The sequence below is a fragment of the Capricornis sumatraensis genome, chromosome 9 (genome assembly GCF_032405125.1).
Source record: "Capricornis sumatraensis isolate serow.1 chromosome 9, serow.2, whole genome shotgun sequence".
NCBI lineage: Eukaryota > Metazoa > Chordata > Mammalia > Artiodactyla > Bovidae > Capricornis > Capricornis sumatraensis.
In genome coordinates this window covers 18969397-19111932 of record NC_091077.1, presented here as the reverse complement: position 1 = coordinate 19111932, position 142536 = coordinate 18969397, and the positions used below count along the sequence as shown (strand labels likewise).

At 52.7% G+C, this 142536-nt stretch overlaps 1 protein-coding gene across 7 annotated transcripts; it reads right to left on the bottom strand.

Annotated features, from left to right (window-relative positions):
- Positions 1 to 24530: 24530 nt before the first annotated feature.
- Positions 24531 to 89790, bottom strand: PTPRS (protein tyrosine phosphatase receptor type S). 7 transcript variants are annotated; one of them, XM_068979350.1, is made up of 37 exons: positions 89700 to 89790; positions 83038 to 83183; positions 82385 to 82526; positions 76267 to 76455; positions 74280 to 74288; positions 72499 to 72516; positions 69560 to 69670; positions 67812 to 67823; positions 58496 to 58765; positions 56769 to 57350; positions 55624 to 55757; positions 55215 to 55359; positions 49561 to 49866; positions 48149 to 48342; positions 47985 to 48011; positions 45197 to 45314; positions 42854 to 43462; positions 42297 to 42394; positions 41462 to 41715; positions 40500 to 40593; positions 40193 to 40408; positions 39580 to 39737; positions 39110 to 39121; positions 38821 to 38933; positions 37229 to 37276; positions 36113 to 36210; positions 35907 to 36030; positions 35142 to 35317; positions 34943 to 35062; positions 32191 to 32345; positions 31594 to 31879; positions 31173 to 31351; positions 30144 to 30270; positions 29901 to 30026; positions 27005 to 27159; positions 26693 to 26828; positions 24531 to 25679 (listed from the first exon to the last, which is right to left on the bottom strand). In XM_068979350.1, exons 1-37 carry the CDS (start codon positions 89788 to 89790, stop codon positions 25611 to 25613), a joined length of 5847 nt encoding a protein of 1948 aa, XP_068835451.1. In that variant the 3' UTR covers positions 24531 to 25610. The 7 variants fall into 7 exon arrangements, with proteins under 7 accessions (XP_068835451.1, XP_068835453.1, XP_068835450.1 ...); XM_068979352.1 differs by lacking the exons at positions 37229 to 37276; positions 67812 to 67823; positions 72499 to 72516; positions 74280 to 74288; XM_068979349.1 differs by lacking the exons at positions 47985 to 48011; positions 67812 to 67823; positions 72499 to 72516; positions 74280 to 74288.
- Between the last annotated feature and the right edge of the window lie 52746 nt (positions 89791 to 142536).

Genomic DNA, 142536 nt, shown 5'->3' with positions numbered 1-142536 from the left:
GATTTACGATTTTCCTCCCTCAAAGATGTAATTAGTTTTTGCTTCCCACTTAAAAAAAATATCCTAAACATTATTTAGATTATTTTAAAAAATGGTTGCCATTGGGGGTCGTTTTTATCCTGGTGCAGTAGTAATGTCAATTTAGAAAAAAATAAATGTAGGAAGGTGAAGGAGGAGGGTGCAAGATGAGAAACTGTAGGGGAAGAGCAGGAGACTGTGTCCAGTCCTTTCCTGAGCCAGCCTGCTGGACGAGGACTGCTGGCGCTGCCCCCAGAGGTGGCCTTTCTTTTCTGGGGTCATTTAGGACTCCCCCCATCTCTCACAGGGCCTTCCCTGGTGGCTCAGTGGTAAAGAACCCACCTGCCGGTGCAGGAGAGGCAGGTTCAGTCCCTGGGTCAAGAAGATCCCCTGGAGAAGGAAATGGCAGCCCATTCCAGTTTTCTTGTCTGGAAAATCCTATGGACAGAGGAGCCTGGTGGGCTACAGTCCATGGGGTCACCAAGAGTTGGACATGACTGAGCATGCATGCACGTCTCCCTCAGAGCCTCTTGCAGCCCCACGTGCAGGAATATTTGGGGTCCACTTGGCCTCTGTCTCCTTGTCACTGAGCCCTGGGGTCAGGCGGACTTGTTTCTCACAGAGTTGTTTGGTGGCGAGTGGTAGAAACCGCTTCTGCTGTCTTGGAGGAGTTGGGTCTGAGCAATGGAACACCAAAGGGGATTCACAGAATGGAAACAGGAGGGCAGTCAGGTTTGCCCCATGGCCTCATGCTAACTTCCTCCCATCCTGCCACCGTTTCAAAGCCCCAGGAGAGGGTGGCCCGGCCTCAACCCAGGACGGCCTCTCACACACCTCTATGGGGTCATGGGAAGACTAGGTCCTCCATCGAAGGAGGACATCATGACACCCCAAAACTACATGCAATGAGAGCCTCCCTGAAACGGAAGCCAGGTGCAATTAAACATGACTGCTCAGGTCCCCAGTGATGACTCTGCTGTGGGACTTCCCACAGCTCGTTTGAAAACAGTGTTGTGGCAAGGCGGGTGTGTGTGTGCAATCCCCAGTCAGCACATCTCTTCCTTAGAAGTGGGCTCATCATGGCCACAGTGACAGGTGACATCAAAACCACTAACGATTTTTAAAAATTTGCTTATTTTTGGCTCTGCTGGTTCGTTGCTGTGCAGGGGCTTTCTCTAGCTCAGCAAGTGTCGGCCTCTCTCTAGTCGCGGAGCTGGGGCTTTGCATTGCAGGGGCTTCTCTGGCTGTGGCTCCTGGGCTCTAGGGTACGTGAGCTTCAGCAGTCGTGGCACACGGGCTCAGTTGCTCCGCAGCAGGTGCAGTCTTCCCAGACCAGGGATGGAACCTGAGTCCCCCGTATTAGCAGGTGGATTCTTATCCACAGGACCACCAGGGACGTCCTGTTATGACTTTTCTTACTTGACTGTTTTTGCTTTGTTTCTGCACCCCCCCCCACTTCCCTAATTAATGAGACCAGAGCTTTTTCTACAAACAAAAAGCAGGGGAGGATGGCCCTAGGGTCTGTCATGAAGAGTGAAGTAAGTTGGAAAGAGAAAAATACCGTATATTAATGCAGATGAGCGGAATCTAGAAAAATCGTATAGATGATCTTGTTTGCAAAGCAGAGAGACACAGACATAGAGATCAAACATAAGGACGCCAACGGTGAATGGGGGGGGTGTATAATGAGTTGGGAGATTGTGCTTGACACATCAACAGTATTGATGCTACATATAAAATAGATAATTAATGAGAACCTACTGTATAGCTCAGGAAACTCTACTCAATGCTCTGTGGTGGCCTAAATGGGAAGGAAATCCCCCAAAGAGGGGATATATGTGTACATATAGCTGGTTCACTTTGCGGCACAGCCAAAACTAACGCAACATTGTAAAGCTACTATACTCCAAGAAAAATGAGTCTACAAAGAAAAAGAGGACACAGAGGGGCTTTTGTACTCAGGAAGGCCTTGCAGAGTCCTGCTCAATTTCAACCAAAACCCAGTAGACTGGCTTTGCTGTGTGTGGGTGAGCAGACCCAAAGTCATTTTGGTGACAGTTCATTTTCCTATTTCAACTCACGTATACTTGTTGTTCAGTTGCTAAGCTGTATCCGATTCTTTGCAACCCCATGGACTGCAGCACGCCAGGCTCCCTGTCCTCCACTATCTCCCAGAGTTCGCTCAAATTCATGTCCATTGAGTCAGTGATGCCATCCAACCACCTCATCCTCCATTGTCCCCTTCGCCTGCCTCCAGTCTTCCCGGCATCAGGGTCTTTTCCAGTCATTTGGCTCTTTGCATCAGGAGCTTCAACTTCAGCATCAGTTCTTCCAATGAATATTCAGAGTTGATTTCCTTTAGGATTGACTGGTTTGATCTCCTTGCTGTCCCATGGGGACTCTCCAGAATCTTCTCCAACACCACAATTTGAAAGCAGCAATTCTTTGGTGCTCAGCCTTCTATATGGTCCAACTCTCACATCCGTACATGACTACTGGAAAAAAACCATAGCTTTGACTAGACGGACCTTGGTCGGTGAAGTGATATCTCTGCTTTTTAATACGCAGTCTGGGTTTGTGAACTCATACTTCCTGTGCAGCTATAAGGTGCCAGGCCTCTGCTGGGTGCTGGGGACCCTGCAGAGACCAAGAGAGACAAGATCCCTCCCGTTAGAGACCTCACAATCTAGTAGGGGGAGACCAATGTTCAATGCATAACCCCACACTGAAATAGGAAATCACAACTGTGGTCACCTCTAGGAAGGAGCAGGGAGCTCGGAGGATGCTTGAAGCGGGGTGGACCTGGTCTGGGGGATCTTTGAAGCCTTCTAGAAGAAGTCTGAGCTGGGAGCTGAAGGATGCAAGGGAGATACAGGTTGGGGGGGAACAGGGCAGAGAGAAGTGTGCCAGGCAGAGGGAACAGCCTGGGCAAAGGCACTAAGGTGGGACAGGTAGAGGGGCTGGAGGTAGGCTGAGTATGAGGAGTTTGCCTCAGAAGGCCCTGAAGGCAAAAAATTTTTTTAATTATTGTTTTGGCCACACTGCACAGGATGTAGGATCTTGGTTCCCTGACCAGGGGTCAAATCCTCACCCCTTGCTTTGGAAGCTCAGCGTCTTAACCACTGGACCACCAGCAAAGTCCCTCTTTTCCTTTTCTTTCTTGGTTTGGTTTTATCGAAGTATAGTTGATGTGCACTGTTGTGTTAATTTCTGCTGTACAGCAAAGTGACTCGGTTATACACGTGCAGATTCTTTTCCATATTCTTTCCCATTATAGTTTATCGCAGGACGTGGAATATAGTTCCCTGTGCTATACAGTAGGACCTTTGTGTTTATCCATCAGTATAGAAGAGCTTGCGTCTGCTAATCCCAAACTCCCAGTCCTTCCCTCCCCCACCCCCTTGCACCCTTGGCAACCACAAGTCTGCTCTCTGTGAGTCTGTTTCTGTTTCATAGGTAAGTTCGTTTGGGTCATACTTTAGGTTTCACATGTAAGTGATATCATATGGTACGTCTTTTTTAGGTTTTTAAATTGAGTTAATTCAGTTCAATTCAGTTACTCAGTCATGTCCGACTCTTTGCGGCCCCATGAATCGCAGCACGCCAGGCCGCCCTGTCCATCATCAACTCCCGGAATTCACTTGGACTCACGTCCATCGAGTCGGTGGTGCCATCCAGCCATCTCATCCTCTGTCGTCCCCTTCTCCTCCTGCCCCCAATCCCTCCCAGCATCAAAGGCTTTTCCAATGAGTCAACTCTTCTCATGAGGTGACCAAAGTACTGGAGTTTCAGCTTTAGCATCATTCCTTCCAAAGAAATCCCAGGGCTGATCTCCTTCAGAATGGACTGATTGGATCTCCTTGCAGTCCAAGGGACTCTCAAGAGTCTTCTCCAACACCACAGTTCAAACGCATCAATTCTTCAGCCTTCTTCACAGTCCAACTCTCACATCCATACATGACTACTGGAAAACCCATAGCCTTGACTAGACAGACCTTAATCGGCAAAGTAATATCTCTGCTTTTGAACTTGTCCAAGGTAAGGAGCAGCGGCTGTGCTTTGCTGGAGCAGCCGTGAAGAGACACCATATGCCCAAGGTAAGAGAAACCCAAGTAAGATGGTAGGTGTTGCAAGAGGGCATCAGAGGGCAGACACACTGAAACCATACTCACAGAAAACTAGTCAATCTAATCACACTAGGACCTCAGCCTTGTCTAACTCAATGAAACCAAGCCATGCCTGCGGGGCAACCCAAGACGGGCAGGTCATGGTGGAGAGGTCTGACAGAGCATGGTCCACTGGAGAAGGGAATGGCAAGCCACTTCAGTACTCTTGCCTTGAGAACCCCATGAACAGTATGAAAAGGCAAAATGATAGGATACTGAAAGAGGAACTCCCCAGGTCAGTAGGTGCCCAATATGCTACAGGAGATCAGTGGAGAAATAACTCCAGAAAGAATGAAGGGAAGGAGCCAAAGCAAAAACAACACCCAGTTGTGGATGTGACTGGTGATAGAAGCAATGCCCTATGCTGTAAAGAGTAATATTGCATAGGAACCTGGAATGTCAGGTCCATGAATCAAGGCAAATTGAAAGTGGTCAAACAAGAGATGGCAAGGGTGAACGTCGACATTCTAGGAATCAGTGAACTAAAATCGACAGGAACGGGTGAATTTAACTCAGATGACCATTATATCTACTACTGTGGGCAGGAATCCCTCAGAAGAAATGGAGTAGCTATCATGGTCAACAAAAGAGTCCGAAATGCAGTACTTGGATGCAATCTCAAAAACGACAGAATGATCTCTCTTTGTCTCCAAGGCAAACCATTCAATATCACAGTTATCCAAGTCTATGCCCCAACCAGTAATGCTGAAGAAGCTGAAGTTGAACGGTTTTATGAAGACCTACAAGACTTTTTAGAACTAACACCCAAAAAAGATGTCCTTTTCATTATAGGGGACTGGAATGCAAAAGTAGGAAGTCAAGAAACACCTGGAGTAACAGGCAAATTTGGCCTTGGAATGCGGAATGAAGCAGGGCAAAGACTAATAGAGTTTTGCCAAGAAAATGGACTGGTCATAGCAAACACCCTCTTCCAACAACACAAGAGAAGACTCTACATATGGACATCACCAGATGGTCAACACCGAAATCAGATTGATTATATTCTATGCAGCCAAAGATGGAGAAGCTCTATACCGTCAACAAAAACAAGACTGGAGCTGACTGTGACTCAGATCATGAACTCCTTATTACCAAATTCAGACTCAAACTGAAGAAAGTAGGGAAAACTGCTAAACCATTCAGGTGTGACCTAGATCAAATCCCTTATGATTATACAGTGGAAGTGAGAAATAGATTTAAGAGCCTAGATCTGATAGCCTGATGAACTATGGAATGAGGTTCGTGACATTGTACAGGAGACAGGGATGAAGACCATCCCCACGGAAAAGAAATGCAGAAAAGCAAAATAGCTGTCTGGGGAGGCCTTACAAATAGCTGTGAAAAGAAGAGAGGCAAAAAGCAAAGAAGAAAAGGAAAGATATAAGCATCTGAATGCAGAGTTCCAAAGAATAGCAAGAAGAGATAAGAAAGCCTTCTTCAGCAATCAATTCAAAGAAATAGAGGAAAAGAACAGAATGGGAAAGACTAGAGATCTCTTCAAGAAAATTAGAGATACCAAGGGAACATTTCATGCAAAGATGGATAAAAGAGAGAAATGGTATGGACCTAACAGAAGCAGAAGATATTAAGAAGAGGTGGCAAGAATACACAGAAGAAGTGTACAAGAAAAATCTTCTCGACCCAGATAATCATGATGGTGTGATCACTCATCTAGAGCCAGACATCTTGGAAAGTGAAGTCAAGTGGGCCTTAGAAAGCATCACTACAAACAAAGCTAGTTGAGGTGATGGAATTCCAGTTGAGCTATTTCAAATCCTGAAAGATGATGCTGTGAAAGTACTGCACTCAATATACCAGCAAATTTGGAAAACTCAGCAGTGGCCACAGGACTGGAAAAAGTCAGTTTTCATTCCAATCCCAAAGGAAGGAAATGCAAAAGAATGCTCAAACTACCACACAATTGCACTCATCTCACACGCTAGTAAAGTAATGCTCCAAATTCTCCAAGCCAGGCTTCAGCAATACGTGAACCGTGAACTCCCTGATGTTCAAGCTGGTTTTAGAAAAGCCAGAGGAACCAGAGATCAAATTGCCAACATCCGCTGGATCATCGAAAAAGCAAGAGAGTTCCAGAAAAACATCTATTTCTGCTTTATGGACTATGCCAAAGCCTTTGACTGTGTGGATCACAATAAACTGTGGAAAATTCTGAAAGAGATGGGAATACCAGACCACCTAACCTGCCTCTTGAGAAATCTGTATGCAGGTGAGAAAGCAACAGTTAGAACTGGACATGGAACAGCAGACTGGTTCCAAATAGGCAAAGGAGTATGTCAAGGCTGTATATTGTCACCCTGCTTATTTAAATTATATGCAGAGTACATCATGAGAAACACTGGACTGGAAGAAACACAAGCTGGAATCAAGATTGCCCGGAGAAATATCAATAACCTCAGATATTCAGATGACACCACCCTTATGGCAGAGAGTGAAGAGGAGCTAAAAAGCCTCTTGATGAAAGTGAAAGAGGAGAGCGAAAAAGTTGGCTTAAAGCTCAACATTTCAGAAAATGAAGATCATGGCATCTGGTCCCATCACTTCATGGGAGATAGATGGGGAAACAGTGGAAACAGCGTCAGACTGTATTTTTGGGGGCTCCAAAATGACTGCAGATGGTGACTGCAGCCATGAAATTAAAAGACGCTTACTCCTTGGAAGGAAAGTTATGACCAACCTAGATAGCATATTCAAAAGCAGAGACATTACTTTGCCGACTAAGGTCCATCTAGTCAAGGCTATGGTTTTTCCTGTGGTCATGTATGGATGTGAGAGTTGGACTGTGAAGAAGGCTGAGCACCGAAGAATTGATGCCTTGAACTGTGGTGTTGGAGAAGACTCTTGAGAGTCCCTTGGACTGCAAGAAGATCCAACCAGTCCATTCTGAAAGAGATCAGCCCTGGGATTTCTTTGGAAGGAATGATGCTAAAGCTGAAACTCCAGTACTTTGGCCACCTCATGCGAAGAGTTGACTCATTGGAAAAGACTCTGATGCTGGGAGGGATTGGGGGCAGGAGGAGAAGGGGACGACAGAGGATGAGATGGCTGAATGGCATCACGGAATCTATGGACGTGAGTCCGAGTGAACTCCGGGAGTTGGTGATGGACAGGGAGGCCTGGTGTGCTGCGATTCATGGGGTCGCAGAGTTGGACACGACTGAGCGACTGAACTGAACTGAACTGATCTAGGTTGGTCATAACTTTCCTTCCAAGGAGTAAGCATCTTTTACTTTCATGGCTGCAGTCACCATCTGCAGTGATTTTGGAGCCCCAAACTCCCTACTTTAAAGTGCATAATTCAGTGGCTTTTAGTACAGTCAGAGTTGTGCAGCCATCACTAGTCTAATTTCAGGGCATTCTCATCTCCCCGAGAGGAAACTCTGTCCCCATTCCCGCTCCCCAGCCCCGAGCGACCTCTCCTCCACTCTCTGTGGCTCTGGACTTCACTGTTCTGGACATTTCCCATCAAGGGAATCATAGCCCGTGTGTCTGGCTTCTCTCACTGAGTACCGTGTTTTCAAGGTTCATCCACGATATAGTGAGTGTCGGTGCCTCTCTCCTTTTTGTAGCTGAATAAAGCTGCATTGTACGGTGCATACTAAGCCGCTTCAGTTGTGTCCGACTCTTGGTGACCCTATGGACTGAAGCCCACCATGCTCCTCTGTCCATGGGATCCTCAGGCAAGAATACTGGAGGGGTTGCTGTACGCTCCTCCAGGTGATCTCTGTGGTTATCCTCATTTTGTTTTATCTGTTTGGCTTTGATGGACGTTGGGTTATTTCCACATTTTGGCTATTGTGAATCTTGCTGCTATACACATTTCCATACAAGTTTTTGTGCAAACATACATTTTCTGTTCTCCTGGGTAGATATGTAGGCATGAAATTGTTGGATTCTATGATAATTCTATATCTAACTTTTGGAGGAACTTCTAAACTCTTTTCCTAAGTGGCCACACCTTTTAAATATCCCACCAGTAGTGTCTGAAGTTTTCAGTTTCTCCCCATCCTTGTCAATGCTTGTTGTTGTATTTATTTATTTTTTAGATTAGTCATTCTAGCGTAGGCAGTGTGGGGTCAACTCACTATGGTTTTTGTTGTTCAATCACTGTTGTGTCCAACTCTTTGCAACCCCATGGACTGCAGCATGCCAGGCTTCCCTGTCCTTCACTATCTCCCGAAGTTTGCCTGAACTCATGTCCATTTAGTTGGTGATGCCATCCAAAATCATCTCATCTGCTACCCTTTCTGCTGTCTTCAGTCTTTCCCAGCATCAGGGTCTTTTCCAATGAGTCAGCTCTTCACATCAGGTGGCCAGTGTATTGGAGCTTCAGCTTCTGCATTGGCCTTTCCAATGAATGTTCAGCATTGATTTCCCTCAGGATTGACTGGTTTGATCTCAAGAAGACTCACAAGAGTATTCTCCAGCACCACAATTCCAAAGCATCAGTTCTCCAGTACTCAGCCTTCTTTGTAGTTCAACTCTCACATCTGTGCATGACTATGAGAAAAACCATTGCTTTTCTCATGAGTTATAAGCTGGAGGGACACTGGTGATAGGAAGTTACTGCAGAGAGAGAGCTCAGATCTAGTTAATGAAGCCAGTGGGATTTAAGGGACTTCCCTGGTGGTCCAGTGGCTAAGACTCCGAGCTCCCAACACAGGGGGCCTGGGTTTGATCCCTGGTCAGGGAACTAGAACCCCACGCCTTGCAAATAAGGGTCTAGTGCTGCAACTAAAGATCCCACATGCCACAATTAGATAAATAGATAAGTAAGTGAATGAATGAATACGTAAATAAAGCCAGTGAGATTCTGGAAAAGGATGAAACTTACAACGGCCCCCAGCTCCCTGGTGCTTTCCTGCCGAGTGCCCATTGTGAGGGTGAGAGGGAGGGGGCTAAGCCAACCAGGTCCTCCCAGGGCCGGGAACCATCAGCAGGGCCCCGAGACAGCAAGGCTCACTATTCAGGAGGCTCATTCAGCTGGAGCCCCTTTCTAAAAGGGTCAGAGAGGGAGGAGGCCAGGCTGGGGCTCACAAACAAAGCTCAGAGTGGGAGCGGCCTCAGTCCCTCCTTTGTAGGGTCCAGCTCTGCTCTCGGTTTCGGGGCCTGAGGGGGGTGGGGAGGCACCCTTGCCTGAAGCCCTTGGGCTGCAGACGCCCATTGTTTGCCCTGATTGAAATGCAAAGAGAAAATTAGAATTCACCAGCTTCTTCACCCTTCTTTCTTCTGGATTTTAATGAATTCGGCAGTTATGGGCAAAGCAGGTGAAGAAAACGGGCTTTTGAGATGTTTTTTCAAAAGAACAATTTTCTCTGTTGCCAGGCTGGTCCTCACGTTCAGCTTCACTTGGCACAATGTTCTCCCGAAGTTGAGGGGTCTGGGCAGCTCTTTCTTGATCCACTGACTCACTTCTGCTTCTGATTCACAAGCCATACTTAAAGAATCACCTGTTTATGAGACAGACCGTCAGGAAAATAAATACATGGGAGGACGCACTGGTGAAAGGCATGGCCAGTCAAGTGCTGTTATACACAATATGCAAAGTATGCTTAAAATTCAACAATAAGGTCACTTCAGACTCAGTGGTGACAGGCTGAAAGCTCCTCCTCCAAGATGAACAAGACAAGGGTGCCCACTCTCGCCATCTCTGTTCAACGTGGTCCTGGAAGTCCTAGCCAGAGCAATCAGGCAAGAAAAAGAAATAAAAGGCTTCTAAATTGGAGAGGAAGAAGTAGAATTATCTGCTGCAGAGGACATGATCATATATAGAGAAAATTCCAAAGAGTCTACCCAAAACTGTTAGAACCAACAAGTGAACTCGGTACACTTGCAGGATCCAGAATCAATACACAGAAATCACTTTGGCTTCTGTGCACCAACAGTGAACGGTTTTTAAAAATTAAGAGAACATCCCACCTACAAGATCATCAAAAAGAATAAAATACTGAGGAATAAGTTGAACCAAGGAGGTGAAGGATCTGTGTGCTGAAGACTCAACCATTGATGAAGAAAACTGAAGAAGACACAAAGTGAATATTGTTAAAACACCCACCAACAACTTCTCTGGCGGCCCAGGGGCTCATACTCTGAGGTCCCAAAACAAGGGGCCCTGGGTTCGATCCCTGGTCAGGGAACTAGAACTCAAATATCACAACTGAGAGTTTGCATGCTGCAACAAAGTTCGAAGATCTTGCCTGCTGCCAACTAAGACCTAGTACAGCCAAATAAATAAATAAAAATTATATTAAAAAAAAAAACACATGGAGACAGAAACCAGACCCCAAGGAGAACACGCTACGTGCTTTCATTTCTATGAATCTCAAAATACAGGCAAGACTAATTTATGGTGATGTAAGTCAGAACAGCCATTCTCCCCGGGGTGTGAGCGTTGCCTCGGAGAGGTTACGAGGGAGTTTTCTTGGGGCTGGTGCCATACTGGTTGAGCTGCTGCAGCAGAAAACCAGAGGCTGGGTGGGTTATAAGCAACAGACATTCATTCCTCAAAGTTCTAGAGGTTGGAAGTCTAAGATCAAGGTACTTACTAATTAATATACCAGGCACTTGATATCCAGCAGTGATCAAATCAGAGCAAGATCCTTACCCTCTTGAAACTGGCATTCCAGAGAAATATGATCATTTTTAAAAATTAATTATTGCTTATTTGTGGCTGTGCTGAGTCTTCACTGCTGTGCCGGCTTTTTTCCAGTTGCAGCGAGTGGGGGCCACTCTCTGGTCGTGGTGTGTGGGCTTCTCACTGCAGTGTCTTCTCTTGTGGAGTACGGGTTCCAGGTGTGTGGGCTCAGAGGTTGAGGCTCTAGAGCACAGGCTTGGTAGTTGCGGTACGTGGGTTTAGCTGCTCCACAGGCTATGGGATCTTCTCAGAACAGCAATCCAAGCCATATCTCCTGCATTGGCAGGTGGATTCTTTACCACTGAGCCACCTAGAAGGAAATATGATCAGTTAGTAAAAGAGCATTCCATCTTTGGCATGTAGAAAATATGGGAGGGGGTGGAGGCTGGGCACAGGAATCAGGGCAGTTCCCAGGGAGGAGTGGAAATGAAGAATCACGGCATGAAGGACGTGGTGAGGGACTAGATGGGGGGGGGTGACAGGAGAGATGGGATTCCATGGTCATGGTCCAGAGAAAAGACTAGAAATCCAAGATCAAGGCACTGACTGAATTGGCGTCTGGTGAGAACTAACTTTCTGACTCATAGAAGGCCATCCGCTCCCTCTGTCCCTGTGTCCTCATATTGGGTGGGGGGTGCTGAGGAGCTCTCTGGGGGTCTCCTTTATAACGGCACTAATCCCATTCACGAGGGCTCCACCCTCATGACCTAAGATCCTCCCAAAGGCTCCACCTCCATGTAGCACTCACACTGGGGTAGGGTTTAACATAAAAAGGGGGTGACGCAGATAGACAGCAAGCCAGAAACATTCCATTATCTTGATCTGGGTGGTTGGGTAGGTAGATGTAAAAAATTCATCTATCTCTACATTTCATATCTGGACTTTGATGACATGTAAATTAAACCTCGGTTTTTTAAAAAGGTAGGAGAGGGACTTCCCTGGTGGTCCAGTGGCTAAGAATCTGCCTTCCAGGGCTCCCTGGTGGCTCAGTGGTAAAGAATCCGCCTGCCAATGTAGGGGATGCGGGTTTGATCCCTAATCTGGAAAAATCCCACATGCCACCGGGCAACTGAGCCTGTGTGCCACGACTGTTAAGCCTGTGCTCCAGAGCCCGGGAATGGCAGCTACTGAAGCCTGAGAGCCCGAGAGCCAGTGCTCCGCAACGAGAGGCCATCGCAGTGAGAAGCCCTCACGCGGTGGCTGGAGAGTGGCCCCTGCCCCCCACAAAGCGAGAAAAGCCAGCACAGCAGCAGAGACCCAGCGGAGCCAAAATAAAGAAATTACGTATATAAAGAAAGAAGTTAAAATGAAACAGGATCCGCCTTCCACTGCGGGAGGCATGGTCAGGGAAGTAAGATTCCACACGCTGTGTACCAAGGCCAAAAATAAATAAATGAAAAGGAAGGAGGAAGTTAACAAGAGGTGGGTGGTGGCTGATAAATGACACTCAACCAAATCTTTTTGCCTGGAGCTGAACAGAAGAATTAAGTGAGTGTTAGAACATCCTTACTTTCAGTTCAGAGTTATTTAGTTCCATTCCCTGGGCCGTCTAAAGTCATCCCTTTTCCTGTAGATTCTAACTTCTCTGCCATGATTTGATTTCCAAACTTGGGAAAGCATGCTTGCTCGGTCTGCTGTGGCAAAGCCCCACTAGTTGGGGCAGCTTAAACAATAGACATCTATCATCTCACAGTGTGGAGGCTGCAAGTCCAATATCTCAACGGCATGATTGGTTCCTTCTGAGGCTTCTCTCAGTGGCTTCCAGGCGGCTGTCTTCTCCCTGTGGCCTCATATAGTCATGCCCCCGTGTGTGTCTGTATTCTAGTATTTTTTTTTTAAGTATTTATTTGGCAGTGCAAGTTGTTGTTGTGGCATGCAGACTCTTTAGTTGCGGCCTGTGGGATCTAGTTCCCCGACCAGGGACTGAACCCAGGCCCCCTGTATTGGCAGTACCGAGTCTTAGCCACTGGACCACCAAGGAAGTTCCCTGGGAAGGCATTCTTGATGACCCTCCCACCTGTGAACCTTTTGGCCCCATGTATTTCACTCAGCAGAAGAGAAAGAAATCTCCCATTTGTGAGTCTGTCTCCCCCACTCACCAGCAAGCCCACCAAGGCAGGGGCTACGTCTTGTGCACTGTTAAATATCCAGTTCCCCACACAAGTGTTCAATTTTCGGCTCTGCCGTTTTCAGGCTGTGTGAGCTTGGGCAAGTTACTTAAACCTCCCTGTGCCTCAATTTTTTCATCTGCACAATGGAGGTGGCAATGCTACTTTATCACAGTGGTATAAAAACACCACAGTTACCGCTCAGTAAACAGGAGCTATTTTTTATGACTGTGACAGGGCTTCCCTGGGGAAGATGGCATGGTTAACAAGATTTAGCTGTGTTCTTGTGCTTGCAGGATGCTGCTGTCTGCTCAGAATGAGCTAAGTCTCTAATACCTGATAGTGAATGGAAGGACTTTATTTAAATAATTTTTAAACTCTTTTTTTATTAAAAAATTTTTTCTGACTGCACTGATGAGAGGCATGTGGGATCTTAGTTCCCTAACCAGGGATTAAATCTGTGTCCCCTGCATAGGAAGCACAGAGTCTTAAACTCTGGACCACCAGGAAAGTCCCTGGAAGGGCTCTATTTTTTATAATTCACTTTAAGCACAATTATTGTATAAATGCATTTTCCAGCATAAGAACAGAAATATGACTATAAGAACTAAAGCTCTCTTTCACTCATCTTTCATCCTGGTCCAGTCTTTGCCCTCTGTTCTGCTTTACATTGCTGGGGTGGTAAAGAATCTGCCTGCTGGGAGATGTGGGTTTGATCTCTGGGTCGGGAAGATCCCCCTGGAGTAGGAAATGGCAACCCACTCCAGTATTCTTGCTTGGAAAATCTCGTGGACAGAGGAGCCTGGTAGGCTACAGTCCATGGGTTGCAAAAGAGTCGGACACGACTGAGCACCTCTACCCCAGACCTCCTGTTGTAAGCACCAGTCGCTTTTTTGTGATTGTGGGTCAGTCATTTGGACCAAATGTGGTGGAGGTGACTTCCTTCCGTGACGTGAAGTCTGGGGCCTGAACCTGGAGGCCGGGACCGCAGACCCGGGCACCTATATGTGGCCTGTGTGGCTTGAGCTTCCTCACAACATGGCAGGGATCCAAGAGCATGTCCTGAGAAGATATTTCTAAGAAGTGAATGTCTCTAGGGAACCAGGTGGGAGCTGACAGTCCCATATGCCCTAACCGTGAGGACCACCAGTACCACTTCCCCTATATGCTACAGAATCAGTGACAACCAGCTTCAGGGGGAGAGGACATTGACCCCACCTCTCCATGTCAAAAACTTAGTGGCCATGTTTTAAAACCGCGGTACTTCGCCAGAGGTATGTTGTCAGTTTAGACGTATAGCTTTCCGATCTCCCTCTCCTATGTATTTACAGTCATGTATGTGTCCCCAAGCAGAGACCTAGTGTCTTTTTTTTCCTGAAGTGGATACATTTATAATCTTTTTTGATTGTGTTAAAATAACATAAAATTTACCACTATAATGATTTTATTTAACTAAAAAAAATTTTTGACCATGCTGTGTGGCACATGGGATCTTAGTTCTCCAACCAAATGTTGAACCTGTACCGGAAGCCTGGAGTCTTAACCACTGGGCCTCCAGGGAAGTCCCACTATTGTAACAATTTTTAAGTGTATGGCTTAAAAAGAGTGTGCAGCTCTGTGGTGTTGACTCACATTATTGTACAGTCCCCACCATCCATCCCCATACCTCTGTTCATCTGGGAAATCTGAAGCTGTGACCTAATTCAATACTAACTCTCCATCCTCTCTGCCTCCCGACCCTGGGAAGCACCGTTATGGTATGATGGCTTTTTAATTTATAATTTCCTCTTTTAAACTAACTCTTTTTTGGTTGTGCTGGGTCTTCATTGCTTTGCGCAGTCTTTCTCTAGTTGTGCTCAGCAGGGGCTGCTCTCTAGTCGCTGGGCATGGGCTTCTCATTGTGGGGGCTTCTCTTGAGGCTGAGCACAAACTCTAGGGTGTGCAGGCTTTAGTAGCTGAGCACTCCGGCTCGGCAGTTGTGACTCACGGGTTCTAGAGAGCAGCCTCAGTAGTTGTGGCTCACAGGCTTAGTCACTCTGAGGCATGTGGAATCTTCCTGGATCAGAAATAGAACCTGCGTCCCCGGCATGGGCAGGCCGATTCTTATCCACTGTAGCACCAGGGAAGTCCTTATTTACAATTTCTAATTCGTTATTGGTGACCATACAACTTGCTGATGACTTTTAGAAACATCATTATAACTTTTTATTTTGAAATAATTTTAGACCCATAGAGATGTGGCAAAGATAGTACAGAGTTCCTGTGTATCCTTCATCCAGCTTCACCTACAAAACTGTGGTACGTTTACTGAAACCAGGAAATGAACACTGATACAATACTAGCAACTAACAACAGAACTTATTCAAATACATGTAAGCAGTTTTGCCTCTCAAGCCCTTTTTCTGGCCCAGAATCAAGCTGGGACCCCATGTTGCATTCCGTTATCACATCCCCTAAGTGATAGATCAGAGTTTCTTTTTTAATTTTCTTTGGCCGTGCTGAGTCTCACTGCTGCACACAGGCTTTGTCTAGATGCGGTGAGCAGGGGCTGCGCTTCGCTGTGTGCGGGCTTTGCGTTGTGATGGCTTCTCTTGTTGCGGAGCACGTGTTCAGTTGCAGCATGCAGGCTTGGTTGCCTCTCAGCCAGCGGGATCTTCCAGGACCAGGGATCAAACCCCCGTCTCCTGCGTTGGCAGGCGGGTTTCTTAACCACTGGACCACCAGTCCCTACAGATTCGATTCTCACTCTTGTCTTTTATATCCTTGGGCACCTTAAAGAGTATGGGTCAGCTATTTTGTAGCAAGTCCCTCAAGCTGAGTTTTTCTGTTTACTCGTGATTATACAGAGGTGGTGCATTTTGGGGCAAGAATGTCACAAGAGTGGTGTTGTGTCCTTCTGAGTCAGTATAGCAGGAGACAAATGATGTTGGTGTGTCTCATCTGTGGGGGTTTTGACCTTGATCAGTTGGTTAACATCCTATTAGCCAGGTTTCTCTATGGTAGAATTACTGTTTTCCCCTTCGTATTGAAAAAGTATCTTCTATGGAGATACTTAGAGACTATGCAAATTTCCTGTTTTTTCATCCATTAACTTAATTATTTAGTATTTCCTTCTTTTTGCTTGTTCTCTTTTCTGAAATATGTTTATTTTCAAAGCTAACTTATGCCAGGTAACACTTGTGCATATCTTAGTGATACAAAAATAGACTTTTAAAATCCTGTCCCTCAAACAAGTATTTGTAACCCAGGGAGAGAAATCTAACTAACTCTGGCTTCACAAAGGGTAGAGGAAAGAAAATGAACTCTGCCTGACTTTGTCGGGGGAGAGAGAGTCAGGTTCAAGTGCAAAGTGCTAGAGGCTGGCAGACCTCTCTTTTGTGTGGAAAATTGCGTATCTTCTGGCTTGTGAGTCTCTAGTCACAACGGTTTAAATATGAGAGTGTTGAGCAGTTGATAAGAAATTGGATCAGAGCCTTTCATGGCTGAAAATGTTTTTAGTCGAACCGCACTGACTTCAGAAATAGGCTAATGACTTTTCATGGTGGCTTTGTAACTGGCAATTTGTTGGATTTTCCTCTGACTTACAGGACAGTTTAAGATGATCTGTTCGAGTTGTCTGGTAGGCAGTCCTCTCTCATGATAATAAAATATTTGTCTGCTTCTTTTCATACTTGTATGTCATTGCTTGTTCTTGTTGCATTGGCTGGGGTCCCTAGTATTACATGAAATGATTGTTATCATCAAGGACATTTCTGAACTCACTGGATGTGTTTCTAGAGCAGAGACTGGCTCACCATAGCCTGTGGGCCAAATCCAGTTCACTGTCTGTTTTTGTAAATAAAGTTTTATTGAAACACAGCCATGCCCACGTGCTTTGTCTGTGGTTGCTTAGGTGCTGTAGTGGGTTAGCTGAGCAGTTGCAACAGAGACCTTCTGGCCTGCAAAGCCTAAAACATTTTTGCCAACTTTTGTTCTAAAATTTCAGTATTGTCCAGTTACTTTATCAAATTATGGAATATTTGCTTTTTTTTTTTTAATCAAAAGCTTTGGGGCTTTATCTCTCTTTTTTTCCCCCATGGATTGATTTATTTTCTCATTCCAGATACAGAAAAGTGATATAATAAACACTGTAGCCTTAACACCCAAGTTAAAAATTAAAACACATATCGAGCTGGATTTACATGTGTGCCTTTGGCTGAATGCATTCCCCTTACTCCTGCCCAGAGGGGACAGTTATCCAGAATTTGTTTAGAGATGAGTTTTTCTAAGAGTTTGATAGTTTTAACTCTTTAATAATTAAATTTTTAAAGACTTATGGATTTGTTTTTGGCTGCACTGAGTCTTCGCTGCCGAGTGTGGGCTTTCTGTAGTTGTGGAGAGTGGGGGCTACTCTCTAATTGCAATTTGCGGACTTATCGCCATGACTGCTCCTGTTGCAGAGCATCAGCTCTAGGTGCTTGGCCTCTGGTAGTTGCCGTATGTGGGCTCAGTAGTTGTGGTACACGGGCTTGGTTGACTCGCAGTATGTGAGATCTTCCCGGAACAGGGATCAAACCCACGTTCCGTACGTTGGCAGGAAGATAGAGCACCAGGGAAGCCCTCTTTGATGTGTTTCCATACGTGGTGGAAGGCACGGTCCAGTTTGACACCCCAGGTGGCGCTAGTGGCCAAGAATCTGCCTGCCAACGCAGGAGACACAGGAGCCGTGGGCTTGAATCCCTGGCGGGCTGCGTCCATGGAGCTGCAGAGTCAGACATGACTGAGCAAGCCTGCACACAGGGGCCAATTTCATTCTTTCGCATGTGAAAATCCAGTCTCAGTGCCGTTTGTTGAAGAGACTGTTCTTGTTTCACTGAATGGCATCGGTACCCTTGTCAATCTACGGATCATAGATGTATAGGTGTATTTCTGGACTCTCATTTCTATGCCGTTGATCTCTGTGTTTGCTCTTAGGCTATGATCACAGTGTTTTGATTACTGTTGCTTTGTAGTAAGTTCTGAAATTGGGAAATGTTAGTCTTCCAACTTTATTGTTCCTTTTCAAGATTATTTTGACTCTTCAGAGTCCTCTGCAGTTCTGTATAGGATTAGCATTGCCATTTCTGCAGGAAAAAAAATCATTGGGATTTTCATAGGCAACGCATTGAGTCTGTAGATTGCTTCGAGTAGTATCCATATAGATGAGTTTTTACATATTTGCCACTTGCATTTATCTCTAATATATATTCGCTTAATGTGCTTTAAAGTATTCTGTGATAGCGTTACACTAACTTTTATTGCTGTGATCTGCTCGCTTCTGATGAGTGTATTGGAGACTTGTTTATACTGTGGTACAGTCCCAATTGCTTTGTATTCGTTGTCGTGTAGTGTTCCATTGTGTGACCGTAGCGTTCTCTAGGCATTCTTCTGCTGGTGGTTGGGCTTCCCAGGCAGCAGAGTGGTAAAAAGATGTGTTCAAGCCTGGGGTCAGGAAGAGCCAGTGGAGGAGGAAATGGCAACCCGCTCCAGTATTCTTGCCTGGAAAATTCCATGGACAGAGGAGCCGAGTGGACTCCATGGAGTCACAAAGAGTCAGACACAACTGAGCGGCTGAGCACGCATGCACTTCTGCTGGCGGCTGTTTTTTAAAATGTTATTGAAGTACAGCTGATTCACAATGTTGAATTAATTTCTGCTGTACAACAAAATGGTTCAGTTATACATATATATATTCCTTTTCATATTCTTTTCCATTATGGTTTGTCCCAGAATATTGAATATAATTCCCTGTGCTGTGCAGTAGGACCTTGCTGTTTACCCATCCGATGCATCATGGTTTGTAATTGCCAATCCCAGACTCCCAATCCACCGCTCCCCCTTGGCAAGTACAAATCTGTTCTGTGAGTCTGTTTCCGTTTCCTAGATATGTTCATTGTGTGATACTTTAGATTCTACATGCATGTGATATCATATGGTGTTTGTCTTTCTCTTTCTGAACTTGCTTCCCTTAATATGACCATCTCTAGGTCCATCCCTGTTGCAGCAAGTGACGTTATTTCATTCTTTTTTATGACTAATATTCTATTGTATGTGCTGTGTGCTTACTCGCTCAGTCGTGTCCGACTCTGCAATCCCAAGGACTGCAGCTCACCAGGCTCCTCTGTCCATGGGGATTCTCCAGGCAAGAATACTGGAGTAGGTTCCCATGCCTGGCTCCCGGGTATCTTCCCAACCCAGGAATCGAACCAGGGTCTCCTGCATTGGAGGTGGATTCTTTACCAGCTGAGCTACCAGGGAAGCCCCCATTCTATTGTATATAACATCTTTTTCATCCTCTCACCTGTTGATGGACATTTAAGTGGTTTCCATGTCTTGGCTATTGTAAATAGTTCTGCTATGAACATAGATGTGCATGTATCTTTTTGAATTATAGTTTTGTTTGGGTATATGCCCCGAAGTGGGATTACTGGATCATATGGAAACTCTATTTTTAAAGAAACCTCTCTACTGTTCTCCATAGTGGCTGCACCAGCTTACATTCCCACCAGTGGTGGAGGAGGGTTTCTTTCTCTCCATCTTCACACCCACTTCCTGTTGGTGGATATTTAAGTAGACGCCAATCTTTTATAAAATAAAAATAGTTTCCAGGTTGTGTTATTTTTTTGTTTATAATGAAAATATTATACAGTGTAAATTTTTTTTCAGTTTTTACAAATAATTCTACGACAAACCTCTGCATGTCTCCTTGGGCACATCTGCTCAAGACAAGTCTCTGTAAGATGCGTTAAGACTGGAATTATTGAGTCAAGGTATCTTGACTCAGTACCTTCAATTTATTAGTACTGTAGATCTGCTCTCTGAGGTGGCAACTTATTCTAACTTCTATCTGAGTGGATTTTCTAATGTTAAAGCATCCTTGCATTCCATAAATCCTTCCCTGTTGAGTCACAACATCCTATTCTTCTAAGGAGATGCTAGATTTGCACTGAACTTTCCTGGTGGCTCAGCGGTAAAGAATCCACCTGTGATGCGGGAGACATAGGTTCAATCCCTGGGTCGGGAAGATCCCCTGGAAGAGGGCAATGGCAACCCACTCCAGTATTCTTGCCTGGAGAATCCCAAGGACAGAGCAGCCTGGTGGGCTACAGTCCATAGGGTTACAAAAGAAATCAGACATGACTGGACAACTAAATAATAACAAGATTTGCATCACTAGTATTTTCTTCACCTCTTTGAATCTAGGCACATGAGCGAGATGTATTTTCCCCCTGCCCACCTTGAGTTGTCCTATTTACTTTGAGTATTCTCTCTCTTTTCCCTCTGCAAGCTGACATAGCTTATAGAAGATGCCAGTTATCTTTCTCTTGAAGATTTGGCAAAACTCACTTGAAAAACCATCTGAGAAAGTGCCTTGTATGGGGGCTAGATCTTTGACCATCATTTCAGTGTTTCTGAACGTTATTCACTTTTTAATGACTTGGTTTGGTTTTGCTTTCTTAGATTCCGCACCCCACCCCCCCAACCATATTTTATCATTTGAAACAGTTAATGGTGTGTTCAAGTTATGTCCGACTCTTTGTGACCCCATGGACTGTAGCCTGCCAGACTCCTCTGTCCATGGGATTCCCCAGGCAAGAATACTGGAGTGGGTTGCCATTTCCTTCTCCAGGGGGATCTTGCTGACCCAGGGATTGAACCCATGTCTCTTGGCTCCTCTGCGCTGGCAGGTGGCTTGTTTTACCACGGTGCCACCTAGGAAGTCCAGCATTTAGTGGTATGAAGTGATATATATGCAGTATATGCTCAGCTTTCAGGATAACTTCTTTGTGAGCGCTGTTAGTGCCTCTGTCATCCGCAATGTTTATCTGTGCTTTGTGCCGAAGGGTTTCTTCTTTTATAGGTGTTTAAAAAAAATCCAGATTTTTATATTATTTTGTTGTTACTGCTGTAGTTTACCATTTGACTAATACCTGATTGTCCTAAAGATGTTTCCCCTTGATGCTCCTTGGATCTATTTGTCCTTTTGTGGGTGCCTGAGTTTCAGTTATTTTTCTCATAAATTCATATAAGGCTACATATATACCCTTGAGTACTTTCTTTGGCTACTTATTTCACTTATAACAAGTGTTCTCCCTCCCTCCATAAATGCACTTAGGCTTTGAATTTACCTCTGAGTACATTTTTGGTGGCATCCCAAAGGCTTTCATTTGCAGTGGTCTTATCATTCAGTTCTAAATACTTCGTAGTTCATGTGTGTTATCTTTAACTCATTTGTTGGAACCCTTCCACCAATGTGGATTTGAAAAGTTAGATATCATCACTGATCTCTAATTTTATTACAAATGGCTAAGGAGTAAGGTCTGAACGTTGAGCTTTTCTCTCTGGTCTAGTCTGTGGTCCTTTTTTGGTGATGAGCTCTGAATATTTAGACAGAATGTACATTTTTCGCTGCTGGGTGGAAAGCCCTGCACATATCGATTTGCTAAACTTTGCTACTGTATTGTGCATCTCAAGATCCCTCTTGTCAAGCTTCATCTTTCCGTTCCTGAGTTAGGTTTAGCATCCAGCATCACTGTAGTTCTGTTCATGGGTGTTTTAGCTTTGAATGTTTCCAAGTGATGTTATTAGGGACAAAGTGTGTGTTCAGGGTATTTACACTTTCTAGAGCTCTAGAATGGGTTTCCCTGGTGGCTCAGCTGGTAAAAAAAAAAAGAAAAAAAAAAAAAATCTGCCTGCAATGCAGGAGACCCAGGTTCAATCCCTGGGTTGGGAAGATTCCCTGGAGAAGAAAATGGCAACCCACTCCAGTATTCTTGCTGGGAGAATCCCATGGACAGAGGAGCCTGGCGGGCCGCAGAGTTGGACATGGCTGAGCGATTACACCACCACCATGGAGCACTCAGATGCTTTGGTCCCTGCGAGACCCTTGGTGGGAAGTGGGTCTCTGCTGTGGGGCTCTGTCCCCCCCCAGCTTGGGGCTGAGGCTGTGGCCAGGAGGAGCTCATAGATGCCTTGACCTTTCGCACTATCACAATGGGAACTGGCTAGAACTGGGCCCATGTCCAGGTTACACTACTTACCACCTTGAGATCTTGGGTAGGAAACCTGACCTATTTGAGCCTCAGGTTTCTCATCTGCCCACTGGTGCACTGTCAGAAGGATTAAACGCAACTGCATGAGCCAAGCATAGAGTCAGTGCTCAATAAATGGGGGTGGATGTTAGGGAATCCTATAGCAGGGCCAAGGCAACTGGCGATGCTTAGGGTCTTGGTGCTCCTGTCTGTGAGTTGAGGCAATTCCTTATGGCCCTCTTCCAGGAAGTCTTCGGATAAATCCCTGTCTGCCACCACCTACCCTCCAACTATAGCCATGAACATCCCAAGGGTGGAATCATAGAGCTGAAGGCCACATGCTCACTGACTTTCCCTGAAGATGTTCTGTCTGGTCTCCAAGGAGGGAAAGGTAGATCCTATTGAGACACTTTAGTCTCAGTGGGCTTGGGTAAACACAAAGGAAACAGATTTCTTACAAGCGCTTTTAGAACTGGGCTTTGAGGACTGATTAGTAGTTTTGTGGGCAGAGTAGCCTGTGATAGAGTCTTAGATAGTTTAGGCAGGACCAGACTTGGGTTAGAGTCTGCCTTCTATCCCTTGGGTCCCACGTCTATTACTAAGACACCTTCCCACTACTTCTTGAATTCAGAACACAGGAGCTACTAAGTATAGGCCTTTCCTATTTCTCCATCTTTCTACCTTCCCACCATCTCACCCAGGAGAGTGAAGGCTTTCTTTCCCCCATGCCAGCAGTGCTATAGCTCCCACTATTCCCGTCTGCAGTCTCTTTCCTGTTTTTTTCTCCCAACACTCATGTCACAATTTTTAAAAATGCCTCAATCTGTAGTTAAAGCGCATTTTCCCATGTTCCTGGATTTGGATGTTTTCTTGACTGTACTTGCCAAACATTTGTCTGTATTGGTGTTTTTAAAGAAATTTTTGTCAGTGCAAGAACCACCTCAATAACGCCCAATTAGAGCTACTTGGCAATGGCACCCCACTCCAGTACTCTTGCCTGGGAAATCCCATGGACGGAGGAGCCTGGTAGCCTGCAGTCCATGAGGTCGCGAAGAGTCGGACACGACTGAGCAACTTCACTTTCACTTTTCACTTTCATGCATTGGAGAAGGAAATGGCAACCCACTCCAGTGTTCTTGCCTGGAGAATCTCAGGGACAGGGGAGCCTGGTAGGAGGCCGACTATGGGATCGCACAGAGTCGGACACGACTGAAGCGACTTAGCAGCAGCAGCAGTTACTTGAATTGAAAACTTGGTTCACATATTTTAAAGGTTGACTTTGTTTTCACAATCTGTTTTCTTATCAACATGTTCAAGGCTATAAAATTTCCTCCATGGATCCCTTTGGCTGCATCCCATGGGTTTTGTTACATTTTGTACTATTTGAGTTGTTCAGTTTCAAAACTATGTCACTTCTATGATGATTCCTTAACTCATGCCTTATTTAAAAACGTGTTAAAAATTTCTCATTGAAGGCCTTTTCAGGGGAGGCTAAGTATTGCAGAATCTACTGCTGCGGTCAAGATCAGGTTATTTAATAACATTTGTTTCTTGAAGATTTATGAAGATCTCCACTGCTGGATTTTTTTAAAAATAAGTGCTGATTTTCATAAATGTTTCATGTGTGTTTGAGAATTTTAAGGATGAGGAATTTAGGGTTTGGTAAATCTATTTGACTACGTGTATTCACGGTGGTGATCACGTCGTCGAGCTACACACTTACTGATATTGGATCTGACGGCTTCTAAAAGTAGTGACCCCACTCTCCTCGGCTGGGCCCCTGCCCTCACACCCTCTTCTCATCCCTGGAGCATCTCTGTGGGGGGATGCTTTCACCAGGGGGGATCTTTCACCCACTTCTGGGTCTCAAACCAGATGCACAACGGGTGCAGACAGACTGGCTCCCCCTCCACCGGCCGGGGGTCTGACTCTGGCTTAGAGTAGGGTCTTGCTCATGAGGTGGCCTAGAGCATGGTGAAGTACAGTGCTCCCAACCCAACTGTTCCCTCCATGGACTCAGCTCTACTGCTGACCCTTCTGAGGGCTGTGGATGAGACGGACTAGGGTATGAATCCCAGCTCCACTTCAAACCGCTGTGTGACTTTTCGTTGGTGCCTGCCCCTCTCTGAACCTGAGTTTCCTCATCTACAAATTGGGTCGATTCCCACCTCAGTGGGCTGGCCCATGGTAGATACTCAGAGATGGTCACGATTATCAACATGAGTAACTATTATCAATGGGGCAGCCCCTGCAGGGAGCTTGGATTCTGTGTTCAAGTTCTCCAGGCTCCCGGCTTCCCCAAGGAGACTGGACGGACAGGGGCTGGGGTGACAAAGACTCCACCAGCGGCCGGGGTCAGACGATCTTCCTTTAATACAAAGTCGATATATCTACATACACAGAGGTGGGAAAACCACCCAGCTGCTTCCGTTTGAATAAACAGTGTTGAAAGCAACAGCAGCTCTGCTCTTGTACAAAGAGAAAAACTCACTTGCTCAGGGGCGGGGGCGGGGCAGAACCCCATCCTTCTGCCCCAGGACGGCCCCATGGTCCCGGGGGGGTGGGGAGGGGCCCCTGATTAGGGCAGCTTATGGCCTCTCTCTCCCCCGGAGAAGTGGGAACCTCCCACTGTGTTCAGTCCTCCTCAAGGTGGGAGACGGCGAGGGGCACTCGGGCTGCTGGGGGCGGGGGTTGCTGCGACCTCCTCCGTGGTAGTGCCCACTCTGTGGGCTCGACAACCGACGCTGGTGGGCCCGAGTCCCCCCACTGCCCCACCCTCACCCTCCTTGATATGTCTTGAGAATTTAATTAAAAAAGAAAAAGCAAAAAATTTAAAAAAAAAGAAAAAGAAAATCAGGAGGCAAAGGCCCTATTCTTGAGCGAGGCACACCTTCGGAGTAGGTAAAGGGGAAAAAAAAAGCAAGACAAGGGGCAGCCTGAGCCCGCGCAGGCCCATGAACATGACCGGCACGCAAGAATGTCTGTTACGGTGAAAAAAACAGACTGTCTGTGAACAGGATAGGAATAAGCCAAGTTTTTCTTTTTAAATCCGTTGACTGTCTGTCAAGTCTTTTTTGTCCCCCCAATTTGTTTCTTCCTTAAAAAAAAAAAGAAAAAAAAATACACTATTGAAAAAAAAAAAAGAAATGTCACCGGATACAGTTACACTGAGTTTTGAAAGAAAGCTGACTCCTGTTCCCACCCCACTCCTGCCCCCCCAGCCCGGTGACCACCAGGCTGCGGGGCAGGAAGGCTGCCTGGTGGGGAGGACGAGGGGCCGAGCTCCCAGCCCCCGCCCTCCTCTGGTTCTTGGGAACAGGTCCTGGATTGCTCACCGCCCCCCTCCCCCCCACCCCAGAACCTCTCCTCGTGGAATCTCGTTTTCGAAGGGAATGAGGAATGTGCCAAGTATTGAAGGCGGCGGCCCGGCCCAGGGAGGGGGCTGGGGCCGTGCAGGGGGGCTTGAGGGGCTGCGTCGTCATCCCCGGAGACCCCTCGGCTGTGGAAACGCGGTTGCCGCCTCCTGCCCTGGCCGCCGGAGGGGGTCCAGGCCTCGGGGGGGCCACCCGGCACGGGAGGCGCAGGGGCCGGTGGAGTCGGGCCAGGCCAACCTGGCTTAGGTTGCATAGTGGTCGAAGCTGCCGAGGTACTCCAGCGCCGCCTGGTAGCAGAACTGATATTCATCCTGTGTGGGGAGGGGGCGCGGGGGGTGAGGGGGCACGGGGGTGCAGGCAGGGCCCCCGTCAGCACCTCTGCAACCCCAGGGCTCCCATCACACTGCAGAGCAGCCACGCCCCTTGGTCCTGTGCTTGTGCTGGGCTCTCCCGTCCTCAGCTGGCCTGCAGGGTGCTCTTTGGATGCAGCCGCTTGGCCATCCCTGCCTCTTGTGACACTCCCCTGGGGGCTGGGAGGCTGCCACTCCAGCTCTGACTGCCCGGAGACAGGGGAGCTCATGGATGCATTTAACCTAGCTTCTGGATCTGGTGGTTTCTAAAAGCAGTGACCCTACTCTTTCCTAGGCTGGGCCCCCGCCCTCACACCCTCTTCTCATCCCTGGAGCATCTCTGTGAGAACGCGGGGGGGGGGGGGATCTTCCACCCCCTTCTGGGTCTCAAGCCAGATGCGGAACGGACCCAGGGATGGGTGCAGACACAGACTGGCTTCCCCTCCACCCGCCAGGGGTCTGACTCTGGCTTGGAGTAGGGTCTGCTCATGAGGTGGCCGAGAGCACGGGGAAGTACAGTGCTCCCAACCCAATTGTTCCCTCCATGGACTCAGCTCTACTGCTGACCCTTCTGAGGGCTGTGGATGAGACGGACTGGGGTACGAATCCCAGCTCCTCTCAAACCACCATGTGACTTGGAGACACTGTGTGGTCAAAGCAAAGGTGCCCACTGTCAACATGATGGCAGGACTCGGCCTGGCTTCAGGATCCGTGACCCCTGCCAGGGTCCTGGCTGAGCTGGACCTCACTGAGACCCTGGGGCCGGGAGAGAGGACCCTTCTCTGTTCATTCCGAGCAACGCTCCTCAGCTCTGGCCTTCGGCTTACTCTTGGGTCAGCCCAAAGCAGGAGGGGCTGAGGACCTTTTACCCTCGACAGCCCTGGGAGTGGGAGGTGGCTGTGCCCACTGCACAGAGAGCACAGAGGCTGGCGGCGGCATCGGCGTAAGGCCGGGCTGCCCTCCCCTCCCCTCACCTCCATTTGCACCATGGCTGGCCTCTGGGTCCGCAGCATCTTCACTGTCTGGAAGATGTCCACCACACCCTCGTACCGCATCCGCTCCAGCACGATGCTGAGCGTGATGAAGACTCCCGTCCTGCCCACGCCGGCGCTGTCGAGGGCAAGTGCACAGGTGAGTTCAGGGGTGGCGTGTGGGGGAGCCTGGCTCAGCTGCCCAGTTCTGCCTGCTCTGAAGCCCCCTGCCCCAGGGATGGAAAGAGCCCCAGTGGGAGCGCCCGAGGCTGTGCTCATAAAGACTCAACTTCCCGCCATAGGCAGCTAGCTCACCTGCAGTGGACAGAGATGGGGCCGTCCTGGCCGAACTGTTCCTTGGTCTTGTGCACTTGGCCGATGAAGTCAATGAAGCCCTCCCCCGACTTTGGCACGCCCTGCTCCGGCCAGTCCGTGAACTGGAACTGCCGGACAGTCCGGGACTGGCCGTCCTGGAATGGAGAGAGAGAGAGCCGGGTCCTGCTATCAAGGTCAGTGGCAGTCACCCTTGCCAACCACGAGCTGCACCAATACCACTCTCGACCCTTCCTCACCCTCCACCATCCACCCTCCTTGTCCCACGCCATCTTTCGTTGAGATGCTCCGATTTCGTCTTTACCACCCAAGGCTGCCAAGTCCATCCTCCTCACCATTTAACTTCATCCAGCAACACCATCTCATAGCAGTCGTTCACCCCCATCCCCCGACTGCTGCTCTCCGCACAGCTCCAAACCCATCCACCACAACCGAAGTGACACCAGCACCACTGCTGTCTGTTAGCCTCCATTCTGCACTGTCCCATGGTGCACCCAACATCTGCCCTTCTTGACCCATTCTCCATCTCCCCGGCAACCTCCCCTCTCATTGTCTTAGAGTAAAGGAGCACTGTCCCCATACTGTCACCTCCCAACAGCACCACCTTCCATCTTCCACCACGAACATCATCTTCGGCCACTCACCAGCCCTATAATCTATCCCTCACCACTCAAGGGCGCCGTCTTCCACCGGCCACCACTGGAAATTCGTCGTCTTCTACCTGTGTACCCAATACCTTTGCCTCCTAACTTGCATCATCCACTTATGGTAGCTCATAATCCTTGAACATCTGGTGATGCCACCCCCCGTTAACTTTCTCCATCTCCACCGCTCAACCATCCATCTCTCCAATCCTCATCCCCATGACACAACCATCCATCTGTACAATCTAAATCTCAGCCACTGACCTCTCCAATCCTCATCCCCAACATTCAACCATCCGTCTCTATGATCCTCATCCCCAGCACTCAACCATCCATCTCTCCAATCTTTGACCATCCATCTCTCTAATCCTTCTTGCACCACTCAACCTCTTGGACCCTTATCCCCACCACTCAACTATCCATTTCTCCAATCCTCAGCCCCAACAATCCCCTTCCATTTCTCCTACCCTCATCCCCACCACTAAACCACTCCTCTCTCCAGTTCTTCTCACTCAACGCTCCATGTCTCTAATCCTTATCCCTACCGTTAAACCACCCAGCTCTCTAATCCTTATCACCACTACTCAACCTCTTCGATCTTAATCCCCAATACTCAACCATCCATTTCTCCAATCCTCATCCCCAAAACTCAACCTTCCATCTATCCAATACTCATCTCCGCTACTCAACCATCTGTCTGCCCATTCATCACCACCACTCAACCGTCCATCATTCAAATCTTTACCCCACCACTCCTCTATCCATCTCTCCAATCCTCATCCCCAGCAGTTAATCACTCATCTCCAGTCCTCCACCCCCCACTCAACCATCCATCTGTCTAATCCTTACTCCCACCCCTCAGCTGCCCATCTCTGCAACCCTCATCCCCACCACTCAAGCACCTGTCTCGCCAATACTCGCCTTCCACTACCAAGCCAGGCCGTGCACCATCATGGCTCTCTTCCGCCTTTCATTTATCATGACCTAATGGCACCACTTTCCACAATCCATCCTTAGCAATCCATCGTCCTTCCCCCTCTAAGGACTGTTAGACATTCCACTGTGTCAGGACCACCGACATCCTCCACCCTCCCTCACTCATGACTTACCTCTTCCCACTCACAGTCTCTACATTAAAGGCTGCAGTCCAGCGATGCCATGTGATTCTGATGGCCTCCATCCTCCACCACCTAACACTTTCTCCAATCCCACCTTCCTCTCTCTTGGACCATCAACAGTACTGCCTATCACTGAATGTTCGTCATTCTTTTTGCTCTTCAAATCATTTCCTCTTCATTTTATGCTATCTGCCACTGGCCAAACACCTGCCCTTCCCAATCTCACCGTTTTCCATCCACTCCTCACCCTTCACCAAGCCACGGCTCCGTGCTCTATTGTCATCCTCCCTCCGCTTCTATCTGGACATTCTAGTCTCCAATCCCACCTTCCTCTCATCTAAGACCATCCTGTTCACCACCCTCCTCTGTCACCCAGCACCGACGCTGTTCACTTAGCCTCCAATCCCCCGCTCAGCCAACCCAGTGGTGCCGTCCTGAACTACCCACGCACCATGACCAACAATGCTTTGTCCATCAGGGTTCAGTATCCACTGGTAATATCTGGACCGACATGCCCACGCCCCATCATTCTACCCATGGATTCTCCAATTCCGGCACTAACTTCTATCCTGTGTCACCTGACGGTCTTCATCAGACCCCATCTATAATAATACCTGCCCTCTCCCATCACCCAGCACCACCCGCCTCCACTGGGCCTTCTCCAGCTAACACGGTCTACTCTCTCCATTCTCCCCTCCATACAATGGTTCCAATTCCCAGCGCCTGCCCCCACCCCGCAGCGTCTACAACTCTTTCCCATCTACAGTGGCCACTGCTTGACACCATCAACCCATCACCTTCCCCCAGCCTGCCTTCAGCCCTCTAATGCTGCCTCCATGTTGCTGCTTCCCAGCTAATGCCCCACTTACTCCCTTTCACATGGCCGCCTTGGACTGTGTCCCCCAGTGAGCAGTGTGACGCGCGCTCTGAGGGGGACACCCTGGGGTCAGGGTCCTCTCTTCCACCTACTCGGTGGTGGGAGTGACTGTCCAGCTGCCCACTCACTCCTCTTCCACCCAACCGCTGGGCCTTTGCTTCCACTCCCCAAGCAGGAAAGCCCTCTCCAGACCCGCAGGGGAACGGTGAGCTGCCTGGAGGGTCTGTCCCCGTACTTACCCGGGCGTCTGTGACCTTGAACTCCCGCAGGATGTACTGAGGCATGTTGTATTCCGCCATAGGGTCCACCACGAAGTACTGGTAGCGGGCGGAGCGCTCGGCCGGCCAGTACTGGTGACACTTCTCCTGTTGGGGAGGTGGGTGCTGTGGTCAGCCCTACCCCCACCCCAGCCCTGCGGCCCCCGGCCCCGCCCTGCCCTGCCCTGCCCTGCCCTGCCCTGCCCTGCACGGTGCCCAGCGCACCCGGCCCATCTCCCTCAGCTTGGTCAGCATCACCACGATGGTCGAGTTGTTCTCCCAGAGCATGCGCCAGAAGTCCTCTGTGGTTTCCGCCAGCGGGCCCTGCGTGGCAATGTAGGCCTTCTGCTGCCTGTGAGCGGGGAGGTGAGATGGTGGCAGCGGTGAGTCTAGGGCCCCAGGGAGACCCAGGCCCAAGCATCATCTCCCTCCCTATCCGGTTCAACCCCCTAAAGAATCCTGCTCTGCACCTGGAGAAACCACAAGCCTTGGAATCACTCCAGCTTCGCAAGGAAGCTGTGGGACTGTCTGCAGGCATCTCTGCTCTCATTCTCCACCCCCTCCAGGGGCATTAAGTTAATATCCATTGTCTGCTCAGGCCAGGCTCCCCTCCAGGGCTACATATAGCTGCCCATTCCCAGAACACCCTCCTTTGCTCAGGGCTTCTCAACCTTGGCACTACTGACGTTCAGGACTGGATGACTGCGATGGGCCCCTGTTTTGTATCCAGTGGGGTGTCCAGCAGCATCCCTGGCCTCTGCCCACTAGAAAGTGTTAGTTGCTCAATCATGTCTCTTTGTGACCCCATGCACTGTAGCCCACCAGGCTCCTCTGTTCATGGGGATTCCCCAGACAGGAATACTGGAGTGGATTGCCACCTCCTCCTCTAGGGTATCTTCCTGACCCAAGGATTGAACCCGAGTCTTCTGCCTTGCAGGCAGATTCGTTACCATCCTAGCCACCAGGGCAGCCCTAGGTGCCAGTAGTAACCCTCCTCTCTCAACTTCTATTTTAACCATCAGAAACATTCCCAGATACTATCTAGCTTCCCCTGGAGGGGCAGAACTCCCCAGATCGATGCTTTTCTCTGAGAAAGATGGACAGATGTAATCATGTCCCAGCTAGTAGCCATCGGTTAAATGCATATCTAAAGAGTCTCTCCACCTCAGCTGTGACTGCATGGGGCTGGCAGGGTCTGTCGAGCTCTCTCCCATGCAGGACTGGAGCCCCGGTAGTGGCCAGGGCCAGGTTTACCTGTAGCCATCAATGAAGCTGGCGTTAATGTAGTCGGAGCCCTCCACGCCCCGGATGGGCTGTAAGCAGACCCGGGTGCTCTCGTAGGGCATGATGTTAACCAGGCGGTTCTTGAACTTGTTACAAGGCAGATTGGCACTGATGAAGCGGGATGTGTGGGCTTTGGAGTTGGCCAGCCGCTGTGGAGATGAGGGGACGACATCAGGACAGCCTCCATCTGGGGACCCAATTTCCCTGGGTGGAGGCAGGCTGTGTGTTTTCAGCCAGAGGGCTAGCAGGGCCATGGCAGGCAGGGGAACACCAGCCCTTCTACCCTCTGGTCCCCTTAATTGGGGTGGGGAGGGAAAGGACGCTGGTCTCCTGCTCAGCCCCCTCTCGCCAACCCGAGCACAGCACCCTCTACTCGCTCCTCCCCACCCACCTTGAACTCGAGTTCCATGCCAGTGACGTGCTCGCCCGGCTCCACCTGCGTCAGCTTCTGGATGTAGGCGTAGAGGCTGCGGGCAGGCACCTCCGTATTGCCGCAGCCCACGGCCTCCAGCAGGGCCTCGTGGATGAAGCTGTACTGGTCCTCCGTCTGCACCATGTAGTTGCGCTGGGACCGCATGAGCGTCACGTGGCCATACACGTCCACCGTCTTCTCCGGCTTGATCCGCTCCAGCATGGCGTCGATGACGATAAAGCAGCCTGTGCGGCCCACACCCGCACTGTGGAGATGGAGGGGGCCGTCAGGGGGCACCCGAGGGCCAGGGGAGAGTGGGGGCCAGGGCGCAGAAGGGAGCCGGGAGTGAAGGGGCGGCCCACACCCGCACTGTGGAGATGGAGCGGGCCGTCAGGGGGCACCCGAGGGCCAGGGCAGAATGGGGGACAGGGCGCAGAAGGGAGCCGGGAGTGAAGGGACGGCCCGCATCCGCACTGTGGAGATGGAGGGGGCCGTCAGGGGGCACCCGAGGGCCAGGGGAGAGTGGGGGACAGGGCGCAGAAGGGAGCCGGGAGTGAAGGGGCGGGGGTTGGGTACCTGCAGTGGACCACGATGGGGCCTGCGTCCGGCGGGTTGCAAGTCTTGACTCTCCGCAGGAAAGCCAGGAACGGCGTCGGGTACTCGGGCACCCCATGGTCCGGCCATGCCGTAAACTGGAACTGCCGGACCTCCCGTTTCTCACTGGAGCCATTCTGGGGGTGCCGGGGACACTGTTGGTCAATGCAGCCCACCATCCACGTGCCAGGGGCCCAAGTTCACGGCTCCAGACCACCACGTCCCTGAGCGCCTGATCTGGGTGCCCAGCTGCTCCAGGGTGTGGGGGTGTCTCCACCTCAGTGTCCCCAGCATCTTCGTGCACTGCTCCCCATTTCTCCCTAAACCTGCTCCCCCATCTCAGCTGATGGTGGCGCCATCCTTCCACGGGCTCTGGCCAAAATGTAGGAGTTGCTCTTGACTCCCTTCCCCTGCCTGTCCACATGCAGCATCAGTCGGCACAGCTTTCAGAGTCTATCCCGAGCCCGCCCACTTCTCACTCCTCACTCTCCCCCTCCACGGTGATCACCTTAGTCCCGCTCACCGGCATCCATCCAGACCAGACCTGGTACCCCTGGGTGTCCCCACAACCTATTCCCCCCACAGCCGCCAGAGGGTGCTGGTGAGCACCCGAGTTAGGTCCCACCGCTCCTCTGCCCACAGCCCTCCCTGGGCTAAAAGCCAGAGTTGCCCCTGCCCCTGCAACCCACAAGGTTCTGCACCTCCTCCCATCCCCTCCCTGCCCTCACCTCCTCCCTCTCCCTGCTCCAGCCACACAGGACTCCTCACTATTCCCAAAACAGCCTGGGCCTTCGCATGTGCTGTGCCCTCTTCCGGGAATGCTGCCCCCAGATCTCTGCAAAACTCCTTTCCTCACCAACTCCAGGTCCTCCACTACGTACTCTATTCTTCCCTGTTTTACTCTTCTCTTAGGAGTAAGATGCCTGGTTGTTTTCATATCTGTTGTCCACTAGACTGTAAGCCCCACAAGAGAGATACTTGACACACAGTGTCTGCTTAATGTGTGAATCAACTGAAAACCCTTACTCACTCTTGTCTTTCTACTCAGGTTTCTGGCACCTGCGCCAGGCACAGGCTCTATGTAAGGGCACGTGGCTGGCTGCCAGGGAAACAGTGCTGCCAGAGCACCTCTCTCTCCCTACATGACAATAACAAGTGTCCCCAGTCTTCCAAGGCACTAGAAATAAAAATCCACAAATGGCACCCTAATGAAACTTACAAGCCTTTGCATAGCAAAGGAAACCATAAACACAACGAAAAGACAGCCTACAGCATGGGAGAAAATATTTGCCAACCACGCAACCGAGGGGCTTAATCTCCAAAATAGATAAAGAACTCATACAGCTCAACAAAAAAACAACCTAATTGAATAATGATCAGAAGCTGTAGACCTTTCTCCAAAGAAATACATCGAAAACTCTACCAATTCCAAGGGATGGAGAGGATGCAGAGAAAAGGGAACCCTCTAACACTACTGTATTAGGAATATTAATTGGTGCAGCCACCGTGGAGAACAGCAGAGGTTCTTCAAAAAACTAAAAATAGAACTACGTATGATCCAACAATCCCACTCCTCACCATATACCTGGAAACAAACCTCCAATAAGATACAGGCACCCCTATGTCTATAGCAGCACTGTTTACAACAGCCAGGACACGGAGACAATCTAAATGTCTGTTGACAGATGATAAAGACGTGGCACTTAAGTGCAACGTACCACTCAGCCACAGAAAAGAACGATCCAGTGCCATTTGAAGCAATGCGGATAGGCCTAGAGGTTATCATAGTGAACGGAAAAGGTCAGAGAGTCATGCGATTAAAAAATACCACGATATCACACGATAAAAAGTCAAAGTATCATAGGATAACACTTATACGACATCACACATAACACTTATGACAATATATGCAGAATCTAAAATACGGCGCAAATGAACTTATCTACGAAACAGACTCGTGGCCAAGGGGGAGGGGGTCGAGGCAGGGCTGGAGTGGGAGACAGGGGTGAGCAGCTGGAAGCTGTTATATATACAGAATGGATAAACATCAGGGTCCTACTGTACAGCACAGAGGACTACATTCGATATCCTGTGATAAACTACAATGGAAAAAAATATTAAAAAAATTATGTATACATAATATAACTGAATCACTTCACTGTACAGAAGAAGTTAACACTGTAAATCAGCTATACGTCAATAAAAATAAAAATATTCAAAGTGCCCCCAGACATTGCCAAATGTCCCCTGAATGGCAAAATGCTGCAACCGAGAATCACTGAGTAAGACACACGGAATCATGTGCTGGACAGCAGCCATCAGTTAAATACACAGATAAAAATTCCCTCTACCTCAGCCCCAACTGCCCGCTCTGTCCTCCATCTAAGACTGGAGGCCCCTCGACTGCATGGCCAAGACCCTGCCATAAAGCCAGGCTGGGTGACGGAAAGGGTCAAGGCTGATCTCGGGGTGGGGGCTGGTGACTGCCTGGGGGAGGAGAGGTTCACTGCTAAGGTAGATTCTGCTGGTTTGTCCTGCTGTGGCTGCAGACCAGAGCCGTGCCCCTGAGTCTCAGTGTCCCCATTCGTAAAGTGACCACTTGAGAATGCGCCCAGCCTGGGTCAATGTGGTTTCTCTTCTGTCCAATGGGGAGTTCCCAGGGCAGAAGCTCATCTTCCTTCTCCGCCCACCATCGCCCCCTCCCACAGCTCCCCAGTCCCAGTCCGGGCCCTACCTTGTGTAGGGAGAACGTCCTCACGCAGAACGTGGCCAGCTCGATGGTGTCCAGGAGCGTGACCTGGATGAAGCCGTAGGTCTCCGTGCCCCTGTTGGGCCAGTACTGGTCGCATTTGATCTGCACCAGGTGAGAGAACACAGGTGAGTGTGGGATGGGGCCGGTGCAGGGCTTGGGGGCCACAGGGCCCAGGCCTCACCCGTGATTTCTCCTCTAGCCGCGTCATCATAACAATGGTGGCCGAGCGCTGCTCCCACACCATGCGCCAGAAGTCCCCGAAGGTCTCTGGCAGTGGCCCCTGCGTGGCGATGTATGCGTTCTGCCGCCGGTAGCCGTCCACGTAGTTGGCATTGATATAATCGCTGCCCACGATGCCTAGGTTGGGGGTAGCAGAGAAAACTAGAGATCAGTGGGGTGCTCTGTCCTTCTAGGGTGGCGCCACCTGGGCCACTGCTGAAAGGAAGCCCTCTGAGACTGCCCCAGTCTATCCCCAAGGGAATCGTGGTGCATATACTCCATGCTTTCTCTGCCTCAATGTTACTGCTGCTTGAAGACAGACTGTTCTATGTCGGGAGCTGTCCTTTGCATCTTAAGGTACTAAGCAGCATCCCTGGCCTCCACCCTCAAGATGCCAACACTACCCCACCCCAAGCTGTGACAACAAAAATGTCCCCAGACATTGCTAAATGTCCTGTGTGGCGAAGCTGCCCTGATAAGAGCTACAGACGTAAAGGATGGATGGAAATCTGCAGTGGACAGCGGCCACCAGTTAAATACAGATCCCAAACTTCTCAATGGCTTCTGGGTAGGGTTGGACCAGGCCTCAGTTTCCCTACCTATCTCCTAGCTGGTCCACTCTGGCCTGGCCCCCCCTGGCCAAGAGGAGACATGGGGTCTACATGTTCTCCACGGAATGAGGACAGGCCAACGTTGTTGGGGAGGAGCCTGGGACTCCGCACGCTACCTTCGATGGGCTGAAGGATTACGCGGGAATGGTCATAGGCGATGACGTTGGCATAGCGGTTCTTGGGCTTGTTCACTTCCAGGTTGGAGTGCTCCCACGTGAACTGCTGGCCTGGATCGATGGACTATGGGAAGCGGGAGGCAGGAGATGTCAGGTTGGGCATCTGTGGGCCCCCAGGAGGGTGGGAGGTAGGGGGGCTGGCTCACCTCATACTCCTGGGAGAGCTTGAGGCTGTCGTTGGCCTTGAGTCGTTCCGTGTGTTCCGCCATGTCCCCGATGGGGATGGGCGGGTGGCTGAGCATGCCTGCGGGGAGAGCAGACCCGCCCATGTGGCCAGTCACTCGCGGGGGCCAGGCCGGGGAGGGGAGGGGGCAGGGGGTGCTCTACGGAGTGAGTCTGCGATGGACGAGCTGCGGGTTAGAGGGGGTGGCGGGGAAGAGGAAGGTTTGGGGTGGGCCCCGTGGGGGCGAGGAACCCAGGCCTGGAGGAGGGGCACTAGGTGGAGTCTCCCCCACCCTCCCCAGGCCCCCCGACAACCAGCTGGGGGAGGCAGGTGCTGTGGGAGGGTTGCCCCGCAGGGCTTCAAGCTCCTAGTGCCTCGTGGCAAGAAGCAGGCAAGTGACACAGACATGAAGAAGCAGATGTGGCTGGCTGAACCTGCTGGAATATTGTCCCCCTGGTGAGGGCGGCAGGCCCACACCCGTCTGCTCCCTTGGGGATCGGAGGGACCACCTCTGCCAGGTGGAGCTGAGGGGCCAGGGAGGGGAGGTGTGGGGTATGTGTGTGTAGGATGATGGGGTGGGCATGGGTGCTTCTTCCCCATCTTTAGGCCTGCCAGACTCTTCTCTCTTGGGGGCCCAGCGGCCATGCACGCGCGCACACACACACACACTCAGCAGCTACTGGGAGGGAGACTGACAGCTGTGCGCCAGTGCCCAAGCACTGGTGATCAATCTATAGGGATCTGCCAAGTTGACTGCTGAAGAGCTGCTGCCCCAGAGCCCACGTCTAAGAGGTCTGAGGCTGGTGTCTATTTGACTGCTGGGTCCCTCTGCCTCTCGCATGTACTTTGACACATCCCTGTGCCCTACATCCCTGCTCCCAGCCCCGTTCTCTCTCCTCCTGCTTCTCCCTCTCTCTCACACACACACACACGCAGTCACAACCTGCCACCTTAGGGCCCAGGGGACCAGACCCCTGCCCCCTTCGAGAAGCCAGCGCAGGACAGGTGGGCGGAGAGAGAGGAAGCTGGATGGAGAAACCAAGGATGAAAACAAACAGGAGCGAAAGGAAGCCAAGAACAGAGAGACACCGGAACTAACTTTCAAAGTGAAACCCCGGCTCCCTGAGGGGGCTGCTGAGGCCTGAATCTGCAGAAACAGCAAACAATAAATAAATGAAAACACGCGGGGGAGGCGGCCCACCTCCCCCCACCCCTCGCCGGGTGCGCGCACAGCGGTCGGCGGACAGATAGACGCAAAGGCAGAGCAACTTCACCAAGTGAGGGACACACGGCCGCCAGGGCCCCAGCCAGAGAACCCGCAGCAGCGGCTGGGCACCGCTTCAGCTCGACACTGGCGAGTCCTGATTTTCAGCTATGACTGGAAATATCTCAAAGCTTTAGGTTCTTCTGTCAACCTGTCGTCCCTGCACCCCGCCACCCCCGACCAACCTGGCCTTGGGTCCCTTGTTGGGGGTCAGCAGAGGGGATTTTAGAGGAGAAGCAGAATGGTGAAGGAGAAACCTGGGGGCAGGAGAACATATGGGCCCATGCCATGAGCTGTAAGGACAGAGGCCATCAGTTAAACACACACATTTAAAATTCTCATCTGGATGGAAAGAGAATTGACATAAGCTAGTCCAGAGACAGAAGAGAGAAGAGACCACAAGGGATGCCATGAGACTTTTCATGATCACCTGTGGAGGGCTGCAGCCATCAGGTAAATATAATGACCAAACCCTCATTTGGAGAAGCATGGGACTAACGTGACAAGTCCAGAAACAGAAAAGAGAAAGAAATGTTAGGAGAAGCATGCAAGGCTATACATGAGCCCATCAAAGCCCCCATGGTCTCTTATTACGGGGGACTGCAGCCATCAATTAAATGTTTAAAAATCTCCATTTGGTTGGAAACAAAAGTTAACAGGAAGCAGTTCAGAGACAGAGAGTGAAGATCAGGGTGTAGGTAGAGAACAGCAGATGTCGCCATGCGATGAGCTCATAAGGAGAGAACAGCAGCCCTCAGTTAAACTGAAAATCCCTTAATTTGGTTAGAAGCAGCTGGCATGAGCCCATTAAGGAGGAGGAGGAGGAGGAGAGGGGGGCCTGAGGGGGGCATTGCCCATGAAGACGATCAAGGGCAGGGTCCTGATTCAGTTCTCCCACCACGCGTGGCAGGGGACTCAGCAGAATCCTCTCTCATCTACAGGGGACTATAATGAAACCGGGAGACCGTGACCACATGTGACCGCAGAGCGGGGAGAGAGAGTGTGTGGTGGAAGTGGAATTTTTGCTCCTTGCTAGGGGCGCTTCCCCGGGGAGGGTGGAAAAAACCCAAACACCCACCACTGAGTGGCCTTAAGACTAGAGGTGTGAACAGAAGCAGAGCTTTTTCTGCCAGAAGGAATTGACTCAGAAAATGTTTGCTTCTGTCTTTGAAGATGTCCTTTAAGCTCCTGGAGAAGACAGCAGCCACCAGTTGAATGCAGCTTCTCAAAAGTCTCCCTAGATTGTAAGCACCATCAACCCCAGGACACTGCCAAGCCCAGAGCCACGTAGGAATAGGGACTGAAGAACTGCGCCAGGCATAGTTCAGTGGGGGCTGGCAAGGGTCCACCGAGGGGGCTGCTTCATCTCCCACTATGCCACCTCGCTCGCATCAGTGCTGTCCCCGGCGCCTGGGATAAGCACATACCTGGCGTCTGGAAGTTAATGCGTCTCATTTCCACCGGGTCCTTGGGGTGATGGGGGGCGAGGTCGGCGTTGTTCAATAGGCATTTAGTGCGGGGCTCAGAGTCCTTTCGTTTGCTTTGTGTGAGCAAACAGACAGAGATGTGTGACCCGGCTGTATGTGACTCGGGTTCCCACAACCACGCGCAGACACATGTGCAAAGGTTGGAACAACTAGGTTCCTGCTCATCCCGTGGGCAAGGTGCCACCCCAGCCCCTGTCCTCAGCCTCCAGAGGGCAGAACCAGTTCTTACCTATCAGGCTTACTGCTCCCGAAAGCAGACACAGGTGAGAAGGAGGGAAAGAAGACAGGTGAGGGCAGGCTGGCCATCAAGAGCCTGTTCTAGGACTGTGGATGGCTTTCTTCTCCCCTCTGAACCTTGGTCTCCAGAAAATGGGGCTAATCCCTTCCAACTTGGGTCTCAGCCTTCTAAGCTGGGACGTGTCCCATGTGACTTCATTTAACAGGACAAAGGGAGCACTCCCCTCTCCAATCTTGCATGGGACTTAACAGGAGTCAAATCACTGGCCAAGGTGGAATGCCAGCCCTGCCATTTCCCAGGCTGTGTGACTTTGATCAAGTGGCTTAACCTCTCTGAGCCATTTTCCCTGTCTGGACCACAGATGGCTTCTGTGATCACTCTCAGAGACCACCTTTCCCTGGACCTTTCCAAACCTCCCGAAGGCCTCCCTCCTGTCAAGTGGGGACATGCAAGGGGCTCACTTCTTGTAGAGCAAGATGGCAATCACTATGCAGATAATGAAGACCACAGCCAGCACGGGCCCGATCACCCAGATGAGCCCCTCCTCGCCGTCCACAATGGGCTGGGGGTCTGGGTTGTCCAGCTGGAAGGGGTCTGAGAAGGGGCTGGCTGCAAATGTCTGCAGAAATGGGGTGGGGGGGACTTCCATCAGTGCCCACTGCCCTCACGGTGGCCAAATGGGTCTTCCTCAAACACAAATCTGTGTCTATCCCCTACTCTAAACCCTCCTATGGCTTCCAAGAACACTGACCACAGTGGTCTGGCCCTGGCCAATCTTCACTCTTCCCCCCTCCTCCACTCTGTTTCAGACACTCTTAGGTCCTCTTTGTCCCTCTTGCACCCCAGACCTTTGCACATGCAAACTCCGGGATGCCGTTTCTTTACTGAACTCCTATACGTCCATCAAAGCCCTCGTTCCAAAGTCCTTTCCTCTAAAAATCCTGCTTGGGATTTCCTCAACCTCAAATCCTTCCCTCTGCTCAGCTCTGACCACAGGGAGCTGGGAGGATCTGCGTCTGGCTCTGAGGCCACTCTGGGCATTCTGGATGTGGGCAGACACCATTCGGGACTTACGGGCTCACTCTTCTGCAGCACAGCAAGCACAAAGAGAACGTATCGGTGGCCAGGCTCCAGGCCCCGGTTGTCAAAGCCTCCATACTGTTTCTGGTCCCCAGGATGGAAGGTGTGTGGCAGCACTGAGAAGCGAGCCGCAATGTAGGGTCGGGGGACCTCCAGCTGACGCGAGTGCCGCAGGCTGCGCCTCTGCAGCCGTGCGATGTCCTGGATCAGCTGTGGGAACAGAGATGCGGGCTGCTCAGAACCCAGCTGGGAGCCACTGGGCTCCTGAAAGCTGGCACGTGTCTGGGCCCCAGCCCCTTACCTCCTCCAGGTCCATATCCTCTGGGCTGCCCAGTGGGGTCAGGAACTGACCACCACGAGATTTGCGCAGTGGCACCATCACAATGAAGTAGTTCCTGGCAGGAGACAAGAGTCACAGAGGGCTGTCTAGGGTCATGAGCAAGGGATGCTATTGGGCTGAGTGAGGGCACCACGCTTCTCTGAATCTTCCCTTCCGTTCAAACCATGGGTGTATGGCCCAGGTCACGTAGGACTATAATTTCTGATTCAAGCCTCCAGGGTTTTGATCATGTTGTACCTTTTGCCTAGAAAGCCTACCCTGGGCAATGACAGTTGACCCTTCAACAACATGGAGGTTAGGGGGTGCCAACTCCCCCTGCACAGTGGAAAATCCACACATAAGTACACTTGGCCTTCTGTAGCCATGGTTTCCCATCTATGACTTCAACCAACTGTGGAGTGTGTACAGCTGCAGTGTGTACTTGTTGAATGAAAAAGAAAATGCATATAGGTGGGCCTCTGCAATTCAAACCTGTGCTGTTCAAGGGCTAACTGTATACTTCTCAAATTCCCATACGTCCTTCAAAACCCCAGCTTCCACACCCACGCAGTCTTGTAACTCCCCATGTCCCCCTGCTTCTCAGAGTACTCCTCTTCTTACGTGGGACTCTTAGCCTTTGTGCTTCTCACTGCCACACCACGCGACTGAGACTGTCTGTGTCCAGCTCTGCCTCCCCATCAGTCTGAGAACCTAGAACTAGCAGCAGGTCAGGCCTGCCGGGGCCTGGGAGAATGCTGAGGCCACATTCAGTGGTGACATCTATGAGAGGCACCAGACCTTCAGGGCAAGCACATGAAAAGGCACCGGTGTAGTCTCTGTCTTACAGACCAGCAAGGGCAGTGGGGTACTGAGAGGTCAAACAGCAGTCACACAGCTGACTGGGAGAGGCATGGAAAACCCTGGAGGGGGTGGGCTGAGCTTACTGGACAGGCACGGGGCTCTGGCCATCTGGCAGATACACCACGATGAAGCCATCGGAGTCAGGCTTGGGGGTCACGCTGGGCTTCGAGCTGAGCAGGTTGAAGGCGGTCCAGGCCGTGACTGTCTGCTGGAGGCCGCCCAGGCTGCTGCCGCGGTTGGTCAGCACGAAATTGTAGAAGGTGTTGGGCTTGAGGTGAGTGATGAGCTTCTTGGTGGTGCGGCCATCCACGTCCAATGTGAGCCCATTGTATTGGATCTGTGGGGCGGGCCAGCTCAGCGGAGCTCTGGGTTGAGCCCTGGTCCTCACTGAGCCTGGATCTCAGACTTAGGCCGGATCCTATGATATGATCTGTGACCCCAGACTGAACCTCAATTACAGCTGAAGCCCTAATTCCAAGCCTTCACCCCAAGACTCAATCTCGACCCCAGACTAAACTCCGAACCCAGTTGATTCTCAATTCCAGCCAAGTCTCAACTCAAAGTTCCAATCCTTAAAACATCCAGATTCCACACTTAGGCTTGACTAGACACTGAGAGACTGAGCCTCAAATCCTAGCTGATCCCCAGCTAAGCCCCAGTTCTGAGCGAACCCTAATTCCCCCACTGAACCACGACCCCTGCTGAGTCCCAACTGTGCATCCCCATCCTGACTGAGCCCCGAACCCAGGCTGAGCCTCAATATCCCACCCAGTCACCAGTCCAACTGACCCCCTACCCTGACTCCAGATGGCACCCTCACCCTGGTCGAGCCCCGCCCCACATATACTCTAACCCCGGCTGAGCCCCACCCCAACACACCCTAACCCCCTGTCCTAGATGCAACAGGAGGCTGCGCACCTTGTATGGGGTGGGTGAGTTGTAGTTGTCTGGGAATTCCCAGCTGAGCAGGACCGATGTCTTCATGATCATCTTCACCTTGAAGTTCTTGGGCGAGACTGTGCCACACAGCAGCAGGTGGGAGAGAGCAGAGGAGAGATTCCCATGAGTGCTGGGGGGCTGGGCATGGGTACGGGGTGGGGTGGGGCGGCCCAGGCGCTCCCTGTCGTCCGCTGTGCCCGTGGCCTTACTGCCTGGCCCTGGCCCGGCCCTGCCTGGCCCTGTCCCATGTCCCTGCTGCGGGAGACGGCGCAGCTGCAGAGAGAAGGCGGAGGCGGAAGAGGGGAGGGGGACGGGTTGGGTGGGTGGGTGGGGGGGCGGCGGTGGGGGCGGCGGTGCCACCTAGGCATGTCCCACCTTTGCCAAACGCCGGAGCCTCGGGGTCCGGACTCGCCTTGAGCGTCCACGTGGAAGCAGAAAAGTGACCACTTACCTGGGCAGGGGAGAGGGAGGGGGCTGGGGTGGGGGTGGGCACGAGGCCCGGTCCGGCTCTGGTGCGGGGGTCACCGCGCGCCTACCTTGGTCCCGCAGGAACGTCCGGTAGCGGACAGGGGGGCTGTAGGGGCCAGGGCCCCGGCGCGTGTGGGCCCGCACTTGGAGGTCATAGGCCGTGTCGGGCTTGAGGCCCTGCAGCGTGAGCACGTTCTCGGCGCCCGGCTCGGCCGCCGCCGGCAGCTCGGTCTCTCGGGCGGGGCCCAGGGTGCCAGCCTCCCGCACGGCCACTGTGTACTTGACAATGGCCCCGTTGCGCTCGGCGGGCACAGGCGGCAGCCAGCGGAGCAGGACGGTGCCCGCTGTGGCGTTGCCGGCTGCCTCCAGGATCTGCGGGTGGCCACGGGGTGTGTCCTCAGGGATGCTCAAGACCTCGGCCACCTCCTCGCCCAGGCCGCCTCGGCTCCGGGCCGCCAACCGGAACACATACGTGGCCCCCTTGTGCACGCCCGATGCGGTGTAGTGGTCCTCAGTGGGCGGGAACTCCAGCGTGGCCAGGGGGGACGAGTCTTCACGGCCGAACTGCAGGCGATAGCCCAGCACCTCATCCTCGGTGGCGCCGGCTGGGGGCTCCCAGTGTGCCAGCAGGCTGCCCTCGGGGGTCTGCTGCACCGACAGGGTGGGGCGGCCCAGCACTGTGGGGGGATACAGGGCAGGCATCAAGGCCACGTGATCAACCCCCAGCTCCGGAGCACAGCGTGGGGTTGCAATTTTTTGGCCACTTGTGGGATCTCAGTTCCCCAACCAGGTATCGAATTTGGGCCCTCAGCAGTGAAAGCACAGAGTCCTAACCACCAAACCACCAGAGAAGTCCCAAGGAGCTGCAGTTTTTAAAAGCCATCTTGCGAAGGCCGTGCTCAAAAGCAAAGACTCGAGGGAGGTGAAAGAGGGAGCCACAAAGAGGTCTGGGGGGAACAGTGCTTCAGGCGGAGGGAACAGCCACTGAGGGACAGGGGAAGCAGGGGACGCAGAGGGACCCGAGACAGGAAAGCATCCACAGAGGCCACGGCAGGCCCTCATCTCTGCATCTCGAGTTAACAGGTCACTCATCTCCTGCCTCCTGCCAGCGCCTCATTAGCATCAATGGAATGGAGGAGTGTCTAGAACCCTGTCTCTGACCCCCATGGTTCTCACAGTTTGGGTAGTAATCAATGCATCAAAGTCCTGAGAAGTCCTGCAGTGCTGAAGTGCTACACGTGAAACCAGGCTTCTCTGCTGGAGGACTTATCAGGGCCTTTAATGGAAGGTGGTATGAACAGTCACAGTGTATGCAGCAGGTTCTGCTTAGCAAGCATGACTCTAACATAACATCCCTGAGAGAGGCAAGAGAGACATGGGAAGCTTCCTGGAGGTGGTAACATGGGAGCTGGATGCTGGATGACAAAGATACTAGGCAGGTGAAGAGCACAGTAGGGGGCATGGGCCAGCAACAGTGTGAAGGCATGCTGTGTCCAGCCAGGCGGCCTTGAATATCAGGATCTGTGGTGAGAAGAAAGATGGAGGCCATGGGGGTCCTTCTCTGTTTTGGAACACACCAAGCTTGTTCCCCTCTCTGAGCCTTTGCTTGGGTTATGCTCTCTGCTTGCAATGCCCTCCCCTTAGGTTTTCACAGCTGCCTCTCTCCTCACTCAGCTTATCCTGGCTGGTGAAAAACCAGCCTCTCAGGACTGACAGGAGGAGCCAGAGGGGAAACTAAGGCAGGGCTGCCAGGAGAGGAGGCTTCATGGTACCATGGAGGAGATGGAGACACGACCCTGAAATGACAACCTGCTTGTGGGGATCGGAGCTGGGATGGGGGAGGCAGGCGGGGCAGACAGCAGAGCTGGTCATGATTGTTGGCTGGAAGCGGGGCGAGGCGGGTGGCTGGAGAAGGCTCCTCAAGGAGGGAGACTAATCAAAGACCTACAGGATGTGGAGGAGACAGCCAGCTGGGAGAAGGGTTATCAGCACAAGGGGAACAGGAGGCAGAGGGTGAGAAGTTAGGAATTGCCTGTTTAGGGATGTCCCTGGTGATCCAGGGGCTAAGATTCTGTGCTCCCAACGAAGGGGGCCCGGGTTTGATCCCTGGTGGGGGAACTACATCCCACATGCAGCATGTAAGAGTTCACATGCCACAACGAAGACTCAGCACAGCCAAATCAATACATTAAAAAAACCCAAAAAGAGTAGGGTGTTGAAGGTTTCCATCTAGCTGGAGCTGAATGGGGCTGACCACACTGAGTCTGGGTGTCCTCTTGAACAACCCCCACACTTCGCTCTGTTCCTCCCTCCTGGTGCACCCTCCCGCCTCCCCCCGCCCCCCCGCACCATGGGCTCAAGAACTCTGCAAGGATGCTCTGAGGGCAAAGGGGTCAGTGACAGTCTTGTACCTGCTCCCTTGGTCACTACCACCTTGGGTTTGCTGCGAGCGCCATCGCCTTTCATGGTGTAGGCGGCTACCGTGATGGAATAGGCAGTCTCAGGCTGCAGGTTTGTGATGACCATCTCCTGCGGGCAGGGGTGGCGATCAGTGATGCAACCTGGGCTGCCCACCCTCCTCCCCGTGCCAGGGACAAGCCAGGTGGACGCAGGGCCCAGTCTGCGGGCAGAGACATGCACCCGAGCTCATGCCACAGACCTCAACATGTAGCATGTTCATGCTGAGATGGGCACACGTGGCCTCATGACACCTGTCATGGCCCACCTGGACCAGGGCAATGCCCAGCCCCCTGCTTTGGTCCCCAGCTACCACACTTTCCCACCCCGTCTGTCCTCCCTGAAGTGGCCTCCAGAGGGCGTGTGTGAGCACCTGACCACAGCCCTCCAGGACTCCCAGTTCCCTAGGGGCAAAAGCCCAAGTCCCTCCCACCGCCTGCTGCCCACAAGGCCCTGACTGAGCTGCCCTGTCCCCTCCCTCGCTCACTCTGCTCTAGCCACACGGGCCTCCTGGCTATTCCTCCTACACACCGGACACGGCCCCGCCCTGAGGCCTTTGCACTGGCTGTCCCCCCTGCCTCCACTATGTCCCTTGGAGTGCTGGAGATTCCTTACAACAGCTCTCAAAAGCCAACAGTCAGGCTTTCAGAAAATCTGCAAGCCAGTTCTTAAAACACAGTGATGATGGCAAATGAATTACAGAGGCTTCCCTGTTGGCTCAGTGGTAAAGAATCCGCCTGCCAATGCAGGAGACACGGGTTCAGTCCCTGGTCAGGGAAGATCCTACATGCGGTGGAGGAACCATGTACACAGCTACTAAGCCTGTGCTCTAGAGCCCGGAGCCACAACCACTGGGCCCACGTGCCGCAACTCCTGAGGCCTGAGCGCCCTAGAGGCTGCGCTCTGCACCGAGAGAAGCCACTGTAACAAGCAGCCCAGGCTCACTGCAGCAGGAGAAAAGCCTGCACGGCAACGGAGACCCGGCACAGCCAGAAACAATAAAATTTAAAAAACTATGAAAAATGAAGTTATATAAATGTACAATCAAATAAATAGTAAAAACAAACAGAGTAAATACTCAAAACCCATTCCTCCTTAATTATTTTACTGTGTTAACTAATACTTGTGCCTTCAAGGTTATTCTTTTTTAAAATTATATCTAAAATTGTAACAAGTTTGCAGCAGTATATTTTTATACTTTTTTCCCCTTCATTTCCTTTTCTACTATGATCCAGGAGCCACTCAGGTAAGAGGGCTAGTGGATACCTCCAGGGTCCCCAGCAGGTACCCATTTACCTGATGCAAAACCGAGGCTACAAGCTCCAAGAGGTAACAATGTCACAGGATACTGAATAGTTGTCTGTGCTACATATTACGACCCTGTTGTTCACCCACATCCATTTCTCATATCTGTTTAACAGAAATACTATACAATGATGAGCTACCGCAAACCTGGCTGGTAGCTTGAAATTGACATGGTGGGAATGTTTATACCATGGAGAAGGGTAAATGCCACACCAGTCAGGACTGTGCCCACCTGCCCACGTGCCTGGACAGCTGACCGTTCAAGCCTTTACACCACTGTCTACACCCCCCTTCTCCACCAGAGCTGTAACTAGACAGGCATTTGTGCGTGTTCCAATATCCCTCTCCCCTGGACCATGTTCCCCCTTGGGCTCAGGGCTGTCCTGGCCACCGCTGTGTCACGGCACCTAGCAGAGATCTACACTAGAGAAGTGCTCAGTTACTCACTGCTCCTTCAGTGACTGACAGAGCACCCTGACCTCCCCCACTGGCACACGTGTGCCCATGTTTCCATCCATGCACACCCACCAACACGTCAGCCATGCCTGGGAGCTGTGGGGCGGCCCCAGGAGCACAAGGAGGGGGGCCAGGATGCACGAACAGGGGGTCTCCTGCCCCTGAGCCTCAGACATTGTCCTTCCCAGGGTCTTCGTGGGTTGGAGGGGCTAACCTGGAGCCACATGGGAATGTCCTCCCAAAACTGGGATGGGGGTGGGGAGTACAAGGCAAAGCCACTGGAATGGGTGAAGCTGTGTCAATCTAACATCGGGTTTGGGGCTCTCAGAAGAGCCTGTGGCCCCCATCTTAGGGGCAGAAAGACAGCCCAAGAGGCAGTGATTCGCCTAGAGCCACACAGTCATCCTGACTCTGGTTCAGGGCCTCCAGAGAAAGCTGGAAGGGGTAGAAACAGTTGTTCTACAGGCCTCTTGTCCCACCTGGGGCCCAAGGACCACTCCCCCCACACTCCAGAGCCAAAATGATGGGGAGGGGCACTTTGGCCTGAGACAAATTTCAAGGTGAGGGAAAGCTGAGCCAAGTGATAAAAGAGTCAGGCTAGGTGGGAAAGTGACTGTTCTAACTTCCCAGGCCTGGATCCATTAAGGGAGGCTGCAAGGTGGAGGAGGGTGGGCAATGCTATGGAAACAATTGGAGGGAAGATGTGTGGGAGACCACAGCGGGGAGCTAGCCTAGGGGACGGGGGTGGGGAGGCAAAGGGCCAGCGGAGTCCAATGGCCACGCAGCTAAGAAGGCTAATGGATACCTCGGGGTCCCCAGCAGGTGTCCATTTATCGGATGCAAAAACGAGGCTGTACACTCCAAGCTCCAAGGGGTAAACTGGGCATGCACGGGGGCCCAGGGGAGGAGACCCTTTTACAAGGGGCGTGCAGGGACGTGTGGACTCACAGCACTGACAGTGGCTGGGGGGGCGCTACTTACATATTCAGCCGTGTCGTCCATCTCCCACTGAGCGGGGAGGAGGCGGCAGGAGAGAGAGGAGGAGGTGAGCGAGGTAGCCAGAGAGAGAAAGAAGCAGCGAGAGGGCAGGAGCGCAGGGACCCCGCCCCGCCCTGCCCCCAGGCCCCGCCCGGAGCCCCGCCCACCTGGGCGTCGGCCAGCATGATGTCCTTGATGCGCGGCGGCCCTCGGGCCTCTGCGCCCTCCATGCGCACGTAGTGGACCTGGTAGCCGCGGATCTGGCCGTGCTGGCGGCCGGGCGCGGGCGAGCGCCACAGCACGCGAATGGCCGTGGCGTTGAGCGCCTCCGCCTCCACCTTCCGCGGCGGCGCGCTGGGCACTGGCGGGAGGAGGGGAGGGGGGCGGGCGGGGCCGTTACTGGGGTGCCCAGCCCCAACCGGGCAGCGCCACTGCCCGATGCCAGGGTGACGAGTGACTGCCGGTTAACCGGGCGCTCTGAGCGCTCCCCACTGGCGAGGAGGGAATACTTCTCGCACACCTCCCACAGCCCAGGGAGTGAGCCCTGATGGTGCACCCTCTTTACAGATTGGCAACTGCAGCTCTCAGAGCCTAGACCACGTGCCCAAGGCCACCAGACATGGCCGGGTCCTGCATGCCCCATCCTAAGAGTTTACCCACACTGACTCCACCCTCAGATCACTCCTGCCAGATAGGGGCTCTTGTGCTCACTTTACAGATGGGGAAACTGAGGCACAGAGGATTGACTCCAGGATCGCAGGGTTGTTAAGAGATGATGCTGGGGTGGGAACCCAGGCAGTTCAGCTGCAGGCTCCCCTACACTCCAGGGTGCAGCCAGCCCACTCCACACTGGGGCACTCTCTCAGCCAGCCCCCAAGCTCAGAGCCCTCGCCATTCACCTTGCCCCTGACCCCAAGATCTGGCATGAAGAACGGCTTCATCTCTTCCCCATGCTTAGGACAAAATGCGGGGCTGCCAACCAAACCTTCCAGGCCAATGGCCCAGAAAGCAACTGGCCCCGGTTTCCTGCAGTCTTACTGGGGGAGCTGCCTGCTTCATTTCCCCCCATGAACCTCAGCCTCTACTAGGTGACTAGCACCTTACAACTTTCTAGTGTGGCAGCAGTGGGGATATTTACAACACAGAAATTGCACTGCAAATCAGTCTCCGAGCCCAGGGAGCTGGTGGTTAACCATCCTTAGCATGCCATCTCCTTACTTTCTAGGTCGGATGGCTCAGACCCAAGGAGCTCCAAATCCTGGGTTATCTCAAGAGTCTGGGGTCCCACGGACCTCTTAATTTTCCCGCCAGCGTTGCTTGCTGTTTCTTACACTCCACTGCCAGACCAAAATACAAGACACTGCCTGCTTAATGTTCCAGGCCCAAGGCTCAAAGAAAATGCAGCCCAGAAGGCCCAGTACGGAGAATTCCAAGAGCAAGGAGCCCGGGATGACTTCTCACGGAGCCCTCTCCTGCCTGTTTTGCACCTTCTGACCACCAGCCAGCCCAGTTCTCCAGGGACGGAAGGCTCGGCGGCCGGGCTGGGGCCTGGGGGTCGTGGGCCGGGGTCGGTGCTTACCGTCCTCGTCGGTGCGGACGACCACGGGCGAGCTCTCAGGCCCTGGTCCCACCTCTGTGTGAGCGACGGCCGTGATGCGGTACTCCGTCCACTTGTCCAACGCCTCCAGCAGGATCTGGGTGGTGGTCGGGGGGATGCCGTTCACCTCCTTGGGTTGCGGGTCCTCCGAGCCCAGCGGTCGGTAGCGGACGCTATAGCTCACCAGGGCCCCGTTGTGCGTGTCCGGCGGCGGCGGGCGCCAACTTACCAAAATGGCCGTGGAGCGCGTGCTGACACACTTAACATCTTGAGGGGGGGCTGACGGTTCTATTGGGGGGGGGGGCGGAGAACGTGGGGGGTGGGGAAGGGAGGCGGGATGGGTGGGAGGGGGTGGGGAAACAAAAGATGGGAAAGAGAAAATAAAAAAGAAGATGATAACAAACAAAACAGAACCAAACCAAAGAAAAAAGTCGAACCCAAAAGAAGTGGGTGTCAACCAAAGGTGAGATGGGCGGGTGGGCGGGACGGGGGGTGGGGAGGGCTGGCCAAGAAGGCTGCGTTCAGCATACGGGGCTGTGCTTGGCACACAGTAGGTCTTAGGGAGAGGGGAACCACAGTCCCCACAGAGCACACACATGTGCTGTGCAGTAGGCCAAGGGGAACAGCACGGAAAGTCCTATTTACTGGGCACCTACTATGTGCCAGGCACGGTGACAAGTGACACAGCAGTCTGCCCCATTTACTGGGCACCAACTATCTACCAGTCACAAAATAACAGCAACTCTGTACTTATTTATTCAACACCTACTGTGTGCCAGGGAGAGCACCAGGGATGGAATGACAGTAAAGGCACTTATCTACTGAAGGCCTACTGTGTGCTGAGGACTGTGTCAGTAGAAAAACAATAAAAGCTTCATTTATTGGGCACTTACTATGTGCCAGGCACAGTGCCAAGGGCTTTGCAGAGTAACAGTAAGAACATTTACTGAGCCCCTGCTACATGCTAGGCACAATGTCAAGGGCTTCGCAGAGTTAAAAGTAAGTGTACTTATTTACTGAACACCTACTGTATGCCAGGCATAGCACAGGGATAGAATAACAGTAAATGCATGTATCTACTGAACACCCAATGTGTGCTGAGCACTGTGACAAAGGAATAGCAATAAAAGCTTCATTTACTGGGCACTCACTATGTGCCAGCTGCCATGCCAGGTGCCAAAGCTTTATAGCCCTGTTAATTCAGTCACTACTATGTCAGGGCTTCCCAGGTGGCGCTAGTAGTAGAGAACCTGCCTGCCAATACAGGAGACGTAAGAGACGCGGGTTCTCTCCCTGGGTCGGGAAGATCCCCCGGGGGAGGGCATGGCAACCCACTCCAGGATTCTTGCCAGGAAAATCCCACGGACAGAGGAGCCTGGTGGGCTACAGTCCAAGGGGTAGCAAAGAGTCGAACCCGACTGAGACTTAGCATGCTCACATTACATTTCAGGCACAGTGCCAAGGGTTTCACCGAACAACAGTTAAAACATGTACTTATTGAACTCCTACTATGTGCCAAGCACAATACCATTCCCTCCTCGCCAGTGGGGAGCGCTCAGAGTGCCCGGTTAACCGGCAGTCACTCATCACCCTGGCATCAGGCTTTACAGAATAAAAGTAAAATGTTTATCACACACCTGCTGTGTGCCAGGTACCATGCCTGAGGAAGAGCAAAAGCTCCACTTACTTATATGCTGGGCACAGCACCAACGATGGAATAACAGTTAACAATAGTTTACTGAACACCTACTATGTGCCCAGGGAACAGCACTAAAAGCCCCACTTACTGGGCACCTACTATGTGCTAGGAGGGTCTCTAAAAGCTTCATAGGTTAACAACAGGAGGATCCATTTACTGAAAACCTGTACTGCCAACGACCCTGGAGGGCACCCCAATGGTTACTCCTTGGCCTCACTTGCAAAGAAAACAATGCCTGAATCTTGAGTACCTACTGTGTGCCAGTTAGCATGCCAGGGGATATGCAGAGTAATAATAAAATCCCCTGTGTATTAGATGCCTACTGTGATGGCCCTAGGGCCAGAGCTTTACAGGTAACACAGCTCATATTTAGCATTTACTGTGTGCCATATTTAGCACCTACTGTGTGCCAAATTTTTAATAACTCATGGTTCTTCTGTTCTGAGCCCCTACTGTGCACCTGATGCTACCCTAAGCCCATTACTGATCAACTGTCTGTCTCATTTATTGAGTACCTACTATAGGCTGGTCTTTTTTTTTTTTTTTGGTAGGCTGGTCTTTTAACAGCCCTCTGATGATAAATGTAGCTGTTGCCATCTAGGCAGTGCCTACTGCATGCCAGGCCCTATGCTAAGGCCTTCACGGAAAAAGAAAAACAGTTCCCATGTATTAGTACCTATTATGTGCTAGGTACTGTATGAAGGGCCCTGTAGAACATTCATAGTTTTCATCTCTTAGGCACCTACTATGTGTCAGGCACTTACTGGATGCCAGAGATTGGGCCAAGGGTTTTGCAGAGTGATCATCGTAGCCCCCATGTTTTGAGGACCTACTGTGTGTCTGGGACCAGGTTGAGCCTGTAACAAACTATTAATAGTCTCCATTCACGGAGTGCCAGCTCTGGGCCCAGCACCTCGTCAATCCATATTTAGACTGAAAATAGCTGCTGCATTTATGGAGCACCTACTGTGTGCTAGGCAGCTTGTTAAGGGCTTTGATAAATAACAGTGATACTTCTCATGCATTAAGCACCAACTGTGTGTGTTCAGGGCTTTATGGAATATCAGTTACAGTCTCCATGTGCTGAGACCCCACTAGGGGCCAGGCCCTGTGTTAAGACCATTACTAATAATAAACCTCACATTCTAAGCATCTTCTGCATGCCCAGCAGCCTAGGCCTTTTACAGACTCAAAATGTGGCCCACTGATTGTGCCTTATTTAATTCTCACAACCCCTTAGGCGGCCAGAAGTAGCCCCCCTCCTCTCCCACCCTACGTTCCCGGGAAATGGGTTTCAAAGCCCACCGGGTTGCCTGGTATTATCGTTGATTGTGTACCCACTGGGTGCTAGGCCCTATTTTACAGGTGAGGAAACTGAGGCCCAGAAAAGGCAAGTGGCCTGCCCTTAGGGCATGTGGTAAGAGCCAGGACTTGAAAACAGGCTCAGCAGCTGTCCACAGGCAGTTTTGGTTGCAGCTGGGAAGTCAGAACTCCGCCAGTGTGTTTATCAGCTCAGGCCCTTTAAGGATGCCTGGAGTCACACACTCTCAAATGCCCACGACTCTAGAGTCTACCTCCCCTCCTGGGCAGCTCAGAGAGGTCACTGGCCTTGCTTGAGGTCAAGGTACATAGAACCTTCAGCAGCCCCAACTATTCATCATGTGTGTTTATAGTCCACTTACTCTGTGCAAACCCCCTGCCGAGATCTGGGACACAGAGATGAATCAGAGGCCTCTGTCCTCAAAGCCATCAACCAGGCCACTTGAGACCCCAGAGGCCACTCAAATGACTTATTGCAGCCAGAACGACTCTCTGGACTCACTTAGAGAGAAACACTGGAGCCTTCCTCCAGAGCTAGATCCTTGGGGGCCCCTTCCCCCATTTCTTGACCAGCCACGCCCAGGGGAGTGGGGACTCAGGCAGGAGCAGAAAAAACAACCGAGGAATGTGCTGGAAGGAATGGATTCGCTGAGAAAGAGGGAGGAAAAACAAAACCAAAACCGTAACAAAAGAAGAAACAACCGTGATGGTGGTGATGATGAGAAAAACCATAATAAAAGAAAGAAAGACGCCTTCCAGAAAACTCCCAGTCTGGTTACCTACCTTCCACTCTTCAACTGCTAACTTAAAAGACTTTCTTACGAGGGAGGGAATGGCGGAGTGCTGACCTACAAGGCCAGACCGAGCTCTGGGTGGGTCTCCAGCCGCAAGTGGGGCGTGCAGCCCTGCTCCAGCCCCAGTGTGGGCACGCTGCAGTTCCAGGCTGGTGCCGACGAGGCGGAAAGGAGGGACGGTGTCTGGGGAGACCCACGGCTGAGTGGTCTGGCCTCCACCTACCCTTGAGTTCGGCCTAAGAAGCCCGCACTCCCCGCGGAGGGGAGGGGGGTGGCATACGCCTGGCCCTGCGTCTTGGCTGACAGTTCTCTCGCCCCCCAACTGTCTTGGGGTGCAAAGTGGGGAGTCCCTTCTCCCCCATCCCTGCCCTGGGCCGCCCCGGAGGTTTGCGTGGATGGGCCAAACCGCTTTCTTGACGACCTTGGCGGCCGCCTCCTTCACAATCCGGCCCAACCTGCGTGACTTCTCAGGAGGGGGCGGGGGGCGTGGACGCGCACATTGGGGAGGGGCATGGTTCCGGGTTCCCGGTTCCTTGGCAGGCGTGCCTCTCAGCAGCGGCAGCGAGGTGAAGAGTTTAGGGGGCTGAATTTGGGCTCTGGACTGTCTGCACAGCCCAGCACACTGGGCACAGGCTAGCGGGTGCACGCAGGGTGGGCCGTTTTTGTGAACTCGCTGGAGACCAGCGTGTACTCACCTTCGCGGCACCTGTGCCGGTCTCTCACGTGGCTGCCCAAGCCACAGGACACCCTCACTGATCGCCTCACGCACAAACACGCCTGTGAGTTGCGGAGCGCTTGGCTGGGCCCCAGCGGGGTGGGGAGGAGGGTAGGGGGCGGAGGAGGGGCGGGGTGCTGTCTCCGAGGAGGCCCCTGATTCCAGCGGCCCAGACTTTCTGGCCGGAGTTGCCGTCTCTCTCGACTGACCCGTGACCCCCTGTGCGCACACGCCTAAGGGGTGCCTGAAGGTTTGAACACCAAGGCGACTTCCGGAACATAGGCTCGGGGTAGCTACGCCTGTGACTGACTGAACAGGGGGAGGAGAAGGACGGGGCCACGGCGGGGGCCACCTGGGCCAGACTGAGCAGAGAGGAGGGAGCAGAGGGAGCAGGGGGAGGCAGGGAGGCGGTGGGAGGAGGGGCCGGCCTCGGCCCTGAGCTCAGCAGGTGGGGAAGGGGTGCGGAGTGTGGCAGGGGCCACGGTGTGGCCCAGAGCCAGCTGCAGTGTTCTGTCCAAAAGGTGACTTTTTGTGACAGGGAGGCCGGGCGGGCACAGCGAAGAACTCCAGGAATTCAAGAACCCTATGTTTTGGATAGCCGTGCACTCCCCCCAGGACCAGGCATCAGCTCTGACTCCCCCCACCCCGGCCCCCACCAATGGGGACCCCTGTTTGGGGGCCAAGAAGGGCCATTTGGGGAGGTGGGGTCTTCTCTGCATCCTCTGCTCTCTGGGAAGGATGGGGTGCACGCTGCGACTGTCTCATGGACCCCTCCAAACGCCTGTGAAATGGGCGCAATGTGGCCATTATTCCACAAGCCCCAAACCCAGGAGAGGCAGGGGAGAGAGAAGGTGCCATCAGTCAAACCAGCCATGGCTGTCCCCAGGGGAGATGGAGAAACTGGGGCCTGCGGGGTCCACGGGCGAGCCCCTCACTGCAGCGGCGGGGGAACTGGGGCTCAGCGAGGATTCTCGTGCTCCCGAGGCGGAGGAGAGAGGTGGGATGGGCCAAGGTGCCTCCCACCCTTGTGCAGGCCCCGCCCGGGTCAGTGCACAGGCGCCGGCCAGGTCCCCCCCGCAGGTCAGGGCGGGGTCCGAGAGACACCTACTGGACTGCAGCGTGCGCTGCCGCACCACCGAGGTGAAGGCGCCCAGGCCCTGCGGGGAGCGCGCCGCCAGGCGAAAGGCGTACTCCGTGTTGGGTTTCAGGTCATCCACCACGAAGGCCGTGGCCGGGTCAAAGGTCCTCGCGACCTGGGGGAGGGGCGAGGAGAGAGACCCGGATGGGGAGAGAGACAGACAGACAGACAGACATCATGGAGAGAGATAGACACAGACCCACAGAGTGATGGAGATGGAGAAAAGAGAGGTGGAAAATTTAGTAAGGGACGGGGCAAAGAGAAGGAGGAAGAAAGATATTCAGGCACCTAGTCCCAAGACAGAAGAGCTGCCCAGAGCGGGTGCCTGGGCAGGGGAGAGGGGACGAGTGCCATCCCCTCCCCCACGCCACCCACGCACCTCTCTGCCGTGGTCGCCTTCCCGGTAGAGGAGCTCGTATTTGATGATGCTCTCCTGCCGCGGGGGGCTCCAGGAGAGCCCGATGCTCGTCTCTGACTTGGCCTCGGCCCGGAAGTTCATGGGCTGGCCGGGCACTGCGGGCGAGAGGGGAGAGGGCTGGTATCATCAAGGAGAGGCTGGGGAGGGGGTCCACCAGCATAGGGTACCCAACCTTCGAGGTTCCCATCCTCCCCCAAAAGAGCTCCTTAAAGCTTATCACTGCCCTAACAAGAAGGATTATGAGGTTCTGGATGCTCCCAGAATGTTCTCCACTGTTCTCATTTCTCTTCTTTTCCCGGGACAGCTCCCTGTGGCCTGTTGTTGTCAGCTGCCCGCCCCAACTCCCCCATCCTCTCTGCTGCCAATGGGAAAACATTTTAAAAATCCCGTTCTCAACGCACCCCAGCATCTACCCTCTTCCCCTTAATTCAACAGAAAATTGGTGGGGCCCATAACTGAAAATATAGATCCACCCTGTGTCTGCTCTATGGCAGCAGAATTCCAAACCTCCTGTCCCTTTGCTTGAGCAGTGGCCTGACTCTCCCTGGACTCGAGGTTCCCAAGCCCAGAAACCCATAGAGAGCTGGGGCCCATGCACCTGCATGTTGTACACCCCTACCCCCAGTCCCTCGCCCGCGCTGTGAGAGACCTGCCTTCAGCACTTTGGGTTAACATACTTTCTGTTATTTCAGTGATCCAGTGGGCAGGGATCGCTCTAGTGAGAGTACCAAACGGAGGTTCTCAAACTCACAGATGGATGAGGGAGGGGCAAAACAAAGGAGATGGAGGCCAGCGGAGGCCACGCCCCGTTTCTCAGACGCATCGCTACCAACTGTAGCCCTGTGTGTGGGCTTGCCAGATCGGCTTTTCCAAGGGTGGCCAGAAATCTGGGTTTTCTAGGACACCCTCTTGCATTGCGACGCTAGCGTGAAAATACTTGAAAAAGGCCAAATAAACTACGTGGTGGCTTCCAGGTAAGACGGCCTCCTCTGTGTGCTCAGAGGCACATCACCGCATGGCCGCCTCCTACTGCCTCGTGGGGCTTGGGTCCCAAATCCTTCCGTCCTCCCATCCCCCAGAAGTCGTGCATCACGCACGCAACTCACCTCCCTGCTGAGTCTTGACCTGGATGGGGTCTGAGAGGGGCCCGTCGCCCACGGAGGTGAAGGCCAGTACACGCACCGTGTATGTTTCGTCCTCCAGAAGGCTGCCCACGGTGGTCAGCAGGCTGTCGTCCACGTTGTGCTTCTGCCAGTTGCCCACGGGGTGCTCGGGCTCCATGGTGTAATAGATCCGGTAGCCCCGGATCAGGCCATTGGGTTCCACCGGCTCCTCCCACTGGATGATCATGGTGGTGGCACTGAGCATGCGCGCCTGCACGTTCCTCGGCGCACTGGCGGGGGCCTGCTCGCCGGTGCGGGTGACCACCGACTCGCTGGGCGGACCCTGGCCGATAGAGTTGACGGCCGACACCCAGATCTCATACTCCGAGTTGGGGCTCAGACCACCAATGCTGTAACGCGTGGTGGTGATGTCCTCTTTGATCTGGTACGGCCCATCCTGGCTCTTGGATTTATATTCGATGACATAGTAGGACACGGGGTCTGGATTGCCTGAGTCCCACGTGATGGTGATGCTGGTGGCTGTGTTCTCTGTCACCACGGGAGTCCCGGGGGCTTTGGGGAGAGCTGTGGGTGGGAGGCAAGGTCACATGTCAGGCATACTGGCTGTGAACCCTCAAGGCTGTGTAACTTTTAGTCACATGACTGCCCTCTCAGAGCCATAATTTCTTTGGTGGTAACGCCTGTCTTAATGACCCCTAGCCTACCATCTGGAGAAGGCAGTGGCACCCCACTCCAGTACTCTTGCCTGGAAAATCCCATGGACAGAGGAGCCTGGTAGGCTGCAGTCCACGGGGTGGCACAGAGTCAGACACGACTGAGCTACTTCACTTTCACTTTTCACTTTCATGCATTGAAGAAGGAAATGGCACCCCACTCCAGTGTTCTTGCCTGGAGAATCCCAGGGACGGGGGAGCCTGGTGGGCTGCCGTCTATGTGGTCGCACAGAGTTGGACACGACTGAAGTGACTTAGCAGCAGCAGCCTACCATCTATAGCAAGTATTGGCAAGGTATACGGCTTATGTATTGCTGGTGGCTGCTTCTGTGCTAAGAATTACTAAGCTCTGTCATGGTAGCCCAAAAGCTGCCACCAGCCAGCTGTGAGCAAATGGGCAGGTGTCAATAAAACTTTATTTATAAAAACAAGTGGAGGGCCAGATTCAGTCCATGGACTGTAGTCTGCTGGCCCCTGTTCCAAAGCTAGAAAAAATATCTGGGGGCAAACTGCTCTGAGTTTCACCACAAACTTGAGACATCAAGAGAGTCAGTAATCCCTCCCTACTCCCCAGTGCTCCATCTCTCTGAGTTTTGCACACGCTATTTCCTTTTCTTAGATATGTTCTCCATCTGTTTTGGCTCATTCCTGTTCAACTTTCAGTCTTCCCCTGACTTAGCTTTCCTGGGAATTGGCACCTTTATTCTGGGGGTCTGAGCGGTGCTCCATGGCCCCTGTCACTGCCCTAATCAGCATGCATCATAACTGCCAGGCTACACGGTATCATCCACTTTGGACTGTGAGCTCAGTAGAACAAGATTGGGTCTCATTCCATGGGGCCTGGCCCACAATAATTTGTCATTAGTATGTTGACTGTCCTGTTCACAGCCAGGAGTGTCTGAGGCCAGAAAAGTGACTCAGAAGCTTTTCCACCATTATGCCCCACCTATACCTGAGGTGCAGGGATGACTTGCCTCCCCCACGACCCCTGCTTACATTTCACTGTGATCTGGGCCACGGCCTCGATGACGCCCAGGCTGGACATGGCCACGCACGTGTAGTTGGCAGAGTCCTTCACGTCTGTGAGTTCCAGCACATTCCGGCCCACGGGCATGTCATCCTCGGGCGTCAGGTCCTCGGCCCCCTGCATCCACTTGACGTATGGCATGGGTGAGCCCACGGCCACGCAGGTGATGTTCACGTTGCCACCTGGCATGATCTCGTGGCTCATGGGCAAGATGGAGAACCGTGGTGCCACGCGGCGGACTGGGGGCGTGGGGTGGGAGGGAGATGCAGGGAAGGGGGTGGTGGTGGGAGGGAGATGCGCAGGGTTGGGGGGGATGGGGAGACGGAATGCAGAAGAGAAAAGAAAGAAAAGCAGGAGGAAAGAAAGGAAGAAGGAAAGAAAGAAAAAAGGAAAAAAAAAGTGGAAAACAATTTAAATATAAACAGGGCTGTTTCCTTCCCCCCGGTCAAAAATTTTTTTTCGTCCAAATGAAAGAAAATAACAACAACAAAAAAAAGAAACAAATTAAAAAAAAAATTCCAACACAAAGAAACCAAAACTTCAAAGGAAGGTAATTTCACAAACAATATATAGAGAGAGGTATCCGATATATAATAAAAGAGACATGAAGCATTATTCCATAGCAACAGGGTTTCAGAGACCAAAATGGCTGGTCCACAGCACAGTTAGAACACAAAAATTTATCAGTGGTTTCTCATCTTTGCTGACAGACGTGGCTTCAGGGAGCAGCCCCTCTGCTGGCTCAGAGGAACTTCAGAAGACTGGGGCTGTGGGGGCCAGGGGAGGGGGGATGCTCTGGGAAGGTCGGATGGGAGGGGCGAGGGCACAGGAGGTCATGGGAAGAGTTGGGGCAGCAGGCAGAGGGGGCCAGGATGTCGGGCCCTCCCATCCCCACTCGCTCTGGTGACCTGGGGTCCCCGCCCACTTCCCCAGGGGGGCCCTCCAGGAAAAGATGAGAAACTCTAATGAAATTTTTGTGGTTTGGGGGTATAGAAACCCTTCTAAAAGCTTCTGTCGAATCTGACAAGTTTCCATTGATAGATGCAGCTCTCAGAATCACAAACAGCATGCAGAATAGGTTGGTTGGTTGAGAGGTTTAAAGAGAGAGAGAGAGAGAAAGAGAGAGGAAGGAAGAGGCAGAAAGTGAAAGAGAGAGAAAGTTAATGCGAAGAGGCCTGGATCTCAGGGGCCTTTAGTGCACAGTCATGGGGGGAATCACAGAGGAGAGAGAGAGAGAAAAGAGAACAGACAGGAGACAGGGAGGGACAGAGAGAGAAAGGAGGGGGAAGGGGCCCACTTCAATGCTGCATATTAATTCTAGCGGATGTGACCCAATGTGACACGTCACATTGTCACATCACAGCCCTGGCATAATAATAAGTAGGATATTAATAATAATCAGAATCATAAACGAGGGAATGAGCTTGAACACTGAGAAACAGGGACATGTCCTGTGCATTTCTTAGCGGGAAAGCAAATGCGGCCTTCTGTCCCAATCTCGCAGACCATGAAGGCGGCAGGATGCATTTCGGGGGGCTCCATTTTCGGAAGCTGGGTGGGTTTCTGGGTTGGGTGTGTGTGGGGGGGAAAGAGGTGGGCACGAATGGGCACCTAAACTACCAAAGGGCACAGCTGCCCCATGGGAAATGTTGCCCTGTGGGGGAAAGGACTTGAGTCAACTGGTAAACCCTTCTAGCTGGATCAAGGTTGTCCCTGGCTTCAGGAAACTACATGGACATGCCCCCAGCTTCGGGCAGGTCAACGAATCTTGTCTCAAACTGTAGGGATGACCACCTGGAGGCTCAGCAAGGCTAAACAGGACCACAAAGTAACTTTCACATGAAACTGGGGTGCTCATGGTGGAGGGGTCTGGCCTGTCCTGCAGAGAAGGGGGCTCCAGGGGCAAAGGGAGGCAGCCCCGTTTCCTCTCTCTTGGCATGGGTTCCGAGCTGAAAAATCTCAAGCCTTGTTTCCTGAATTCCAGCAGGAGGTGAAGAAGAAGGGGAGCTCTGTGGGGGCGGGAGGGAGGACCAAGAAAGCTGGCAGCCCTTCAGAAAAAGAAGCCCCACGAAAAGTCCAGAGTCACATTGGAGACAGGATGGAGGAGCTGGAAGGTGTCAGCAGAGGAGAGGAATGGGGGGAGGGGCAGGGAGGGGCAGGGAGGGGAGACAGAGGGGCCATGCAGACAGACTGGGGAATGAGGGGCGGCGGGGTAGGGCGCTGAGATGGGGGGCAGCTTTCTGGCAGGGCTGGGAGGAAGGCGGGGGAAGTTGGGAGGAGAATGGGGGGTCCGGCCAGCCAGCGGACGCGGTCCAGGCCAGCCGCCGGCATCCACAGCGAGGCACGAGTGGGATGCCCAAACGCTGCGTTGTCATGGAAACAGAACACGATGGGGGATGAGCGTGGGGGAGCTAATTAATCAAGGACAGAAAACGGCACTGACGTCCAAAACAAAACCAGGAGAAACAAATGAAAAACCAAAGTGGGGTGGGGGGGATAATTCAAAACACCAAACAAAAACACCCTCTAAAACAAAATACCCGAAAAGCAAGAAGAAAAAGAAAACATGGAATGGGTGTGGGGCTGAAAATCGGGGTCTGAAAGGAGGAGGGCTGTGGCTTCCCCAGGGAGGTACCCCCCAACCCTGGCAGAACACAGCATCTGGCCTCCCCACCCAGCACCCAAGGGCCCTGGTAGAGGCTTGAGGTGGCCTCAGAGGTGAGAGCCTCATAGGCAAAAGAACCTTCGGAGCAAAACAACCCAGCCACAGGGAGCCCCACTTCTCAGTGACACTCTCCTTGCTGCTTGTTTTAGAGCTGAACAGAGACCACATCAGTCTAATCACACAGTTCAAGGTGCTCCCCTCAAGACCTCAGGAAAACCTGCCCAGGCTGGGGTGGGGGGCTGATGAGGTTGCATAGCCCTGTGGCCTTGGGAAGGGCCCCTCATTCTCTGGGAGCCTCAGTTTCCTCCTCTGTGAAATGGAGGCCATCAGTGATATGCTGAGGTCATTAAGCTGACTGGGGCAGTGCCCAGCACATAGTAAGTAGGTGCTCAGCCTGGGCATGGGGCCAGTGAAGTTCCCTCTGGTCTTCCAGAGTGCTGGAAAAATCAATGAGATATTTAACATTAAGGAGGTTTCAGGATGAATCAGAGTTGTTTTTTGTTTTTTAAAAGAAAGCAATAGGAAGAATATCTATTGAATCCCTCCCAACTGAGAGGCCAATGACCTTGTACCCATTTTGTGGATGAGGCAGTGGAGGCCCAGAGAGGAACTAAGGCTAGCTGGAAGACACAAAGAAAGGAAGTGGTAGGGCCAGAGCTCAAAGCCCGGTATGCCTGATCCTTACCTCCCAGATAAAGTGAGCCTTCTCTTACCATGGTAATTAGCAAGAATTATACAGCCACGTGTCCCTTCTTGGTTCTTTCACATTTGTGTCCTTACCCTCTGGGGATACCAAAGAGGGCAAAAGTACCTCACCTATATACATCTCTCAACTAACTAATCACCAGTTGAATAATATCCAGCAGCCACCATAATAAATGTCCAGAAGCCATCAGTAAAAGGTTTATACTGAAAGGGATTACTGGAACATTAAAAGGAGTAAAAGCTAGCTTTACGATTTAAAGATTAAATAGAAGCCAGATTTATCCTTGTGTAAAACTCAACATCACACCCCAAAGACCCTGCTCACATCTGATCTTATCTTAAAATACCTTCCTTTGGGAGTGTCATAGTTTGGAAGGTGCCTCTAACACTTTTCAGAAGTAGACACAAGGCAAACATCTTGAACATGTAAAAGACTTGCCATACAGGGTTGTTAATTATAAGTCAGTTAAGTGTGGGAGGGCATTTATCAACAAATGTAATTTTGGTGCTCACAAATCCCCAGCATGGCCAGCAGCCATCAATTAAATGGATCTGCCAATATGCTGTAAAGGCTGACACCTAAGACACTTTGCCCACTTGCTTTCTCGCCTACCCCATTGGTTTCTAAGGGTGTGCTGCAAGAAGAGGGCTGGTTTGCCATGACTTAGGGGAGGACTGTGCCCATGAGCACTAGGTGGCTTAAACACCCGCTGCAGGGGGGTCCTCACAAGGCCTCTGGGTGCCCTCCCAGTTGGCAAGGGCGGGTGGCTGACGCTGTGTTCTGCCCAGTTTGGTGCTGACTCCCACCCACATCATTTTTCCACCCCTGGCTGCAAGCTTGAGGTGCAGGTTAGAGAGTAAGGTGGGCACGGAACCCACGGGACGGAATGGCCCCGCGGGACCCCCGCCCCCAATTACCGACCTGAGTGGAGGGTCCAGGCAGGTTATAAGGGGACCACACCAGCCTTGGTCCTCAGCACGCTCCAGCTGGTTCTTGTTTCCAGCTCTTCTCGTCACCGAGTAGCCGGGGGGGTCCCAGTGGGGGGGACCCGTGTGGGTGCGGGGATCAGGAGGGTGGGCGGTGGTAGGGGGGTGGCGGGTTGGAGGGGATGGGTCGCTTCAAACCCCGATTCACATGGAAAAACAACTCAAAAACCATCAAAGCAACCGGGAGACGACCCCTCCCCCAGGCAGGAAGAGGCAGAAACTCAAAAACCAAAAAAGTGGGGGGGGGGTCGGAGGCGGGGAGAAGGGGAGAAGGGGATGGGAAGGGTTGGGGGGAGAAACTCAAAAGTGAGGTGATCTGATTGAAGCACTAGGTAGGGAACTCAGCAGTGTCAGACATCTCAACGAGTCAGCAAGCCACAGCTCTGAGGGGGTGGGGTGGGGGCGGGGGCTCTGCTGGGCATTTTGGGGTGGAAGAAGCTGCTGGGTGCTCCTCCGGACTCCAAAATGAGGACGGGAAAGGGTGGGGAAGGTGCCAAGAAGTTCTGCAGCCTCCATGGGGTTTACTCAGGCTTAGATTACACCTGTCAGGGGAGGGGGAGGGGCGTCCAAGGCCTAACTCCAAAGCCCCTCCACTGAACCCCAGCCCGTGGCCCAGGGAGGGTAGGGACCACTCCATGGCCTGCCCTGAGATCTTTCTCCCCTCCCGCCCATCCTGCCTCCCCTCTCCCACTGCCAGCTCCCTCTGCTGCTCAGATAGCGCGAGGCCTGGAGGGACCTGGCTGGACTCCCGGCCCACAGACTGACCAGCGGCCTTTTGAGCTGGACATTTTACTGCCCTACAGATACTTTTTTATTGGGTTTTTTTTTGGTACTCTCTGTCTCCCAATTTTTTTTTTTCCCAGTTCTAGCAAAAAGGGGCATGGTGTCTTGCCAATTGACTGACTCCCCTTGCCCCCTTGCTGCGGCCGCCAGAGACACAGGGCTCTCTGAATGACGAGGTGTAATCTAATGTACCCCCTCACCCCCAAAAAACAGAGGAAACAGCAATGCAAAGGGTGTGAGGCAGGCAGCAGGCGAGAGGCGTCTAGAGCTCAGTGTTCCTGCGGAGCGGCCCCGCCCCCGCCCCCATCCACCATGCCCGAACAGAGAAGAAGCCTGCCTCCCCACCCCTGGAGCCCCTCTCCCCTCGGGGTGACGCTGGGATGAGGACAAGGGCTGGGTTCTGATCTGCCACTGCCTACCACCAAGGTCACGTCAGGGACTTTGAGGGGTGGAGGATGAGGCGGGCGGGCATGGCCAGGTGTGACCAGCAGGAGCTGGGGGAGCTTGCCAACATTCCCCTGTGGCAGTCTTTGTGGAGACACAGGAGGCCATGGGGGGGGGGGTGATTCCAGGCCCAATATCTATCTACTCTTGTCTGGGGGCTGCTGGGGGGGGAAAGGGGGACACCTGGAGATCGTATCTACCAATTATATGGCTTGGGTGCCAGAGATTTAATTTTAAAAACAATTTGCCCCACAAAATGCCATGCTGTGAATTGATCTGAAGGGGCCTGGGGATGGGTTGCAGATAAAGGGTTCTGAAGAACACCTGGAAACTGGGGCAATCTAGAGCTCCCTCTGGCATCAGATAGAGAGTCCCGATCTCTTAGTTCAGCATTGGAGAACCAGCATTAAATTATCCTCATCAGGCTCCTTCTAAAATCCTGACAACATCCTGAGTCCCTTGAAGGTGGAAGGTTCTCTCCCGCGTCTCCAGCTCTAGCATCTTCTTGCGTCATCAGGTGGGTGCCACACCATCTCACTGGGTCCTGTGCACCAGGGTTCAATTATGCTATGTTGCTAGACCAAACGGCAAAGACACCATCTTCAGCCGCTCATTCACACCTTAAAGGCTGATGATTTTAAAGAAAATCAACAGCCAGGGAGAATGTAATTCTGAGCTACATTTTCCTTAGGGAGGTTCTGGGATTAGAGCTGCCAGCTGCATTTTAAAAAATGGACCTGGCTTTGACTTTGGGTCCTTTGAATCTCAGCAACTGACTTCAGGAGAAGGGTAAATCTGAATACTCCACCCCCTGGATCACCCAGGGTCAGTAGAAGCTGGAGATTGTGAATTGAAGGAAGAGCTAGGTTGAAGGTGGGGATTCCTTGCAACTAATTCCCAGGACTGGTTGCTCTGGCAACAGTGTAAACGCTTAGAGCTTTCAGAGCAGAACATGCTAGGTGGCTCTTCTCTTCTGCTGAGCTGGTATGTATCTGTAAGGGTAGCCTAACACCCAAACTGGGCCACTGGCACGCGCTCCATTTTTTTTTTTTTTTGCCCCCTTTGGACACTCTGGCCACGGAACTTCCTGTGGGAGTGACAGGGAGTAAGAGGAAAGATGTGGATCTGGGGAGACCACTGATCTCATTGGATTGAGATTGCAGCCAGGAAAAAATGAGACCATGGGCTGAGCTCCGAAAAGCATTAGCAAAACTTGAGCTCTGAGCAAATGTATTAATTTTTGCCCTCCAATTCTTCCCAAAGCTTTTTCCCGTACGCCATCTTATTCAAAAGGCGTATCTGTGAAATAAATGATGGGGAAACTGAGGCTCCCAAAGGGAAATGACTTGCTCGGACCGTTTATTTGAACTCTGTTTCCTTATTTTACAACAATCTCCCTTGTGATTTCTTACGTGCCACACACAACACAGGGCACCAGACAGACGAATGTTAATTTTCTCCATGGACTCCTCCCAACTATCCTGTGAGCCTGGTGCACTGATGCTTCTTCCTGTCGTTCAGATGAGAAAATAGGGACTCCAAGCAACCAAGTGACCAGCCCAAGGTCATAAAGCCAAGGAGGGGGAGAGGCAGGACTTGAATCTGGGTCTCCTCAAGTCGAAAGTCTGTGCTCTCACCACTAGTCTATACTGCCCCCAAAGTCCAGGTGGTCTTCAGAGACCCTCAGCCACCTCTCAGTTTCAATTTACTGGGACTCAGCTTTCATAAAGGAGCTGAGAGACCTCTTTCCTAAATCTTTTGGAGAGTTCTGCCTGGCAGCTCTTACTCTGGATTCAAAAGGAGACAGGAAAAATAAATCCCCTATTATTGCATCTAAAATCTTCTTGCCAACTCGGCCCTGAACTTAATCATTGGGAGTTTAGAGAAGGCAGGTGAGGGACAAGTGAGAGGAAAAGGTTACCCAAAACAGGCTACTCTGAGCTTTCAAATGTCATCTATGTTGGGTAGTCAGCTGGGAGCTAGTGGCTATAAATCTAAATAGATAGTTTATAGGGGGCTTGTTTTCTATTTGGGGTTAGAATGGGGCTCTCAAAGGCTTGCCTTTCCTCAGGGAGGGAAGAGGAGATGGGCGCGAGCGTCTCCAAAGGTTTCAAAAGTGAGAGAAACAGACAGACAGAAGGAGAGCTGAGAGAGAGAGGAAGAGCTGGGGAGGCAGAGAGAGGGAGGGAGGGGCTGTGCCCAAGTTCCCCAGGGTTTTCCCCAGAATTCCACAGCTCTGATGCTTAGGTACTCAGAAAGTGACCATGCTGCATTGCTGAACGAAAGATGCCTGTGACTAGGCTGGGAGTCTGGGAGGAGACGGGGGAAGCAGCCAACACCATCCACGAGGTGGAGGCGTAGCACTAGGGCAGAGTGACTGGCCAAGTAGTTGGCCAGAGTCTATCATGCTGCATTTTCCGATGGGTGGATCCATACTGGTACCCAGTCAGGACACAAAAAGTCATCACAACAGCTATCATTCTGAGCACTGACTATGTGCCAAGCATGCATCATTTTGGGAGGATGGGTCCATTCATAGGTGGCCACTTCTCATATTTAGACATGTTGCTCTACTGAACAAGAACTCAATATGCCAGCTGTCCATTCGGCTGTGCTTCCAATACCTGTTTCTGGGTTGTCTGGGAAGGTGGGAGGTGGTCTCATGCTGAGGCAGAAGGAAGGGAATGTGCCTGCTTAAGCTCCCTTCAAACATGGCCGCCCTGAAGAACAGAGGCATCAGTTCTGGGTAAGAGAGGTAGCTGGCCAGTCAGGTCAGACAAACTGGGCTTCTCTCCTCATATACCTCACCTAAGCTCTGACCTCCCACCATCTGTCTAAGCCACCTCCTTTGTGCTCTTGAGCCTGGGTGGTCACTTTCTGCCCCAGCATCCCAGCTGTGGGACCCCTTCCACCCTCCTGGATGGTAGTTGGGACAGGAACACTGGCTTTTAAATCACAATGCGTTTGGAGAACAACCACACAACAGCTCAGCCCAAGAAATCGAAACCAAAGAGCACGGAAACACAAGACAGACCCAAAGACCAAACGCTTCGATGGGGGAGGGAGCGGGGTAAAGGGGCTGGGAGGGGGAAAAAAAAACGAACTGATCGGTTTTTTCCCCCAAAACGAAACCAAAAATTAATAACTAAATAAAAAGAAGAAAGAAAGAAAGAAAGAAAACAAACGAAGGAAACCAAAGGAGAAAAACGGAACGGAAGACGAGAAACACTCCAACAGAAGGCGTTGGGAATTCACCAAACCGAATCGACAAGAGTGGCATGCAGAGAAATTTTTACATTCTCCCAGCATGCATCAGGCCCAAGTTACCATGACGACGAGGAGTGCAAAAAACTTAGCAACAACATTACCAAAGGATGCATATAGGCGACCACAATGCAAGCATCGCATGTGTGCGGCCGGCCCTAGGCCGGGCTGGGCGCGGCTGAGGTTTTCGTGTCTTTCTGGGTTTTTTTTTTTTTGCTCTCGCTTGGCGGTTTTTTGTTTTTGTTTTGTTGGCTTTCAGCTCATTATTCGCATTCTGTCATTTTTTTTTAAAGTTCATTTTTCTATCATTTTCTGTGTGCATGTCTGCGTGTGTCCGTGTTCCTGTCTGTGTGTGTTTCGTGTGTGTGTGTGTGTGTGTGACTTTCAGAATGTAAAAATGTGGGTAAAGAAAGTAAAAAAGAAAAAAACACACCAACCTTCTCGAAGCTCTGAGGGATGTAAAGGGGGTTTGATGCAGAACACAATGACATGGGGAGAAGAGAAAAAATAGGGGAGATACAGAGAGTAAAAAGAGGACTTCCCAAGGCTAAAAGCTGCAATAGTTTGTTGATTTTTTTCTTTAAACCAAAGAAAAAATTAAAATTAAAAAACAAAAAGAACAGCAACGACCTTTTCGTCTTTCCTTGACATACATGATCTACATTTGCCTTCCACAATTTTTTCTTTTTTAATTCAATTTTGGAGCGTCTGAGGCCCAGGCAAGGATGGGAGGCCGGACCCCCTAAAGAAAGGACCACCCCTCCAGGGGGAGGGGCACTGAGGACACAGAAGGCTGGCCCCCCTCCCTGGCTGCACCTTGCTTAGAGGGCCCGCCCCCACCCTGCCCCACACTGTCCTCCTTGACCCTGCCAGACTGACAAACCCCCTTCCCAGGTGTTTGCAGAGAAATAAAGCAGGTTAGACGAAGACCAGTCAACTGGAGTCATGGACGCGCTATAACTCACCAGAGGTGCCGTGGCAGCAGACCGGAGGTGTGGCCCTTGCCCACCCGCGCCCCCGGGTCCCCAGCCCCGCCCCCCATGCCACCTCCTCCTCAGAGGCCAGCTGCAGAACCCAAGGGCGGCCAAGGTGCTGCTTCAGGGCTGGTGGGGGCTGTGTCTGGTAGAGGCAGAACTGAGGGCCTGAGGGTCTCCCAGTAAGGGAGGAGCTGCATGACGTCCCAGGTGGAGAACAGTGAGGGGCCTGGTGTGTCAAATTGGGGAAGGGAGGTCCAAAGAAGGGTGGCTTAGGATCAAGGATATGGAGCCACCCAGGGGCAGCCCCGGGGGATGAACTGGACCCCATTTCCCAGCAGGTGGAAGCTGTTTCCACCACAGATCTGACCAGAAACAGCCACGGGGACATAGGAGATGGAGGAGGCAGCAAATGAATATTTCCAAAAGGACGGAAGAGAACCAACCCAGAGATGAGATGGGGTCCACAGAGGCATCTAGGAGCAGGGGTACCTGGCACCTTCGAGGAGACACCAAGGGGCTACTCCCAGGCCCTCCTTGGGTTGGGGGGGTGGTGGTACCGGGGCAAGGACCCCCTGGGCTTCCAGGTGTGACCAAGTGGGAAACTGACAAGCCTCAGCCAAACCCTGGGACACCTGCCTACAGGAATCCTCCTCTGAGGGTGACCAGGAGAGCATCAGGCTCTGGGGACAACTGAGGCTGTGAGGCCAGCAGGGGCAGCCTTGAAGACCCCTCCCCAACTCTCAGATTGAGGGCACTGGAAGGCGGGGTGGTGAAGCGGGTACGAGGCCACGAGTCTGGAGAAGCGAAGCGAGCACACAGCAAGGGAAGCACCGCACGACACACCACAGAAGCTGACTCGGGTGGGCGGGGGGTGGGCAGGGTGGGGCAGAGGCCTGCAGGCTCCCCCGGCCCTGTAGGCCCGCGAGAGACCCCCTCCTTCCGGCCCTGCCCCATTCCCTCCTGCTGCCCCCACCCCAACGTCCTGCAGCTCATGGGACAGCCAGCACCAGGCACGGGGGTAGGGGCATTGAAGCTGCCCCTATTTTACAGGCAAGGAAACTGAGGTCCAGAGAGGGACACCGCCTCGCCCAAGGTCCCACAGCCACCACCCGGGGTGGGCCTGCCTGCTGGGGTCTGCAGGGGGCAGGGGAGCCCAGAGGCTGTGAGCCCGAGAAGGAAGGGGGACCAGTGGGGGCAGGGGGCCCTACCTCGCACGTAGAGGTTGGCGGGTGAGGAGTAACGCACGCCGGCGCTGTTGGTGGCCACGCACTCATACTTGCCCTGGTCAGTCTCCTCGCTGCTCTCGATCTGCAGGGCTCCTGTGGGAAAAGGGGACAAGGCCTGGCCCATGAGGGGGGACCCTGGCTTGGGGGAATGGCAGGAGGGCTGTCCCAGAGTCCCATCCAGCCTGTCTCTTGGTTGGGCTGGGCCAGAGAGGCAGACAGAAAAGTTGAGTCACCCTAGAAGCCCCCACTGGGTCAGGGCCTCCCTGGCTGCCTGCCTTTCCCCACCCCAATTCTGGCCCATCCTGAACACACCGCATGCCTGGCCAATCCTCCACCCTCAGCTGGGACCTTGTGAATGACTGCCACGTTGAAGGACAAAGCTGGGGGATGGGGGGAATATGTGTCAACTGAGGTGCATTTAGGAAAGTGCCAAATGATGCTTGCCAGGGGGAGGTGGAGGGCAGGTTGGTGGTCCCACCCCACAGCAGCTGCTCCAAAGACCCTGACATGATGTACCAAGCCTGGGAGGAAGTCTGGGGGAGAACAGATACATGTACATGTATATGGGTGAGTCCCTTTGCTGTCCACCTGGAACCATCACAACACTGTTAATCTGCTATACTCCAATAAAAAATAAAATTCAAACAAACAAACAAGGTGCCTATTCAGGGAGCTGGTGGCCGCTTGTTCGTTTCAACCAGTGTGTAAGTGAATGGGGTCTGGGTTCTTCAAGTATGTCTGGAATCACAGGCCTCGAAGCCCACGGTGTTTGTAAATGGAGACAGCGTTGTATTTCTTCAAGGGTTTTTAGATTTCAGAACTGGGTTACCCTCTCCACGAGAGTGAAAGCAAAGGATACTGAGAGTGATATATTGAGCTGGCCAAAAAGTTCGATTGGACTTTTTCCATACAATGTAACAGAAAAACCAGAGCAAACTTTTTGGCCAATGCAATACATCAAGTAAGTTTGAAATCAAAGGGCTGGATCCAAGCTTTCTGTACCTAAAACGAACTGAAGAATGAATTTCCCCAGACTTACAGTCATCTACATCAATCAGTCGGAGTTTATGGACCTGTTTCAAAACCATGGGTCTAGATTCAGGATCCACAAGCAAATGAATTTTCTAAGTGTGTTTGCAATCATAGACGGAGACCCAAGTCCACGGTGCTCAGAGGTTAATGGGGAGAATTTTCAAGTGTTTGAAATCGGAGGTCTAAAGGAAAACCTCTAATCTGCACAAATAAAGTTGAGGCTGAAATGCCTCCAGTGTGTTTGAAATCATAAAACTGGATTAAAGAATTTGTTGGTCATGAGTCAATAAAGAATTTGACGAAGTGGTCAATTTTCTTAAGCAGATTTTTTAAGTTTTTTTTTTTTTTTTAAACGTGGACCATTTTTAAAGTCTTTATTGAATTTGTTACAATATTATTTCTGTTTTAGTTTTTTGGCCATGAGGCATGTGGGATCATAGCTCCCCAACCAGGGATCAGACCTACACCCCCAGCATTGGAAGGTGAAGTCTTAACCAGTGGACCAACAGAGAAGTTCCATCTTAAGCATATTTAAAATCACAGGCCCAAATAAAGGGTCTTGGTGCCCACAAGTAAATGAAACTAGGGCAGACTACCTCCTTCAATATGTCTGAAATCACAGGCCCAGATGAAAGACTTCACTTCCCATGAACATGTGAAAACGAATGAATCTTCTTAACAGTGTGTGAAAGCACAAGGCCATGGACACTACAGTGTTCACAGTAAATGAAAATGTGGCCAAGATTTCCCTAAAGTTATGTGAAATCACAGGTCTGGGAGAAATCTTCATTTTCACAAGTAAGTGAAGTCCAGCAAACATCTCTAAATATGTTTGAAATCATGGGCCTTGATCAAATACTTCATCCCATGAACAAATAAAAATGAGGCAGAGATTTTCACAGTATGTTTGAAACCAAAGGCCTGGACCCAAGTTTTCATTTTCATAAGTTAATTGAACTGACTATCTGTAAGTTTGTTAGAATCACAGGCCTGGACCCTGTAACTTGTTGCTTATGAGTAACATGAAGATGAGGGAATACCTTCAATATCAATCACAGGTGGTGATTTTTGGTTTTTTAAACTTTTTTTCTTTCTTTTTCTGATCACAGGTTTTGATTAGAGTCCCTGGCACCAGGAATCCAAAAATCCAATGCATGGTCCCAAATAAATGCCCCTTCTCAGCTTCGTTTGTGGTTGTCCCACACAAGTGGGGAGAACCCACAGATGGGGAAGTTCTCTCTAGGGGCTATGGATTAGGGTTCCATCTCTACATAACACTTCCTACCAATCTCAAGGCTCCAGGGAAGCAGGCAGGCAGATACCACTATGGGGGCCCAGAGAGGGCATGGAACCTGCTCCAGGTCACACAGCAACTCATGGCAAAGTCAGGACCAGACTTGGTCTCTTCCCTAGGGCTCCCACCCAGGCCTGTTCTAGTCTCTTCTTTGGGGCAGCTCCATAGGGCTGCCTTTGAGACTCTCTACTCCTTCAGAGAGCTGGACCCCCACACCCCTACCACATCACCCAGATCAAAGCTTCACAGCTGGAAGGCCCTCCTCTGCACACCCACTGTACAGATGTGAAAACCAAGGCTAGAGACGGATGAGGGCTGCATACAGAGCAGTCATCAGCACTCTGGGCGGGCATGGGAGGCACTGCACCTTCCGGAGGACGTAACACCCTGTGGCCAGGTGACCTGAGGGGCCAACATGGCCACACTCAGCACCCAGCCACAGACGGCGACACAGACACAGAGACTGTATGGACACCGGGCAGGGTGAGGAGGAGACATGTGGAGGGGGCCTGGGGCAGCCCCCTGTGGAGCCTGGGGGCTGGGTGGGCAGCGAGAGAGACCGTGAGTGGGCGGGTGGGTGAGCAAAGAGCCTTACCTCGGATCGGAGTGCTTTCTGAAAGGGAAGCAGAGAGAGTCAGGTGAATGTCAGAAGGCAGTCCTGGGGGGCCGCGGGGCCCCAGGGAGGCGGGGCCGGGCCACCAGCCAGGCCTGTCCACTCTGCCCCCAGGGCTGGGAGGGGGCTGAAGTAGGCAGCCCTCGGTCTATGGACCCTGCAGGCCCTGTCCAGGAAGACGAGGCAAGGCTCCCAGGAGGAGGATGGGCACTGAAGGCTTGCCAATCAGGAGGGCTTCCCACAGAAGGCGGGAATCTCTTGGGGAAGGAGGGGCTCAGTCTAGAAGCTCCTGTGGACTGGCCGGAGGGGCGTGGCTCTGCCTTAGGGAGGTGCCTGGCCTGGCCTGGCCTGGCACTGTCGGCTGCCTTCCTTCTGGGCCGAGGGCGGAAGGTCCATGACCTCCCCTCCTAGATTCCTTCTCGAGAGGGACAAGGAACAACGGGGTGGGTGGGAGGTGGGTCTTGGGAATCTTGTTAGAGATAGGGCAGAGAGAAGGGTTAGTGCCCCAGGGCTGGGCATTAATAAAGCAAAGGGAAGATGTTACAGACAGGCCAAGTAGGAGGGGCAGGGGAGGGTGGTGAAAGGGGATGGAGGGAAGAAGGAGGGCCTTGCAGCATCTCTAATTTCCAAAAGGAAAAGAGGAAAAGGACTGTGTGTCTCTATGGATTCTGGAGGCTGGGACGGCTCAGGACACCAGCCATGGTGGCCCCTGGTTAGAATTCTGCACCCTTGGGAGTGATATGGGCCACCCCCCTCTCTGTGCTGATGACAGCTGATAACCCCCAATGCCACAGCAGAGAAAATACACCCCTCTCCATCTGGCCCCAGTCCATTTTGCAGAGGGGCAAACTGAGGCCCACAGGTTCCAAGAATTGTCTCGCCATGAGTCAGAGGCAGGGGCGGGCCTTGAACCCAGTTCTTCGGCCTCCCAGGCTGGGGCCCTTCTAGAACTTTTAGGAGGGTCCTATATTATCTCTTAGAAAATCCCCAATCTAATGGGGCCACTCCCCTTCTTCATACAGAGGGAGGAGGGGAGAGGAGGGGGAAGGGGAATTTGCCTGAGGCTGTACTGTGGAGAGCAAAAATTCGGGTCAGTGGGAATCTAGGTCAGCTCCTGCTCGGGCTGTTTCACTAAGACTATGGTGACAGAACCCAGAGAGTGAAGGACAGAACTTCCCAAGATGGCCATAACAGCCTGTGGTCACTATATTGAGAGGAAGATCACACATGGAGAGAGGGTATTAAAGGTTGTTTTGCCTTCTGCTCCGAGGAAGATGAGAAGTTACTATTGTGGGTCAGTCTCAGTCATTCTCACCTTAGTAAGAATTGGCCCAGCAGTTGGATTCAGGGGCTTCAGGTTGGATGCTAGGAAAAGAGAACAAGATGCACCCGGTACTAGCCCAGACGGAACATTCCGCCTACATCTAGCCCCTAAATTTCTGTAACTTCATGTTTTCCAGCAGCGTCAAGGCCCAGAAAGGGCTGGCAAGGGGGATGGGGGTGGGTATGTTATGTATGAAGCTCAGTAAGTCCCCTGTGGTCTTGTCCTTTTTTCCTCTTTTCCTTTTAGGCTCTTCTCTCTGCAGCCCCCTGGTGCCCAGGAGGGGAGGGCCAGGTGGCCGGGGGTGGGGAGACATTAGTAGACATGCCACGTGGAGTGGGTCAGTTACTGTCACAGTGGCCGTTAGTCTGAGGGGAGGAGGTGGGGTAGGGGACACGGAGGGGGGCGTTAGTTGTCGACATGGTGAAGAAATTAAACTTACCAAAGGTTTCTGAACGTTTACAACAGAGGGACAAGAAAAGAGAACAGGAACGTTAACGGGTGGTTATACAGAAGCCTGTATCCTCTGGGGATGGGAGGGGATGTTGGAATAATAATTAGATTGATTACAACGTGTTTTTTTTTCAGCTGTGCCACGTGGCTTGTGGGATCTCAAGTTTCCCGACCAGGGATCAAACTTGCATCCCCTGCAGCAGAAGCTCAGAGTCTTAACCACTGGACCACCGGGCAAGCCCCTTGATTTATGATTTTTAAAGCAGCTGATGTTCACTGAGCTCCTGGTAGGGCCAAGCAGCCTGTCAGGGGCCCCTGACAGTGATGCGAGGGAGCAGGCACGTTTCACGAGGACACTGAGACCCGGAGAGGAGGACGTGCCCGGGTGATCAGGCACCTGGGTCCACACTCAATCATTTCATTATATTGGTGGGACAATGATGGAAACCAGCAGAGAAGCAACTGGGTTCCCAAGGCTGCCACCACTAATCCAGCTGAACCCCCCAAGCTGCAAATATCCTCAGACAGGTCGACACCAAGAAGGTTACATCTCTTCCAGGGCGAGGTCCAAGTCTCTCCAGGGAAGAAATTCTGGGCTTAACATCTGCCCTTTTGGAGGTTTTGGGTCTTTGTTGGGGGGAGCAGAAAGTAGGAAACGAGCAAGCGGGACTCCTCGGAAGACGAGGCTGGGCAGTGAATGGCGGGGGAGGTACGCTGAGAATGATGGAGAGGCTTTCGGGCGAGACTGGCTCCAGGGTGGGGGCCCTCAGAGAAGAGGGAAAGGGAAAAAGGGGTACACCCATACGTGTCTTCAGAATGGACCAAAGCATGCAGGAGTGCCCGGGGGCACATCCTGACCATGCCCATGTCTGTGTACACAAGGACCAGCCTGAGGCATGCACATGGAAGGGACTGTCACGCAGACACACGTGTGGCTGAGATGCACGCGGACAAATTTTGCTCTAGGAGGGGGAGGGCAACCTGTGTGCCGATGGCATGGCCTACGTGTTAAGTCAGGACACGTGGGGAGCCTGGACACACACACAGAGGTTCGTGAAGCAGTGTGACAACAGACACAATGCACACAGAGCTCCCCAGACAGACGGGCTCACAGACGGGGGCATGGGGCTGCTGTGCTGAGACACAACTGTAGAAGTGCCCAGCCCCAAGGCGGCCCAGGCCCTGTGCTCTGTCCCAAGGCCCCCTTAGCCTGGGTGAACCAACTAGTGCCCCATCACATCCTTACTGCCTGTCTCAGAGATGCTCTCTCCCTGCAGCCCTCTGTGGCTCCCCATTACACTCCCTGTCTGTGCCCTTATCTCCTCTGGAGATGCTCACTGCTTCAGCACCAGAAACACTCTCTAGCCTTTGCTTTATGCTCGCCTCTGCTCCTACTTGTCTGGACCTCACTACATCCTCACAGGACACGTCCACTGTTTCAGCTCAGAACACACTCTTCCCCTGCCAGCTTCCATGGTTCCCCAGGACCTCCACCGTGCTGTTACGCAGCCAGTGCTCAGATGCTGAAGATGGCCTTCCTTCAACACCCTCCACAGTTCCCCATCACCTCTGCCTGTCTGTCCCCCACTGCGTCCCCAGTGCAGGGGCTCAGGAGATACCTATCCTCCTCTGGCTTTCCATTACCTGCAACTCTGTGTCCATTAGGACCCCACTGCTTGGGTACTGGGGACACTCTGCCCCCACGGTCTCAGCAGCCCCCATCACTGGGCATATCTGAGTCAGCTATGGCTCCACCCCGGCACTGAGGATCTCGCCCCCTAGCACCCACCATAGCTCCCCATTACCCCTTGTCAGTCTGCACCTTTTAACATCCCCACTGATTCAGCTCCAAAGACACCCTCTCCCCCCTCCATGGCGGCACATCAGCGCTGCCTTTCTCTGCTCCCTCAGTCCCCAGGGCGCGGGCCCTGAGATGCTGCCCTCCCCCTGCCACCCTCCTGGCCCCCTGCGCTCACCCGATCGCAGCTGCTTGATGCGCCCATTGCTGGCGCTGGGGTCCACGGGCAGGAAGTCCTTGAACCAGGTGATCTCGGGGTCCGGGTTACCACTGGCAGCACAGAGCATCGTGGCCGTCCGTGTCCGCTCCACCACCTTCAGCTGGGGGCCCATGTCGATGTTGGGGAAACCGGGGGGCAGCTGGTCCTCTGGGGGGGGCGGATGATGGGGAAAACAGCAGGGATCCAGTTACTGCACAGCTGTCCCTCCAGGGTGGAGCTTGGGGATGGGCCCTGGGGCCAGCCCTTGCCTGGCCAGGTAATCTCCTGTAGCCTGTTTCCTCCTCTGTGGGAAACTGCGGGAAATGTTGGCAGGACATCAGGCTAGACCAGTGTCTCTGATCTGGGCCAACCCTGCCCCAGGGGACACTGGGCCGCGTCTGGGGATGCCCATGGCTGTCATTCTTGGAATCAAGTGGGTGGGGGCCAGGGATGCTGCTCCACCCCTCACAGTGCCCAGAACGGCCCTGATGTCAACAGTGCTTAAGTTACAGAGCCCTTGGGTTACGTCACAGCAGCCCGAGGGAGCTTTTCGAAATGGAAACAGGGCCACACCACCCCGTGTCGCCTGCCCCGCTGTAATCTCCTCCAACCTCTGGAGGAACCCAGGCTCCTTGCCTGGCACTGGCCCCCAGTGGCCTCGGCAGCCCCATCTCGGGCCAGCCTCACTCTTCTCACTCTCTCCATACAGCCACACCAGCCACCTTGGTCCCCCAAAGTCATCAGGCCCCCTCCAGCATCACCGTGGGCAAAGCTCGCAGTCACAAGTTATAAACACCCTGGGAAATCCCCCGGTGGACCAGAGGTTAAGGCTCTCTGCTTCCACTGCAAAGGGTATGGGTTCCTTCCCTGATCAGGGAACTAAGATCCCATGTGCTGGCGGTGTGGTCAAAAACTAATAATAAAAAGTAAAACCCTCCCATACTCTAGAACATCCAAACATCGAACTCCATAGATCACAACGCATCTATGTCTCTGCCGTGTCCTTACCACCCCATGTAGGTCCTGGCACACAGTAGGTGCTCAATAAATGAGCGAGCGACTCAGCCTCAGTTACTGCCAACCTGTGAGAGGCACGCCTCCTGGCCTCGGTCTCCCTGTTCACTGGTTAGCCTCCAGATGAAGGTAGTGGGGGGAGAAAATCTCTCTCCCTGGAGACTTGGTCCCCATGTTCTAGTGATGGGTAAGAATGTGGTTCTCTTGGCATATACACACTACTACGTATAAAACAGGTAACGAATAAGGACCTATTGGATAGTACAGGGAACTCCACTCAGTACTCTATAATGGGCTATATGGGGAAAGAATCTGAAGAAGAGTAGATATGTGTATTTGTATAACAGATTCACTTTGCTGGTTTTTAGCATGCATGCGTGTTTAGTCATGCCTGACTCTGCAACCCCATGGACTATAGCCTGCCAGGCTCTTCCATCCATGGAATTCTCCAGGCAAGAATACTGGAATGGGTTGCCATACCCTCCTCCAGGGGATCTTCCCGACCCAGAGACTGAACCTGTGGCTTCTGTGTCGGCAGGAGAATTCTTTACTGCTGTGCCACCTGAAACCGAGGTGACAAGCCGGGTGGCCCCCGTTTGTGTAATCTGCATGTTGTGCCAGGGGCTCCGTGGCCTGACTCAGTTGGAACTTGCACCAGGGAGGGGGGATGCGGCTTCAGGGCCTCCTGGCAGTTCCCGCCCCTTCCTGTACACTTTGCCCTCCCCCCTTCAGCATCTGGACTCCTGGATCCTTTTGCTCTAACCCCTAACACCGCAGCTCCAGTCTGGCCTCACATCCACAATGGACAAAGGGTTCCCTGGGGTGGGGCATACCTCCTCAGCTACAGTTAAAACACCCACCATCCCCTTGTTATGGGCTGAAATGCACCCCACCTGCATTCACAGGTTGAAACCCTATGAATAGGGTGGATGGCATCACCGACTCAAGGGACGTGAGTTTGAGCAAGCTCCAGGAGTTGGTGAAGGACAGGGAAGCCTGGCATGCTGCAGTCCATGGGGTTGGCAACAGTCAGATACCACTTAGCGACTGAACAACAATTCATAGGTTGAAACCGTAACACCCAGGACCTCAGAATTAGACTCTATTTAGAGATAAGGAGTTTACAGAGATCATTAAGTCAAAGGCGGTACTAGTGTGACTCTAATCCAACAGGACTGGTGTCCCCCTAAGAAGAGGAGATTAAACCCCAGGTACACACACACAGCTGAGCTCATATAAAGATGGAGGAGAAGACGGCTGTCTTTGAGCCAAGGAGAGAGGCCTCGGAAGGAACCAACCCTGCCGACACCTTGATCTCGGACCTCCAGCCTCCAGGACTGTGAACAAAAACATGTGAAGTAAGCCACCCAGATGGTGGAACTTCGTTAGAGCAGCCCTAGCAAACTAACACAGTCCCCGCCCCACCCCAATGAACGAGTGATAGTGACAAGTGACAAGAAAGTGACTGCATACAGGGCTGATGAGACACAAGACAGAGGCCTGCTTGTCTGTGGCAGGCAGAAACGTGTGTTCGTCCAGCGGAGCCAGGGGTGGGGGTGACTTGGCATCACCCACCTGAGAGCCCTAAGCCTGTACACCAAGGAAGAAGGCAGGGGTATTCCGAAGGTGCCAACACTAACAGCAAAAGGCTGGCAATGATCTAAATGTTTGTCAACAGAGCTTCATTATACACAGGCCAGGCCATCCACAGGGCAGGTGCCCCAAACAGCAGAAGGAATCACCTACCAGATTCAGAACAAAGTCCAAGATGCACTGCTAATTGGACAAAGTGAAAGATGTGTAGACCAAGGATTGAAAACTATGGCCCTTGAGTCAAATCTGGCCCCCTGCTTATTTTTGTTGATAAAGTTTTATTGGCACACAGCCACACCCACTGGTTTCCTCATCATCCCCAGCAGCTGGCCCGAACTGAGAAGTTGCAACAAAGACTCTCTAGCCTGCAGGGTCAAAAATATTTACTCTCTGGCATTTTACAGGAGAAGCTTGCCACTTCCTGGTATAGACAAAGCTGCTATTTGCGTAAAAAGGAAATAACACTCATGTATTTGATTACAGATGCCCAGGAGGGAAACAAGGTATGGCGGGGTAACTGGGGGATGGACAGGGGACTGGGAAGAGGTAGGCAAGAAGACACCATGTGGGGAGAGAACAGAGACCCAGGTACTTGGAGGGTGCAGTAAGCCAAGGCCAGGTGAGGGAGAGATGGGCAGGGACACCATCACCCCATGTCCGCAGTTAAACAACAGAGCTGCGGTTCCTGTCCAGGCAGGAGTCGCTTCATAGAAGAAAACAGCGTAAGTTCCAAATCCTGAGCACTAAGTATGTACCAGGCAATGTTAGGTAATTTCCTATATCCGCCTCTGAGAAGGGATCCATTTCACAGAGGGGAAAGCTGAGGTTCAAACACTGGGCACACCTGCTCTGAGTCATACAGTCTGGTTTCAACAAGGCTAGACTTCGAATCCAGGCCAGGTTAAATCTGGAGGAAGCTGGATGGAGCCAGTGACTGCAGAACCCCCAAGCAGGGCCTGGACTTGCCGGGTCAGAGCGGCTGGATCCTGGCTGAGCTGTTTCACACCCAGTTCCTTCTTCCTGGGCCCGGAGGCCTGGACCACCTCACTGCATGGTCCTGATTGGCTACTGATGACGTCACTGGAGGTTCGGGCCAAGATAACTAGGCCTCAATTCTAGGTGCTCAAAGCTGGCCTAGACATGCTGGAGGCTGGGGCTGCCAGGGTCCCTCTGTGCTGACGTTTCCTGCGTGTGTGCACACATGCACACCCACACCCCACGTGTGTCCACACGTGAGCACTTCCTGGGTGCGTGCTGCCCCGTGGGGGAGGGGCGTGCGTGCCTGTGGGCGGCAGTCAGCCAGGGTGGGGGGTAGGCTGTGGCCGCCTGACGTTACCAAGAGCTCCTAATTAAACAAAAATGTTCATCGAGTACCACATTGTGCTGGATTCCTCGGAGTTTAATTAAAACAACAGCGTGAGAGGCGTGCGCAGCGTCCACAATCAGATGGCAGCGGGGGAAGAGAGGTTGGGGGGAGGGCTGGGCCCAGCATCCCAGACCTTCCCGCTCGGCTGGGGGGTCCCTGGGGCTCAAAGGAGACAGGGGGACAGGCGCTCCAGGTCAAACGCTCTGGGCTGAGCGCCCAGCCCAAGCAGCACGTCTGTTGAGGCGGCCTGAGAACAGAGAGATGCTGAGGGCCGAGATGGGGGGCAGGGAGCAGAGATGTGTCTTTCCCAGACTCCCAGAGACTGGGCAGTTAATAGATTCACAGCGTGTCCTTTTAACTCTCTGAGCGCTTACAATGGAGGCTGGCACGCGGGGCGGGGGGTGGGGTGGGGTGGGGGGGCGGGCGGTGTGTGTACAGCGGGAGCCGGGCTGTTCCGTCTGTGCCCGGGGAAAGGTCAGGGCAAAAATATCTGCTGGGAAGAGGCGGGGCGGGCTGGGGCAGGCGGACTCCTCCCCTCCCCTCCCCTTTCCTCCATCCCCTGGCAGGACCAGCTCCAGGCCCCACACACAATGAAACTATGGGGCCCCTTGTTCGAAAATTACTAGGAATTTCCAGGCGGTAACAGACGAAGGCGGGCACACATCAGGGTCTGGGATCAAGTGGCCCTGTGGCCAATATGACGTTTCCTCCCAGGGCTCCAAGCTGCCAGGGAGGACACTGGGTGACTCCCAACCTGGGAGCCACATGTGAGGACCACCTGCCCCCTAATGGCTGGCAGTGACTTGTACTTTTTTTTCTTTGGGCCACGTGGCATACCAGGATCTTAGTTCCCTGACCAGGAATCGAACCTGTGCCCCCTACAGCTGAAGTGCAAAGTCTTAACCACTAGACTGCCAGGGACATCTCGAGTGGCTTTTACTTAGAGATCAGAGAGGGTCAGGGTGGCGCTGCAGCTGACAGGCAGAACCCACCCCACAGCTGCACAATGGCTGATGGCAGCTGTCCTGTCACAACCGGAACAACAACAACGACAGCAGTAATATCAGATAGGTAGCACCAGCCAAATGCTTGTTCCTCACACGGCATCGTTAGTCCCTGACTTGCTTTGCCCACTTCTGTGGTTCGTGTAACAATCCCTTGTGGTGAATCATTATTACTCCACTTTGGAGGTGAGGGAACTGCAGCTCAGAGAGGTTCATTAACCTGCCCGAGGTCACAAAGCTACAGAATGGCAGTGCCAGGATGTGAACTCAAGTTGCAGGCCCCTGGGTTAATCACCTTGCAAGGGAGAAGGCAGTTGGGAGCAGCTGGTGGGCAGGTGGGAGGCGGGTTTGCAGCAAGACTGTCTGAATGATGCTGTATTACAATAAGGAAGCCATTTCCTGGTGCCCCAGCCTACCGAGGCCAGCAGGCAGTCCACCGGAAGGATCCATGGGAATGTGTGCGGAGGTGTGGTTAGCTGCTTCTGCCTAGCCAGCTGCTATTTCTCCTTTGTTTCTTTAGGGAGACCACCCCTTATTGACTCTGTCTACATGGGCTGACCCACTCTTGACTTCAGGGAAAACTCTGCCAATCAGAGTATTTCTTTCTCCAACCACAGTGACAAGCTCAGGGATGGTCATCTGATCCAAGGTGGGTCAATGAACAGTCCTGGGTCACTTAGCCCTCTCTTCTGTGTACAGGCCCCAGAGTCTGGAGCTAATGGGGAGATCTCACTGAGAATACAGTTGATAGGGAAGAGAACACCCAGAGTCTGAAGATGAACCCTGAGAGCATGAGTATGAGGTGTGAGTTCCTGGATCCAGCTGAACCTGAAGCTGTTATAATCCACAAACATTTTAATTACATGAACAGATGAATTCTCCGTTTGCACTGGATGCATCTTTTGTGCTAGTGCCTTAACAGGCTGCTCTTCTTTTCTGCAAAAGCTCAATAAATTTCTACCAGAAGGCTCTAAGACCCAGTGGTATTATAGGCTAAAAAAAGGAGATCAAAGTCCCCCACAAGTGAAAATCCAAAGCAAGACTTCCACACATCCCTTTGGTATCTGTCCCCAAAACCAGGCCCCAGGGCCTCCTCCACACACCCTGGGGAGCCCGATACCTCGGAGGACAGTGAGCTTGGCATGGACGGTGATCTCCCCGACTGAGTTCTGGGCCACACACTCATACACATTCTCATCTCGGGGTGTCCGGAGTGGCTGGATCCTCAGCACGGCCCCTGCACTCCCATCGAACTCGATCGTCTGTCGTAGGGAGGGGAGAAAGGTCAGGGTGAGGCTGGAGTCCCAGGGGTGATCAGGAGAGGAGCTGGGGGCTATACACACATGTGTGTATAGGCCCTGTATAGATACTGGAGGCAGAAAACTGGGTCTGTACAAGTAAAGGGTATTGTGTGTACATGGGTTCGTGACACACGCATGTAAGTCTGGGGACAGGCATGCAAAATATGGAAACATGTATGTCTGACTATGGACATGGGCACAGGGTTGCAAATTCCCTTCTGTGAGATAAAGGTCCAGAGAGGCAGGGCATTGCTTGAGGCCACACAGCACAAAGGTGGCAGAACAAGTGAGCCTGGCAGAGCCCTCACGGAGCACGTGTCTCCCTGCACCTGCCAGGTAGGTGGTGGAAGAAGAGAAGGATCTCGATGGAGAGGGAGCCAGCTCCACATAGGAATGTTCCTCATGGTCAAGGTGGGGTGGGGGGGGTGGGGCTGGCCCTGGGTGGTCTCCCCTCCCTTTCCCAGCCACTCACCTCAAAGCGCTGTGAATTGACCTTCTTGCCCTTCTTGTTCCAGGTCACCCGCGGCTTGGGATCACCCGTGGCCTGACACACAAAGGAGGCCACACCCCCTGACACACCGATCTGGTCCTTGGGTTCTTTGATGAACCTGGGGGGCTCTGGGGAGAGAAGAGGAAGAGGGGCTCTGGTGGGTCTGGGCATGTGACCAGGACCCCATGGGGCCAGGTAAATGTGCCCTCCAGCACTCCTGGCCACAGAGGTACCATGTGGGCCCGACATGAGGGCTGGAGAGGACGAAGGAGAAATGGTGCCACTGCTTGCCTTCCGTGGCTCCCCTGGGCCTGCCCAGCACCCCCACCTCCCCGCTTCTGGGTACAACAGCCACACACACTCACACATGGACACAGCCTCATGTGGGCACACCCACTCAGATGTAGTGCCACAAAGGAAGCTGTCAGGGGAGACCCCCAAGAATCTAGGGTTGCCAAATTCAGCCCTCAGTAGTGACCAGCCAAACCCTGGAGGGTCCTTGGTCCTAAAATGGCTTGGGAAGAGATAACTTGGTCTAATCCCCTGATGGCACATGTGGGGAAACTGAGGCACTGAACAGGGAAGCAGGGGTAGGGGGGGGCGGTGACCAAGAGACCCGAGGTTAGAACAAGCGCTCGAACCCAAGGCCCCAGCCTCTTCATCCGTGGGAGGTGTCCAAACACAAAGGGTCAGAGAAGGAGGCCAAGGCTCAGAACAGGTGCCAGCCACTAGAGCAAATGCTTATTGAGCACCTACTGTATGCAGATGTGTACACTCAGAAACATCCAGTTCTTCTGGCAGGGATTTCCCTGGTGGTCTAGTGGTTAAGACTCCAAGCTTCCAATGCAGGGGGTGTGGGTTTGACCCCTGGTTAGGAAACTAGTATCCCACATGCTGTGTAGTAGAGCCCCCCTCAAAAAAAAATTCTTCTGACAGCGCTGGGTGGGCAGAGCCACTATAATCCTTATCTCACAGGACACACAGCCAGCCAGGGGCTGAGCAGGGATTTGAATGGGGCTGGTCCTGCGCCCACATCCTCTGTGCCTCATGATGATGTGATGTGCTAAACTCTTCCCAGGTAAGTCTCAAGTGGGAGTTAGGATGTCTTTTATACCTAGACAGCTGCAAGTCTGGACCTCACACAGGCTATAGCACCTGGTGAGAGCTCATTAACATTGTTCTCTTTTTTTTTATGGACTTTTCACAGTAACCTTTGAAGTGCCCAAAGGGATCCTGGATTTCCAGCCACAGTAAAGCTACAAGATATCCCATAAAATGAATTCAGTTATTTCTGAGAGTTTTGCCAACAGATTTAAGGGCTGCAACGTGCCTAGAAGGTCCTGAAGGAAACAACTCATCTATCCAACAAAAGGGGATTATTAAATGAATACAGCCACCCACGAAGTGGAATATTATGCAGCTGTAAAAAGGGACAAGGATACTTCTATAATGAGCTACTTGGGAAGGAATGTAAGATACCCTACAAAATGGACAAAAAATGAGGAGTAAAATGTGTAGTGAGTGTTATTTGTATGATGAGAAAACTGAAAATGGGTAAAAGTGTGTGTGTGTGTGTGTGTGTGTGTGTGTGTGAGTGTGTATAGAAACAACACCTGCCTCTGAGAGGAGAAAGCAGGTAGCCAGACTCAGGGGAAGGGAGGCTTCTCACCCTGGTACCTTTATTAGACTCAGAAGTATTTGCAGTAACTTGCAATTATTATTTCTGTAAGGTCTGACTAGAAAGGTGAGTAGATTGAAGAAATACATTAAGTAAAACTTTGGGATCTGAGGCACAGAGGGTCAATAACTCCAGCTTGAGCAGCAATTGGGCCTCATAGGTTCATCTAGAAAGTTTTGGCTACCCAGGAGTGCTGAGAAGTTCAAGAAGACCTCAGGTTCCAAATCTGGGTGCCACAAACCCCAATTTCTACCATCTGTGACTCAGGATGGGCCTTGAACAAGATACAGAGTCCCTATTCCCGTGGCTTGACTGGCCTCACTTCCCTCATTTCAGGCTGTGCTCCCATTGATATGACCCTGTGAATCTACACTGGCCATCTCTCTGTAAAATCAGGAAACCTACTGCGTGCAGGCATGTGTGGCCTCCTTCAACTCCTGTGTAGTCTACCGAGGAGGTGACTGTTCCTTCCATTACACAGAGGACTGTGCCGCTTGAGAGAGGTTAACGAGCTTGTGCGAGTTCACACAGCTCAGACGTGACAGCACCGGGGTTTGAACCTGGGTCTCTCTGACCCTAAGCCTGCATCTTCTGCTCCTCTCACCCACCAGGCCCAGAGCCTGACTGACATGGTTTTGCTGCTCCATGCTAAGCAGCCCCGGGCTGGGCCTGTCCCTCCTCCTGGAATGGTGACTGGGGCCATATGCGTCCCCAGCCAAGGTCATGGGGGGAAGTCACTGCAGTTGGGTCAGGAATCTTGCTTCTGGGAAAAACCCTCCCTTGGGAGCTGCTGGAAGGAAGGGCAGAAGCCAGCTGCAGGGAGGGAAAAGCATCCAGCTGCCTGTTTACCACTCGGGGCCGGGGACACACCCCGAGGACCCTCCAATCCAGGGAAGGAGACTCGATGAGAGCCTGCACTGTCCTTCCTCTTTGCGTCTGGCAGCTTCAACCTCTGCTCGGCCAGCACCTCCCCCAGGGAGCCTTCGTGGATTACCACTGGCTGGGTCAGGACTGCCTCTGTCCCCATCCTTCCCTGGGTGGCCCCCTCCACCACAGCCCTGATCACACTGGGCTGAAATACTTGGTTCTGTGCCACCTGGCAGGGTGGGTGTGAAATGGACCCCACTCCCGGGGACTCCCCCACACCACCTCTCTGAGCCCGGTGACCCTTGAAAAACTGGGGCTTTGAACCCTGTGCACATTGTGTGCATGCTACGTCGCTTCAGTCATGTCTGACTCCTTGCAACCCTATGGACTGTAGCCCACTAGGCTCCTCTGTCCATGAGATTTCCCAGGAATACTAGAGTGGGTTGCCATGCCCTTCTCCAGGGGACCTTCCCCACTCAGGGATCAGACCCACATCTCCTACGTCTTCTGCACTGACAGGTGGGTTCTTTACCACTAGCACCACCCGGGAAGCACTTGAACCCTGATATTTGCCAAATACTGAGTAATGAAGCTGCCCACTCGCTCTCTGGCTCCCCCTCTCTTCAGGGCAGGTGCCTCTCAGCCTACGTCCAGGCAGCTCTGGGAGCCCAGCCAGCTTTCTCCGCCCGCTGCATCTCCCATTAGACTAATTCTTGTGGATGCTTTAAGTCTCTTATTTGGACAACCTTCCCCTCCTCTTCTTGGCAAAGGGGCTCCAGACTCCAGAAAGACACTGGGGTATGGCTGCAGCTTATGGCAAGCAAGCGGTCCTTTTGTGCTGGGCCTGTTCTCACACCAGCTCTACTCCGAGGCTCAGAGAGGGTGATTGACTGGCCCCTGCTCACCCAGCTTGTGACGGACAAGAGCTAAGATTCCAACCTAGTCCCATTTGGTTCCCAAAGCCTTGCACGCTGCACACTTGATACATAGGGTTGTGGGTTTCCGGTGACAGAGAGCACCCTGGGTGTTTCCATTTCTTCAATGAAGAGACTGAGGTTCAGTGTGGTGATGCCAACAGCACTGGGAGGTTGGGAAGGGCTTGGCTTGATTTCTATTTTTCCATTTCAGATTCTGCAGAGGAAAATCTGGTGCCAGAGGTAGAGCCCCACCCACACTCCCGTCCCTTCCAATCCAGCCTGGGCCAGCCACACAGCGTCCTGGGAAGGTTCCACAGGACTGAGAGCTGTTTCTGGGGCAGAAACCACTCCTCTTGGTGCTGGGCGGTGGATATCCCGGCTGCCTGCCTGGGCTTTCTCCCGCTGACAGCCCCCACCCAAGCCGCTCCCTGAGGACCTGGGCTACTCTCCTTGAAGCTGGCAATGCCAATCACGGTGCCCACAGCCCCTCCGCTGATCACCCAGGTGTCAGGGCTCCTGCTAAACAGACCACATCTTGGGGTCAAGATGCCCCAGCTTTGGAGATGGAGACCTGGCTTTGAGTCTAGGCCACTACCAATACCTATAGGGATACAGTAATAACAACTGCAGGGACTTCTTCTGGGGGTCCAGTGGTTAAGACTCCACACTTTCAGTGCAGGGGGCATGGGTTCGATCCTCAGTCGGAGAACTAAGATCCCACATGCTGCATGGCCAAATAAATAAATATAAATAATCAGCAAGTGCAGGGCTCACTGAGGGAGCACCCACTGAAGTAGCGTGGCTACACGCCTGGCGCTGATGCCCTGGGTCACTTTTCCTGCGTGGTTCACCCTCTGCTCTGGTTCCCTCACCCCATCTCTGCCTGCCCTCCCTTGGCAGCCAGAGGGCACCTGTGAGTATCTGAGTCAGGTCTTGCCCACGGCCCTCTGGGTCTCCCATCTCCCAGGGAGCAAAACCCCATGTCTTCCAGTAGCTCATAAGACCCTGCAAAACCTGCCTCGCCCCTTTCTTGTTCTCCCCTCCACTCACTCTGCTCCAGAAACACAGGCCTCCTCACTTCCTCCAACATGCCAGGCCTTCCTCCTACCCCAGGGCCTTTGCACAGGCTATGCCATCTGTCCAGGACACTTTCCACACTCTCCCAACATGAGTGGGGCACTCTCCTCAGCTCCTTTAAGACTGTTCAGATGCCATCTTCTTGGTGCAGTGTAACACCCTCTTCACCCAGCCCCCAACCCTCCACTCACAAGCTCATCTCCCTTTCTGTTTGTCTCGCTCCTGGGCATGTCTACCATCCTGCACACTGGGGTCTCTCCTTCATGAGAAGATCAGCTCCTAAAGGGGCTGGGATATCTGGTTTGTCCCCTAGGTCTAAACCAATGCCTGGCACACAGTAGGGACTTATTTAAAACCCACCAAATGAAAGAGAGCACAGAAGCAGCCTTAGTCCAACAGCAGAGACAGGATTTGAACCCAGGTCAGGAGAGTCTCCAGACTGTGATTTCCACCCTACTCCTTACCATAGACACTATGCGGCCTCAGTTTCCTCATCTATTAATGGGAACAATCTCAGCTCCGTTCTGCCTGAGGCTGGTAACTGTCAGATTTATGACTTATTCCATGAGTGTATGTTAAATTAGTGCTTCTCATGTGGGGGTGCCATCAAGAAGATGGGGCCAGAGGTGCTCCATATCCCACAGTGCCCAGGACACCCTCCCCTCAGGGAAAGCTCTGGCCCCGACGCAAGCAGTACCAAGGGCAGGGGAAACCCTGAGTCAACGAAAAATGCTCAGCACCCTCAGCCTGCCACTCTCACTATGAGGAATATAGCCCAGAAGACACAGGCCCTGGAAAGTGACTGGCCAGATCATGGCCCAGTTATGTCTGGCCGCTGACCCAGAGGCAATGTGGGGTGATGGGTAGGAACCTGGGCTCTGGCACCAGGCAGGCAGTCAGGCTGCTTGCTGGCTATAATGTAACCTCACTGTGCCTCAGCTTCCTCATCTGTACAATGGGGATGGGGAAAATAGTATCCATCTCATCAGATGGTGGTGGTTGATCTGAATGGGTTAGGCATTTCTTGTAAAACAATATGAAAACAAGAAAAAGCACAAATGTACAAAGCAGGTGTGTATGTCTCTGGTGTTCTCATCCAGGGGCAATAATTCTTATGCTCGTGATAACCCAAGATTGCAGGCCTACTATGTGTAGGGAGCATGCAGGGGTTATGGCATGTCCATGTCCTGGGAATGCTGGGAGGCGGATGATGCTGAGTCTCATTCAATCATGGTGGAAACAGCCACTGAGAGAGGCTGACTCATTGGCCCAAAGTCACCTAGCAGGTTGACAGCAAAGTCAGGATTCAAATCTAGCCTAATACCAGATCCCAGTTTTTCTGCTGACTTGGCATTTAATGTCCCCTTAGGCCTGAATAACACTCCTCTAGGCCCTTAGTTGTGACATAGACTTTGGCATTGGGCCCAGGATCAACCCTCATCCTTCCCACGTTACTTCCACAAACACAGCCTTGCCCACCCCCAAACTACACAAAACTTTTTTTTTTTTTTTTTAACTCCAGGCCTTTCCATGTGATAACACCTTGACCAGTAATGCCCCTTCTATAGGCAAACTCCTACACACCCACAAAACCCCAGCTCCAATGCCCTCTCTCCCAAGAAGCCTCCCCTGGCTCCTCCTGGGAAGATTTGATTGTCTGTGTGTCAAACAATTGGTCACTGGTGTTTCTACTTGTGGCAAGGGAAAGTGAACTCTGCGGCTTCTTCAGGAGCGACTTCAAGTAAGTCCCTGCCTCCTCCTCTAAGCCTTGGTTTCTCTGATCCAAAAATGGGAATGGTAATGAGACTAGCTGGGTTCTGTGAGGTGGAGGGAGAAGAGGCAGATAAAGTCTGCATTTAGCACTGGTCTGGGTGCAGAGTCGATGCTTCGGAAACCCACATGGTCACTCTTGTTACTATGACTGCTTTTTAATGCCATCCTTAAGATCGGCCTCTGCACCTCACAGGACCCAGCACAAAGAAAGCATTCTACTTGGCCTCGTTCACGGAGCACAAAGGTTCTCCTTGGCAAAACCACGGGCCCTCAGGGAGAGGTGGGGACACGTTTTCACATGCACACATGCAAACTCAGATACCCGCACTTACCTTCTGCGGCACAGCCTCCGACCAGCAGGACCACGAGGAGGCCCACAGGCCTGATCACAGATGCTACACCATGGCCCCAGGCAGGCGCCATGCTCAGCCGTGACCTGCAAACTTCGACCTTCGACCTCCACCCTGAAGGGGGGGACAGCACCCCAGGTCCCTCACAGAGAGGCCTCGAGCCAAGCGTCAGACGGGGCAGCGTCTGCAGAGATAAACAAAGGGGCTGTGAGAGGGGAGCAGGAATCCAGGGTGCCTTTGTGGGGGAGGCAGCTGGAGGATCACAGAGGGGCAGAGAAGAATCATGGGGTTCGAGGGTCATGGGGTGATGATGGGGCAGAATGAGAGCACTGAGCCCCTATGATGAACTGAATGTCTGTGTTCTGCCCCCAACAAAATCATGATGTTGAAATCTAACCCTTTGTGTGGATGGTATTAAAGGTCTTTGGGAGGCAGTCAGGTCATGCGGTGGAGCCCTCATGAATGGGATTAGTGCCCTTATAATGGGGCTTCCCTGGGGGGTTCAGACGGTAAGAAATCTGCCTGCAGTGTGGGAGACCCAGGTTCGATCCCTGGGTTGGGAAGATCCCCTGGAGAAGGGAACAGTTACCCACTCCAGTATTCTTGCCTAGAGGATCCCATGGATAGAGGAGCCTGGTGGGCTACAGTCCATGGGGTCGCAAAGAGTCAGCCATGACTGAGTGACTAACACTTTCAAAGGGACCCAGAGAGCTCCCCCGCTACCCCCACCACGAGGACAGAGCGAGAAGAGGATCATCTGTGAATCAGGAGGCGGGTTCTCACCAGACACTAGATCTGCCAGCATCTTGATCTTCGGCTTTCGGCCTCCAGAACCGTGAGAAATGAGTGTTGTTTATAATCCGCTCAGTCTATGATATTTTTTAATGTCAGCCTGAATGGACAGAGACACCCCTACCCCTGGCTGGGTCCTGATCCCACTTAAGCTTCAGCTCCAATGGAGCCCAGACCCAAGACCTTGGCTGAGCCCCCCACTAGAAATCACTCTGAACATCCGAGTCCTCCCACTCCCAGGCTGAGCCTGTTGAAGGCCAAGGCTCCGGGTGACACTGCCGACTGTCCCTACCACCAGGACCCTTTGGCCACCAGATGGATCCTCCCTCCCAAACACCTCTGCTGGTTTCTGCCCTGCTCTAACACCTATGGCTCCTGTGACCCCCAGAGGAAGCCGTTCCTGCTGATCTCCTGCCCCCTCCCTTGGGAGGTGTGGCCACACAGCCCCAGGTCAACCCCACCTCCAAGCCTTTGAACCCACTAAGTTCTTTGCCGGGAATGCTGTTCCCTCCAATCCCAACTGCTGCGTGACAGGTCTCAGTCCCACTGCTGCTTCCTCCGGAAGCCCTCCCTGCCTCTCACAGGTCAGCCCCCACCCCCATGCCATCCCACGGCTTCAGAAACGACTGAGCTCATCCTCCACGGCATTTATCCCAATGTGCAAGTCAAATGCGAATGTGTATCACCAGTGTCTGTTTCTCCCACGGAATTCAACCTCTGCTAAGGCAGAGGGTCCTTCTTGGGACACAAACCCTGGGACAGCCCCCTCCCCAGTGCCTTCCCTAGCCAGGGCACAAAGGAGGGACAGGGAGAGGCCATGGCCTGGGTGGGTCCAGACCATGGCCACAAGGATGGGTGCCACGTAATGATGGGGCGGCCCCTGTGATTCTGGCTCCCAAAATACCCAGCTGCGGTCACCTCGCCCAGCCCCAGAGCAGCCCTAGGGGAAGGCTGAGCTGGTGGTGGCCGGGTCATGGTCCAGGGTGGAGACTGGAGAAATTAGGATGAGAAGAGTGGGGGCTGGGGGGCTCAACAGGCACACAGTTAGACCACATGAGACCAGACAGAGATGGAGGCTGCTTGCACACAGTCAGGTCACAGACAGGGAGACCAGACACCATCACAGATGTACAGTCAGGTGACAGAGATGGGTCCACGTGCCTCGGTTCAGTCCAGTCGCTTAGTCGTGTCCGACTCTTCCTGTCCATCACCAACCCCCAGAGTTTGCTCAGACTCATATCCATCAAGTTGGTGATGCCATCCAACCATCTCATCCTCTGTCGTCCCCTTCCCCTCCTGCCCTCAATCTTTCCCAGCATCAGGGTCTTTTCTAACAAGTCAGTTCTTTGCATGAGGTGGCCAAAGTATTGCAGCTTTAGCATCAGTCCTTCCAATGAACGTTCAGGATTGATTTCCTTCAGGATTGACTGGTTTGATCTCCTTGCAGTCCAAGGGGCTCTCAAGAGTCTTCTCTAACACCACAGTTCAAAGGCATCAATTCTTCGTAGTCAGGCCAATAACACTCACCACAGGCACACGGACAGGCACAAAATCAGGCTCCAGACACAGGGTTGCAATGGGGCTGACAGCATATGTCAACAGTCAGATCAGAGGCAGACACGGGTCCCCGCCAAGATCACAGACACACAGCCAGGGGAGACACGCACACACAGGGTCACGGACACGCAGGCAATATACACACACAGCTGGGTTGTGGGCAAACGTGAGTATGGAGGCAGATGCGAGCTCCATGGGGCACGGGAGGTGAAAACACACAGCCCCCCGACTCAGATGTGGGCACATGGTGGGGCGACAGAGATAGGAAGTCAGCAGACAGAGCTTGCACCCATCCAGACAATATAAACCCAGAAGCGCATAGTCAAGACCCCCCTCATCCACGTGTACACACACAGGCACGCGCACAGTCAGACCACAGACACACACTGGGACCCAACTGGTCCAGGATGTGCAAATGGGGAAACGGAAGCCTGGAGCCAGCCACCTCCCCTGGCAATCCCTCTACAGGCCCTTTAAGAGCAAAAGTGGCTGACGAGGACGGTGAAGGCCCTAGCTGGAGAAATGGCCCATGGCCAGCTGCGGCCAGGGTGACCACAGCAGCTGACACCACCCACAGATGCACACAGACTCAGCCCCATCTGGGGGACAGGGTGGGGCTCTGGCCCAGATCACTTGGATCGGCAGGTCAGGCCTGCACAGAGCCTCAGGGAAACCGAGGCAGCGTAGCAACACAGACTGCCAAACCCAGGGTTGCCAGGGCCCCCTGGCGTGAGGGAAAGGTGGGGGTGACCTCCTAGTTCCTGTCTACTCACCTCTAATACAAATTGGCATGGGCAGGGGTCACCCACATGAAGGGCCCCGGCCACGATGCTCCCCCGCTCCCCCATGCCCCATGGAAGCCAAGGGCAACCGCCTTCTAGACTGGGAGGCCCCTAATTACCCGCTGGGCCCACGCCTTCTCAATGACTGGGCAGGATGGGGCTGATCCAGGCACAGGCGGGGCCTGGCCATCAGCTCCTGGCTCCCCCAAAGAGGCCAGTCCAGCCTGCTGGGCGCGGGGAGGACAGAGCACTGGGGGTTTGCAAGGCCTGGGGCAGGAATGGGGGTAGGAGAGGATCAGACAGAACAGAAGGTTCCAAGTTCCAGGGTCTCTCAGGCCCCCACCTTCCCTGAAGGATCTTGCATAGCAAAGCCCCTGGCTCTCTCCCTCCTCTGGGCTTCCTGCAAGACTCAGGTGTGAGAGTCTTCTACAAGGGGTCAGGGGAGGAGATAAACAAATCCTATCAGCTCTGCCTTCAAAGTCTAATCCGAATCTGTCTACTTCTTACCCTTTTTTCTGTCTCTATTTGGTCCAGTCCCATCATTGCTCTCCTGGACCGATGCGGCCATCACCTGCCATGTCTCCTGCCCTGTCTGTCCTTCCCTCAAAGCCAGAGGGCCCCAGTGAGCATCCAAGTCAGGCCCCATGCCCCTTCCTTTGGGGGTAAAAGTGCAAGTCCTCCCCACCACTCAAAAGGCCGTGCAGGACCTCCTCCACCCACCCGCCCCACTCCCTCTCAAGCCACAGGGGCCCCCTGGCACAGTTCCTAAACACATCTGTCTCAGGACCTTTGCATGTGCTATGCCCACTGCCTGGACCTTACCACCTCCAGATTCAATGTTAATATGAACCCGCCTTCCAGTGCAAGAGACATAAGTGATGCGGGCTCAATCCCTGGGTTGGGAAGATCCCCCAGAGGAGGGCATGGCAACCCACTCCAGTATTCTTGACTGGAGAATCCCATGGACAGAGAAGTCTGGTGGGCTACAGTCCATGGAGTTGCAAGGACTTGGATGTGACTGAAGTGACTTACCATGCACACACATGTGATTACTTGGCTGAGAATTAAAGGGGGAAGCAGAATGGGGGTGGGTGTCTCCACAGAACGGAACAGCATGAGGAAGGGCAAGGAGCAGATGGGGAGAGATTAGGACAGAGTGGTGGCAAGGAGGCCTCAGCAGGGAGGCCTCTGAGCAAGGGGGAGGGGATGTGGCCAGACTGGCACCACGCCAAGCCTCCTCTATGGTCGTCACACATAAAGCAGCCTGGGTCACCAGCCCCAGCACGGCTGAGAAAGAGAAACTGAGGTGGGAGCTTTGGGGCAGCATGACGCAGCGAGATCCCCAAGGTCCTGGAGGATGGCGCCGTCATTAAGAAGGGAACAGCCACCCATGCGAGTGACAGGAAATAACCTGTGTGGCCAGTGAGGCTGGGCACAGCATGCGGAGGAGGGGAGGTGGGGAGGGAGCGGCCTCTGGACAAGGAACCCAGGGCGCGGGTGGATCCCTGCCCGCCTCTGTGCCAGGCGCCAAACTGTCCACCATCCACGCCAACCAGCTGGGCACTGGTGGGTGCTCAACCTGCACAGATGGGGAAACTGAGGCTCACAGAGAAAAGGAGACTCTGCCAAAGCCCCTCAGCTGGGCAGAGCCTTGGTTCCACAGTCCACGTCGACACAGGACTGTGTTCTTCCCTAGCTGCTGTGTGATCTCGGGAAAATGAATGACCCTCTCTGGGCCCGGTGCTGCTGGATGGCCTCTAGGGGCTATCAGGCTTTGCTCAGAGTGGGTGAGCGGGCACCCATGCCAGTCAGGCGCCAGGGCGCAGGTCACGCGATCCTGGAGCCAGCTTTGTGTGCCCACACACAGCAGGGAGCATGAAAGGGTGATTATGACCAGGACTGGGCAGCAAACAGGCTTTGTGTCGCCTTCACGAGGCAAGGTCTCCTGGGGGTCTGAGGACTCCCTGCTGCCTCTCCCTGCCCCGCCTCTGGGTCTGGGCCATACTGGGGACCAGGGGGCTCATCTGTGCAACCCTGATCCTCAGGGATTTCCAAAGGCCAGGCAGAGGGAAGGCTGGATGGCTTGTCCCTATTAAGGAAAAGTCCCTCAGGGATGCACAGTCCCATGGTCATTACACCCACCCCACCCCCCATACCTCTGTGGCTCCGCTGCCTCCTTTCTGGGCCCGGGGACTTTCCTGCAGCCTGGACCCCCTTTCCCAGGGCCTCAGGGGTGGGCCTTCCTGCCTCCTGCCTCCCTGGGTTGCTGTGTCCCCAAAGGTTGACACAGGGGCCAAGCTCTGCCCCTGCAGCCCCTGGTGGACTCCATGCGGCTCTGGCTGAGGCCCCCTCCCTTTTGGGGCCTCAATGTCCTCCCACAGGCAAACGGGCTCAGGGTACAGCCAGGTGAGGCTGGCCCTGTTACCTTCCAGGAATGAGCTAGGACCAGGGCCCAGGGTTCTGCCTTTAATTGACCATTGGTTTGTATTGCAAGCTGTCCCCAAGGGTCCCCACCGCCTGGAATGGATGGGCAGGGCATCTGGGGAGCCAGGCCCAGTCCCAGAGGGAGTAATGAGTGTCCCTTCCACATGCCCAGCCCTTTGAAGTACTCCCCGTGCTTCCTTCTGTTTGACAGAGGAGGAAATTGAGGCTTAGAGAGTGCTAGCTGCACGTTGAGGGTCACACACCAAGGTTAAGGGTGGGTTAAGATTTGAGGCCAGAGACCAGCTCCCAATCAAGCTCAGAGAGAGTCCACACTCCCTGCAGGGCCTCAATGCCAGAGTGGCTCCTGCCAGCATGTGCCCTGCACCGGCTTCGTGCGGGAGCCTGGAACATCAAGATCTGGGTGCACCTCTGCCCTGCTCACACCTGCCGGGCTCCCTAGCACCTCTACTTGATGTCCTGGGCCTGCCCTGTTCCCTCTTTGCATGGTTCTCAGAACACACTGCTCTGCCTCGGGCCTCTGGGCCTTTCCTAATACAGGTCTTCCTTCCAGGGGGCCCACTTGTCAACTCATCCTTCAAGCCGTAGCCACAGACCTCCTCATCCCAGGCTGAGAGTGGACTCGTCCAGGGACCCGTCCTCTGCCCAGTCCTGACCCTTGACCCTGGGGCTGGAAGTAGCTGTGTTGGACTCTGCCCCTCCTCTGCTCTAAAACCTTCCCTGGTTTCCATCAAAGTCCATTCAAATCTAGACTCCTAACCTCAGCCACCCAGAACAGCCAACTCCATCACATCGCACGGCAAGTGCTGTTTGCCCCGTGGGTGTCCCTACTCATCACCTTCTGGCTCACACAGGGACATTTGTGCACGATGTCCCCTCCGCCCAGCACACCTTTTCATCACTCTCCAACCAACTGCAGCCTGCACAATCATACTCGGGTCTCAGTGGAGCTGTCACCTCCTCCAGGAAGGCCTCCTGCATACCCCAGGCAGGATCACGGCCCCCTCTGGACTGTCCCAGTGCCAGTGTCTCCCATCATGGCTCTACTCCTCACAGACCTATCAACCTCCAGGATGGGAGTCTTCTCCCCACTCCAGGAATGTGCGTTTATTAGATGCCTACTTCATGCCTGGCCCCATTTGACCCACGCCATTCCTGTGTTCACGTCCTTTTCAGAGAGGGAAACTGAGGCCAGAAGAAGCCACCATGTCAGCCGACATGGCTCTTGGGTGTAGGGAAACTGCTCAAGCATTAAGAGACGGAGGGGAGGGGAGGCTCACCGAGGGGCAGGCAGAGCTTGGAGGGCTGGGCCAGCCCCCAACAGGGGTTCCCCCTCCCCCAGGAAGCCCCTCTGGGGTAGGAATCAGGGAAGCAGGACTATAAGCGGGGCAGGGCGGGGGATGGCGGGGTTGGGGGGGTGGTGTCCAACACAGCAGTGCAAAGCAACTATGTTTGTTGTTTTAGCCAGTCAGTCATGTCCAACTTGGGGACCCATGGACTACAGCCCACCAGGCTTCTCTGTCCATGAAAATTCTCGGGTAAGAATACTTGAGTGGGTAGCCATTTTCATCTTCCGGGGATCTTCCCAACCCAGGGATCAAATCCAGGTCTCCTGTTTGGCAGGTGGATTCTTTACCACTGAGCCACCTGGGAAGCCCCCATAAAGCAACTATACTTCAATAATAAAATTTAAAAATTAAAACAAAACGGGGAGGGCAGGTGGAGGATTCAGAGGCATGGGAACTTAGGGACAAGGAGACAGGCATGGAGAGAGGGTCGGTGGGAGCTGATATACTTGCCTGACCCTTCAGTTTATTAAAGACACCAAGACGCAGAGAATAAATCTGAGGGGCGCAGGGACAAACAGACAGAGGGAAACTTTCTGGGAGTGTTGGGGAGCAGCAAGAGCAAGGATCCCAGCCAATTATGCCCCTACCCCCATCCCACCCCCGGAGTTCTGTCACCTCCTCTGCAGAGCGGGTCCCCAGCGGGAAGAAAGCCAAAGCCCCCTATCAGAAGCCCTCTATCAGAGCACCCCCTCCGCCCGGGCTGGGAGCGAAGGCTGCCGGGGCCTGGCTCCACCCCCAGGAGGTGGGAGAGGAGGTCGGGCTGGGGGCCAGGCGGGGGAGGGGACCCCACGGAGCATAACGGTCTGGAGTTTTCCAAAGTTATAGACCGACCGGTCTGAATGGGGGAGGCGCGCCAGGCAGCGGTGGGCTTGAGACGTCCCTGGTGGGTAGCCAGGCCAGACCACACGCAGCGGGGGTGTGGAGGGAACCCGGAGGGTACCCCCCCGCCCCCGTCTCGGGAGCCTGAGTAGGGGCGAAGAAAGAGACAAAGCCCAGCGCAGACTGAGCCTCGAGGTGGAAGGGGGTCCCAACGCACTCACCCTAAGGCTCAGAGATCAGGGCCCGGGTCCCCGCGCTGCCTCGGGCGGGCCGGCTGCAGCCCTTCCCTGGGTCCGCCCGGAGCGCCGCGAGTACTGAGAAGCCGAGGCCCAGCGAGCTCGGCCTGGGGGCGGGGTGGGGCGGGACCATGGGCGGAGCCGGCAGGGGGTGGGCCTGGGGAGGGGGCTGCGCAGCAAACCTCGGGCGGGGCCCGGCCGGAAGTAGGGCGGGGGGACCAGTTGGGAGCCAGATCTGTGGGCACTGGAAGCCTACGTGGATTGGGGTCCTGTGCCCGGGAGGCCCCCAGGGAGTGAACTGTGTGCACTCCGCTCCCGGAGTGTGCACATACCCGAGGGGGCGCCCCAAGGGACATAGCCCAAGAACCCTCCTTTTGAAGGCCAGATGCCAGAGGGCGCCCCCTACCCTGCTCCTCTCTCCCTTCCAGGCGCTGATCGTGGCCATGGCAACGGATAAAGGGAATGGATGCTGGACAGGGCGTCAGAGGGGGCGCCCCAAACAGACCCAAATACAGGAGGTCGAAGAAGGGGCAGAAAATCCCCTCCCAGTCTGGGTTGGATGGCAAAGGCCGCGCCCCCTACGAACACAGAAGTCCACGGGGTGGGGGAAGGGCGCAGGCACAAAGAGGCTTTCCTTCTGCTGGGAGTCCAGGAGGGGGCTGGGGGTGTTTGTGGTGGGGGGGCGAACGGGAACACTGTGGCACAGGCCCCCCACCCGAGCCACAACTGTGGGGAGGGGGCGGAGAGCACAGGGCCAGATTGGAAACAGATGGGGCCACCGTGCCAAGCCCGAGACACCCGATCCGGAGGGGGAGGGGAAGACAGGGCAGGGGGGTGGGGAAGGAGGGGTGGCCCCACCCAGGCAGCCAATCCCAGCCGGCGCTGCGGCCCCGGTGCGGGTTTGAAAACTCCGAGGGAGAGGCCGGGAATTCGGAGGCCCGGTAGGTCCTGGGAGCTTGGGGAAGTCGTCAGGGAGGGGAGAGAAGCCTGACAGAGACCATGGGCCGCTGCGGGGGGCCGGTTCCCCCGGCTGATCCCATTCCAGGCGAATTCCACCTCTGATCCCGATGGCTCAGGACGACTCCCATAGCCAGCGTGTATCGAGATCTAAGTATACTCCAGGCCTTGTGACGGCTCACATCACCCCACCGTCAATCACCCCCATTTTCCGAAGGGGTTAGGGAGGAACAGAGAGAAATGACCAAGGTCAGGAAGAGCAGGGATTCGAACCAAAGTTTGGGTCCAGCGACTAAGCACCCTTACCCATGATGCTACAGAAGGCCTAGAGCCAGAACATGACAAATCACTCTAAAGGTAAAGCCCAGGGGTAAACAGCAGAGCTGAGACAGACAGGTCTCAGCCTCTAGAAGCTCACCGCCCAGTGGGGCAAAGAACATGGGCTCTGATGGGGGCGGTGAGGGTGCACAGGCAGCTGGGAGAGGCCCTGAGGGCCCCACTGTGGGCCCTTCTGCTAGGGACCTGGACTACTCACTTCCCAAGGTTGCCCATCCATGCCCTGCTAGATCTACCCCCATCTCTCCCCAGCACCAAATGCACCCTCCCTGGGTGATCTGCCCGTTTTCGGGCCCTGCTTTTGCAAAACAGAGCATATAATTCCACTTCCCCTGGCACTGGGGAGCCATGCATTGGAGAGCCATGCACCGGATTCTTCAAAACACAGGGCACATGGTAAGTACTCTACATCTACAGGCAGACTCTCCACTTGCCCCTTCTTCATGGGATACATAGTAGGTGCTGCTAAATGAGAAATACTCTGAAACCTCCTTTCCCCATAACCCTGGGGGGGCCCATAGCTGATGCTTCATAGAGGTGGGACAGACACCTGGAAACCCAGCACCATGTGGGAAGCACACAGGAGGTGCTCTGGGTCAACATGGGTGTGGAATCAAGCGGCAGAAACTCCTCCCTACCGCAGTGTGGTAGGACACAGAGTGGGCCCTCAGAGAATGCCCCCAAGAGCAAGCTTCGCTTGCATCTACAGGCTGATGGTCCAGGCCAAGGGCTCGTGCAGACCCTGGTTTGAATCCAGGTACATCCCACATGACTTCAAGCAAGAATCTGTACCATTTGGGGCCTTGGTTTCCCCATCTGAAATGCAAAGCAGGCACACAACAGGCACCCAATGAACCCATGTCATCAGGCTGGGTGACCTGGGGCAGAAATGCCTGTCTCTGGGCTGCTCAAGCCCCAGAGGATGGTGGCTGGGGATGTGCCACCCCCTCCCAGGCAGGCCTTACCCTGTCTGCGCCCTTGCCTGTGTCTCCCTGGAAATGACTTCCTGCTTCCAGGTGAAGGAGGTGACCACAGTGGGGTAGGAACACAGCCACCCCCTAGGTAGAGGTGGAGCCAGACAAGCCCTGCGTCTGGCCTCCCTCAGCTGGGAGGCCCTGTCTGCTCAATGCCCTGAACAATCCCCACCCCCCACCAACCATCACAGTTCTGATCATCCCATATGTTAACTGTCTGGACACAGGTCTGTCTCTCCCACCAGACTGTGACCTCAGAGGACAGGGCTGGGTTTGTCTCTGTCTCGATCAGAGTGTGTGCCCCGAGTTGGGTGCCCAGCACCCAGCAGGTTCTCAGCAAACATTTCTGTAACATCCAGGCCGAGTTCTTACCCAGAAGAGCCCCCCCTCCAAGTTCTACATTCTCCCCAAGATGCTACACTGTGCGTCTCAAAGCAGGGGTCTTCATCCACCCTTTTTTTATTTTTCCATTTTTAAAATTTATTTGGCTGTGTCAAGTCTTAGTTGCATCATGTGGAATCTTTAGTTACAGCATGTGGGATCCAGTTCCCTGACCAGTGATGGAACCTGGGCCCCTTGCATCGGGAGCATAGTGTCTGAGCCACTGAATCACCAGGGAAGTCCCTATCTGCCCTCTTTTTAAAAATGTTTCTTTTTATTTATGAATTTATTTGCACCAGGTCTTAGTTGCAGCACATGGAATCTTAGTTCCCTGACCAGGAATCAAACCCAGGCACCCTGTATTGGAAGCATGGAGTCTTAGCCACTGGACCACCAGGGAAGTTCCTACGATGTGCCAGGCCTGGCTGGAGGCACTGGAGATGGAGCAGTGACCAAGACTGAGCAGGATCTCTGCCCTCATGATCCTGATGCTCCAGGACAGGCAGTGGATGAGGAGGGAAAGAAAGAAAATACACCAGGGTAGTTGGTGCTAGGTGCTATGAAGATGAACAAAGTAGGGACTTTCTTGGTAGTCCAGTGGTTAAGACTCTGTGCTTCCAATGCAGGGGCCTGGGTCTAGTACCCTGTTCTGGGAACTAGGATCCTACATTTGCCTCATGGTGTGGCCAAGTGAAAAAAAAAAACAAAAGATGGACAAAGTGAGGGAAGAGGGGACATGTGGGGTGGGATGCAGTATTCAATAGGAGGGTCAGGGAGTGGGAAATCGACATTCAAAAGTCTAAAGAAGTCAACCCTGAATATTCACTGGAAGGACTGATGCTGCAGCTCCAATACTTTGGCCACTTGATGGGAAAGGCTGACTCACTGGAAAAGACCCTGGTGCTGTGAAAGACTGAGGGCAGGAGAAGAAGGGGGCAACAGAGGATGACATGGTTAGATAACATCACTGACTCAAAGGACATGAATCTGAGCGAACTCGGGGAGATAGTGAAGGACAGGGAAGCCTGGCGTGCTACAGTCCAGGGGTTGCAAAGAAGTTGGACAGGATTGAGGGAGGGAATGACAAGGAAGGGAGTGGGAAGGTGACATCTTGAGTAAGACCTGAAGGAGGTGTTGCACGTGCCAAGGCCTTGGAGCAGAACAGTCTCTGGTATGGTGGAGGGACAGCAACGAGACCCGTGTGGCTGGAGCAGAGTGAGTGAGGAGGAGAGGAGGCAGCAAGGGGAACAGGGCAGGTTGATGCAGGGCCTTAGGCTACCCTGAAGGAGGTGGGCATGCTGGAGGGCTGTAGGCAGAGGAAAGGTGGGGTGTGACTCAGGTATTCCCAGATACCCTGTGGCTACCGCATGGAGAACAGACTGGGGGTGGGGGGAGCTGGAGAACCAGGGCAGAGGTGACTGCACTGGGTCAGGCAAGTGATGAGGGAACTGATCAGGTGGAGGCAGAGAAGTGGGGTGGCAGGGTGGGGCAGGGAAGGGCATGGGCACATTTTGGATAGATTAGGAAGGCAGAGCCAAGGAAGTTTTCTAAAGGATTGGTTGTGAGGTGCAAGTTAAGGAGGGGACTCAGGAGGATTACCTTGAGCACTCTGATCTGAACACGCTGAAGGCTAGAGCTGCCACCTCCGGGAAGCCCTCCCTGACTGCTCGGCCCACCCAATGCCCGTGAAGACTGACCGCAGGCGGGAGCCCACAAATCAGTTGCTACATCCTCTCTATACACACAGGAGGCCGCTGTCCTTGGGATGCAGCCTGGGGCTAAATCACGTCAGCTCCTGCAGCTGGGACATTTGGGGGGTAATTTTTTTTCAAAATAACTTTTCTTCTAATTATAAAATAGGCTCGTGCAGCAGAAAATTAGGGGAAATCAGCATGAAGAAGAAAATAAAAATTGCCCACAATCCACCCCTCTCCAGAAGAACTGTTAGCATGTGGTCATTTTCATTCATTCTTTCCAGAAACACTTACTGAGCACCTACTGTGTGCTGGGTCACTGAGGACACAGCAGTGGGACGAAAAGCGGGCCCCCCCATCCCCTTACCCCGCCCCACCCCCGCGGCTCACAGTTAAGAGGGAGAGATGGATATGCACCGGAAAACGAACATCATCACTAACATAAGGCCAGAAGTACTGAGAGGCTGCAAAAAGAAAACCAAATGAACTGTAAGGCTCTAGAAGGATGGGGGGGTCTGGGGGAACCTCTCAGAAAGACCTTGACAGACAAACTCCTAGGGGAAGAGTTTCAGACAAGAGGAGCAGCAAGTACAAAGGGCCTGAGGCTAACTGCCTCTTTCTAGTCTTTCTCAGATGGGTACCCAGAGATCACCATTATGAAACCATCTGCCAGGGTCCAGTCCACAGAGTTTAATGGGTCTTCACTCGCTCTCCAGTATAAACAACAGAAAAGGACATTGTGAGAGCAAGCTGTGACACTCCTTATTTCCAAGAAGAGGGTGATTCCCTCAGGATGGTCAGAAACCTTTGAGACCCACCCTGATGTGCCCACCCAGGTAAAGCTGCACCCCGGGGACTTCCCTGGTGGCCCAGGGGTTAAGAATCCGCATTGCAGTGCAGAAGATGCAGGCTCGACCCCTGGTCTGGGATGATCCCACATATGCTGGGAGCAACCAAGTCCACTCACTTCAACTATCGAGCCCTCAAGACACTAGAGGAGTCCAGTCGCAACTAAAGATCCTACATGATGCAAGTAAGACCCGACGTGCTGTGCTAAGTCACCTCAGTCGTGTCTGACTCTGTGATCCCCTGGACTGCAGCCCACCAGGCTCCTCTGTCCATGGGATTCTCCAGGCAAGAATACTGGAGTGGGTTGCCAAACCCAATGTGGCGATATAAATAAATATTTTTTTTAAAAAAACAACAAAACAACTATACCCTGGACATTCTCAAGCAGGACCCCCACTCCCAATCATTTCCCTGACTTCACATTTGGGACCAAAATTTCTGAAAATTTCATTTAAGGGCAACCACCAAGCTCCACGCACTTGGCTTTGGGAGCAAGAGAGAAACTGGTTGGGCAGCTTCCCGCTTTCTCAGGCTCTGGGGCTCCCGAGCCCCAGGTTGCCCAATGGGCCCCTCCCCACCCAGCTCAGCATTCATGCCCTGGGGCAGCGAGCGTGTGCCGACCAGCCCGGTGTCCGCCTCACCCACACTGGCATCATGGCCCTGGCGCCGTGTCTGCCTGCCAGTCACACCACAGTGAGCACGCTACCTGCCACAGGCACGCAGCACCTCCTCATCTGCCTTTTCCATCTTCTGGTCCCCTCAGGCCTAGCTACCATCCTCTCCTGGAAAAAGCTGGGATGCTTTCAGGTGCAGCTGGATCCAGCAAACCTCTCTTCCCTGTGTCCTCCCCTGCTCAGTGAATTGGAGCTCTGTCCTTCCAGAGGCTCGGGCTAGAACCTGGGGACTGAGCCTGACTCCTCTCCTTCCCTCACCCCCACCACATGCTGCTGGTCTGGAAGTGCTCTCAAGTCTCTCTCCAGATGCCCTTCCCATCCTGTCTAGTCCCCATCAGTACCCACCTGGACCAGTCACCCCTGTCCTGGTTCCCCAGCTCTGCTCTTTGCTCCACACAACCTGTTCCCCTCCACAGTAGCAAGAGGATGCCAGTAAGTACCTGAATCAGCTCCCATTCTTCCTCTGCCTCCAACCCTCTAGGCTCCCACCTCCCTCCAACAAAAGCCCAAGTCCTGCGCTGCTGCCTACAAGGCCCTTCAGGACCTGCCCCGTCCCTTCCCTGCCCTCCCCTCCTGGCTCACTCTTCTCCAGCCACGGGCCTCCTTGCTGTTCCCCCAACTCCCCAGGCACAGTCCTGCCCCAGGGCTTTTGCACATACTGGTTTCCTCCGTATGAAACACCCTTCCCCCACATTTTCACAGCTATTTCCTTCTGTCGACTCAGGTCTCCCTCAAACATTGCATCCTCAGAGAAGAACTGATCACCATGGTTGATCACTGCCACTCAGGTTACCAGTTCCATCAGCCTTTATCGCATATTCATTCTCTAGCTTTTTTTTCTTGGAGGGGGGTCACTTATTTTCATCTGAAATTATCTACTTCTCATTTACTGTCTAGATTCATGCTGTCTGATAAGGAACCACCAGTCACATGTGACTAAATTAAAACTGTAAAAAATTAAAATTCAAAAACCAGTTCCTCGGTCACACCGTGTTTCCAGTGTGGTTCGTGGCCACAGGACTGGCACAGACATCACATATTTCTCTCAGCACAAAAAGTTCTGTGGACAGCTCTGCTGGAAGTGGTGGGAACTGGGAGGGTAAGGCCAGGTCAGTTTCAGCTACTGCTGGGTCCTAGCGCCTGGCATGCAGTAGGCACTCAATAAAAGGTTTCTGAACGAAAGAATAAACTAATGGCTAAGAGGCCTTGCAAAGTCTGGAGGGGCTGATGTATGTCACTGGCAGAGGTCAGCAGGAACTATCTGCAGCCACAAATCCACACAGCTCGATTTGAACCTGGGTCTACTTGGCTTCCACCCCAGGCACCCTCTGGGGGCTGCTGCTCTGGCCCCAAAGGCAGAAATTTGTGAAAAGCTGCTCCAACCACAGCCAGACTCCACTCTGCAGCCAGGTGCCAATGTGCTGACTCAGTCAGAGGTGGGGGTGGCAGGGGTAGCGCCTCTGCCAGGCCCCCCATCGCCCACCTTGAACCAGCTGTGGCCGCTTTAATATATCTGGCCACATTCTCTCTGTAAGATGCCTCTGTACCCGCCAGGTCCCCAGTGGGGACATGTGTGGCATTTCCCCCTCAAATCCTCCCTGTCTTGTTTCCGACTTCTGCCACATCCCAATAACCCTCATTAAATCTTTCATTCAACTGGCTCACGCCGTTCTCTTAAACTAATTTACTTTAGAAACGAAGTCTCTAACGCACAGCTCTAACTGCCTGGCCTTGAAAGTCACCAGAAAAATTATTACAATGAAACTATGAGCCGAGTTCTTCCATTTTCCCTGGATTCTGTTGCTAAACCCAGCAGCACAATGGGATTTGGTTATGGAGAGACTGGCAGGTATTGGTTTTAAAGATCACCCTGTACCTGACTGAGACTTTCTTATGACCTGTTACCGACTGAAAGCAGAATCGCTGCTGGTCCGTGTAACTCTGTGCCACCAGATGCTTCCTCCATTGGGTCACCCCCAAAAAGCTTCATGCTGGTAGTAGGTCCCTCTCAGGACTCATGGCCCAGAGAAGGCAGGAACCCTAGGTTCTTGGCCCATCTTGGTCCCCAGGGAGCTGTGTGGCCTTTAGCAAGTTCTTGCCCCTGTCTGGGTCTCTGTGTCCCCACCTGTGCAGAGGACAACTGGGTTTTTGGTTCCTGGGACTGATTTTGGTGCGGTCAAGGCCTTCGACGATCAGAGAAACTGAAGCACTGGCCAGAGAGATGCCCAAGACAGAGCTTCATGCAGTATTTGACCGACTTGCCTCATGAGGGTGGGACCCAGCCTTGGTCACTACTGAAATCTTAGCCATCTATCCTGTACAAGACCCTACTCTGAGTTTTGGAGATGCAGCAGGAACCAGGGCAGACAACCACCCAGGGTTTCTCTTCTAGGGAGGGAGATAGATGGAGGCAGCCATACAAAGATGGGGGTGGGGAGGGACTTCTGGGTAGAGGACACAGCGTGTACAAAGGTCCTGTGGTAGGAATGAATACACTAAGCTCTGGGGAAAGAGAGGGAGACGGGGTTAGAGGAGTAAGGTGGAGGGATGTGATGTGAAGAATGAACATATTTGGGGCATGAACAATTATCATACTTCCGTAACAATTCTTTCACACATGCATTTAAAGAGCACCTGCTGTATACCAGGCTCCAGGCTGAGCAACAGAGACATAAGATGACCCAGGCAGTCCTGGCCCAGCATCAGGAAGTGCACAGGCTGCAAGGGAGGCAGATGGGGGGCTCTGGCAGCTAAGCGACCAGAGGCGTGACGAGGAATGCATCTGGCATGGGGGCGGGGAGGGCTTCTGGGAGAGGTGATATCTAAGATGTGAGGGAAGAGGGGAACTGGGAGAAGAAATCTAAGTGGTGCTGGATTGAATGGAAAGAAGTGGCGATGGGAACCTCAGGCTAAGTCTCACCTCACAGGTGAGAAGCCTGAGGAGCCAGACGACAGCAGAGCTGCCGTCCCTGCTTGGCCCAGCCATGAGCTCGGGTGTGGGCATGACCTCTCTGGGCAGCTCCCCAAGTTCTCAAGTCCTCAAGGTGGGGCAAGGTGACGTCTTTAGACAGAGGTTGGGTCCAGGTCCCAACCCCACCCTCCTCCAAGACTTCAGAATGCTCTTTAAGGCTTAGTATGGGGCAAAGCTGAAGTTCAGATAATTTGGCTACCTGATGCAAACAGTAATGCTCAAAATTCTCCAAGCCAGGCTTCAGCAATACGTGAACTGTGAACTTCCTGATGTTCAAGCTGGTTTTAGAAAAGGCAGAGGAACCAGAGATCAAATTGCCAACATCTGCTGGATCGTGGAAAAAGCAAGAGAGTTTGAGAAAAACATCTATTTCTGCTTTACTGACTATGCCAAAGCCTTTGACTGTGCGGATCACAATCAACTGTGGAAAATTCTGAAAGAGATGGGAATACCAGACCACCTAACCTGCCTCTTGAGAAATCTGTATGCAGGTCAGGAAGCAACAGTTAGAACTGGACATGGAACAGCAGACTGGTTTCAAATAGGAAAAGGAGTACGTCAAGGCTGTATATTGTCACCCTGCTTATTTAACTTCTATGCAGAGTACATCATGAGAAATGCTGGACTGGAAGAAACACAAGCTGGAATCAAGATGCCGGGAGAAATCTCAATAACCTCAGATATGCAGATGACACCACCCTTATGGCAGAAAGTGAAGAGGAACTAAAAAGCCTCTTGATGAAAGTGAAAGAGGAGAGTGAAAAAGTTGGCTTAAAGCTCAACATTCAGAAAACGAAGATCATGGCATTCGGTCCCATCGCTTCATGGCAAATAGATGGGGAAACAGTGGAAACAGTGTCACACTTCATTTTGGGGGGCTCCAAAATCACTGCAGATGGTGACTGCAGCCATGAAATTAAAAGACGCTTACTCCTTGGAAGGAAAGTTATGACCAACCTAGATAGCATATTCAAAAGCAGAGACATTACTTTGCTGACTAAGGTCCGTCTAGTCAAGGCTATGGTTTTTCCTGTGGTCATGTATGGATGTGAGAGTTGGACTGTGAAGAAGGCTGAGCGCTGAAGAATTGATGCTTTTGAACTGCGGTATTGGAGAAGACTCTTGAGAGTCCCTTGGACTGCAAGGAGATCCAACCAATCCATTCTGAAGGAGATCAGCCCTGGGTGTTTTTTGGAAGGAATGATGCTAAAGCTGAAACTCCAGTACTTTGGCCACCTCATGAGAAGAGTTGACTCATTGGAAAAGACTCTGATGCTGGGAGGGATTGGGGGCAGGAGGAGAAGGGGACGACCGAGGATGAGATGGCTGGATGGCATCACTGACTTGATGGACGTGAGTCTGAGTGAACTCCAGGAGTTGGTGATAGACAGGGAGGCCTGGCGTGCTGCGATTCATGGGGTCGCAAAGAGTCAGACACGACTGAGCGACTGAACTGAACTGATGCAAAGAGCTGAATCATTGGAAAAGACCCTCATGCTGGGCAAGATTGAGGGCAAGAGGAGAAGGGGACGACAGAGGATGAGATGGTTGGATGGCATCACTGACTCAATGAACATGAGTTTGAGCAAACTCTGGGAGAGGTGAAACACAGGGAAGCCTGGCGTGCTGCAGTTCGTGGGGTCACAAAGAGTCAGACACGACTGAGCGACTGAACAACAAGCAACAATGGGGGAAAGCGCTCTGAACCAAGCCAGGTGCAGAGTGTGCACTCAGTGACCACTCTGGCCCTTATTCCTGGCTCTTCCTGTAGGCCAGGCATCCACGAAGCAGCTCACTGAATCACCTCAAAGACTGGGGTTACTATTCTCCCCATTTTTCAGTTGGAGAAACTAAGGCCTAGAGGTTGGGCTCCTATTCTCACCACTAGAAAGTGGCAGAACTAGGACTTGAACACAGGCTGGTTCTCACCTCCTCCCTTTCCCAGATCCAGGCCTTGGCTTCCCTTCTTCCTGCCTGACTGGAGGTCACCCAGTCCTGGAATTTGCAGCATCTTGAACCTAGCCCACCTGTGACTTTGTAGCTCACATGAGGGTGGGGACTGGTGGCCCCATGGAGGCATAAAGACGGACCTCTGGCTCCCAGATATATCAGGTATTACGATTAATAATTAATCATTCCAGGACTTCCCTGGGGGTCCAGTGGCTAAGAATCTGTACTCCCAACACAGGGGGCCCAGGTTCAATCCCCAGTTAGGGAACTAGATCCCACATGCCACAGCTAAAAATCCTGAAGTGTGACAACTAAGATTCCTATGCAGCCAAAGAAATAAATATTTTTTAAAAATCATGAATTATTCCCCAGCAAGCAGTGCTTGCTCATCTAGGAGCCAGATGGAGGGAGTGCAGGTTTGGGTGAAGGCAGGGGTTTGGACTCAGCCATTGTCCTAGGAGATCTCCCCTCCGGGCCTTTGCACTCTCCATTTGCCTGCTGGGAACATTCTTTCCTGTAAAATCCACCTGTCTCCCTCCCTCACCACCTCTGTTCAAATCTCACTTTTTTTTTTTTTTGGCAGGCATGTTAGAAACACAGAGCATTAACCACTGGACCACCAGGAAGTCCCCCTCAAATGTCACTTTCTCAGTGAGGTCTTCTGGGACAACCTCTTGAAAATTTTGCCTCCCACTCTGGGCCCTCCCCAGTCCCTTGGAATTTTCCCCCACCTAGAGAAGACTTCCCTGGTGGCTCAGACGGTAAAGCACCTACCTACACTGTGGGAGACCCGGGTTCGAGCCCTGGGTGGGGAAGATCCTCTGGAGAAGGAAATGGCAACCCACTCCAGTACTCTTGCCTGGAAAATCCCACGGACTGAGGAGCCTTGTAGGCTACAGTCCATGGGGTCGCAAAGAGTCGGACACGACTGAGCAACTTCACTTCAGCACAAACTACCACTCTCTCTGACATTTTATGTGGGTTTTATCTGTGCTTTGTTTATTCTCGGGCTCCCCAACTGGAGTGCTAGCTGCAAGAGGGCAGGAGATTTGTTCTTTCAAATTCCTCCTGCTGAGGACAGGAAACAGCTGGTGTGTGGCAGATGCAAAGGTTTGTGGACGGGAGAGCCCCTCTTATCTGCTCCTAGAAGCAACCTCCATTGCTGGTTTGTGTCAATCTCTGCATATCTCTCCCAAGCAGTTACAGACCAAAAGCAACACCAGAATACAGAGTGGTTTTTTTCTTCCGTGAAATTGTATCATCTTGTCTGTATCATTTCCCAGCATTCCTCCTTCTTTCAAAAGACACTGTATCTACTGAGCACACTCATCCCTAGACACTTCCCCTGCTGTGTATAATCTTCCATTACAAGGTTATTACAATCCCCTGTTGATGGACACCTAGGTTGGCTCCACTTTTTATTTTTACCTCAGTCTTGACCACTGCCTGTGAATCTTTGCATCCACATCTTCCACATCTCAGTGCAGAGAGATGGCCAGTTGGAGGGTCTGCACCTTCCCTTTGAACCTGCTAACATCACTTCTAGGAGTTTTTCTGAAAGACACATCCCCATGAAATGGCATGTGTAGAAAATCCTCATGGCAAAAGACTTGAAACAACCTAAGTGCCCAACAATAAGGGATTGGTTAAACAGATAATGGTGCAAGGGACCAAATAATGCCACAAAAGATTACCATCTTTTAGTATTATGAGACCAGTATCACAGCTGTGGAGAGGAAGATAGAGCCAGATGTATAATTATGAAATCACTTTTAAGATACATTTTTTTAAGAGAGAGGAAAAACAACCCCAAAGTATGGAACAGCTTTTAAAAGATGCTACCATTTGGTTAAACTAGGGAACATAAATCTACCCGCCTACTGAATGTTCACTGAAGATGTCTAGATAACTGCTCTGTCCAAAACTGTGGCCATGGGCCACATGTGGCTGTTTACATTTAAATGCAATAAAATGGAATAAAATTTAAAAGTTGAGTCTTCATTTGCACTAGTCACATTTCCAATGCTCAACAGCACATGTGGCCAGAGGCTATTTTATTAGAAAGCTATCACCAGAGAGTGTTTCTAAAATTGTACAAAAGTTCTGCTAGACAGTGCTAATACAGAGCAGGGGCCAACAATCCGGCCCCCTGGCTGTTTGTGTCAATAAAGCTTTATTGGCATCCAGCCACCGCCATTCATTCACATATTGTCTCTGGCTGCTTTCATGCTACAATAGTGGCACTGAACAGTATTGATGGAGACTGCTGAAAAGATTTACTATCTGGTCCTTTACAGAAAAAGTCTACCAACTGCTGTCCTAGCAGGGGACTGGTGGCTGCTTCTGGCGAAGGAGAGGGGAGGAGAGCTGCGGATAGGAGGGGAGTGGTGGTAGAGAGACTCTCCCCTGTGTATTCTTCGTACATCCTCCATTATAGCTCACATGTATGTGTTAGCTGGCCAGGAAATAAAAATAAAAGATGGTGAGAAGTAGCCATGCTGATTTATTCTCCCGCTGATGACGCCCAGGGGTCCCCCTCCCATTTCCAATCTGGAAATCATCAAGCTTCATACATTTTTGCCAAGCGGATGGGCAAGAAATGGATCTTGTTGTTTTAATCTGCATCTCCTGGGCAAGAGATGAGGAATCTTTAAATATGAATACATGCTTATCTACTCATCCATCAGACCCCCAACTCTAAAAAGCCAGGGATCCCGTTGATCTCAGTCACCGCAGCATCCCAGCACCCGCGTGGGGCCAGCCAAACAGTTGGACCCAATAAATGTGTACCGAGTGGATGAATGAGGGCCTGAGGGAACAGGGCCCAGGGCTGGGGCTGTATTACAGGCCAAGGGTCATTGCAGACAGCAGCGGGCATTGAACACCACGCCGCTCCTCCAAGGCAGGCTCACCAATGGACCCAAGGCAGGCCTAGCTCCCAAGCAGGCCAGAGCTGGCGGCCCCGTGGGCAGGAGCCTGGGGACACCCTTCCCGGGGATGGTGGGGGGGAATCTCGGGCTCCAGGCAGGAGAGATTATATATTCATCAGGATCTTAAACAAAAGCCCCGCGGCCGCCTGTCAGCAAGCTCTGGCTTTTATGGTAATCGGCGATGAATTACCCACAATGCTTGGCCAGGCGCAAGTGGTTCTTGGCCCAGATCCTAAACTAATTTTTATATGTTCGTGTGTATATAATTTCGCTCACTCCCTCCAGTTCCACTTCCATCATTAGTGGAAGCATCGGGGGAGGGGGGAGGGGGGAGGGGAGGGAGCAGAGGGAACCCTGGACGTAAAAGCAGAGGGTGCTCATCAAGACCCCCCTCCCCTCCCCGGGCTTGCCTGGCACCAGGCCCTGGACTCAGCGCCTGTGGAGGTGGGAGATGAGTGCCAGGCTGGAGCCAAGGGGAGTCTGGAAACCACCAAGAACCAAAGCTGGCAGCCCCGGGGCAAGGGGGCGGCGGGTGGAAAATGCCCAGAGAAGGAGAGGGGCAAGGTGGGGAGGACGTGTGGGCCCAGGAATGCTGAGCCGCAGGCTGTGCAGCCAGAATCAAGTGCCCTAACCACTCTGGGCTTCAGCCTCCTTTGTGTGTGAACCAGGCCTCCTTTGTATCTTGAACTGGAGGCTTCTACTGAATATCTGCATTTCTGCCCCAAGAGCCCCAGTGGAGCTTGGAGCTGGGCAAAGCCCCAGCCCCATGTAAGCCCAAATATATACCTGGCTGCGCTCTAAATGCTTTTACATATTAACTCATTTCACTTCTGCCTTCTGTTACCATCCCCATTATACAGATGGGGAAACTGAGGCTGAGAAAAGGATGCGCCATTGGCTTGTTGGTGGCAGGGGACACCAGCCCCACATGACACCCACAAGCTGACTTCGGAGCCACCAGCTCCAGGAGGCCCCCTCCAACACCTGCAGAGAAGCACTTCCTCTGCTTCTGGAAACCTTAGTGGATGTTCTGTTAACACAGGGGTCCCCATGCCTGTCCCTCCCCGTTCTTGCAGACACTCAGGCCAGAGATCTGCGAGTTATCCTCAATTCCTCTTAACCACACCCTGCACCCACTGCTTGGCCAATCTACCAGCTCTTACAAAAAAAAAAAAACTCTCCAGAATTTTTCTCCCCCCTTCCCTGCCTCCATCTAGTCCAGCCCCATCATTGCTCACCTGGGCAAGCACAGTCACTTTCAGCTGGTCCCCAGTGACCACAGTGGCAAAAGGGCACCCATGAGCACCTGAGTCAGGCTCTGTCCCCTCCTCTGCTCACAGCCCTCCAGGGTTCCCACCTCCCTCGGGCTCACAAAGCCTGGCACCCTTCCCGTCCCCTCCCTGTCCTCCCTCCCTCTCTCTCTCTCACTCTGCTCCAGCCACTTGGGCCCCCTCGCTGTTCCTTCAACACACCAGGCATGGGCCTGCCGCAGGGCCTTTGCACAGCAATTCTCTCCCTCTCCTCCATGGAACAACTTTACCCCAGATCTTCACATAATTCACTCTCATTTCCTGCTGGTCTTCACTGAAAGATTGCCTCCTCAGAGAGGCCCTGCCTTGATTCCATAGCTAAAATAGCTCCTTCCTTATCACCCTCCCCTTTCCCTGGCTCTGTATTTCTTAAAAGCCACCTGCAGCCCTGTACTAAAATCGATTCACTTGTGTATTGGTCTTCTCCCTGCCACACTTAGCAGAGGCAGGGCTTTGTCTTCTGCATTCTCCACCACTCTATTCCCAGCACCTTGGCAGGGCCCAGCACATACCAGACGTTCAATAAATAGATGAATCTCTAGCCCGCCACCCCCCCCCCACCCAGTAGGACACTCAGAAGCTTTTCTGGGGGGTCTGAAAGAAAATTTTAGATCTGAAACTATGGGGGGCTTCTGCAACTAGTCCAGTGGCAGCAGCTAAAGAATAAAAACATCTATCCCACCAAACCATTCGGAAGCCTGCACGCACTCGCTAGTGGCTGAGGCAGAGATTATAGACACTCTGTAGGGCGACCAGATGAGGTCCAGCAAATGCTAAGGTGTGCATGCCACAGGACTTCCCTGGTTGCCCTGTGGTTAAGAATCCACCTTCCAATACAGGGGGCTTCCCAGGTGGTGCAGTGGTAAAGATCTGCCTGCCAGTGCAGGAGATGCAAGAGCCGGGGGGTTAATCCCTGGGGGTGGGAAAGTCTCTTGGTGAAGGAAATGGCAAACCACTCCAGTATTCTTGCCTGGGAAATTCCATGGACATAGGAGCCTGGTGGACTACAGTCCGTGGTATCGCACAGTTGGATGCAACTGAGCGTGCGCACACACATTCCCATGCAGGAGACACAGGTTCGATTCCTGGTTGGGGCACTAAGGTCCCACATGTCATGTGGGCAACTAAGTCTGCATTCTGCAACTACTGAATCCATGTGCCACAATCAGGGAGCCCACGTGCCACAACTAAGGAAAACCCGATGCGGCCAAATAAATAAATGTAAATAATTATTTTTTAAAATGTGAATTCCCCATAGAATCTCTTACTTGTGCTTGAAACCTGTGCATGAAAGCACTGCGGCTTATCTCACGGGAAAGTGAAAGAGAGGGATGAATGGGCACGACCATCGGGGGGGAGTGGGCATGCCAATAGCATAGTACACAGCGCAGAGAAAAGCAGGTGAAGGCTTCATACATACTGCATCTGTGTGAAAAAGAAGAGCACGGAATAGTGGACACAGGATGTGTGAATAAGGGTGGAAGAGACCAGGAGGCCTAGATTTGCTAATGTTGAAATAACAGGACTTCCGTGGTGGTCCAGTGGTTGAGTCCGCCTGCCAGTGCAGGGGACATGAGTTCTATCCCTGGTCCAAGAAGATCCCACATGCTGCAGGGCAACAATGTCCACGCACCACAACTACTGGGCCCACGTGCCCTAGAGCCCAGGCTCCACAACAAGAGAAGCCACGGCAAAGAGAAACCTGTGCACTGCGAGGAAGAGTAGTCCTTGCCTGCCACAACTAGAGCAAGCCCACGTGCAGCAGAGAGACCCAGAACAGCCATAAAAGAAAGAAAGAAAGACAGTAATAAACAACACTAGTTACTATTTTAAGACACACATCTCACCTAATTCTCTCCCTTTTACAGAGGAGGAAACTGAGACTCAGAGAGGTCAGGCCACTTACTCAAAGTCACACAGCTTGGAGGTGGCAGAGGGAGGAGATGAGTGCAGGTCACCTGGTAGCCCCAGAGCCTGGCCTAGGTTGAGATGAAAAAGCTGGCTTCCAGCTCAGCTCAACACTGAGTATACAGTAAGTGCCCTATAAATGCCATGGAGATGCCCAAGGGCAAAGGGAACACAGGCAGAGACCATGCTCAGGCAGAAACAGTGAATTTCCAAGCAGTGGATCAGGTGTTTGCTAGGGAGAAGGGACGAGGGCTTGAGCAATCAATTCCTTTGATGCTGGGAGCCAGGCATCGGGGAGTGAGATGGCTGGCTCTAAAGAGAACAATTGGCGGCCAATCTCATTTCCTCCTGTGACAGAGACAGGCAGGCCTGGCCGGGACTCACGGCTGGCACAAAGCCAGTCCCAGTGGGGACCTCCCCACCTGTCACCCATGATGTGTTCATCAAGAGCGAGGGGAAAGTCATAACCATCCAGGGTGGGAGGCTGGAGGGCTGGTGTGAGGGCCCCTTTAGGGTGGGGAGGGGAGAGCCTGGCCCAAAGTCAATGTGGCTCCTGGCAAACCTTTCCTCCTCTCTGTCTCAGCTGGACCAACGCACCATCCAACCTATGCATATGGAGAACAATACGGCATGAGATCCAAGACCATGAGCTTGACGTGAGTTTGGTCGCAGGCTCTGCTCCTTGCTTACTCTGTGACCGTAAGTAAGTCATTTCCCTTCTATGAATCTCCATTTCCCTGTCTGTAAAGTGGAGTCATCACCACCTGGCTTGGCACAACCATCCTAAGCCATGGGCTTTAGATTCAGAGCAACCCAAGTCGGAATCATGGTTTAACCTCCTTGCTGGGTGGCCCTGGGCAAGCAGTTTAAGCAATCTGGGTTTGCTTTTATCTTTCCTGGACTAGGAGAATGGCAACCCATGCCAGTCTGCTTTTCAGCTTCCCTGGTGGCTCAGTGGTAAAGATTCCACCTGCAATGCAGGAGATGCGGGTTTCATCCCTGGGTTGGGAAGATCCCCTGGAGAATGTAATGGCAACCCAGTCCAGCATTCTTGTCTGGGAAATCTCATGAACAGAGGAGCCTGGCAAGTTATAGTCCATGGGATCGCAAGAGTCAGATACAACTTAGCCACTAAACTACCACCAGTCTGGTTTTCTTCATCTTTAACAAGAAGTTAAAGAGTCCTTGTCTGAGCTCCTGGATCAAGCCATACCTGAAGCTGAGGTATTCTAAATAAATTCATCTGCTTTTTTTAAAAAACTGAAGTCAGTTTGATTTGGGTTAATCCTCTTTTCAAGCTGCCTGCTCCCTGTGTATCTGAGGATGGAGCCTCCTTAGGAGCAGGACAGGGAGCTGAGGATAACCTTCAAGGTTATCCCTGCTCAGTAGTCAACCTGCTGATGGACTTCAAACAGACCCAAACCTCTGGGTCTCAGGTCTCTCAAATGCAGACGCTGGAATGCAGCACCCACAAGGCATCATCCAGGTCTGGGACTGAGGGCAGTGCCTGCTTACTGAGCACCTACCTCGCGTCCACTAACTGGCTGCCTATTATGGATCCACTGCTCTAACATCTACCATGAGCCATTTAGTGAGCCATTTAGCACGTACAATGTGCTAGGCCTTAAGCAAGGCACTGGATTTAACTGCTCCACCTTGAGGGCTCACAGAGACTTCACATGGGGAGTCTGCGCCCATGCTCTTCTCTCTCGCCTGGAACATCATTCCCTCCTGTCTCTGCCCAGGTAACTCCTACTCAACCACTACATCTCAGGTTAGCTGCCACGCCCTCCAGGAAGCCTTTCCTGACCTCCTTTCCCACTGTTCATTCTTGGAGACTTTTATCTTCTCTCCCTCTTCCTCATCCAAATTCCGGATCTGACGATTTCTGTATTGCATTGAGTTTAAGCTGCATCATTATTTTATGTGTCAGTAAGAAAGAAAAAATGCTGCCAATTAAACTGAACATGACTGCTTGCCTTTTTTTTTTTTTTTTTGCCACACCAGGCAGCATGCGGGATCTTAGTTGCCCAACCAGGGATTGAACCTATGTCCCCTGCAGTGGAAGCACAGAGTCTTAACCACTGGGCCACTAGGGCAGTCCCTAGACACAACTTTCTTATCACACAGAAATATCATTTGACAGCAACTGAATGGAGTTTTTTAGACTTCTTTGGACACAGACTTTGATCACCTTTCTCTTCTGAACATAAGTGGAAAGTGTAAGTAAAATATATGTACAAGTTTTCCTAGAACACCTCTGGTTCCAAGCCCAGGTCTTCTGAATTGTTTTTTACCCCAGTGCTGCTGATTCAGGGTTTTGCACATGGCACCTGTCCCTATGCGGCCAGGCTCCAGGCAACTAGCATTTCCCATGGTTGGCTGCCTCAAGACTTCTCTCCAAGCTTCTGACATCCGTACTAAGGGATGCACGGAAGGCTCCCATCCACTCTCACATGGCCCAAGCACTGTAGTTTGTCACCTAGCATTTTGGGGGCCACAGTGGTCAAGACAGGGATAACCGGTCTGCCTAAAATGGTCTGGTGCACAGCAGGAGCTAAAAAAATATTATTGGGATGACAAGCAAAGAGCTGAGTCTGATTTCACCGGAAATGGGGAGTTCAGAGAGGTTAGGCAAGAGCCATAACATCACACAGCTAAGCAAGAGGCAAGGGTGAATTCAAATCCAGGATCCATGGTTTTGTCCTGGTATATCTGCCGACAGTATTGACAACGTACTTTCCTAAAATGGGATACAGTGCGGATTCCAATCAACTTCTTGACTAAGAGAAGGCAAACTCACCCAAGCCTTTACATGCATGGGGGAAAAAAAAAGATACAAATGGACTTATTCATAAAAGAGAAACAGACTTATGATATTGAAAAGAAACTTATGGTTACCAAAGGGGAAACAGGCCACAGAGGGATAAAGCAAGAGCTTAGAAAGAACATAACAGACACTATTATACATAAGGCAGACGACCAACTGTCTATATATATAGCACAGGGCACTATACTCTATGTTCTCTAATACCCTATATGAGAAAAGAATCTGAGAATGAATATATGTATTGTATCAAACCAGTCAGTCCTAAAGGAAATCAACCCTGAATATTCATTGGAAGGACGGATACTGAAGCGCCAAGACTTTTGCCCCCTGATAAGAAGAGCCAACTCATTGGAAAAGGCCCTGATGCTGGAAAAGACTGAAGGCAGGAAAAGAGAGTGGCAGAGGATGAGATGGTTGGATGGCACCTCTGACTCAAGGGACATGAATTTGAACAAACTCTGGGAGATGGTGAAGGACAGGGAAGCCTGGCATGCTGCAGTTCATGGGGTCACAAAGAGTCAAACATGACTTAGTGACTGACAACAATATGTGTAACTGAATCACTTTACTGTACACTTGAAACTAACACTATACTCCAATAAATGTTATTATAATTTAAATATGCATGTGAAAATATAAATTATACAGTTCAGTCGCTCAGTTGCGTCCGACTCTTTGCAACTCCATGGACTGCAGCACGCTAGGCTTCTCTGCCCATTACCAACTCCAGGATCTTGCTCAAACTCATGTCCATAGAGATGGTGATGCCATCCAACTATCTCATCCTCTGTCATCCCCTTCTCCTTCTGCCCTCAATCTTTCCCAGCATCAGGGTCTTTTCCAATGAGTCAGTTCTTCTCATCAGGTGGCCAAAGTATTGGAGCTTCAGCATCGGTCCTTCCAATGAATATTCAAGACTGATTTCCTTTAGAATTGACTGGTTTGATCTCCTTGCAGTCCAAGGGACTCTCAAGAGTCTTCTCCAACACCACACACTTCAAAAGCATCAATTCTTCGGCACTCAGCTTTCTTTATGGTCAAACTCTCACATCCATACATGACTACTGGAAAAACCATAGCTTTGACTAGATAGACCTTTGTCGGCAAAGCAATGTCTCTGTTTTTTAAATTATAATAAATTGGGTCAATTTGTATATGGGTTTCCCTGGTGGCTCAGACAGTAAAGAATCCACCTGCAGTGTGGAAGACCTGGGTTCAGTCCCTGAGTTGAGAAGATCCCCTGGAGAAGGGAATGGCAACCCACTTCAGTATTCTTGCCTGGAGAATCCCCATGGACAGAGGAGCCTGGAGGGCTATAGTCCATGGAGTGCCAAAGAGTCAGACACGACTGAGTGACTAAGCACAGCAGACACATAAATTAGGAAGTGACGGCCACGAAGTGCTTAGGGAGCAAGCTGCACCCCACCAGGCCACCCAGTCACCGTGCAACATGTAGCTGTGTGACACTGAGCAGATGACCCAGCCTCCCTGGGCCTCAGCTTCTCTGCCTGCCAAATGGGTGTCACAGTTGCCCATGAGAAGTCTGCCTTCAAACTCTATCCCAAATCTCCCCACGTCTCCCCTATCCTCGGTCTCCACATGGTTCACCCCATTACCCTGCCTGGACCACCAGTACAGTCTCCTCTGCCCTGCTCCCCCACCCCACCCCCAAGATGTAGCCTCCCCGCAGCACCCAGAAACCCAGAAGGCTCCCATGAGCATCTAAGTCAGGTACCCACCTCCCTCCTCTGGGTAAAAGCCCAAGTCTGCCCTGCTCAAAGGTCCTGTCCACCCTGCCCCCACCTGTCCCTCCCCCCTTCCCTCCCTGCCTCTCTCGGGCCCCTTGGCTCGCTCTGCTGCAGATACATGGGCGTCCTCACTGTTCCTCCAACACCCCAGGCACAGTCCTGGCCCAGGCACTTTGCACAGGCTGCGCTTGCTTCCCAGAACATTCTCCCTCCCACATATCCACTTGGCTCCCTCCCTTACCTCCATCAGGGCTTTACTCAAGTTGTCAACTCCTCAAGAAAAAGCTGTCCCAATGACTTCATTTAAAATGACAGCCCTGGGACTTCCCTAGTGGTCCAGTGGTTAAGACCCTTAGTGGTTAAGTGCCCTTTCCACTGCAGGGGGCACAGGTTCGATCTGTGGTTGGACTATTAAGATCCTGCTTGCCACACAGGGCAGCCAAAAATAAATAAATAAAATGATGACAGCCTTCATCCCTTCACTCACATAATCCCTTTTCCTCTTTTATTCTGTCCTCTTATCACCACCTGACATGACACATCGTTTGCTTATCATCTCTTCCTGATCACAACCTGAGAGCCACAGAACCACGCACTTCCTCCCAGCAGGGAGCCCGGCACACAGTAGGTGCCCGGATGACACGGCACAGATGTGGGGGTGGCTGTAGCCACAGCTGAACCAGCCATCCGTCGTTGGGCCTCTGGGGCTGGCTGGGAGCGGAAGCCTCCACGCCTCTCCAGGGCCCTTCCTGCCCCCATTTCTGAGCCATCCCTGGACTCTGCCCTCTGCCCCCTTTCCTGAGTCCCCAGCCAACACCTGCTGAGGAAACGCAGGAAGCAGGGGCGGCCTCCGTGGTGCCTGTGGCCTGGGCCAGGCATGTTCCTCCGGACAGCTTAATCCCTGCCGGGTGGGAGGGAGGCCCCAGAGGCGGAGCCAGGATCTTCCAGCCAAAGAAACAGAGTATCTCCCCGCTCCCACTCCCAGGAAGAAGTGCCATGCTGGAAGGTGCCAGATAACTATTTAGGGAGTAGGTATATTATTATTATTGTTATTGTTATTATTTCAGCCACACGGCAAGTGGGATCTTAGTTCCCCAACCAGGGATCAAACCGGCATCCCCTGCATTAGAACCCGTTTTAACCACTGGACCACCAGGAAAGTCCTAGATGTATTAATGACGGCCACCGTGTCACCCTTACTCTGAGCCCAACAGTAAGACTTCACTCTTACTAACTCATCAGATCCTCCCAAGGGTCCTGGGAAGATGAAGGTCATCATTTCCCCTATTATACAAATAAGGACACTGAGGCCAGGAGGTGACATCAGAGCAGGTGAGCAACAGAGCTGGGACTCAAACCCAGGCCCGTCTGGTTGTGAACCACTAATTGACATGGTCTCAAAGTATAAAACATGGCAGGAAAACATTGGCAACATCTACAGCGCATCTGCTGTGTCCTCAGCCCAAGGTGGAAGGGGGAAAACAGCGTGGGTGCCTCATCTCCTGGTCACCTGCCCACAATCTGTTGATATGGGCCCATTCTATGGATGAGGAAAACTGAGTCTGCAAAGGAGAAAGTGATTTCCTGAAGGTTCCCAGAAGTGGCAGTGCCCAAAGTGGATGCTGAATTCACTCCATCCTTCCCTGGGATGGGTCACAGAGGCTGTTTCAGAAATAACTCACTTGCTATAATGAGGCTGGCTCATACCTCAAGAATACCCACTGTGTGATCCGGGCCCCAAGTGGAAAACCCTCAGGGGTATCATTTCTAGGAGGGTAAACTGAGGCTTCAAGAATTTCAGCTGTGTACCTGAGGTCTTGAGATGTTCACTGACTGGTGAATCGAGGCTCAGAGATGTTCCTCCATGTGCCCAAGGCCACACAGCCAGCAAGAGGCAGCACCAGGACTCAAACTGAGGGCTTCCCAACCAGACTTGGAACTGTGGGCTGGCATGAGCCTGCAATGGAAGCTCTTAGCTCTGCAAACCAGACGTCCGGTGGCCATGATGGAGTATCCACGGGGACAAACAGTGCGAAACCCCAAATGACAAGTGTTGGGATGGAAACAGCCTTGTGCGTGGCTCGGCTGTTTCAGGCGTAAAAATGAGCCGGGGGGAAGATGCCTAACACCAACTGTATTTTTAAAAATCCCACAGTGATAAGGAGGCTGGCCCGTCAGCACGGCGTCACATCCGTGGGCATGCAGAAGCCCAGAATGCAAGGACGCGGCTATTTTAAAGGGGCTATTTCTGGAGGCCGAGGTGAGAACGCGGGGGCGAGAGGAAGGATCAGGAGCAGCCGCTGAGCGGCCCGAACTGGCCGACTGTGGGGCGGGGGGACACAAACAAGTGAAAAGGGAGGACTCGGGAGCCACCTGCTCGGTTGCTACCAATGCAGGCAATGCCACCAGCCAGCTGGAAGACCTGAGGCATCTCAGAGCACCATTTCTTGCCTTGTGAATGGAGACCTGTGTATGCAAATCTCTCAGGGGGCCCTACTGTGCACAGGTGCTGCTGTGAACACAGTAGAGGAGACAGGAAGACAGGAGGTAGATGGTGAGTAAGAGGAATATGAAGTAGAGATGGCAGAGCCAGAGCGGGAAAGGTGGGGAGCCAGGCGGAGAGGCGAATTTTGCAGTTAACAACCTTACAAGTTATTTCACAAATAATAACTTTGCAAACCTCAATAAAGATTGGGAGGAAGTCTCACTTAAAACTGAGCAGAGACCTAAGGAAAGAAAGAAGATAAGTGCTGTGTCCCCAGGCTCACCTCCGGATGCTATTAGGATCAAGTTGGGCTGTAGATGTCCAAAAAACAAAACAAAACAAAACTCACTGGCGAGGCATAATTTCTCTCTTCACATAAAGGAAGCTCCCAGGTGGGCCTCTCAGGGCCATTTTGTCCACCCTTAATCATCAGGGTCCAGGCTCCTTCCATCCCTGATCTCCCATTCTTAGCCATGAACCTGCCTCACAGTTCAAAATGGCTGCCTGGTTGCCTACCATCACCTCCATATTCCAGTTGGGGAGGGAAGTAGGGTAGAAGGAAGCATGTGCTACCTCCTTTTGAAGACATTTCCAGGAAATTCTGTCCCACTGGTCAGAACTGAATCACGCAGCACAGACAGCTGCAAGGTATACTCAGAAATGTTTGTTTGTTTTTTCCCACCAGGTAGCTATGTACCCTCCAAAGTCAAAGGGTTCAACTGCTGTGCAGGAGAAAGGAGGGGTTTTGAGAGACTCTCCCCCACCACAAACATGAAACCCTCCACTCCAGGATGCTTTTCACTCATCCCAGGCTCCGCCTCCCCAAAGACCCCAAGGTTGCAAACTGCAGCTGCAGCTCAAATTCAGGCTCCGTGTTTCAGGGGTCATCCGGAAGGCAGGGCCCAACCTGTGGTCCACCCTCACTAAGCACCTGGGCCCAAGGCGCCAGGCATTTCCCGTCTCGTGCCTGCCTGGTGAGGCTGCCCAGCCAATTTATCTCCTTCTCCTCAGTAAACAACTGTCAGGGAAAATAAATAGTTTTTAATAGGCTCATTAATTGAATTCAGGGAGAAATAACCTTCTCCTGAGGCTGTTGAGAAGGAACACTCAGACACACATAAGAGTCCCAGGACCCTGGTGTGAAGGTAGAGACCCCCAAACAGTCATAGCTGTGTGCAGCCACATGGACTCCACCAGTAAGGGGGCCCTTCCCCTCCCGGGCTTTTTCCAGCCTCCTCAAGGCTGGAAGTCTCCAGTGGGTGCTAACTGGGCTTTAACGCCTCAGTAGCCCTTGGCCTCTGCTCTAAGCCTGTGGCGGCAGCAGGATGATTTAATGTCATTTTCTTTCTCTCTCTTTTTTTGCTCTCATTACATTTATTTTAAAGGTTCTGCCTTCTTATGTCAAGGACATACCAGGTTGCCCATTGACAAGAGTAAGACAGATTTTTCTTCTCTAAGTTTTCAAAGAGGGACTGCCCTGGTGGTCCAGCAGGTGACTCTATGCCGCCAATGCAGGGGGTAAGCCAGGTTCAATCGCTGGTCAGGGAACTAGATCCCACATGCCATAACCAAGACCTGGTGAAGCTAAACAAATAAAGTGCTTTTTTTTAAAGTTTTCAGAGAGAATGGGTTTTCAAGAAAACTACCAAGTCTTCCCTGATGGGGCTTCCCCGGTGGCTCAGACGGTAAAGAATCTGCCTGCAAGGCAGGAGACCTGGGTTCGATCCCTGGGTCGGGAAGATCCCCTGCAAAAGGAAATGGCAACCCACTCCAATATTCTTGCCTGGGAAATCCCATCGACAGAGGAGCCTAGCAGGCTACAGTCCATAGGGTCGCAAAGAGCCGGACATGACTGAGCAACTAATACATACACACAGCAAGTCTATAGGAGGACCAGGGAGGTGGGGGCAAAAGGCACACGTCTGGGTGGTGTCTCAGAGAGCTCTGGATGGGGAATCTAGAGAGGTCACTGCATCTTATTGGGTGATTGTGGCTCAGAACCTACCCCCCTGCAAAACCTGCCTATGGCTCTGGCCACAGAGGTGTGACTTGGTTTCCCCACCGTGGCTCAGTGGTCCTGGGGTGGGCCTCCTGCCGCCATGGATCCCAGCACCGGCATGGCCTGTGGTTCTGTCTGCCTGGGGCTCGTCCCCAGCTCCCGGCAGCACTGCAGCAGGAGACTCAACCCTGCTGGGAGAAGCCAGACTTGAGCCCAATCGCTCCCAGACTCCCAAACTGTTTGCCCCCTACAAAGCTCCATGCGCAGGTCCCCTGATGTGCCCAGAGAAGGCTTCATCACCATACTGTGTCTTACAACATTCAGCCTGTTACATCTTCACCGTGCCAGCACATTCCAAGCAGACTCGATACAGACCATCCTCATCATTCAAACAGTCTCTTTCCCCTTTCACAGACAAGGAGACTGAGGTTCGGTCAGGAGACTCCACGGGCCCAGAGTCATGCTTTGCAGAAGGCCAAGGCTCGAACGCAGATTCTTCAAATGCCAAATGGGATCCCCCATAGAAAGCTGGGCCCATTCCTAAGGGCATCTCGGTGACTTCTCTACCTATCTGGCTGAATGTTGTTGTTAAGTCGCTTAGTCGTATCCGACTCTTTGCAACCCCATGAACACAACAGGCTTCCCTGTCTTTCCATCTCCCAGAGTTTGCTCTGGCTAAATGTACAGGGTGTCAATGAACAGCAGGGTTAGTGAAGTCTTAAAATTTCCTGGCCCAGCTACTCTGCCCTCTGGGGATCCCCTGTGTTCCTCTGGGTTTCTCATCTTCTCAAGAGATAGGAAACCTCCTGGACTGTTTCAGGGTTCCCTGACCCCATGACACTAGTCCTCAGGGGCCCTGGCTCTCAACAGCCATTCACCATAGCTTCTACACCAGAAAGATCAGGCAGGCATGAGGCAATTCAGAGAGGGCAAGCGAGTGGCTGAAGTCACACAGCACCTCCACTGAGGTTGTAGGTCTTCTAGCAGCCCTGCCCAGGGCAGAGGGAGCTGAGCCTGAGCATTTGAGCTGCTGATGTGGGGTTTTCCCAGCCATGACCCATCTAATCTGGACAATTAGACACGCTGGTTCTAGCGCAGGGGGGCAGCTTTCAAAAGTCTGGCAGGATGGTCTTGGGGGAGGCAGCCTCATGGAGCTCCCATCCTGTAAAGGGGGTCAGACGGGTTGTAAAACAACAGCTAAGAAAGTGAGATATTGACCAAAAAGTTTGTTGGGGTTTTTTTCGTAAGGTATTACAGAAAAACCTGAATGAACCTTTTATGGCCAGGCCGATGAAAAGACTACTGGGGAACACTGGCCGGATAGGGTTGGCCCAGCCAGAAATGGAATGCCCAGCAGAGGAAATAGCAAGGACAAAGGCCTGGAGGTGGAAAGAGAAGAAAGGTCAGCGTGGCTGATGCAGAATGAGTGAGAAGGGAGAGGGCAGAAAAGCCGGCAAGAAGGGTTTGGGCACACCATCCAGAGAGGCAAAGCAACTTGCCTGAAGTCACACAGCTCCTACGAGGCAACGACGGACTTGGAACCCAGACCGGCTGACAATGACGCCCCTTCATCTGCGACCACCCTTCTGGCTACATAACTGCTACCTGTAAGATGAAACCGCAGAGCCTTCTTCTGCAAAAATTATTAACCATTTCAAGAAAGAAATAGCAGGTCATTCAACTAAGTACAGACCCTCTGTGAGCAGAAAAATGCACATTGGCAACCCTGGGAAAAGGCTCCAGCGAGCCAGTTCCTGGTCCTTATTCTGTGCCTCAGCTGCCTCCATCTGCCGCCTCTCGGAGCTGTTCTAAGGATGAAAGGAACAAGTTCAGCGAAGCTTGAGCCCTGGGTCAGACACACAGTGTAGACTCCACAACCGGGGAACACATGTAATACTGGTCTATTTCCCCTCTGTTGTAACTGTTTGGGAAACTGTGGATGTGGGGTTCCATCCACATCTCCCCCTGTGGTTTGTGAAGACAGGTCGGGGGGCAGGGAGGGGAGGCGAAGCCACAGTCATTTAGTCCCTGCTTGTGTTCCCAGGTGGCGCTAGCGGTAAAGAAAAATCCGCTTGCCTATGCAGAGCACGAAGAGACTTGGGTTTGATCTCTGGTCAGGAAGAAGCCCTGGAGGAGGAAATAGCAGCCCACTCCAGTATTCTTGCCTGGAAAAATTCCATGGACAGACGAGCCTGGTGGGCTACAGTCCATGGAGTCGGAAAGAGTCGGACATAACTGAAGCGCACACACACACGTGTACCCTGGGTGCCAGACCCCATGTCCACATGACGGCGTTTAATTCCTGATGCAACAAGCAGGACATGTCCCCATTTCCCGGATGAGAAAAGCGAGGCTGGGGGGAGGAAGAAGGGGTGACCTCACACAGCCAGGGAGGGCCTGTATCAGGATTCGAACTTAGCACTCTGGCCTCCAAAGACCAGGTAGGGAAACAAGGAAAGACCCGGCCGTGGCAGCCCCTTGGCGCCCCAGATCCACCACCATCTCCAGAAAACGCCAGGAACCCATGCATCAGGGGCAGGTTCCCAACTGCGATGATCAACTGGGCCATGGGGGCCAGCACAGGTGCTGCGGGAACCCATTTGGGATCTCAGCGTTTGAGTCCAGGAAGGCAGTGCAGGGCGCGGGAGGCGGACGTTCACGGATAAGCCGATAATACCCCAGCTGCCTGATTTCTCTCACCGCCTGGGCTGTGGAGCCCGTAGCAGCTTTGCAACAGCTCAGCATGACTGACATCTAGAACCCAGTCATTCTCTGTTGCAGGCGGTGGGAGTCGGGGGCATCCCAGCTGCTGTGGGGTGTGGAGCAGCATCCCTGCCCTGCCCACTGGATGCCAGGAGCATCCCCTAGTTGTGATGACCACAGATGTCACCAGACCTCACCCTGTGTCCCCCCAAGGTGGGGGAGCAAAATCACCCCAGACTGAGAACCACTGCGGCGAACTCCACAGATAACACAGGCGACCCAGTGCCCCAGCCCTGAGAGCAAATAGGTACGTTCCAGAAGAGACAAGAGGAGAGGAACAGGTCCTGCGGCCAGCAGGTAATTCACGGCACTGCCCCGCGGGACCAGCCGGCACAGCATTTAATTTCAGTCAAGTTTATCATTATGACCAATATTAATATAATCAGAGCCAACGTTTATCGAGCATGGTCTGCTGGCCCAGGCCCTGTTTTCAGCCCTCCCCAGAAGGAACAGCGCCACTACCTTCAAATAACCCCTCCAGGTGGCTGTGAGCCTTCAGCCCATTTCACACCCCAGGAGATTGAGGCCTGGGGATGGCAAGTGAGGGGTTGAGCCTATGCAAGCAGCAAATGAAGGTGTTGTAAGGAAAAGAACAATCCAAGAATGGAAAAATAGGGCGATTTCATGTAAAAAAAAAAATCTTGATTTCTGGTTTTTCTTGGAGAACCAGGAAGACCAGGGTTGGGGGGATTCTGTCCAGTGTCCCCTTGGCATGATCTCTCCAGCCCTGATGGGCCCTGGCGTTTAAGAATGACGTTTCTGGACTTCCCTGATAGTCCAGGGGTTAAGACTCCGAGCTTTCACTGCAGGGGGCACGGGTTCAATCCCTGCTTGGGGAAGATCCCGAATGCCATGCAGCGCAGCCAAAAAAAAAAGACAATGAAGTTTCTGCCAAGTCTTCCTGCCTCAGTCTTCTTCTCCAGACCAGTGTGAAGAGACCCAGCCCACCTTCTAGTGGGAGGTTCAGCCCAGCAGGCACACAAGCAATGCTGGTGCAGCTGTGTGGCTTTGGGTAAGTCCCCCTCCCTCTCTGGGCCTCAGCCTGAGAGGTGTTCCTGGAGGTGTTTCCAGAGTTCCCAGGTCTCCACTAGCAATGATCTTTGCACCCAGGCTCTGGGGGGCTTTCAGCAAACTCTAGCTGCATGTGTGGAAAACACCATGCGAACTCCTCAGGGTCAAGACCCCAGGAGGTCACCTACCTCTCTCTTCCGCTTCCCTCATCTCCTGCCACACAGCGTCACATGCCTGCCTTCTCAGCTTTGCACCTGGTGTTCCTAATACCTGTTCAACTCAGAAAGCCCCCCTCCACTCCCAGACAAAATAGTGGCCCCATGACCTGCTGAGGGCCACTGAATTTCCAATCTCCGCAGAACCCTACTGCAGCCAGTCTTTTTCTTGCTTATTTATGTACTTACTGTCTCTCCTGAGAAACTACAGGGTGAAGGGATGGAGGGCCGAGCCCGCCTTGTTTACTGCTGTATCTCCTGAATTCTATTTTCATTTGCTTTTATTTACAAAAAGAAAGCAAGTGAAAGAACGCACCAAGTGCTTTCAGTCTACCAGCACACATTCATCCATAAGTGAAGCAAAGATCCCATTTTACAGATGAGGACATTGAGGCACACGGTGGCTTCACACCCAGTCCAAGGCTCCCCGAAAGGTCTACGTCTATAGTCTGAGGTCCCACAGTTGGTGAGCAGCAGAGCTGGGATTTGAACCTAGGGTCTGGCTCTCAAGTTCTTTGGCCACCGGTATTCAACAAATACTGACTGAATGAATGAACAATTGAGTGAATTGGCAAATGAATGAATGAAGGCTGGCACACCAAGCTGATAAACTTGAGCACCTCTCAGCAGATCTGAAGCCAAAGCTGAGCCTGCACAGCCCTGAATCTTCAGGGACCTCCCCCGAGGCACTCACCTAGATTCACCACAGACTCTGGAAGTTGGGGGACCACTGCCTGGGGTCTCAGGAGCGCCCAGATCTCCGAGGCAGCCACCTGCCCTCCCTGCCTGCCTCGCCTGGCCTCCCATGGCTCAGATCCTGCCAGGCGCCTGGCCCAGTCCTGCCGCAGATATGGGGTGGCCTTGATTAGGCAGCCAGTGACGGGGAACGCCCCAGTTTGCAGTGGCTGAGTCATCCTGCCATTGTTCCCATGCTGGACCCCATGAGGGGCTGAGGGTTCCAGGGGTGGGGGGATGCTGCTGGGGAACCCCCACCAGGCAGGTCTGGCTACATATTGACACATCACTTAACACACATTGACTCGTTTGATTCTCCTAACAACCCTACAAGGCGGAGAGCATCACCTCTCCCCTTTACAGATGTGAAAAAGGAAGCACAGAGAGGTTGAGCAAACTGCCCCAGGTCACACAGCCAAGCTACCTCAGAACAGAGTCCATACTCTGAGGAAGGCAGCTGGGGGCCCTGGGGTCTCCACAGTGACTCTCCAGCGTACCCTGCAGGGGAATGGTCATCAAAGCTACTTCTCTGACAATGGGGCAGCTAGATCCCCCCTCACTCCTTCCCAGGAGTTAAGACTTCAGGTTCTGGCAGCTGCTGGGTAAAATTTCCAGTTCTCTCACATGTGGGCTGTGTGACCTGAGGCCAGTGAAGACCTCTCTATGTACCTCAGTTTTCCTGGCTGCAAAATGGGTTCCCAGCACACTCCTAAGGTGCTTGCTCGGCAAGGGACCTGGAATGGGCGCCAGCTCCAAATAAGTCAGATCAGCTATTATTATTCCCCGACATCCCCTCATTTGCTGATCACGGGGTTAATTATAAGTGGCGTTAAATTATACACACACAGACGCATCGACCTCCCTTTCCCAGAACCCCTGAATTTTCACCAACACTCAATTACCCACGCAACAGCACAGCAATAGAGCATCTTCCTGGCTTCTCTCCACCTGGCCCACCTCCATCTGAGGGTCCCAGCCCTCTGTGACAGAGGCCAAGACACCACTCGGGGGCTGGGGCTGTCATAGGATGAACGCAGCCAGCAACGGCCATGTCCAAGAGCTGAGGCTGGCTGTTTACCGACAGCATCTCCTGTTGGGGCTCGCCATAAGGCAGGCCGCGATTGCTCTCTGATCTTAGGGATGAAGGCGCACAGAGAAGTCAACCAACCAGCCCACGTATGCACAGCAGGGTGGGTGCTGGAAGTCAGGATCCTGAGAGTGTTAGTTGCTCAGTCATGGCCAACTTTGCGACCCCATGGACTGTAGCCCGCCAGGCTCCTCTCTCCATGAAATTCTCCAGGCAAGAATGCTGGAGTGGGTTGCCATTCCCTTCTCCAGGGGATCTTCCCAACTCAGGGATCAAACCTGGGTCTCCTGTATTGCATGTAGATTCTTTACCATGTAAGCCACCAGGGAAGCCCCAGGACCCCCTGAGCCAGAGGCATTTCCTCCTTTTGCACGAGATGAGGCTCCTACACAGAGAGGTTGAGGAACAGAAGTGATGCCACACAGAGAGGAAGAGGGAGAAAGAGGACGACTGGGAAACCAAAAATTTGGATTTGTCAGTTTCCCTAGGAGGGTTAGGGCCTGGCCTTCCAACAAGGGACTAATGTTAACAGTAAAGATTAAAAAAAAAATCAAAAACGAAAAAACCTCAAAAACAGGGACCATCCAGGGAGTTCTGGACAAAATCTGCTCCTTCAAAAACAGGATATTTATGGGAGCGGGGTCAGTGTGACCCAGAAACCTGAGTTCCAAGCCCCTGGATTGGGGAGAATCCATGGGAACACGGGAGTGCAGGGATTCTAAAAAAAAAAAAAAACCAAAAACCTGGGTATGTTTCCAGGTATGGAATCCTTTGGGCCTCCACAGGACCAGGGGAACCGAAATGGGAATCCATAGCCAGCCCAGAAGAGCACAAATCCCTAGGTCCACCCCGGCCAGACCTGGGGAGGAGTGGGGTGAGAGGTAGGACAGCTCCCCAGAACAGAGACAGAGACGAAAATAAAGCACCACAGAAAGTCAGGGCTTGTCCGTGAGTCACTCCCACCGCTCCTTAATTTTCGCCTTTGCAGAAGTGTAAGCCAATTGGTTTTTTCATGTTCCCCACGCACAACCCCCCACCCCAACACTTCTGAAATATCAGCCAGCGACAAGACAGAAATGGTACGGCCGGGTTCTTTGTTTTTTCTTCCTTTGTGTGTGTGTGTGTGTGTGAGCCTTTTCTTTCCTTAAAGGAAACAAGAGAGAAGGGAGCAGGGGGGAATACGAATACTACACTCAAAACCTTAAGCGTCTAGAAGCCCAGAGGGGATGGCAAATTGGACCACAGGGTTCAAAGACCCAGGTGTCACCACTTCCTGTACATCTCAAGCTATGATCTGCCTGGGTCCAGGCTATTTGTCCTGGTGATGGGGTGACATGCACTTAAAATCATCCCCTGCCCCGTCCAGCACTCCATCTTCTCCAGCCACAAGCCAGGAGCTTTCTGGTTCCAGATAGAAGTCAGACCAAATTTTTAAAACCATCTGAAAAGCCCTTGTTCTCCCCAGTGCAGTGGTGTGACTTTTCTTCTGTCCACAGCTCCACACAGGGTTTTGTTGGCTTGGCACCTGGATCTTGTCACCTGTTCCCACTGTGAGCCCCCTGCCTGGTGGGCAGCTGGGGTCTCTCCACATCCCCCCCAACCACCACCCGCTGGGCATCTTTTGCGGAGGGGAAGGACAGAGCAAGGGCAAGACAGGGGCACCTCCTCCTTGTAAATTCTGGGAAACGGGACGCCCGCCCACGGAGGGTGTGCCAGAAGGCTGTTCTGGGTGCAGAGGAAAGCAGGGTGGCGTCTCGGAGCCCCTGGCCAGGCCCCCTGCCTCTCTCCAGAAGCACAGGCCCTCCCCCCTCCCCCCAGAGAGGACACCACAGCCCACAAGGAGCCTGTCGAGCACTCCCCAAGAACCTTCCTCTGGCTCCAGATGCCTCTACAAATGGAACCTCAAGAGTCGGGGTTGTAAAAGGGGGTGGGGGTGGGAATTGCTTTCAGCTGAAAACATAAGCTTTGTCAATTATCCCCCAAACCCGCCAGGTTTATAAATATCCGTCTTTATTTTTAGGGTTTTCCTCTCCATCCTGAACTCTACTGGTGGTGGCCCCCACCCTGCCCGCCCCCTCCAAGCAGTGGCTGCACTAAAGTCACAGGAAGCAGGTGAAATGTGGGGCTGTGAGGGGCTGCGTCTCAGAGCCACGTAGGCCCTACCCGATCCTTCCCTGCCCGGCCACCTCTCTGACCATCCTCCAGGCTGGAGTAATCAGCACAGCCACAGGTCTCCCAGCGCCTGGCTCCTGGGAGAGGCAGTTGGAGATGCATGGTGCTCCAACATCTGTGACGGGCTGTTCCGTGCCCACCCAGATGGTAGAAAGGGAAATTGAGTCATCCATGGAAAGCTGTCTGCTAAGGAGAGGTGGAGCTGTCCCCTAGACCGATCCCGATCTAGTGGAGGCCAGGCAGACCCCCATGCTCTCAGTGGCCCAAAGAAAATGGACACACAGTCATGGTTCCAGAATTGTCCCCCGCAGATGCCACCACTAAACTCCTAACATCCAGGAGCTTCTCCCCTTCCACCTGCTCTGACAACTCGGCCCAGAACCACCGTTTTGGTACTGGGACAAAAACGCCTCAGGTCTCCGAATGGGGCCCCCAGACAGGCAAAGATGCCCAGGATCCCCCAGGGAAGCAGGGGAAAAAGAAAGGCGCTAGGAATGATCCAAGGAGCTAGAAACAGAAGCACCATCAGTGGGCGACGATTCCTGTGCGGGTGGTAACCGGGCACCTGGCTGGCAGTGCCCTCCCTCTGTGCCCACCTCAAGGCATGGGACCATGGGGGAGCAGGGTTCACCCCAAGGAGGCTGGCCTGCACCCCGGCAGCACCCTCCAATGCCATACCCCGGCCACATCAGAATGACCCATGCCTCCGGCCCCCCCCCCCCCACCTCCGCAGAGAATAGGGAGTGGGCCAGGCCTGGCCTCTCCTGGCAGGACAGGTACTGACATGACAGCACCAGCCCTCTTCACCCCCTGGGGGGCCGATGTCATCGACTGGGTGGCAGGAATAGAAAAGCGCATGAGCTCACCAGGCAGGCCGGGTCTCCCTCGACGTTTTGTTCGCCTGAGCCCAATTATACCAACTCTCAGGACAATCGCGGGTGGCTGCCCCCAGGGGCCTGGGGGAACCAGGGCCCCACGCAGAAGTGCACCGTCACGTTGAAGGTGTCCCCAGGGCCCAGGGAACGGGGCAAGATGAAGCTTTCTGGAGTCAGGGGAAGAAGGGGGACAGGACAGCAGGCATCCGGAGATGTCCCCTCCACAGGCATTGCGGGGGAGTGGGGATGGGGATCCAGACGGAGACCCAGGCCCAAGTTGGTGGGCTCTGGGATTGACGGGGGCGGAAAGCAGCCGCCCCCAGCCCCAGCTGCTTTCTTTCCGTAGCCAAAGTATCAGCTGGCAGAGGAAGAAGAGATCTGAGGGACAGAAGGCAGGCGAGATTGGCAGGGGGAGGGGGGCACAAAGGAAGGGGACCCTGGGTGGGGGGAGGGGCGTTATGCAAATAGCAGAATCGACCCAGTCCCTCGGCCATTAATAAAAGCTCCAGCAGCAGCAGCTGCTATCGGCAGGAGTAGAGTCGCGGGCTGGCTGGCTCTTCTCACGGGTATAAGAGGGGGAAGCAGGATGCCCCAAACAAAAGGGACCCTCGCCCCCCGCACCCCGGAACAGCAACAGTGGGGAACACTGATGAAAGGCCAGAACCCCAACTGCCAAAGTCCAGCGGGGGAAACCACCGGGGGCCCAGAGCGGGTGGGACCCCGACCTCAACACCCTCGAGGACCCTTCGGCTTTGTCCCTGCTTCTCAGAGTCCTCATGCCCAGCCTGGACGCCTCAGACACCTCCCTCCCCAATTCACGAGCTGTTGGCCAGGCTGGTTTTTCAGGGGTCTGGCGGGAGACAGAAGGGCCGCACGCTCAGAACGAGGACTCCCGCAGATGGAGATGGGGGGAACAGGGGAATCCCAGCTGAGCCCTAGAAGGGGAAGGGAGGCACCACTCCCCAGATGGAAGCGCTGGGGAGGTTCCTACGTTTTGGGGATGAGGACCCAAGGGGGTGGCTAAATTTAAGGAAGGACTGCAGAGGAAAGGACATTCCGAAAAGCTGCATATTTACGGAGCTACTAGAGGAAGGTCTGAAATCGGGGGAAGGATCACAGAAGAGGAGATTCCAGACTGGGGGGGTGGGGGTGTGTGTGTGGCTGACAAAAATAAAAGATTCCACTTGGGGTTGGGGGGGGGATTCTCTGATTTGAGAATTTCAGAGAGAAAGCAGTTGAAGTGGGTTCTCTGATTTACGGGGAGTTTCGTGGGGGTAAGTATCGAGGATTTGTGGACAGGTGGAATCCTAAATGTGGCAGTGTTTCCATAAGGAGCGGTGAACTTGGCCGTAACTCGGTCGAAACCCTCGCGCCCAGAGTACCGGCGCTCTAACTCGGGGGGGCGGGGAGGGCTTCCCTCTGGGTAAGGGGGCCCCCGCGCCCCCTTCAACCTGGTTCCGACGGCTCCGCCCCCAGGGATGACGTCACCGCCCCTCCTCCCAGCCCCCAAGGGGGCTCCCGGGGCGTGCAGAACCCGCGAGGCTAGCAGCTGAAGGGGCGGCTTCCCCTCTCCCGGGATCCCCACGGGGGCCCCAGCTCCTAGGGGAGGTCGGGCGCCCGGCACGCGCGCCCGCCCGCCCGTCCCTCAGGGTCCCTGGGGCTGGGGGCTGAGTCTTGCCCCACTTGGGGGATATGAGAGGGGGCGCTGGGTCCGCAAAAGGGTGGGGCAAGACAAGGTAGCGGAGGGCCACCCCCCACCAAAGGATAGATGAGACCGAGAGGGCGCTAGGGGGAGACAGCATTGAGTAGGGGGTCTCTAGGGGAGGGGGATTAAAGAGCGAAGACGGAGGGCACAACAGTCGCCCTGGGCGCACCGTCCAGTCGGTGCCCTCCTCGCTCTCACCTGGAGGCACCTGTCCCGGGCTTGTCTCCACTCCGGGGCGCCCGCGCGCCCCCCAGCCCCAGCACAGCGCCCCCTGCCTCCGGAACCCGCCCGGGGAGCCTGGCTGGGCGCCGCCGGGGCCAGCACCCCCTCCGCACACACGCGCGTCCTCCCTCCGCGCCTTTGCCCCGCCCGCAGCCCGGGGTGGTGCAGCCGGCGGCGCTGGGCAGCTTCCAACGCCGCGCTCCGGGCGAGTCCAGCCCAGCCCCCTCCCCGCCGCGAAACCCCCAGCCCCGCCCGCCGAGCCCCATCCCCCGCAGCCCCTTCCCACCCCGGCCCAGCCCCTCAGGGGCATTGTTCGGACGTAGCCTGCCCGGCGCAGCGGCTGGGCGTGCAGCCGGCTGCAGCGGAGCATCCTCCGAGCACAATGGCCGTACAGGCTTCCCCGGCACAAAGCCGGCGCGCTGCCCACTCCGCCGTCTCCAAGACCCCCACTGGAGCGCCTACATTTCTTTGAATCGAATTCAAGATTATTTTTCCCCCTTTACCTGGAGGCTGGCTGGGCTGGGCTCCCCCGGCTCTGCCCCGCTTCACATCCTGGCTGTTGCATGGGATTCGAGCGGAGCCCGAGCGCCAGCGGCTCGCGGCGTGCGCGCGCCGGCCGGGCTGCCGGGCGGGCGGCGCGAGGACACTCACTGCGGCTCGCGCTCCCCTCGCGCCGGCTCGCGCGCCCCCCCAGCCGGTGACGTCATCCCTTCCGCCACCGCCGCCGCCGCCGGCCGGGGGCGGGGCCCGCGATGGCGCGTCACTGCGCAGCTGCGCAGCCGCCACGCCCCTCGGCCAATGAGGCGGCTTTGGCGGGGGCACGTGGGCCGGGGCGTTTAAAGGTCTGTAGGAGCACGTGGGGGTGTGGGGCTTCGAGGGACAGCACCAGGGACCCCTCTGCCCTCTGGTCCCCTCGTTAGCCCCAGGGCACTTGGCACAACGGTCATGGTGCTTGCCATCTCCTGGTCTAGACTCTGCCCTGGCTTTCCAGTGCCCTCTGTATAAATTCCAACCTCTTCTATGAGACTCACTTCTCCGCATTGGCACCCACCACCCTATTCCAGGTGTCCATGCTTAAGCCAAACCAGCATCTTACAGCTCTTTCAGTCTACTCACACCTGACAAGATCTTGCTCCTGCTGTTCCTTCACCTGGCACAGTCTTCCCGGCGGCACACCCCGCCCCCACGCCCCCCCTCCACCCCCGCCCGGGGATTTTTCTGGGTCTTCCAAGGTGGCGCTAGTGGTTAAAAAAAAAAAAAAAAAAAAGCCGCCTGCCAATGCAGAAGATGCAAACAGATGAGGGCTAGATCCCTGGGTTGGGGAGATTCCCTGGAGGAGGACACGGCAATCCACTCCAGTATTCTTGCCTGGAGAATCCCTTGGATAAAGGAGTCTGGTGGGCTACACTCCATAGAGGGGCAAAGCGTCGGACAGGACCAAAGTGACTTAGCACAGCATCTTCCCCATTTCTTCTCTCCCGTCTCTGTTCAACCGGCAGCACCTGGAAGAAGCCCTCCTTGACTATGGCCATCAGCCACCCTAAGCTCCATTATCTATGCCATCATCCTGATTTTATTCTGATCATGCTAGGGTGTACCTCCGTGGGGCCTGGAGATCCTAGCTTATTGATTGCATGAATGAGGGAACATTTCCTGCAGAGTAAGCACTTTCCAAACCTCTCACCTAATTACCATCACCTGCTGCCCTTGAGGCAGGGCAAACCACAGTAGGAACCCCAGCTCAAACACTGGCTTGCTGTGTGGGGCCCTATCTCAGCTTTTCCACCTGCAAAATGTGTTTGCTCCACCTCCCTGGGTCTCAGTTTCCCATCTGTGAAATGGAGCAAGGTGGCCGTTGCTCACAAGAGAGAGAGTGTAAGGATGAAGTGTGGTAGGGTGCCTGCCTGGCCCATAGTTGGCACTTGAAAATGGGACAGTGAGGGGGAAAAGACAGAAAGAAAAAAGGGAAAGATTACCATGGAGGGCTGGAGGGCTCAAAGATGCCAAGCAAGATTGCACATCAAATGACTGTGTTCTGAACCCGTTGGAAGCATTTTATTTCATCAAGGTATGTGTTTGAAGAGGGCCTCATGCCCATAAAAGGACTCAAGTTTAGAATTTGGGGGGGTTTTCCTCACAAATCGTTGATTCATTCATTCCTGGCCAAAGATGCAGATATAAACAAAAGGCATTAACCCCAGGGAACAAAACAAGAGGGCGGAAGTCATAAATAGGAGACAAGAGAGGAGAGGATGAATAATTAAACAGGGAACCTAAATTAAGCCTGGAGTTTCCCAGCGGCCAGTGCAGGTTTGCAGAACTTATTTGTCCTCCTTCCTGGCAGTGTGACCCTGACCATTGACAGTCTGACCTTGGTTTTCTCATCCAAGCAATGGAGATACAACTGCATCTTAAAGAATCAAATGGGATGGTCTGTGCACAAATGCTTAGCTGATCTGAAATACACAGTAGGTGCTCAAGCCCTGTGTACTCGATGGAGGTAGACTTCTGGTTCTGGAGGGGCTGGACATGGCATGAGCCACACTCAGGCCTGCCACCTATTAGATGAAGGACTTTGAAAACGCCCCTCTGAGCCTCACTGCTACCATCTTCGGAAAGGGTACAATCTCGTCTACTTCTGAGAGTTCTTGTGAGCTGGCAAGGAAAACAGTTGCAAAACATGGTACAGTGCGTGCTCAGGACACCAAACCATTCAAGCCATCAATCTGTGTGCCAGGCTGTTTCTAGAGCTGGGGCACAGAAAGAAACAAAACAGGCTAAAAAATTCCTGTCCTCTAGAAGTTGATTCCAGGGGAGGAAATAGACAATATCTCACTTGGGGTAAAAACACAAGCCTTCTTTGCAGCCCACAAGGTACTTCACTGCCTACCCCCCATCAGCTCCCTGCTCTCACCTCCTCCATCTGCTCCCCCTACCCTTGCTCACTCCTGTCCACCTGTACCAGCCGCCTCACTGTTCCTTGCAAACATCAGGCACAGTCCAGCCTCAGGGCCTTTGCATTGGCTGTTCCCTTTTCCTATGCTGTTCCCAAGGCTGGCTCCTCATCCTTCAAAACTCTGAGAGACCCTCCCTGACCATCCTGCCAAAGTTTATCTTCATCTCGGTACCAGATTATTTATTATGATTTGGAGTGATTACTATCTGGGGTTTGTTTGTTTTCTGTCTCCCCACTTTATCTGTGCCTCAGTTTACCCATCTGCCAATGCAGGATATTAAGAATCTCTTATCTCCTTGGGTTTTGGGAGGGTGAAATGAGTTACTTCATCTAGATTCTAGAAGGGATTGCTTGATAAATGTGTAAATGGGAAAACCAGGATAACTAGCCAGGTGATCATAAAAATCCATACAAGGGGAGCAGAACATTCTAGTCTGATATTATTGCCAGCCCTGGAATATAGACAGTGTCAGAGGGCATTAAAGATCCAGTAACCAAGACTTCCTGCAAGCCAAAGCTTGAAGAGAAAATAGGAGAGAATATTCTCCCTTGGGGCATGGCTTAAGCCTCAGAGCTCCACAAAGTGGAAAATACTAGAATTGGGAGGTGGGGTGTGGTAGGTTCTGAGTCTCTTGTGTCTGCCAACCACAGGGAATGGCAAGCTGTGGAGGTGACTCATGGTTTGTGGGGTGAATCGTTCAGTCATTGAGCATTGCTGCCTCGTGCAGGGGAGTGGTGGGCCTTCTCCATTTTTCCCTCCTCCTCCCTGTCTGCCAACACGCTCTCCAATCCAGCACCTCCCAAAACCTGATTATTAGCTTTGTTTTGTTTTTATTGAGACAACTCCAGAGGAACCATCAACTGCCCGTCACGGCATGTATAGGACTCTTTCTGCCAAGTTCACAGAACCCAGCCTTCAATTCTTGAAAACCGTTTCCAAAACATCTCCCCCACAACTCTGCCCTATGCCAGAGTCCACTGTCTTTGTACATTCCTTCAGGTCAAACATTTCCTTCTCTGTCTCTACCCAAGTTCACTTCAAATGCCAAAGAGAAAAGGGGCAGATGGAAACACCTCCTTGGCTGACAGCTTGCTCTTCTCTGCATTCAATGTGGGGCTCCCTTGGGGGTCCCCCTGAGTTAGCTTATCAGGTAATCATTAGGACTCTGGAGTCAGAGAGACATGGCTTCAAATCCTGGCTGTGACATTTAAAATTCAACATCCCTTCATGATAAAATACACAGCAAACTAGGCGTAGAGGGTACTTCCTTGACCTGATAAAGGAAATCAACCAGCAACATCATACTTAATGATGAAAGACTGAATGATGTCCCTCTAATCCCTCTAAGATCAAGAACGAGACAGTGATGTCCCTGCTCACAAGTCATATTCAACATTGTACCAGAGATTATAGCCAGATAGTTAGGCAAGAGGACAGGCATCCAGATGGGAAATAAAGAATTGAAACAATCTCTATTTGCACATCATTTTATAGATAGAAAATCCTAAGGAATCCACTTAAAAAAAAAACAACTAGTAAAACTAGTAAACAAGTTCAGCAAGGCTGCAGCGTGATCGATACACTAAATCCATTGTATTTCCTAAGCAGTGGCAATAAACAATAAAAATGAAATCAAGAAACCAATTCCATTTGCACATGTCAAAAAGAATAAAACACTTGGAGATACATTGACTGAGAAATGCAAACAGCAAGGTGGTGCTGGAAGAAATTAAAGAAGACCCAAACAAATGAAAAGACATCCCATGTTCATGGATTGGAAGACTTGATACTGCTAAGATGGCAATATTCCCCAAATTGTCCTATAGGTTCAACCCAATCCTTATCAAAATCCCATTTGACTTCTTTGCAGAAATTGACAAGCGGATTCTAAAATTCTTATGGGAGTTAGAGGGACCCAGAATAGCCAAAATAATCCTGAAAAAGAACAAAGTTGAGGGGCTCACACTTCCCAATTTCAAAACTTATTGCAAAGTTATAGGCATCAAGACAGTGTGGTCTTGGGGTTAAGACTCTGCACTTGCAATGCAGGGGGCATGTGTTTGATCCCCGATCTGGGAACTAGTTCCTACGTGCCACAACTAAGAGTTCACCTGCTGCAACTAGAGATCCCACACGCCACGGCTAAAGAGCCCATGTGCGCAACAAAGGCTGAAGATCCCATGCACCACAATTAAGACTCACCATAGCCAAAATAACTGACAATTTAAAAATATTAAAAAATAAAATAAAAATAATAAAACACTAGGGACTTCCCTGGTGGTCCAGTGGTTAAGACTCTGCACTTCAACTGCAGGAGTCGTAGGTTTGATTCCGGCTCAGGGAACTAAGATCCTACATGCCACAAGGTACAACCAAAATAAATAATTAATTAATTAAAATAAAATTGTAAAGACATTAAACAAACTCTTGGCTATGCTATCCCTGACTTACACGACTCTAAGCAAACCATGTATCTCTTTGTTATTCTCAGTTTCTTTGCCCTGAAATCAGGTATAATTAGATCAACCCCTCTCAGGCTTTCTGTGAGAGTTAAATAACCCATGTCACAGGTGATTATTTGGGGAAGTATGAGGAAATGAATCCAAGTATCCAAGAGAAGGGAACAAGCATGAATTAACGAGGTATGACCCAGCTGGGAGTAGTATACAGCAATGAAAAGGAAAGGTAGCGTGGACCCATGAGGAAGGATCTATAGGATGATTTTTCTTGATAAATGCCTGTGGAGAGCTTTGATTATTATGTTCTACCTTCTATGTTTTCAGCTTATAAGGAAAAAAGTTAAAATGAGCTAATTTAAAATGAATATATTTGCACATCTATAAACCCAGGTCACCACCACCATCCAAAAGAAACAAGCGGTGGGATGGATGGGCTATTCAGATAATTCTCTTAAAATGGCATTTTTCTCTTTGTGGTGACAAGTTCTGAATCTTGATGGTGGTTGTGATTACACAAAACTGAACATGTGATAAAATGGTAAAGACTATGTTCACACCATACACACACACACACACACACATCAACCTGAAAAGTATGGTAGAGATCAGTGGATTGTAGAATTTCAGTTTCCTGATTTTGAAACCGTTCTATAATTATGGAAGATGTGATCACTTGGGGAAGCTGGGGAAAGGGTACATGGACCCATTTTGTACTATCTTTGCCACTCCCTGGGAATCTATAACCATTTCAAAATAAAATGCTTTTCAAGGAGCATGTTGGGAGGCTGAGGTGTGGTATATGTGTCCTGTCCATTCCCCTGGCTGGACGTGGATGTTGCTTTTTATTTGGGGTGCCCACAGACAATGCTATGCTAAACAGTTCTACTGTCACCTATCCACACAAGCTGCTTTCCCTAACTCTCCAAACCCAGCCATTCTCTATTTAAGCTCTTATAGACGGGCTTCTCAGGTGGCTTGATGGTAAAGAAGCTGCCTGCCAAGCAGGAAACTCGGGTTTGATCCCTGGGTCAGGAAGATCCCCTGGAGGAGGGCATGGCAACCCACTCCAGTATTCTTTCCTGGAAAAAGCCATGGACAGAGGAGCCTGGTAGGGCTACACTTAGCACACACACATGCACACACCTGGGGACTCAATGACAGTCTTCAAATCTGGCATCTGTTACCTCCTACCTGGTACAGATGGGGCCTCTTGACTTACTGATTTTAAGGGACAGAGGATGTTCCACCAGACGGGGGCTCTGCTGAGTCAGGGACCTTGGGACACACATAGATTAGCCATCCGGACCCCCTGCCTCAGCTCCCCAAGCCAGGGGCTTCCTACCACCATCACCATGGGTCCCCAGGTGTGGCATCCAGACATCTGGGAGGCCCCAGGGGGATTTTAAGTTCTACACTCACAGCATGAAACACCGTGGAATCCGGCTGGTCAAAGCTATTCACATCTCGGTTTTCTTTTCCAGGAGAAAGTCTTGGGTGGTGTTAGTTGAGTCATAAACGTCTGCCTGCTCACATCCTCTCAACACTTTTTCCAAGAAGGAAAGAGTTGGCCCAGCTGGTGGTCTGAGAATGGTGGTCACAGTTCAGATCGGATCATTGCTCTGGATTTTGTTAATTTCATGGCTGGGTCTTCATCTTTTTTCTTTGTGTATTCTGGCCTTACTTCTTCCCTGGACTTATTACTTTGATTTTCCTTTATGTATTCACTTCACTTGCATCCAGGTCTAATGTTTGAGAGGTGTGGCCTAATGTTTCTTTTTTAAAAAGAAATTTGGTTTTGTTGTTTTAGTCGCTCAGTCGTGTTCAACTCTTTGAGACACCATGGACTGTAGCCCGCCAGCCTCCTTGGTCCATGGGTTTCTTGGGCAAGAATCCTGGAGTGGGTTGCCATTTCCTTCTCCACGGGATCTTCCTGACCCAGGGAGTGAACACACGTCTCCTGCTTGGCAGGTGGGTTCTTTAGCACTGAGCCACCAGGGAAGCCCTGAGGTTTGGTTACCCAGAAGCAAACAAGTGGCTGCAAAGAAAACATGAAGTGGAGTTCCTTGGCTTCACTGCGTGGCTTTGGTCCCCAGTCAGGGAACTAAGATCCCACAGCCACAGGGCAAAACGAAAGAAAGGAAGGAAGGAAGAAAATGTGAAGCGATCAAAGGTCAGGCACTACTCACTATCGACGTTTGAAGAGGACTGAAGTCCAGGGCTTCCCAAGTGGCTCAGTGGTAAAGAACCTACCTGTCAGTGCAGAAGATGCAGGTTTGATCCCTGGGTCGGGAAGATCCCCTAGAGAAGGAAATGGCAACCTGCTCCAGTATTCTTGCCTGGAAAATCCCATGGACAGAGGCGCCTGGCAAGCAACACTCCACGGGGTTGCAAAAGAGACAGACACGACTTAGTAACTAAAACAGACAACAGTAAAGTCCAGTGCAGATTGGATTATCTCCATGAAACCCAATGATGCCCAAACAGTGTGTGCCTCCCTGACACCTATTTTACAGATGAGGAAACTGAGGCTCCAGGAGGTGACATCACCGGCTTAGCGACAAGTATGGAACCAAGATCAGCCGGACTGCAAGGCCATATTCTTTCCTTTTCCCAGTGATCCTCCCTCCAGATGTTTCCCAGGCTGG

Coding starts and splice junctions, on each gene's coding strand:
- PTPRS (XM_068979350.1), bottom strand. CDS start 89,790: ATGGCGCCTGCCTGGGGCCATGGTGTAGCATCTGTGATCAGGCCTGTG. Junction 43,463..45,196: donor GGTAGTGACCAAGGGAGCAG/GTACAAGACTGT, acceptor ATCCCCCCACAG/TGCTGGGCCGCCCCACCCTG. Junction 36,211..37,228: donor GCCGGGGTTTCACTTTGAAA/GTTAGTTCCGGT, acceptor CTCTCCCCGCAG/GCATGCTCAGCCACCCGCCC.